This window comes from Eleutherodactylus coqui, chromosome 13 (assembly GCF_035609145.1).
Source record: "Eleutherodactylus coqui strain aEleCoq1 chromosome 13, aEleCoq1.hap1, whole genome shotgun sequence".
Lineage (NCBI taxonomy): Eukaryota > Metazoa > Chordata > Amphibia > Anura > Eleutherodactylidae > Eleutherodactylus > Eleutherodactylus coqui.
In genome coordinates, this window is record NC_089849.1 from 126,765,797 (window position 1) to 126,869,565 (window position 103,769).

Below are 103,769 nucleotides of genomic sequence, written 5' to 3' on the forward strand. Positions count from 1 at the left end.
TGTCTGCACCTTAACCCCTCAGTGACCGGGCCTGTCTGCACCTTAACCCCTCAGTGACTGGGTCTGCACCTTAACCCCCCAGTGACCGGGCCTGTCTGCACCTTAACCCCCCAGTGACCGGGCCTGTCTGCACCTTAACCCCCCAGTGACCGGGCCTGTCTGCACCTTAAACCCCCAGTGACCGGGCCTGTCTGCACCTTAACCCCCCAGTGACCGGGCCTGTCTGCACCTTAACCCCTCAGTGACTGGGTCTGCACCTTAACCCCTCAGTGACCGGGCCTGTGTGCACCTTAACCCCTCAGTGACCGGGCCTGTCTGCACCTTAACCCCTCAGTGACCGAGCCTGTTTGCACCTTAACGCCTCAGTAACCGGACCTGTGTGCACCTTAACCCCTCAGTGACCGGGCCTGTCTGCACCTTAACGCCTCAGTGACCGGGCCTGTCTGCACCTTAACCCCTCAGTGAGCGGGCCTGTCTGCACCTTAACCCCTCAGTGAGCGGACCTGTCTGCACCTTAACCCCTCAGTGACCGGGCCTGTGTGCACCTTAACCCCTCAGTGACCGGGCCTGTCTGCACCTTAACGCCTCAGTGACCGGGCCTGTCTGCACCTTAACCCCTCAGTGAGCGGGCCTGTCTGCACCTTAACCCCCCAGTGACCGGGCCTGTCTGCACCTTAACCCCCCAGTGACCGGGCCTGTCTTCACTTTAACCCCCCAGTGACCGGGCCTGTCTGCACCTTAACCCCCCAGTGACCGGGCCTGTCTGCACCTTAACCCCTCAGTGACCAGGCCTGTCTGCACATTAACCCTCCAGTGACCGGGCCTGTCTGCATCTTAACCCCTCAGTGACCGGGCCTGTCTGCACCTTAACCCCCCAGTGACCGAGCCTGTTTGCACCTTAACCCCTCAGTAACCGGGCATGTCTACACCTTAACCCCTCAGTAACCGGGCCTGTCTGCACCTTAACCACTCAGTGACTGGGTCTGCACCTTAACCCCTCAGTGACGGGGCTTGTCTACACCTTAACCCCTCAGTAACCGGGCCTGTCTGCACCTTAACCCCTCAGTGACCAGGCCTGTCTGCACATTAACCCTCCAGTGACCGGGCCTGTCTGCACTTTAACCCCCCCAGTGACCGGGCCTGTCTGCACCTTAACCCCCCCAGTGACCGAGCCTGTTTGCACCTTAACCCCTCAGTAACCGGGCCTGTCTACACCTTAACCCCTCATTGACCGGGCCTGTCTGCACCTTAACCCCTCAGTGACTGGGTCTGCACCTTAACCCCTCAGTGACCGGGCCTGTCTGCATCTTAACCCCTCAGTGACCGGGCCTGTCTGCACTTTAACCCCCCAGTGACCGAGCCTGTTTGCACCTTAACCCCTCAGTAACCGGGCCTGTCTACACCTTAACCCCTCAGTGACCGGGCCTGTCTACACCTTAACCCCTCAGTGACCGGGCCTGTCTGCACCTTAACCCCTCAGTGACTGGGTCTGCACCTTAACCCCTCAGTGACCAGGCCTGTGTGCACCTTAACCCCTCAGTGACCGGGCCTGTCTGCACCTTAACCCCTCAGTGACTGGGTCTGCACCTTAACCCCTCAGTGACCGGGCCTGTCTACACCTTAACCCCTCAGTAACCGGGCCTGTCTGCATCTTAACCCCTCAGTGACTGGGCCTGTCTGCACCTTAACCCCTCAGTGAGCGGGCCTGTCTGCACCTTAACCCCTCAGTGAGCGGGCCTGTCTGCACCTTAACCCTCCAGTGACCGGGCCTTTCTGCACCTTAACCCCTCAGTGACCGGGCCTGTCTGCACCTTAACCCCTCAGTGACCGGGCCTGTCTGCACCGTAACCCCTCAGTGACCGGGCCTTTCTGCACCTTAACCCCCCCCCAGTGACCGGGCCTGTCTGCACCTTAACCCCTCAGTGACCGGGCCGTGTGCACCTTAACCCTTCAGTGACCAGGCCTGTCTACACCTTAACCCCTCAGTAACCGGGCCTGTCTGCACCGTAACCCCTCAGTGACCGGGCCTGTCTGCACCTTAACCCCTCAGTGACCGGGCCTGTCTGCACCTTAACTACCCAGTGACCGGGCCTGTCTGCACCTTAACCCCTCAGTGACCGGGCCTGTCTGCAGCTTAACCCCTCAGTGACTGAGCCTTTCTGCAACGTGACCCCTCAGTAACAGGTCCAGTCTGCATCTAAACCCCTCAGTGACCGGGCCTGTCCGCACCTTAACCCCTCAGTGACCGGGCCTGTCTACACCTTCAAGGCTCGTTTTTCAGTTGCTTCATCTCCGCCGTCCGGGAGCCACAACTTATAATGTGTCCGTCCACGCAGTCGCATGACGGGTGATTCTTGCAGGACAAGTTGTATTTTTTAATGGCATCATTTTTGGGTCCATCTAAAGTATAACTTTTATCATTGTTTTTTTTTGGGAATCAGGGAAAAAACAAATTCTGACATTTATTTTGTAGATTTCCTGTTTATAGCATTCAGTGTGGTGAATAAATCCTGTGACACCAAGATCATACAGTGTTTTATGTTTTGCGATTTTTGTACACAAAAACCTAATTATGTAGTATGACGTGCGCATGCATTATAATAACCAGTCAGACACAAGCTGCTAGTCTCGGATCTAAACTGGGTCTGGGTGTACAATTCTTAGACCCTCAGTTTTATTAAAACACATAATACCTGCCCTTTATGGGCATATAACATATGACATCAATAACATATATATTTTCATTCATTGAGCCATATAGAATCCCCCTCCCCACACCCTCTCAGGTCCAGTGTAGAAGCCAGCCTTTGTCTCCCCAACATGTGGTCAGGCAAAAATCAACTTCTTTGTCTCAGAAGTTAAGAGGGGGAAATGGCGGGGGAAGACGCCCAAGATAGATATACCTTCAGTCTTACAGTATAGCAATGTGACTTAACCGTTAAAAGGCTGCACTAGAGCTTTACATTAGGCTTATGTTATAGAACACATCTTTCACCATGCCATTGTCCAGCAATTACCATAATGAAATTATGCGGCCATTAGCCTCTACAGAGTTCAATCACTACAGCTGCATAATATAACAGATCAATAGACATTTTATGCTAACTAATCATCATTTCTACTACAATCCCCCCTTGAAATGTCTATTCTCTAACTTTCCCTGGTAATTTTCACAGTCCTCTCCAGGTGACCCTATAACTGAAGCACGTTGAAGATTAGGATTTAGGGTCTTCAAGGGGTTGTAGGATTTGTTCACTCCTTCTGGGGATGCATCCAGCAAACTCATTGTGGGGGCGGCTTTTTCCAGCGGCAGTTTTACAGGTCTCTCTGACACAGGGGATAACACAGCAGACTAGAACAGAAAAGATAATCAGTTCACATACAACAGCGACACCCATCTGTGCCAGGATCCTTTGCCACCCGCTCATCCATGGAAAGTACTGGTCCCAAAAGTTAGCTCTTTTTAGTTTTTCTGATAGTGCGGTCAGCTTCTTAATGGCAACTGCGTCTTTACCCGCGGGTCACGTGTTGTCTGGGATGTAGGTACAAGTCTCCCCTATCATCTTACAGACACTCCCCTTTTAAACTAAAATCATATCTAAGGCCATTCTATTTTGAGAAGTCATATTCGAGGTAGGTCCTATTGGTCGACTAGTCCCTACAAGGCATCTCTGGTGTAATTTATAAACTGCTGCTGATTATATTAAATATAATTAATCCAGTCAACATTTTTATTTATCGTAATGATTGGAAAAAAAGTGGACTCGAACCGAGCTTTAACTTGGTCTCTAGCATTAAAGGGGTTGTCTCGCGGCGAAAGCGATAAAAAAATTTTTTCACTTACCCCCGCATTCTGCCCTGTTAAAAAGAAAGCATAGGTTAGTTTTTAAAAAGCACATTGCGCTTACCTGCATCAGCGTTCTGCAGCTTCTATTCTTCTTTTAAAGATGGCGCCGCTGGTCTTCTCCCACGCTGCACCGCGGGTCTTCTCCCATGGTGCACCGTGGATTTTCTTCTCCTTCCTTGCGTTCCATTGCCGATTCCAGCCTCCTGATTGGCTGGAATCGGCACACGTGACGGGGCAGAGCTACGATGACGCGGTGAGCAGCTCTCCGGCACAAGCGGCCCCATTCACCAGACAGAAGACCGTCTAAAAAAGCAAGAAGCCAGCGAAATTAGACGGAGCCATGGAGACGGGGACACCAGCAACGGAGCAGGTAAGTGAATAACTTCTGTATGGCTCATATTTAATGCACGATGTACATTACAAAATGCGTTAATATGGCCATACAGAAGTGTATAACCCCACTTGCTGCCGCGAGACAACCCCTTTAAACTCATCAGGTACCCCCCTTGGCTGTCCTATGACGTCAATTTACACGTCTAGATCAAAACTACCACCAGGAGCCTCTCTTCTCTCTCTAGGGTAATGTTACAATACTAGTAGTGTGCACAGGTATGCACGGCGTGGGACTCCCTGACCTTCACCCACACCAATGTCCCTTCCTGGAGATAGCCCCAAAGGTGGACAGGTCCAGGCTGCCAACACTGACCCTGCGCTGCCTAGTGGCAAGACAGGAAGGAACCACCGTACCTATGCAGAAGACAAGGATAGACCAACATGACAGGAAATCCACAGAACACAGGCAGAGTTGGGGGTAACATCATTATTCTCAATGCTGTCTGACAGGATGTGGAGGAGCATAAGGGCTTTACTAAGGCACACTTCCCTGTCCGATTACCTTCCAGGCGGGTCCTCCACCTCATGTTCCCACAAAGCCAGTAAACGTCTCCTAAGGACTGGACCTGGTTCTGTGTCCATTCCTCTCCTATCGTACTGTAGGAGGTGCAATACCTGTTGGTGAGTTCCCCAAAAATCTCCCTTTACCCTGCCTGTTTGCATGGCAGGTGTAGTTTCCAGGGTAGTCAGTAATACTCTCTCTGGGGCAAGACGCTTAAGTAGTTATAGAGTATTCCTTTTTCCACTTCTCACAAGTAGTGTAATTAGTGGAAGTGTTAGTGAAGAGACTAAGGAACCACTCTTCAGCATCTACAGGGAGATTTAGGGGGACCGTCCCCAAGTGTGGTCGAGCACTACCGCACTTGAAACAGACTTGTCGCTCTCATCCACTCCAACCAGAGATTCTGGTCAGAGTAGCCAATCTCTACTGTCATGGTGTCCTCAAAGGTAGGGTCGGCTATGACCATCATGTTTTGCTAGTTTTTTTTATTTTAGGACATAGGGGGTTAATTACGGGCACGGGCTAGGTGAAGGCTTCCATTCGGGAGCATCTACCATATCGCTTATAGCGGCAGTCTTCTCCCCAGACATTATCAGTGGAGCAAACATATTGTATTCCTCGGGTATAAACCATATAACCAGCTGGACTGAGCTGACTCTGGCCCGCGGTGGGATTTTGCTCCTAGACACGGGACCACAGTACAATAGTTGAAGGAATATGTAGCTATTGGACGAGTTATACCAGAAGGTAACCGTACCCTCATATTCCTCCGACCCAGGATTCCAGTTGCCACCCTCCTCTCTCACTAGTCCCAACCAGAGTAATGTCTACAGCATGACTAAGCCTGTTCTCCCGGGTCTGAGGCTTTCTTACAGTGTGAAGCGTGGATCCAAGTAGGTCTTTCAGCTAGTTTCACATCTGTGGCAATAGTCAGAAGCACCTGGTAGGGACCATCAAATCGAGGCTCAAGAGGGTGCTTCTTGAGGAACTTCTTGACATACACTCAACCCCCAGGCTGCAAGATATGTGTCTAGGTGTCTGACTCTGAGTCTGGAAGAGAACACCTATACATAGGCTTTGGTTAGTACTTTAACAAGGGAAATCACATACTTAGTCAACACATCAGATTTTAATTGTAACTACCGGGGATAGTAGCAACCTATCCTTGAGGCTAACCCAAACAGAATCTAGTAGGTAGATAATGCATGATCCCCCTGGTTGTATATTCAACACTGAATAGGGCTATTGGATGACAGTCTGTCCAGGGTAGCCCTATTTCCGGCGTCATTTTAAGCATCTTGCTTTTTAGCGTGCCATTAAGTCTCTCCACCTTTCCACTACTCTATGGTTGGTAGAGTGTGTAAGAGGCCTGGGATACACCCAGAGCAGACATGATGTGTTGCATTACTTCACCTGCGAAGTTCGTACCTCTGTCTGACTCAATCATTTCTGGTACCCCATATTTGCAGATTACCTCATTCATGAGCTTCTTTGCGGTTACCTACTCATTTGCCTTGGTAATGGTAGGCCTCCAACCCAAAAAGACATCAACAACAACAAGCACATATTCATACTTCCCAACAGGTGGGAGTTGAATGTAGTCAATTTGCAATCCCTGAAATGGGTAGAGTGGTCTAGGCAAGTGTCTTTGGGGCACCTTTTCCCTTCTGTCCTGACTTGCCTATGGCATAGATCATGCTAAACTGGACGAATGATGCGGCAGCTACAGAGAACTCAGGAGTCGCCCGTCCTCATTCAAGCCTCGACGTTATTGCTGCTTTACTAGTTGCATATTTCCGTGTGTCAGCTGGGCCATCATGGGATACAGGAACCGTGGTAGGCAAGTACTGTTGACTATTCACCATATGCTGTCCTGTTTCTGCTGCTCTCATTTTTAGTCCATTTATCCTTTCTTTCCTTGCTGGCTTGTACTCAATTGAAAAAGGAGTAGTCCGGTTCAAAGTAGTACAACGTTAAAAAAGGATACCAAGAGGCACAAAAACAAGCACTTTGTATGGAGCAGAATCTGAGCGAAAATACCCTTTTTTCTCTCACAGCATTTCAAACACAAGGGGGCGCAACACAAGCAACAGAGTGGTGAAAAAAGCCTATTAGCAGCCACCCAGTCAAAATGGCTTTTAGGGAATTACACTGTTTGACTGAATAAAATTATAGCTTCAGTGGAGACTGTCACTAGAATATACAAAGACATAAGGAAAAAACGAAAGAATGCGGATGAATTGACATCCTACTCTGAGCAATTAAGTCCCTCTTTCTCACATTAAAACTAAACTACTTTTGGCAAATTGCGCGAAAAAGTTTGCTGGGTGACTGTAGGGAAATTATTCCATCTGTAGGAGCCTTCCTTAACATAATCTGTCTGAACATCCACTGGAGAAGCAGGCAGCGGAAAACAGAGCCCCTGGGAACACACCATGAGAGGGGGTCCCCTGCTCATGGGTCCCCTGTCCTCCATGCATCAACTCCAATCTTCTATACACTATAAACCAGCTTAGTCATCTACTATGTCCTAAGCTGCATCTTTTCAAGGAACAAAGGTTGGTTTCCCTGAACTTCCAAGGTGGCCAAATTTTGGAGCGTAATAAAGTCTGGTCAAACAAGGCCCTTAGACAACGATGATGTGAGCACTGGATACAGTGGCATTGGGGAATTAGGCCTCCCGAGTGCAGCAAGATGACCGCCAGAGGCAGAAAGAGCGGGGCTACAGATCTTCCGGGTGAGGCAAGATGGCTTCTGGAGGATGAGGGGGCAGGGCTACTGATCTTCCGGGTGAGGCGAGATGGCTGCTGGAGAAGGAAGGAAGGGGCTACAGATCTTCCGGGTGAGGCAAGATGGCTGCTGGAGGTGGAAGGGGCGGGGCTTAATCCTGTCCCTGATTGAAGGGGGCGGAAGTGACGTCACACACCCTGAAAGTGAGCACATGGGAGGAAATAATTTCAGAATGAGGGCGGGGCTCCCCACACTTGCTGCAGAGTCACATTATGTGGGGTTTCAAACATTGCAAGCATGGTCGCCATCATTGGGATGGGCTCTAGTCAACAAAAAGGCATTACATTGTTTATGATACAGGCAATACACATCCCCCACTACTCTCTCACCTCCTCCCCCACCCAATTCTGCTTTCGGAATCCCTTTTGATACTCTATACCACCCTTCATCAGCCTGAAACACCCCCCTCCATCTGCCAGGGCCCACTTATCTCTGAAAACTTTTCTGCGGTCTGTCTACAACCCAACCCCCCTCCATTATTCTCATTTCCCAACATACTCTGTTCCTTTCCTTCAGCAAGTCACATGCTCTATGCCCCCTATCTTTGCTTGCTTTGTTTCCCATTCTCTGGAATTCCTGGACAACCTGGATCTATGCAGTATTCTACTCTGCCTGCTCATTTTATCCTATCTGAAATTTCTGGACACAGTAAACTCCTTTACTAGATTCCACCTTTCTCAAATCCTCCCAGTAGAATCTCTTGTTTCCTCGCAAATCACAATGCACATTAACTCTATAACACAAAACAAAAGGGACAGACGGGTTTACTGGGGAATACTCTCAGCAGCTTAAAGTATACATCTCACCTATCTGTGCAACAGCCCACTCTCTATCAGTAATCCCCATTACTAAACCCTGCACACCATTTAACCCCTTAATGACGCGGCCCTTTGTTAAATTCCATTTTCATTTTTTCCTCCCCCCTTTAAAAAAATCGTAACTCCTTTTTGTATCCATCGACGTCGCTGTATGAGGGCTTGTTTTTTGCGGGACGAGTTGTATTTTTCAATGGTGCTATTTAACCCCTTCCCGCTCCTGGACGTACCTGGTACGTCATGGTAGCGGGATACTTCCCGCAACATGACGTACCTGGTACGTCATGTCATTAAAGTGTCGCCGCGGTGACAATCGCGGCGACACAGCAGTGATGTCTGCTGACATAGTCAGCAGACAAGTGCTGCGTCCGGGCTGCGGACCAATCAGAGCGGTCCCTCCCCCACGATCGCTGTGATTGGTCAGGGAAAAACTCCCTGACCAATCACAGCGCGGCAGCAGACTTCGCGCTGTTTACAGTAGGGGCTCTGTCTGCAAGCACCGCAGTGTGTTTCTGGTGCTTGTAGAGAGAGCACGTGTGTTACATCTGTGTGATAAAAAGAGCGATTAGTGTGTAGATTAGGCAGGGAGTGAGTGTAGTGTAGTGGAGTGGAGTGTAGTGTAGTGGAGTGTAGTGTAGCAGAGTGGAGTTAGTGATCAGTGTAGTGGAGAGGAGTTAGTCATCAGTGTGGTGTAGTGGAGTGAGTGTTAGTGATCAGTGTGGTGTAGTGTAGTGAGTGATTGATCAGGCAGTGTAGTGTAGCAGAGTGGAGTGAGTGATCAGAAGTGCAGTGTAGTGTAGTGAGTGAGGGATCTGTAGTGTGTGATCAGAAGTGTAGTGAGTGAGCTGTAGCGTGCGATCAGCAGTGTAGTGTAGCGCAGCGTGTAGTCAGTGTATCCCTTGGTGTAAAAAAAAAAAAAAAAGTTCCTGTTGTTCCCATTTCGTTACCTGTCCCGTCACCCGTCATTAGTTAGTGTAGCGTGTCGTTAGTCCGTCTAGTGTGTAGTGTGTCGTTAGTCCGTGTTGTGTCAGTGTATTCGTCTGTGTAAAAAAAAAAAAAAGAAAAAAAACAAAACACACGTGAATACACCACATAAGTTTCCGCGTTCTTTCCGACCCCCGTCCCGTGGTCACCCCATCCCGCAGTGTCCCATCTAATAAAACTTTTTCCCCGTGTGCCCCATTTTATATAAATCTGGCCCGCAGGAGGTACACTTCAGAGGAACTGTATGCAATCATTGCATCAGACTCGGACTCAGGTAGTGGTGATGACGACCCCACTTTTTTGGCATTCTCCGACTCCTCATCCTCATCCTCATCCAGCGAGTCTGAGCTCCCTGCACCCCCGAGAAGGCGTCCAAGGACCGCCACTGACCCCAATGCATCAGATGCTCACTGGAGTACCCCGGAAGATTACAGACCCCAGATCCCTGATTTTATTGGGAACCCAGGGATTCAATTTGACACGGAAGGGCTCAGAGGGAAGGACTTCTTCAAGTTTTTTTTTTCTGAAGAGTTCATTGCCCATATTGTTACCCAGACGAATTTGTACGCCCAGAATTTTATAGAAGAAGATCCCACCTCCAGCTATGCCAGACCCGATAAGTGGACCCCTGTGGATGCACCAGAGATACAAAAATTTTGGGGGCTTATACTAACCATGGGGCTAATAAAGAAGCCAACAATCAGGGCGTACTGGTCTACCGATATTTTGTACCACACCCCAATGTTCCGCATGGCGATGTCGAGGACGCGCTTTGAGTGTATTTTAAAATTTCTGCACTACAATGACAACCAGCTGTGCCCCCCCAGCGATCACCCCAATTACGATCGGTTGTATAAGATCAGGCCCGTAATAGACCATTTTAACGCCAAGTTTGCCCAGGCGTATGCCCCACAGATAAACATTGCAGTAGACGAGTCCCTGGTACACTTCAAGGGGAGGCTAAAATTCCGCCAGTACCTGCCCAGTAAGCGGGCACGGTATGGTGTGAAGTTGTACAAGCTGTGCGAAAGTACATCAGGGTACACCCACAAGTTCCGTATTTACGAGGGGAAGGACACTAAAATTGAGCCCCCAGAATGCCCCCCCGTGCTGGGAGTAACAGGGAAAATAGTGTGGGAACTGGTGCACCCACTATTAGACCAGGGTTACCATCTGTACCTGGATAACTTTTATACCAGTGTCCCCCTGTTTCAGTGCCTCGCTTCCAGAGGAACAGTGGCATGTGGCACTGTTCGGAAAAATCAAAAAAGCCTCCCTAAGACGCTGCTTGGGCAACTGCTCAGAAGGGGTGAGAGCCGGGCCCAATGCAGCGACAATGTATTGTGCGTCAAATATAAGGACAAGAGGGATGTCCTTATGTTGACGACAATACACGGCCACAGCAGTACCCCCTGCCCAGTATGAGGTACCAGTGCAGAGACCTCCAAACCAGACTGCGTCCTCAATTATAATAAGTACATGGGAGGGGTAGATCTATCAGACCAGGTACTGGAGCCCTATAGAGCCATGCGGAAAACACGGGTGTGGTACAAAAAACTGGCCGTGCACCTCGTACAGATGGCACTGTATAATGCCTACGTGCTGTACCGAGGTGCAGGCCACAGGGGGACATTCCTTGAATTTCAAGAGGAAGTTATCAAGGACCTAATATTTGGGGACCAGGAGGTGGGGGAGAGGCCCAGTACTTCTGGAAGCGAGGCCACAAGAATTGTACCAGGGCAGCATTTTCTCAGTGAAATTCCCTCCACTGCGACGAAGGGAAGGCCCCAAAAGAGGTGCAGAGTCTGCTATAAACAGGGGATAAGACACCGTATACCAGTGTGAAACGTGCCCCACACAACCCGGCCTGTGTATAAATGAGTGTTTTAAGATCTACCACACGTCCCTGAAATTTTAATTTTTTTATTGCCCTGACGTTTTACCCTGATGTTTTACCCTGACGTTTTACCCCGATGTACTTCGCACAGCTTGTACATAAAGCCACATGCTAAGTCCTTCCCTTCTGAGCCCTGCGCCCTAACAACAGTTTAGATTCACATATGGGGCATTTCCCTGTTGGGTAACATCATGGGTTACGTTTTCTCCTTCTGCCCCTGGTAAAAAATAAAAATCTGGGCCTAAATCTGAACATTATTGGAAAAATGTGAATTTTTCGTTCTCAACTCAAATTGTTAAAAAAAATTCCTCAAATACCTGTGGGTTCAAACCGCTCACTACACCCCTTAAAAAATTCCCTGAGGGGTGTAGTTTCCAAAATTGGGTCAGTTGTTGGGGGTCTCAAATGCACTGGCACCTCAGGGGCTGCAAACACTACACGGTGTCTGAAAATTATTCCAGCAAAATCTGCATTCAAAAAGCCAAGAAGCGCTCCTATCCTTCTGAGTCCTGCCATGTGCCCATACAACAGGCTACGTCCACATATGGGGCATTTCCGTGTTCGAGAGCAACTGGGTAACGCATCATGGGGTACGTTTTTCCTTCTGCCACTGGTGAAAAATGAAAATCTGGGCCTAAAGCTAAACATTATGTGAAAAATTGGATTTTTTCGTATTGAACTCAAACTGTTAAAAAAAATTCCTCAAACATCTGTGGGTTCAAACCGCTCACTACACCCCTTAATAAATTCCCTGAGGGGTGTAGTTTCCAAAATGGGGTCAGTTATTGGGGGTTTCAAATGTACTGCTACCTCAGGGGCACTGCAAACACTACATGGGGTCTGAAAATTATTCCTGCCAAATCTGCATTCACAAAGCCAAGAAGCGCTCCTATCCTTCTGAGTCCTGCCATGTGCCCATACAACAGGCTACGTCCACATATGGGGCATTTCTAAAAACTGCGGAATCTGTGTAATACATTCCAAGTTTTGTTTCTTTGCTAACTCCTACTGTTTTATATAAAAAAAAAGGTTTTATATTGAAAATCAGTAGAAAAAAGGAACTGTTCTAATTTTTGATGCACTTTCCTTTAATTCCTGTAAAACATCTAAAGGGTTAATGAACTTTCTAAATGCCATTTTGAATACTTTGAAGGGTGCTGATTTTAAAATGGGGCAATTCATGGGGGATTCTGATATACAGGCTCGGCAAAACTATGTCTGAACTGCATTGGTCCTTAAAAAATTTAGATTTTGAAATTTGCTAGTAAATGTGAAAAATTACTGCTAAATTTATATACTTTGTGGAGTCTGCAAAAAGTAAAATAACACTTAAAAAATGATTGCTGTGTAAAGTAGGCCTATGGGTAATGTTAATTATTAACTATGTTGTGGTGTTTGACTTTCTATCTTACAAAGAAAACAATTCAAAGTTTGAAAATTGTGAATTTTTCCAAATTTTCAGTAAATTTGGATTTTGTTTCCTAATAAGGACAAAATTTATTGATGCAATTTTTACCCTAACATAAAGTACAATATGTCACGAAAAAACAATCTCAGAATCACATCGATACGTAAAAGGATTTAAAAGTTATTACCACATAAAGTGACAGATGTCAGATTTGAAAAATAAGGCTTGGTCCTTAAAGGGGTTGTCCCGCGGCAGCAAGTGGGTCTATACACTTCTGCATGGCCATATTAATGCACTTTGTAATGTACATTGTGCATTAATTATGAGCCATACAGAAGTTATCAAAAGTTTTATACTTACCTGCTCCGTTGCTGGCGTCCTCGTCTCCATGGTGCCGACTAATTTTCGGCCTCCGATGGCCAAATTAGCCGCGCTTGCGCAGTCCGGGTCTTCTGCTGTCTTCAATGGGGCCGCTCGTGCAGAATGCCGGCTCCGTGTAGCTCCGCCCCGTCACGTGCCGATTCCAGCCAATCAGGAGGCTGGAATCGGCAATGGACCGCACAGAAGCCCTGCGGTCCACAGAGAGACAGGATCCCGGCGGCCATCTTCAGCAGGTGAGTATGAAGACGCCGGACCGCCGGGATTCGGGTAAGTACTACCCGGTGTGTTTTTTTAACCCCTGCATCGGGGTTGTCTCGCGCCGAACGGGGGGGGGGGGGGGTTAAAAAAAAAACAAAACCCGTTTCGGCGCGGGACAACCCCTTTAAGCTCAAAATAGGCCATGTCATTAAGGGGTTAAAGTACCATATAATGTACTGAAAAACTTTAAAAAAATTCTAAGTGGAGTAAAATGAAAAAAACCCGACATTTCGCCATCTTTTAGTGCATCTTGTTTCGACGGCGCACAAACAGCAAAAAAAATGACATGATAACTTTTTTCTATGGGTCGGTACGATTACTACGATACCAAACTTGTATAGGTTTTTCTTACTACAGTTACTCCCCGACTTGCGAACAGGTTCCGTTCCGGGAGCCCGTTCGCAAGTCCGTTTTGTTCGCAAGTCGAACAAGTAGTAGTATGGAGGGGATCGCGGGTGGATCCCGCTCCATACAACGTCGGGTGTCGGCTGTTCTTACAGCGGGCACCCGGCGGCAGCAGTTCCGACGAGCCGCGCCGCTTGTCGGAACTGTTAACACTTTAAATACCGCTCTGACAGCGGTATTTAAAGTGTTAACAGTTCTGACGAGCGGCACGGCTCGTCGGAACTGCTGCCGCCGGGTGCCCGCTGTAAGAACAGCCTGCACCCGACGTTCAGGGGGCCCGTACAGCGTCCCACGATGAGATCGCGGGACGCTGTGTGGTTCCTAGGCAGCCGGGGAGCTCCTGAAAGGCCCCAGGGCTGCCTATGCAGAGTGCTCATCAAGCGCACGGCTTGCTAGGCGCTCTGCATAGACAGCCCTAGGGCCTTTCAGAAGGCCCCCGGCTGCCTAGCAACCGCGATGTGACCGGACAGGCTTCTATCAGGCTTGATAGAAGCCTCTCCGCTCCCTGCACAGCATGATGTAATGCCATAGCATTACATCATACTGTGCAGGACAGATTGTTCGCAACTAGCAAAATTCGCAAGTCGAATGTTCGCAAGTCGGGGACTATCTGTATACTCTTTTTTTTTCAAAGACATTTAATTTTTTTCAATTATTTTCTGCTGTTATTTTGTGCGCGCAATAACTTTTATTTTTCCGTCGATGTAGTTGAGCGAGGGCTCATTTTTTGCAGGATGTTCTGTAGTTTCTTATAGTACCGATTTGGAGTACATACGACTTTTTAATCGCTTTTTATTGCGTTTTTTCTGGCAGATAGGGTAACTAAAAAAGTGTATTTCTGTCGTTCTTTATTTTTTTTTTCGGACGACGTTCACCGTGTGGGAAAAATAATGCACTATTTTGATAGATCGGACTTTTACAGACGCGGCGATACCAAATACATATTTTTAATTTATTATTTAGATTTTTTAATAATAGACATGGCAAAAGGGGGGTGATTTAAACTTTTGCAACTTTTTTTTTTTTCAATTAAAAAAAACTTTATTGATTCTTTTTTTTACATTGCTTTGAAGTCCCCCTGGGGGACTTTAATGTGCGATGCTTTGATCACTCCTGCAGTATGACGTAATGCTATAGCATTACGTCATACTGCTTTTTGACAGGCAGCCTATGAAGCCACCCCACGGGGATGGCTTGATAGGCAGTCTGTTAAGGCAGCCCTGGGGCCTTTCATTGGGCCCCCAGCTGCCATGACACCTGCACGAAATTTCAAGTAGACAGAACTACATTACCTGTCTTTCCATGATTGTCTGCACTCTGGGTTAGGTACAGGCAGATGAGCAGTTAGAAGTCAGTTCACACAGGTAGATTAACCCTTTAGTGACCGGGCTTTTTTGCTCTTTTCCATTTTTGTTTTTTCCTACTCTCTTTTAAAAAATCGTAGCTCCTTTATTTATCCATCGAAGTCGCTGTATGAGGGCTTGTTTTTTGCGGGACGAGTTGTATTTTTCAATGGCACTATTTATTGTACCATATAATGTACTGAAAAACTTTAAAAAAAATTCTTAGCGGAGAGAAATGAAAAAAAACCCGACATTCCACCATCTTTCGGTGCGTCCCGTTTCTACGACGCACAAACTGCAACAAAAACGACCTGATATTTTTATTCTATGGGTCGGTACGATTACTACGATACCAAACTTATATAGTATTGTTTTTGCTGTAGTACTTGTATTTTTTTTTTTAAGATATTAATTTTTTTTCAATTATTTTCTGCCGTCATCTTCTGAGCGCGATAACTTTTTTATTTTTCCGTAGACGTAGTTGAGCAAGGGCTCATTTTTTGCAGGATGTCCTGTAGTTTCCGATAGTATCAATTTGGAATACATACAACTTTTTGATCGCTTTTTATTGCGTTTTTTCTGGGAGACAGGGTAACTAAAAAAATGCATTTCTGGCGTTCTTTATTTTTTTTTCGGACGACGTTCACCGTGCAGAAAAAATAATGCACTACTTTGATACATCGGACTTTTACGGACGCGGCGATATCAAATACATATTTTCATTTTATGATTTAGATTTTTTAATACTAGATATGGCAAAAGGGGGGTGATTTAAACTTTTATAACTTTTTTTTTTTTTTTACAATTTAAAAAACTTTATTGATCTTTTTTTACTTTACTTTGAAGTCCCCCTGGGGGATTTTAACATGCGATGCTTTGATCGCTCCTGCAGTATGACGTAATGCTATAGCATTACGTCAAACTGCTTTTTTACAGGCAGTCTTTCAAGCCACCCTGTGTGGATGGCTTGATAGGCAGTCTGCTAAGGCAGCCCTGGGGCCATTCATTAGGCCCCTGGCTGCCATGACACCTGCACGGATCCCCTGATCTCACCGCAGGGGGGGTCGTGCGGGACCCCCAAACAGCATTCGGGGGATTTAAATGCCGCTGTCAGAATTGACAGCGGCATTTAAAGGGTTAATAGCCGCGATAGGCCGAACGGCCGAGCGCGGCTATTGCCCGCGGGTGTCAGCTGTAATAAACAGCTGACGCCCGTGCTTTATGGAGGGAGGTAGCGGCGCTACCTCCCTACATACACGTCCTGCAGCTGCAGGACGTAAAAACACTATGGCCCGGTCGTTAAGGGGTTAATGTAAAGCAGTCTTACCGTGTTCTGTAGATTTTCGGGCCACTGAGTTTGGCATGTTATCTGCCGATCTCTTTATTTTCCAGACTGCGACTGATCACAGTCTACTCGCCCACCCAGGGACGCCACTGATCTGGACACCAATTTTTCCAGCAGGTTCTGGGGTATTCTGTGGCTTCCTAATTATGTAGTATGACGTGTGCACGCATTATGATAACCAGTCAGACACAAGCAGCTAGTCTCGGATCTAAACTGGGTCTGGGCGGTACAATGCTTAGAACCTCAGTTTTAATAAAACACATAATACCTGCCCTTTATGGGCATATAACATATGACAGTAATAACATATATTTTCATTTGTTAAGCCATATAGAATCCTCTCCCCTCCCCACGTCCTTCTCAGGTTCAGTGTAGAAGCCAGCCTTTGTCTCCCCAACATGTGGTCAGGCAAAAATCAGCTTCTTTGTCTCAGAAGTTGAGAGGGGGAAAGGGGGAGGCAGACGCCCAAGATAGATATACCTTCAGTCTTACAGTGTAGCAATGTGACTTAACCCTTAAGAGGCGGCACTAGAGCTTTACATTAGGCTAATGTTATAGAACACATCTTTCACCATGTCATTGTCCAGCAATTACTATAATGAAATTATGCGGTTATTAGCCTCTACAGAGTTCAATCACTACAGCTGCGTAATACATTTAGTTTATACAGATCAATAGACATTTTACGCTAATTAATCATTATGTCTACTACAGCAGGAGCTCTGTGGGGGTTGTTACTTCCCATCGCCGGGGCTCTGTGGGGGTTGTTACTTCCCATCACCGGGCTCTGTGGGGGTTGTTGCTTCCCATGGCCGGAGCTCCCTGTGGGTTGTTACTTTCCATGCCGGAGCTCTGTGGGGGTTGTTACTTCCCATGGCCGGAGCTCTGTGGGGGTTGTTACTTCCCATGGCCAGAGCTCTGTTGGGGTTGTTACTTCCCATGGCCAGAGCTCTGTGGGGGTTGTTACTTCCCATGGCCGGAGCTCTGTGGGGGCTGTTACTTCCCATGGCCGGAGCTCTGTGGGGGTTGTTACTTCCCATGGCCGGAGCTCTGTGGGGGCTGTTACTTCCCATGGCCGGAGCTCTGTGGGGGTTGTTACTTCCCATGGCTGGAGCTCTGTGGGGGTTGTTACTTCTATGGCCGGAGCTCTGTGGGGGTTGTTTCTTGCAGGATGATCTCCAGGCTTCATTTATCTTATTTTTGGGAACATGTAACATTCTGATTGCTTTTTACCCCATGGTTTTCTAGAGGTAAGATCAACAAAATCTGTAATTCTGGCCTGGTTTTTTATTTTTTACAGCGTTCACCGTACAGTATAAATAATATGTCATATTAACCCCTTAATGCTGCGGGGCATACAGTTATGTCCTGCGGCATCCGGGTATGTATGAAGGGAGATTGTGCAGTGATCCCCCTCCATACATCACTGGTGTCGGCTGTTTCTTACAGCTGACACCCTCCCACAACAGCTCTGATAAGCCACACTGCTCATTTGAGCTTTCAACTCTTTAAATGCCCCGACCAATGTTTGGGGTCCTGTACAGCCTCCTGCCATGAGATCACTGGTTGCCATGAGGGTGTCATGGCAGCTGGGGGCCTTCTGAAATGCCCCAGGGCTGTCATGACAGAATGACTACCAAGCATGCCCGTGGGGTGGCTTGATAGACTGCCTGCCCGATCACAGTATGATGTAATGCTATCATTATGCTGGGGACTAAGAAAAAAAGGAAAAATAAGTTTTACTAATTATTAAAAAAAACCTAAAAGGTCGTAATAAAAGTTAAAAAAGAAAACCTTTGCAATATTTATAATAAAAGAATATAATGATTCTTTATTTATCCATTGACATCACTGTATGAGGGCTATAAAGCTATAAAGCCCTCATACAGTGATGTCAATGGATAAATAAAAGGGTTATGATTTTTTAAAAGGGGGAGGAAAAACAGAAAATGGGGGAAAAAAGGGCCGCTTCCTCAAGGCGTTAATTCTGCAGGCCAGTACGATTAAGTCTGCACCAAATTTATATAGATTTATTTCAACTTTTTAACATTTTTTTTAAATCCCACTAGCTGGCAGACCCGGGGGCTATAGTCAAGCGGAGCAGTTTTGACTCGGCAGTGTGGTTACATCCGTGTTGTAGTAGAACTGTGGCAAGCAGCACAGTGACAGAACCCCTGAATGGAGCGGAAGGAAACGGTTCACCGTCAGGCGGCATGCTGGCGCCTGTAGGGGTTATGGCTTGTTCCCACTTTATTTGTAAAATAGCGCAGTTGGCTTGCTTGAAATATGAACGAACAGACAACAAAGTGGAGTCAGACAGTGAAAGCTCCCCTTGCTTATCATCTCGCCGTTCCGTTAGGTCACTTTCACACGGTCATGATAATTACGCGAGGTTTGTGCGCTGACACACAAATCTCGCCCAAATATGCGCCCCATTATTTTGAATGGAGTCATATACGTGAGCTATTTTTTTCCTGCATTGTTGTGCGTGAAAGAAAAAAAAAATCGCAGCATGTCCTTCCTCTGGGTGTTTCTGCAGAACGCATTGCCCATTGTTTTCAATGGGGCCAACAAAACACGGCACAGCGTGCGAGGTGCGCACAAGTGCGATGCAAGGTTTCCCACTGATTACAATGGGAGGCACTTGCTGATGTTCATAAGATCACTACTGCCTCGCATCTGCGGGGACATCGCACGTTGGCGAGCCCGATATCACGCCGAGTTTCATGGCCGTATATCGCACTCACCCGTGTGAAATTAGCCTGGCAGTCCGTGTGCTGCCCAGTTTAGACACATACAGCGCATTGACATGCATTGGTATGTCCTATTTGTTATCTGTGATTTAGGGCACCATGATGGTCCGCATGACAAAACAGCGATATGTATGTCCTCGTAGCCCTGAAATGGGTCTGTGTGCTGTCGGTGGATTAACACGCACAGCGCACGGACCCAAGTACACTATTGTGCGGAGACTATCTCACACGGTGAGGGACATGAATAAAGAATACACAATGCCGGAATTGTATTTTTTGGGGCACCATGTCTTAGTTTAGTAAAAAGTGATCAAAAAGTCATATATAACCCATAATGGCATCAAACAGATTTCTCTGCAAACTACGAGCCCTCACGGCGCCATCGAAGGAAAAAGTAAGCATGTTCTGTCTTTCGGAATAAAGTGACAGCACTTATTGCTTTGTAGGCCTAATGCCCACGGACGGTTTTACGCAGCGTTCCCAGCCGCATAAATCGGCGGCGCAATAACGCAGCTCTTAAGTTCTATTGAACCTAATAGCTCAGTCCTCACATGTGGGATTCTGCCGCGGATTTACTCCATGGGAAAAATTTTTTTTCGCAGTGTGTTTTAGTGTACCACATTTTACCACGGCAGGAGGTCTCCATTAATATAGTATTAATCCCCTTGAGTGGCGGGTTTCTTACCCCCCTGTCATGCCCACCAGGGCAGGTTTCTTAAATGGTCTAATAATTCAATTTCAAGTAATTTTCCAGTTGCGTCCCAAGAGCCATAACTTTTTCATTCTCCCATTGACACGGCCGTATGAGGGCTTGTTTTTTGCAGGACAAGTTGTACTTTTTGATGGCATCATTTTGGGGTAAATATAATGTATTGCCTAACTTTTTAAAAAAAATTTGTAGGGAGATTGGGGGAAAAAAAGAAATTCTGCCATTTGTCTTTTGGATTCCATGTTTACGGCGTTCAGCGTGCAGAATAAATAGTGTGATAACATTATTCTGAGTCACACGATTCCAGCGACACCAGGTTTATACAGTTTGTTTATGTTTTGCTATTTTTTGTACATTTAAAACATTTTTTCCTTAAAGGTTTGCTTTTGTGTCGCCGCATTCCAAGAGCCGTATTAATGTTATTTTCCCATTGCCAGCGCTCTAGCCGGCCGTGTTTCTTGCGGGATGAACTCCAGTCTTCATTTATCTCATTTTTTGTAACATGTAAAATTTTGATCGCTTTTTATTCCATTTTTTCTGTAATTCTGGCTGTTTTTTTAATCTTTCCCTGCATTCTCTGAGCAGAATAAGTAATGTATTAAAGTCATTCTACAGGCCGGTACAATTATGCCAAGACCAAATTGTAAAAGTTTTATTCTTTTTCGCAACTTTTTCATAGTTTAAAAATTTTTTAAAGTAATACAAGTTTAAATCCCCCTCCTTTTGCCATATCTATAATACAAAAATCTAAATCATAAAAGAAAAAACATATCTGGTATCGCCGCATCCATAAATGTCCGATCTATCAAAGTAGTGCATTATTTACCCCGCAGGGTGAACGTAGTCCAAAAAAAATAAAGAACGCCAGAAATGCACTTTTTCAGTCGCCCTGTCTCCCAGAAAAAATGCAATAAAAAGCGATCAAAAAGCCGTATATATTCTGGATTGCTACTAACGGACTTTACAGGACATCCCGCAAAAAATTAGCCCTTGCTCAACTATGTCGACGAAAAAATAAAAAAGTTATCGCGCGCAGAAGATGACGGCAGAAAATAATTTAAAAAAATTAAATGTCTTTGAAAAAAATACAAGTGCTACAGCAAAAAAAACCTCTACAAGTTGGGTATCGCAGTAATCGTACTGACCCATAGAATAAAGTTATTAGGTCATTATTGTTGCAATTTGTGTGCCGTAGAAGCAAATTGGACTGAACGATGGCGGAATGTCATTTTTTTCATTTTACTCCACTTAGAATTTTGTAAAAGTTTTTCAGTACATTTTATGGTACATTAAATAGCACCATTGAAAAATACAACTCGTCCCGCAAAAAACAACAAGCCCTCATACAGCGACGGCGATGGATGAATAAAGGAGTTATGTTTTTTTAAAAGGGGGGAGGAAAAAAAGAAAAGAGAAAAAAAGGGGGGGGCCGTGTCATTAAGGGGTTAAATAATGTACTAACTTCCTTCTCTGGGTCATTATGACGCAGGGATACCACATGTGTAATATTGTTTTTAATTTTTTACAAAGTAAAGGGAGACAAGTGTTTTTATTTTTTAAATTTTCTTAAAACTTTTTTTATTTTATTTTTGGCCCTTTAGGGGACTTCCACAGAGACCCATCAGGACCCCCTGATCACATTCCGGGAGTCCGATGGTGACAGCCCTTTACATGCTGTGGTTGCATAGACCGCACCATGTAAAGGCTTAACACAGCAGAGATCGAAAGTTTTCTCCATTCTCTGCTGTGTAGAGCTGGTGCCTGGCTATCCTCTGAGAGAGGGAGCCCCCATCCCTCTGTCAGCCCTTTACATGCTGCAGTGGCATAGACCGCGGCATGTAAAGGGATAACACAGCAGAGATCGAAAGTTTTCTCCATTCTCTGCTGTGTAGAGCTGGTGCCTGGCTATCCTCTGACAGCTCTCTCTGCCACAGAGACCATCGGCTGGCTTCTGACAAGCCGATGGTCTCTATGGCAACCTGTAAACAAAGCAGTGCAGGACTTTGAAAATAGAAGTGGGAGATTGCCGGGAGATCGCATGCTGCTCGGGCGAGTACACAGTTACTCGATAAGACTGCTACTCGATCGAGTAGCAGCCTTAAATGAGCGTGCTCGCTGATCTCTAATCGCTAGTTGTGGTCACCCAGGGGGGCTTAAAAAAAAGAAAAGTAAAAATAAGATCAATAAAGTTTTATTAATTCTATTAAAAAATGATGAAAGTTTAAATCACCCTCCTTTTGCCATACCTCTAATAAAAAAAATCTAAATCATAAAAGAAAAATACATATTTGGTATCGCCACGTCCGTAAAAGCCCGATCTATCAAAGTAGTGCAGTATTTGCCCCACATGGTGAACGTAGTCCAAAAAAAACCCCGCCAGAAATGCACTTTTTCAGTCGCCCTGTCTCCCAGAAAAAATGCAATAAAAAGCGATCAAAAAGCTATATGTATTCCGAATTTGTAGTAATGTAAACTACAGGACATCCTGCAAAAAAAATGAGCCCTCGCTCAAGTATGTTGACGGAAAAATAAAAAAGTTGTTGCATGCGGAAGAAAATAATTTTAAAAAATTAAATGTCTTTGAAAAAAATAGTACTACGGCAAAAAAAAACTATACAAGTTTGGTATCATAGCAAAAAGCAAGCCCTCATGCAGCAACGTCGATCAATAAATGTATATACTCGAGTAAAAGCCTAGTTTTTTAGAACAATTTTTGTGCTGAAAAGCCCCCCTCGGCTTATACTCAGGTCAGGGAAGGCTTTAAAAAAAACAAAACAAAAACCCCTCCATACTCACCTCCCAGCTGGTGTCTGTGTCTCCGGCGGCGGTGCGGCAGGCTGCTTGAATTCTCTTCGCTATCATTCCCCACCATCCTCTTTGCTCGGCTCTGTCATCCTCCGCCGTCAGCGCTTTGTAAGTAAGAGCTGTGATTGGATCAAGCGTCAGCCAATCACAACCGGTGCTTGATTATTCACAGCCAATCAAGCTGCTTTAGAATTCTCCATGCTGTCATCTCTCTGCTTGGCTTTCAAATCCCCTGCCATGATAGCTGTGTAAGTAAGCGCTGTGATTGGATCGAGCGCCAGCTGTGATTGGCTGACTCTCAATCCAATCACAACGCTTACTTACACAGCACTGACAGATCCGAGCAGAGAGGATGGCGGGGATGACAGCGGGGAGAATTCAAGTAGCTTGTCGCACAGACACAGACGCCGGCTGGGAGGGGAGTATGGAGGTTTTTTTTTTACCTAGTATATACTCAAGTATAGCTCGGCTTATACTCGAGTCAATAAGTTTTCCCAGTTTTTTGCGGTGAAACTTATTATACTCGGATTGGCTAATACTTGAGTATATACGGTATCATTTTTTAAAAGCGGGAAGGAAAAAAAAAAAGTCCACGTCATTAAGGGGTTAAATAATGTACTAACTTCCTTCTCGGGGTAATCACGAACGCAGGGATATCACATGTAATTTTGTCTTTCATTTTTAATTTTTTACAAAGTAAAGGGAGAAAGGTGGGGTTTTGGCATTTTTAGTTTTTAATAATTTCTGTTTACAATTTTTTTTTCACTTTTTAAAAATCTTTGTTCCTTTAGGGGACTTTCACATAGACCCATCAGGACCCCCTGGTCACATTGCGGGGGTCCGATGGTGACAGCCCTTTACATGCTGTGGTTGCATAGACCACGGCATGTAAAGGGTTAGCACAGCAAAGATCGGAGGTTTTCTCTGATCTCTGCTGTAAGAGCTGGTACCTGGCTATCCCCTGACAGCCAAGCACCAGCTCTCCCTGCCACAGAGACCATTGGCCGGCTTCTGACAAGCTGATAGTCTCCATGGCAACCTGTAAACAAATCAGTGCAGGAGCTTAAAAAAAGAAGCCGGAAGTTGCTGAGAGATCGGTTATATCTTCCAGCTTTTTTTTCAAGTCCTGCACTGTTCTCTGTGGATCTGTGCAGGCAGAGCACACTGCCACAGCTTATGGCATTGTGCTCTGCAGGTCCCATAGTGAGACATAGCCTGGAAATCTTCCGGGCTATATCACTATGGGCAGTGGAGCTCGTCTCGGAAAATTTCCGGGCATGCCACTCAAGGGGTTAATGGAGACCACTTGAAGTTACCCTCTGGTTCCTGTCCAGCGTCTGCATTGGGCAGCGGTATATCACCCACTATTGTTCCCTCTGCCTTCCCTCCACTCTGTTGGCTCCCAGTTCTGTTTTCAGCCCTCCAAGATGGCTGATGGAATCTTCAGACTACCTAATCCTCAGGCTGCCTTCACACTTGCGATAAAATTGTGCAATGTGAGTGTGAGTGAAAACGCAGAATGATGAATTCCAGTCAGACCTCATCTGGAATACTGGGTCCAGTTCTGGGCACCCCACTTTAAAAAAGACAGACAAACTGGAGCAAGTTCAGAGAAGAGTTACCAAGATGGTGAGCGGTCTGCAAATCATGTCCTATGAGGAACGGTCAAAGGATCTGGGAATGTTTAGCAGAAGAGAAGGCTGAGAGGAGACTTAATAGCGGTCTACAAATATCTGAAGGGCTGTCACAGTACAGAGGGATCAGCCCTATTCTCATCTGCACAAGGAAAGACTAGAAGCAATGGGATGAAACTGAAAGGGAGGAGACACAGATTAGATATTAGACAGTGAGGGGGATCAATGAGTGGAACAGGTTGCCACGGGAGGTGGGGAGTTCTCCTTCAATGGAAGCGTTCAAACAAAGGCTGCACAAATATCTGTCTGGGATGATTTAGTGATCCTGCACTGAGCAGGGGGTTGGACCCGATGACCCTGGAGGTCCCGATGACCCCGGAGGTCCTTTCCAACTCTACCATTCTATGATTCTGTGAGACCCCTGATTTTCAATGGTTTCATTCACATTTGCGATGTGGAGTGAAAATAAAATCGCAGCATGTTCTATCTTTCTGCAATTTGCAATTTCTTTTTTGCCTATGTTTCCTTTTTATCACATTGCAATGCATGAACTTGCAATTTTCGTGCAATGTGTTTTTAACATTAAAAACTCCTTTAACTTTTGCGCGAGAAAATCACAGCGGCCGCGATGCAATATTATTCCCGGAAAAGCATCAAAAATTGGGGGAACAAAGACGCAATTTTCTTGTGGCAAAATCGGGACTGCCCGTGTGAAGGTTCCCTATCAGTGCATTAGTAATGTTAGATTATCAGTGCACAGTCCCTGCTCTCTGACTGGTCATGTGATCAGCACTGGCCAATCACAGCAGTGCACACTGCATTTGGTAGTTAAAATATTGCTGCAGCCATTTGGACATCCAAAAATGGGACCCCATGATATTCGTTCACTTATGGTTCTGCTTATGCAGCTGGATGCCGACCGGCTGTGTAAACAAGTATTCATCTACGAACATCAGCCTGTTTACTGCGAACGGTGGCGGGTGGGCTGAGACAATATCCGACTCGCTCAGCCTCCATTCCCTGAGTGACGATTATCGCTGGCACAACGGTCGGACGCTTCTATGCACAGTTGTTCAATCTGGCTGTACGTGTTCAGGGTCACCAAACGATGGCCGAACCAGCTAGGCGCTAGGCTCGGCTATTTTCGTCAGCCGCATTAAAATGAATGCATTGGTTGCACACGATGCACAGCCGCGGCTCTATGCATTCCAATGGGGCAGACAGCGGCTGCCAAGTATAAAGCACTGGGATATTTCAGTCAGCTCTATTCATATCAAAAGGTTCAGGAGGGTATCGTCTTTCCTTAAGGAGAGCACCTAGATGGTCAGTGAGGAGACTTATAAGGCCATGCAGGCTCCCCTGGGAAATATATGCAAATAAAGGAGATGGAACAATACCTCTGCAGCGCCACCTATTGGATGGCAGCTTCCTGCAAGTCAATGTCAAACCCTTTAAACAAGTCTTTAAAACAATGATTGGGAATTAAAAACTATACTAGACTCGCAAGTAGCCAGCTCCATCCTTTGGTCCACAACTCTTGGAAATTCCAGGGTGTAACTAAGAGGCCATCCCACCCTTCACTTTGACCACTCCAGGAAAAGCCGGCCCGGATTATGCGGCTTAGAGCCACTTACATACTACAACGTGTCAGTAACTTAATGTTACTGACACCATACTGCCGGCTTCCTCCACCGAGCCCAGGCTGCTCAGTGGCATGTATCTGCCCAAGTGCTCCCTAAAGCCGCATAGGAGAGCATCCTAGGCGAAATGTATCGGCCCTCCAGCACTTTGCCAGTCACTGTCTCACATACCCTCCCCCTCTGTTCGAGCCTGTGGGGTTGGACACCTTTAGCCGCCATGCAATGCGTCCTTGACAAGACATCGGCATTGCCCTGTAGCTTTCCTGCCCCTGTGTTCTACAGAGAAACTAAAGTTTTGTAGTGTCAGGAACCACCTGGTGACTCTGGCGTTTCTCTCTTTTGCCTGTGACATCCAGGTTAAGGGAGAGTGGTCTGTGATCAGCCTGAAGTGCCGACCTAAAAGGTAGTATTTTAGGGATTCAAGGGCCCATTTGATGGCTAGGCACTCCCGTTCAACAATGCTGTAATTTTTCTCGGGTGGTGTGAGCTTCCTGCTTAGATAAATCATGGGATGTTCCTCTCCCTCTACTTCTTGGGACAGGACTGCTCCCAGTCCCACATCGGACGCGTCTGTTTGAACGACAAATTCTCTTTTAAAATTGGGTGTGACTAACACTGGACGTCTACAGAGGGCCCGTTTTAACTCTTGAAACGCCTTTTCTGCGTCAGGGTTCCACTTGACCATGACTGACTTACTGTTCTTGGTCAAGTCTGTTAGGGGTGCTGCTATGCTAGCAAAGTTTTGTACGAACCGCCTATAGTACCCTACAATGCCTAAAAAGGCTCTCACCTGCTTTTTAGTAGTGGGTTGTGGCCAGTCCTGAACGGCTTCAACTTTATTGATCTGGGGTTTTATAATACCCCTGCCTATTACATACCCCAGGTATCGTGCTTCTTTGAGAGCTATGGCGCACTTCTTTGGGTTTGCTGTGAGCCCTGCTTTTCTAAGGGAGTTCAGTACTGCCTGTACCTTGGGTAGTTGGCTGTCCCAGTCTTCGCTAAAGATGATGATATCATCTAAATACGCTGATGCATATTGACGATGGGGCTTGAGTATGACATCCATCAATCTTTGGAAGGTTGCTGGAGCTCCATGCAAACCGAAGGGTAGGCAGATGTACTGAAACAACCCTTCTGGTGTGGCAAATGCAGTCTTTTCTTTCGCCCTCTCTGTAAGGGGAACCTGCCAGTAGCCTTTAGTAAGGTCGAGAGTGGAAAAGTATCTGGCATGACCCAGTCTCTCAATTAACTCGTCCACTCTCGGCATTGGGTATGCGTCAAATTTTGACACGTCATTTAGCTTCCGGAAGCCGTTACAGAAGTGCAGAGAGCCATCAGGTTTTGGTATCAGCACGATAGGGCTGGACCATTCGCTTTTCGACTCCTCAATTACTCCGAGGTCTAGCATTTTCTTGACCTCCTCTGAGATGGCTCATCTGCGGGCCTCTGGAACCCTGTACGGTTTCAACTGAACCTTTACCCCTGACTCAGTTACAATGTCGTGTTTTATGACACCAGTACGCCCTGGTATATCAGAGAACGGATCTGAATTACGTTGTATAAATTCCCTAGACTCTTGCTGTTGGGATTTGGACAGGGACCCTGATACACACACCTCTGGGACCCCACCATGGGAGGAGCTCACTGCAGTCAGGGCTTCTCTGTCCTTCCATGGCTTAATTAGGTTTACATGGTACAACTGTTCTGGCTTCCGCCTACCCGGCTGGTACACCTTATAGTTTACCTCTCCGACTTTCTCGATTATTTCATAGGGCCCTTGCCATTTTGCTAGGAATTTACTTTCTAGGGTGGGCACCAACACTAGTACCCGATCCCCAGGGTTGAAGGTTCTCACCTTGGCGGACCTGTTATATACCCGGCTTTGGGCTTCTTGAGCCTGCTGTAAATGTTCTCTAACTATGGGCATAACGGCAGCAATTCGATCTTGCATGAGGGAGATGTGTTCAATAACACTCCTGTAGGGGGTGGACTCGTGCTCCCAGGTCTCCTTGGCTATATCAAGTAGCCCCCATGGATTTCTACCATAAACTAATTCAAAGGGAGAGAACCCAGTGGAGGATTGTGGGACTTCACGGATTGAGAACATTAAATATGACAGCAGACAGTCCCAGTCCTTCCCATCCTTATTGACTACCCTTTTTAGCATGCTTTTTAGGGTCTTATTAAATCTCTCAACCAGACCATCCGTCTGTGGGTGGTACACAGACGTCCGTAAGTGCTTAATATTCAGCAGCTTACACAATTCCTTCCTGACCTTTGACATAAAGGGGGTTCCTTGGTCCATCAGGATCTCTTTTGGTATGCCCGTGCGGGAGAACATGTGAAGGAGTTCCTTTGCAATACCCTTTGATGAAGTATTGCGCAAAGGAACGGCTTCGGGGTAACAAGTGGCGTAGTCTACAACCACTAATATATGTTGGTGACCCCGGGCAGACTTTACCAAGGGTCCGACTAGGTCCATAGCGATCCGCTCAAACGGCACCTCTATAATGGGCAAGGGCACTAAGGGACTCCGGTAATGGGGCATAGGAGCGGTTATTTGGCACTCCGGGCATGACTCGCAGTAACATCTTACATCACCATGTACCCGGGCCAGAAAAACCGCTGAAGGACGCGTTCCCTAGTTTTTTCGCTCCCGAGATGACCTCCTAGCACATGCTTGTGCGCCAGGTATAAGACCATTCTACAATACGACTGAGGTACCACCAGCTGTTCCACAACCTCCCCACGGACCTTGTCAACCTTATACAACAATTCTTGATTGACTGCCAGGTGTGGGAACACAATATCAGCCCCTGGGAATTGAGGCTCCCCATTTATCACTTTAACATTTTCCCTGGCTTTTACTAAGGTGGGGTCTCGGAGCTGCTCAGTTCCGAAATTGGCTTGTGAGACCTCTAAGTCAGGCATAGCAACCACTTCGTCCTGTACCTCCGTCTCACCCGCCAGTACTGTTAAGGGAAAGTTATCCCCATTCTCTTGGGTCACCCCTACTGCCGGAACCGTACCCTCAGGGTCAAACGGTTCGGGGCACACATCATACATATTGGCATCATCATGAACCTTATTGGCAGATGACCCTCGGTTTCGCCACAAGTCCCAAAATAGGGGAAAGTCTCTCCCGAGGATCACGGTGTGCATTAAGGACTTTACGACGCCCACCTCATGAGTGGCAAGTCCACACGGAGTCTCAAGTCTCACAGGGGCAATAGGATACTCCTTGGCGTCCCCATGCACACACACAACGCCCATGCGACGGCCGGTGACGGTTGTGGGGTCGACCAGGCTGGAGTGCACCAGCGTAACCAGGCTCCCCGAGTCCAGTAGAGCTGTCACCGCAAAATCGTTCACCTTTATGTGGCATAAGGGGCGATCAGTCTCTGACACCGGTTCGGCAGAGCATACTGGCCGTGCAAACATTGACCTCCGCCGGGCAGAGTCACAGTCCATTGGTTCCACAGTAAGTGGACAGTTGGCGGCAATATGCCCGGGCTCACGAAAGCGCCAACACAGTATGGGTCCCCGGTCCCCTTGGGGTTCTACCCGGGACCGGACTGTCCAGTTGGGACTCCTCTTCTGTCCAAAACGATCCCCCTCTGAGCCGCCTCCATTTGGGACACTTTTGACACCCCTTACATATGGAACAGCCTTACCAGGTGCGCCAGCTGACTTGCTGTTCCCGGGGTTGGAACGTCCAGGAGGCACGGCTTGCAATAATTCCTCCGTGGCTTTATACCTCTCGACGAGGCTCACGAGTTGGTCCACGTCCTGGGGACCCCTTGTCCCACCCAGCGTTGAATTGCGGGGGGGCAACGAGCGGATGAACTTGTACAGAACCACTTTTTGTACGATCTCTGCCGGGGACGACTCCTCCGGCTGCAGCCAGTTTCTCACCAGGTGGAACAGGTCGTACATCTGGGAGCGAGCTGGCAGGTCATCCGCGAAAGTGCAGGCGTGTACGTGTCGGGCCCGCACATTGGTGTCCACGCCCAAGCGTGCCAGGATCTCACCTTTGAGCTTATTATAGTCCTTGGCATCCTGCTCACCGAGGTCAAAATATGCCTTTTGGGGTTCTCCCGTCAGGAAAGGCGCTACTACCTCAGCCCACTGAGGCGCCGGTAATTTCTCCCTTTCTGCCACTCTTTAAAGACCGCGAGATAGGCCTCAATGTCATCGGTGGGCGTCTTCTTTTGTAAGGCCTCCTGTACCGCGGTACGGGTGGTGGGGAGTGAACCAGACGTCCTCTGCACACTTTGCGCCACCGCCAGGACTTGCTCTTGCAGCTGCTGGTTAACCCGCTGTTGCTCCTGCAAGGCTAAACGATTGGCTTCTGCCAGGAGGGCATTAGTCTCGGCCTGAGCTCTCATAGCCTCCTCATGGACCTTTTGCTGGGTCACCGTCACTTGTTGCTGCACGTTCATTTGCACCAGCTGCTTTATCAGTTCTTCCATCTTGGCCGTGTCTGATGGCTGTGCCGTTGCAGCTTTCACCCAGGACATTGGGTTACGGCGCTCTCAGACAATCTCTTGGGCGGTTGCCCTTAGCAACGGTCTTCCGGCTGCCGCAGCAGAACGTCCATTAATATGTGTTTGTCTATTTAAGACCGCTGCCCGCATCCAAACACCATATGTGAGGGATTAGCGTTTAGGATCGGTAGCAACCTGGGCATAAGCAGTTAGAGACAGTGACACATAGGATAAAGTCTTTAGTCCAGGCTTCGCCTGGGTTTATTTCAGTGCAAACAAAGCAAAATACAGGCCTTAACTTCAGGCCAACATAAAGTAAATCCTGCTCGTCTGAGCACTTACTAAACATGGAGCATCCCTGTCTACACACTGGTAACCAAATGGCTCCTGCACACAGCCAGCCAGGACTCTCAGACCTGCAAAGGTCTCAGCTCTCCCCCTCCAGGACCTGTAGGCCCAGGCCTTATAAGGCCTGGTACCAGCCTCACCTGGTACGTGGGAGTGGCCATCCCACCCTTCGCTTTGACCACTCCGTGAAAAGCCGGCCCGGATTATGTGGCTTGGAGCCACTTACATACTACAACGTGTCAGTAACTTAATGTTACCAACACCATACTGCCGGCTTCCTCCACCGAGCCCAGGCCGCTCGGTGGCACGTATCTGCCCAAGTGCTCCCTAAAGCCGCATAGGAGAGCATCCTAGGCGAAATGTAACGGCCCTCCAGCACTTTGCCGGTCACTGTCTCACAATTGGCATAAGTATTCACATCCTGCACTTACGGTAGTTGAAGCCCCTTTGGCAGTGATTCCAGCCTCCGGTCTTCTTCATATGATGCCACAAGGTTTTCACACTTGGATTTGGGGATTTTCTGCCATTGTTCCCTGTAGATCCTCTCTTGCTCTGTCAGGTTGGATGGGAGCCGTCTGTGGACGCCATTCTCAGGTCTCTCCAGAGATGTTCGATGGGGTTCAAATCAGGTTTCTGGATGGGTCACTCAAGGACATTCATGGAGTTGGCCCTAAGCCCCTCCAGTAATCAGTATTGTATTCTCAGTCTGAAGCTTGATAATACTCTGAAGACTGCCTGTGTAGGTCTGCTATCTGACCACTATATGGTGACTGTGTAGGTCTGCTATCTGACCACTATATGGTGACTGTGTAGGTCTGCTATCTGACCACTATATGGTGACTGTGTAGGTCTGCTATCTGACCACTATATGGTGACTGTGTAGGTCTGCTATCTGACCACTATATGGTGACTGTGTAGGTCTGCTATCTGACCGCTATATGGTGACTGTCTCACCATACAGCCACCGAATAGTAACACCGTAACATATATAGTGGTGAGGTACCAAGTGTAGTTACTGAGAAGGTGAGTATTTTGCCTCTGACCACGCTATTTGGTGTTTTGTGGTGCACTTTTATTTTCCTTGTTGTGTTACTGGAGTAGTTAACTTATTCAGGGAGTGTGATGGGCAGGACAAAAAAAAAGCTAAATTCTCTCCATTGAGCATATTGCACCACTATTTGACATGGAGAGGGGGTGATATATGTAGAGTTTGTGGCCAGGTCTGCTTTCTAGTCCCAGTCCGGCCCCAGCAGCATGTAATCTGATCTGTCAGTGAGCTGTTAGTTCATCTTGTCTACTAAGGCCGCCTGCAGACGAGCGGGTCGGATCCGGCAGCGAGAAATCTCGCCGCGCGATCCGACCCCAGAGCCTGCAGGGGCGAGCGCGTACTCACCCGCGCCTGGCGGCCCCGGCTCTTTGATGTGCCGGCTGCCGCGCAGCCGGCGCATGCGCAGACCGGAGCCGGCGGCCAGGTGAGTGCGTGCTCCGCACAAAATTAGAACATGCCGCGGTTTGTTTGCCGCGCGAGATTTCGCGCGGCCAAACCGCGGCCGTCTGCATAGGAGTGCGTATTGTAATGCACTCCTATGCAGACTTTCAGCGGCGGAAATCCCGCGGGAAATCCCGCGGCGGGATTTCCGCTCGTCTGCAGGCGGCCTAAGACAGATTGTAGCAGTTTTTCTAAGTGAGTCAGCAGTTATTCCTTAAAGGGGTTGTCCCGCGGCAGCAAGTGGGGTCTATACACTTCTGTATGGCCATATTAATGCACTTTGTAATGTACATTGTGCATTAATTATGAGCCATACAGAAGTTATTCACTTACCTGTTCCGTTGCTGGCGTCCTCGTCTCCATGGTGCCGTCTAATCTTCAGCGTCTAATCGCCCGATTAGACGCGCTTGCGCAGTCCGGTCTTCTCTCTTCTGAATGGGGCCACTCGTGCCAGAGAGCGGCTCCTCGTAGCTCCGCCCCGTCACGTGCCGATTCCAGCCAATCAGGAGGCTGGAATCGGCAATGGACCGCACAGAAGACCTGCGGTCCACCGAGGGTGAAGATCCCGGCGGCCATCTTCACAAGGTAAGTAAGAAGTCACCGGAGCGCGGGGATTCGGGTAAGTACTACCCGGTTTGTTTTTTTTATCCCTGCATCGGGTTTGTCTCGCGCCGAACGGGGGGGCTATTGAAAAAAAAAAAACCCCGTTTCGGCGCGGGACAACCCCTTTAATATATATCACAAAGCTGCATGAATCAAAAGTGCCGGCCAATATAAAAAACGTTTCTTGAAATCGCAGTGACCATTTAAGAATTCTCGGACACAAGGGGCTAGTTGAGCATTTATTCAACAAGCATTATGGTGTATATTACATATATTAGGATGAATTTTGTATATATGTTGATTAAATAAAAATAAAAGTCAGTATCTAAGGCCTCCCTTCCCACGGACGGATTTCCGCCACGTAATACGCGGCAAAAATCCGCTGCGTTGCCCGCAGCTATTAGGTTCTATTGAACCTAATAGCTCAATGCTCAGTGTGCGGAATTCCATCGCGGAATTCCGCACCGTGAAATCTCCCGTCCTCACCCGCGGCATGCTCTATTTGCCGCGGGTGTACGCGCGGCCGGCTTCCATTGCAGTCAATGGAAGCACAGCGGAAGCACAATGTAGCACAGCGGAAGATAGCGTGAAATCGCCTCTCCACCTACCGCCGCCGCGTCATATGACACGGCCGGCCGCGTCATTTGACGCTGTGGACGAGTCTTGTGACGCGGACGGCGTGTCACATGATGCTGCGGCGCGTCACGCCGAAGCGTCATGCGGGACCCAGAACGCCGGATCTGCTGGTAAGTATGGGGTCTCTGGGGGCGCAGCGTGACGAGCTTCGCCGCAGAATATTCCGCGGCGGAGCTCGTCACGGCCGTGTGCAGCCGGCCTAAATATCCCAGAGGAGGTCCTACTAACACGTAGCTTATATAAAAGTAATAACAACAAGGGCAGATACTAGATGGACATAAGCCCATAGATACAGAGACCAGATAGGAAGTAGGGGCCGCCCACCAAAGGGGAAAGGGTTTTTTTCTATACTGGATTTCCAGCTGTGGAATACTAAGGCCGCCTGCAGACGAGCGGAAATCCCGCCGCGGGATTTCCCGCGGGATTTCCGCCGCTGAAAGTTTGCATAGGAGTGCATTAAAATACGCACTCCTATGCAGACGGCCGCGGTTTGGCCGCGCGAAATCTCGCGCAGCAAACAAACCGCGGCATGTCCTAATTTTCTGCGGGGCACGCACTCACCCGGCCGCCGGCTCCGGTCTGCACATGCGCCGGCTGCGCGGTAGCCGGCACATGAAAGAGCCGAGGCCGCCAGGCGCGGGTGAGTACGCGCTCGTCCCTGCAGGCGCTCGGGTCGGATCGCGCGGCGAGAATTCTCGCTGCCGGATCCGACCCGCTCGTCTGCAGGCGGCCTAATGGAGAGGGACAGAATCTAGAGGGGAGTCTACTATCAGGCTTGCTGGTGCTTATTGGTTCATCTTTATTTTATGGACAGATACATCGCTCTGCTATAGGGAAGATCTTCTAGCTTGCAGTTAGTTTAGGCTCCTCCATAATGTGTCCAGCAGAGCAGTTTTCTATCTAACAGTATCTCTTCATCCTATAGATAGAGCTTTATTAGAGTTGTTATGCTACAACTAGCACAGCAAGTAGATCTGTGTCTTGCTGCATTATCAGCTAGCAGGGATAGACATCTTTTGAGCGATAACTGTTGCGTCTAAACGCACGGCCATCATGCACTTTTCGTCACTATTCATTCATTGGTGACTTATCAACGCCGCACGCTGGTTTTCTTAGCAGGCGGCACTGATAGTATTCTTTCAGCTGGTATCCCGCTGGCAGTGCTCAGCGGGACACCAGCTGAAAGCTCCAAGAACAATGTAGCTGTTTGCATACACAAAACAGCTGCATTGTTCTCAGAGCTATCACGGCGGTATACTGTCGTTTGAGCGATTATCTTTCAGTGTAAATGGGCCTTTACCTATACTCTAATTCTGTCTATTCCTCCCCATTAGTATTCCACAGCTGGAAATCCAGTACAGAAAAAAAAACTTTTTTCCTTTGGTGGGGTCACTCTACTTCCTATTTGGTATCTGGATCTATGGGTATATCTTTTGCACATATGTCCATCTAGTGTTTGTCCTTGCTTTTATTAGTTTATTTTCTTATAAGTAATGTTTTAGAAGGGCGTCCTCGGTGGTATTTACCTATTTTTGAGGTTTCTCTCTGCCTTCAGTGAGTGCCTGGTTATAATTGACTAGTGGATTTGCAGTAAAGCTATAACATATCTAGCATTATCATATTATGGTGAGATAGATTTCTCTTCGCATCACTTGCTGGGGTCGGTAACACGCCCAATAACAATAGGAATGTTGTTATCATTAACAAGAATATAAAGAAAAGGTTTGTTCACGGAGAACAATGACATAGTGCGGCCAACGGTCACAGAAGTAGCAGCTGCAGCTTTTGCTCCATCTTCACTGATTTCCAAAACAGCCCGGTGACGGACATCACTTATTGCAAGATCCGCGCTGTCTGACAGGGCACAGAAATTGGGGTGTTCAAAAAGATCATGTAGACCTATAGAGCAAAAACAGATAATTTTAAATGTGGCATAAGGGGGTGCAGCGTTAACAGACCCTGGCATAAAGTCTCATCTATCAAACAGAGGAGGAGGAGGAGTACAACAGCTAGGAGCTGCAGTATGTAAAGCCACCGTGGGAGCATGCCAGTGTGTGCTGTAATCTAAAGTGTGCTGTATCTTAAAGGGGTTGTCCCGCGGCAGCAAGTGGGGTTATACACTTCTGTATGGCCATATTAATGCACTTTGTAATGTACATTGTGCATTAATTATGAGCCATACAGAAGTTATTCACTTACCTGCTCCGTTGCTGGCGTCCTCGTCTCCATGGAGCCGTTTCATTTCAGCGTCTAATCGCCCGATTAGACGCGCTTGCGCAGTCCGGTCTTCTCCCTTCTGAATAGGGCCGCTCGTGCCGGAGAGCTGCTCCTCGTAGCTCCGCCCCGTCACGTGTGCCGATTCCAGCCAATCAGGAGGCTGGAATCGGCAATGGAACGCACAGAGGCCACGGTGCACCATGGGAGAAGACCTGCGGTCCACCGTGGGTGAAGATCCCGGCGGCCATCTTCGCAAGGTAAGTAAGAAGTCACCGGAGCGCGGGGATTCGGGTAAGTACTATCCGTTTTTTTTTTTTTTAAACCCCTGCATCGGGTTTGTCTCGCGCCGAACGGGGGGGGGGGGGGGGGGGGCTATTGAAAAAAACAAAAAAACGTTTCGGCGCGGGACAACCCCTTTAAGTATATGACTTGAGATTTAGTGACTTTAGATTCGGGGACTTTAAAAAAGGGGAGATACTTCTATTTACTGCTTATTTCTTGCCATTTTTACTTGCACATATTACATTTAACACATTTACTTGTACTAATCCCATTTAGAATATAATTCATGATTGACAATGCTTACTGATACAGGGGGGCAGATATTTGCACCACCTCAGCATGCAGGCAGACAAACTAGCAAATGAGGGAGCCGGTTACACCTGTGGGGGACACCGATGAGACAGCCACTCACACAGCCTCACACAGCCTCTTAATATAGAGTATACTCCTGCACAGAGTAAATACAAAGTGTCAGACCATCCTGATACATGTACTGCACCATGCAGATAGCGACCTATTAATGCTGCCATATCAGTTCAGTGGGCTGCCCTGCACCTCAAAAAATGAACCACATTGATACTGTCACCCCAGGCTCCCCTGGCGTTTAAAGCCGCACTGCATGTGAATAATACATAATAAATGCGAAGTATTAGTGTAGGGACTCACAAAAAGTGAGGAGGCTTGATGTGGCCTGTGAGCTCAAGTATACTGGCCAAAACCCATCTAATACCTCGCATTTACTATGTATTATTCTCAATCGGTGCGTCTTTTAAACGCCGGAGGATGTTGTCCCAATTAATGTTACCGATAGTAATTCTGGGCTGATCAAATTTTGCTTTACCAAAGTTTAGGTATTTTGTCGCTCCCTGATGAGGCTTCTTATTGAATGACAGCTGGAAATTAAATATATTGTGGTCACTATTTCCCAAGTGTCCCTCCACCTGCACCCCTGTGATTCTGTCCAGTTTGTTAGTTAATAATAAGTCCAGAGTGGCCCTCCCTCTAGTTGGCTCCCGCACAAGTTGGGTAAGGTAGTTATCTTTAATTGTTCTCAAGAACTTATCACCCCTGTGAGATTTGCAGGTTTTGTCTTCCCATATTACATCCGGATAATTAAAGTCCCCCATAATAATTACTTTGTTGCGGTTTGACACCTCTTCTATCTGCCTTAGTAGTAAGGTTTCAGTTCCTTCTGTTGCTTTTGGTGGCCCATAGAAAACCAATATCAGTATTTTGTTATTTTTCTCTCCCTTCTACCCACACAGAGTTCTCGTGTTCATCTCCTGCACCTATATCCTCCAGTAGCCTTGGCATTAAGTACGGATTTGCCGTACATACACACCCCTCCCCCTTTCTGTTCCCCACAGTCTCTTCTGAAGAGATTGTAACCCTGTAAATCCACACTTATCATCAAGCCATGTTTCTGTTAATCCCACTATATCGTAATTTTATTCAGAAATTCTCGTTTCAAACTCACCCACTTCACTAATCAGACTTCTTGCATTCGTTGCCATACAATTTATATGGTTGGTATAACCGGAAATGGGCACCACGCATGTATACATCACTCCAGACACTTGGATTTCTTTAGAACTGGTGCCTGCCAGCATTTATTTGTACAGTGCAGCAGAATATATATGCAAAGCATACAACACAAAGTCCATAATTCCAGGTTCACGAACCCACAGGATCCCCGTCACCAACCCCGCTCGGGGCATCTACAGGGCGTCCTCCTCTTTCTGACTGGTGTGATGGTCCCAGAACTGGTCCACACTGGACCTCAGTCTCCAAGTCCCTGATATGGCTCCTCTGACCGCCACTCACTCTGGCTAGCAGCCAGCTTTCTCTCCCTCTTGAGTGTGAAAAGAACCCTTTCTTTTAGTACTAGAAGTCCTGCCTGCAGCCCTCTACAGGCTCTTCTATGTACTGCACTGCCACAATATATATGTGTGTGAGTCTGCATATTATTCACATTTAAAGTCTAATATCACTCACCTATTAAACTTAATGTTTCTGTTAATCCATAGTCCGAGTCAAGCTTCAGCCTCGGCAGAGATACAGCTGTGGCCCGAGGGCTTCTATCTGCTAACTGTGTCAACAGCACTTTCACAACTTCTTCTGTAAGACAGCTTTCTACACTCTTCAGTGCATCTATTTCTTGGGATAGAGGCAAGAAGATGATGAGGCTGCAGTTATCAGTTAAAGGCAATCTGGCAACCTGTGTGAAAGGGTTAAAGACGTCTGTTAAAAGTCTATTTTTCAGCATAATAAAGAATAGATTGCAGAAATACTGAGGAGCTTGTGGATGATACAAACACAGGGGCGTCACTATAGGGGATGCAGGGGATGCGGTTGCACCCGGGCCCAGGACCCATAAGGCCTCTCTTTTCCATATAGGCAGTCCAGTACTATGAATAAAGCATTATAGTTGGGGGCCCTGTTACAGATTTTGCATTGGGGCCCGGGAGCTTCACGTTACGCCTCTGTTTAACAAACATATTATATACAGTTGTATGATATACAGTTATATGTATGCACACTGAATGGCCATTAGAGGCAGCGGCCCGGTCACATTTGGAGCTTCCAGGATTGGAAATTAGACATGTGACTCCGGCGTGCAGCACAGAATCCAGTGAGCACGTTTTCCATAGATCCATTTAAGTATGAATTCCCATTAGATGGGAAAATCAAGTAACCGGGTGACCTCAAATGAGAGGGGATCATCAGTGATAGGTTAGCTGGTGCCATTATTTTACAAACTGCCAACCTTGTGGGTGTCCTTCTGCAACGGTGTCAGGAATATACTAAGAATGGTGTGATGAAGGAAAATCATCCAGCGGAAGGGGATCCTGTGGACAGAAACAACTGGTGCCTCTGATACAGTGACTGCGCTCTGTTTGTGCGTGTGACTCTATAGGTGTGTACATAATATATACAGTAACCCTGCCGTGTTATTGGCAACAGCTGCACGCCGATCCCAAGCCCGGATAAATGGGGAGGGGTGGGGAAAGCAATGGTAAACTACTCCACTGCCAAAATACTTTATGGGTCAAAACTAGAGATGAGCGAGTATACTCGCTAAGGCACTTTACTCAAGCGAGATATGCCTTAGCTGAGTATCTCTCCACTCGCCTCTAAAGATTCGGGGGCCGGCGGGGGGCGGGGAGCGGCGGGGGAGAGTGGGGAGGAACGGAGGGGAGATCTCTCTCTCCCTCTCTTCCCCCCGCTCCCCGCCACAACTCACCTGTCACCCGCGGCGGCCCCCGAATCTTTAGAGACGAGCGGGGAGATACTCGGCTAAGGCATATCTCGCTCATCTCATCTCGCTCATCTCTAGTCAAAACCAAATGAGCCCAGTCAAAGTTAATAACCGATTTGAAGCGCTCTGCACCATCAGAAAAGACCTTGACGAATTATGGGAGGAAATCAAATGCATCACACTGAATACAGCTGAACAAATCATCCCTTCAGAAAATCAGCAAAACAACCACAAGCAGCTGAAGCAGCGGGCACCATCGCTGAATTCAGACAGCTAAATGTGGAATTTCAAAGAAAAGTCAGACAAGACAAGGAACGCTACTGGAACCACCAATGCACAAAACTGGAAGAAGCAACCAGCAAGGCCACACCTGACTCTCTTCGCTCAGGTGAAGCAGACCTGGGCGCCATTTGTACCACGCAAGGCAGCAAAGACAAGAAGAAAATCAAATCAAGCGTAGGTGGCGAGAATATACAGAAGAGCTGTATGCAGGTAATCAGGCAGACAACCCGTTGGATCACATACATCAAGTAGAACAAGAACTGGGCGTTCTGGAGGAAGAAGTCACATGGGCCCTGAAACTACACCCCAACAGGAATGCTCCGGGCATTGATGACATACCAGCCGAACTACTCAAACCAGTGTCAGCCAAGATCCTAACCGACCCATGTCAAAAGATCTGGAGCTCCAAATAGTGGTCCAAAGACTGGGCAAGATCTGTCATCGTCACACTTCCAATAGAAGGTGATGCTCAAGATTCTCCCAATTCCCGCCCCATCGACCTCCTACCTCACGCCAGCAAAACTCTTCTAAAGATCATACAAAAACACATCGTGACAATTTTTGAACGGGACTGACGGACGTTCTCGCTGGCTTCTGCAGATAACGTGGCACCAGAGACCAAATCGCAAACCTGCGCTGGATCGTGGAGACGACCCGGGAATATCATCAGGACGTGTACATGGGTTATATCGACTACAGCAAGGCATGTGACTGTCGAACGTGACAAGCTCTGGACGTGTCTGAAGCAGATGGGCGTCCCAGAACATACTGAACAGCTTATAAGGTCGCTTTACAACAACCAAGAAGCAACAGTCAGGACAGCTTATGGAAGCACGGATCGGTTCGGAATCGAGAAAGGCATACGGCGAGGCTGCCTTCCATCACCACTCCTTCTGTACTCCGGAGGAATCAGAAATCAGAGTCAAAATCAGTGGCGGAAATGTCAACAACCTCCGATATGCAGATGACACCACCGCTGGCGAAAAGTGAAAGGGACCTGGAATACAACAGGCAATCTGGAACCGAGATCAAGAGGCGGATCACACTTGGTGGGAATGCAATGCAAGGAATGGAAAAGATCTGGAAAAGCGAGGATATCAGCATTACAACAAACACCAGACTGGTCGATGCATCGTCTTTACCATAACGACGTACGGCTGCGAAAGTTGGACGCTCCGGAAAACAGACAGAAGGAGAATTGATGTGTTTGAACTCTGGTGCTGGAGGAGAATGCTGCGGGTACCACGGACCGCCATGACAGCGAACAAGGTAGTGTTAGATCGCGCCAAACCGGAAATATCACTAGAGGGCGAAATCATCAAACAGCGGCTCTCTTTATGGCCATGTGATACGTGTGAACTCACTGGAAGCAGGACTGATGCTCGGGGAGGTCAGTGGGAAGAGAAGATCAGGACGACAAAGACGGTGAGATACAACCAAGGCGACCGCCAACATGTCACCCGCGAACTGAAAGAAGCCGGGAAAGACAGGAGTGCGTGGAGAACGATGATCCATAGAGCGACCGAAGGTCGGATGCGACTGGACGGATCATCATCATCAGTATATACAGTACTCTGTAAACGTTTTAGTGCTTAGTATTACCTTTACAGGTTTTGCGCAGTAATTTGCGGTATCAAACTTTAAATTACTTCCAATTGTTTCTCTCACACACAGCGTGCGAAATGTGTGCACAAGATGAGGCACAGCATGCATGATCTTGGCATGTATCACGCACACATACACGCCAAGATAGCGTATGGCACGCATGTATGCAATGCACTGTATACTGTACGTGCCACCGCGCAGGAGATGCATGACTGGTGCAATATATGGGAGAGCCAGATGTGGAAGAAATGCTGCAAAGTAAGAATGCTTTCAAAAATAGAAGTGTTCATAGTATTTTGGTCAATTAACAAAATGCAAAGTGAATGAACAAAAGAGAAATGTTAAATCACATCAATATTGGGTTTGACCGCCATTTGTCTTCAAAACAGCATCAATTCTTCTAGGTACACTTGCACACAGTTTTTGAGTTTACAAAGGCAGTATAGGTCCAAGTATAAACTTGAGAAAGACTTAACTGTATGGACCGTAAAGCTAATAATATTAAAAAGTAACTTTTATTAGAAATAACTAAAATAAGGAAAAGAGAAAAACAAAACAAACAATTAATAAATCGTATAAGACGATAATGAGAGCATTTGCCACACATAGATGGAGACCAATCGGGTTAGAGTCGACCGGTACCGCTCAGCCCGCAAAGTCAAAGTAAAGCACTAAGACTCGACCTGTGTAGGTTATTGGTCAACAAACGTGACTAAAATAGTCAGTCCTGTTAGTTGTGTGTCATGTATAAAATAGAATTGACACGCATTTAGGCGTTAACCAGCGTTACCCTACGCGTTTCACCCACTTGGTGGGTTCCTCAGGGGTATCAATACGCTATACCAGTAGTGTACTGGGTTGTGGCTAGCACAATTGTTTTGACGAGAATTCAGGGGTGTCTGGAAGAATAGAGCCAGACAACTCAGACTCGAATATACAGCTGTCTGGAAGTGGCTCTAAGACCAGAGCCAGTTAATTGTATGATCGTCTTCACAGACAAACTGTGTCCAAGACATAAGCAAAAAGGAGTAGACTGATCGTGATAGTTATCAGATTACTCTCAGAATATGGTCTAGTCTCAAACAGATAAATTAGCCCGGGATGATAAGCCTGGGGCTAATATAGCCGTTACGGGGTAAGATAACTACCTGGGACACTATGGTGCTGTGCGGGTTATTATAGGTAGATTCTAGCTGCAGTAAACTTCTAGATAAAGCAAAACTCTGTCTGCATCTAAAGATTTAGGCACAGATATAGCCATAAAGGGTTAAATGGTTTTAAAGATACCCAGATGCTGTGCAGGTTATACTAGGTAGTTTCTATCTGCAGTAGTCTTTTGAATAAACTAAACCCTACATCTAAAGTCCCAGGAAGAATTGAAATCAAAATAAATAAATGAAAAAAACCGGCAGCATGTCAGTCCTGGTGGTGGCGGCCATGCTGCCGTTTTTTTTATTACATCCGTTAACAAATACACAGAGCTCAAAACTACAAGCAATCTGCTATTTAAAAGACAAACAAATAATAAACTTCAGGGCTACAAAAAGATGATCACCCAGATCACCCAGATCACTCTGATCACCCAGATCACCTACATCACCCAGATCACCTAGATCACCCAGATCACTCTGATCACTCTGATCACCCAGATCACCCAGATCACCCAGATCACCCAGATCACTATGATCACCCAGATCACTCTGATCACCCAGATCACTATGATCACCCAGAGACTTGCTGCAATGAGAGTGATACTCGTATCTAGAGGCCAAAAGAGGGAAAAACATCCAATTCTAGAAAAGCGTTATTTAAAATGCCCCCACAGACGTCCGTCCGTTTGAGTACCAGAAGCTATTTTTAAGAAGTCCCAATGGGGAAATCCATTTTGGGACTGATAGCATAATGGTTTTCATTCAGTAATGTGTTTTATTGGATGACTTTCGTTAGACTTTTATATTATCTGTTGTGTTAATATATTTTGAATGTGACATTGTTTTAAGTAATCTTCCAATGCCATTTCTGTAAATGTGACCTTTGACCTGATAGGGGAGGAGATTTGAATGGAGTACAATATAAATTGTGGCAGTGTATGCTTTTGTACCTGAGGAAGAGTCTAGTACAGGTTCAAACGTTGTGCGGTGTTAGTAATGATAGGGGTCAATCATTATTAATCAATAACCTAACATAAGAAAGATAAGGAAACAGTGTAATAAATGTGACATTAGTTATTTGGTTATATAATGTTATGTATTATATGTAAAACATTCCGGAAGTTGCTAGTAGAATTTGGATATAGAATCATATGTAAAAAGGTATATTCAAGCGTTTATTTGAATATTGATTTTAGAATACTAAATGTATGATTAATTAGATTTTATTCAGCTATCTTACTGAATACCAACTTACCAACTTTGTGCTGACTCCCAGTAGGTGGCTGGACCAGTTTTGTCTATGTGAAAACTAGAAACAATGTCCCCTCTTTTGATGTGCAAATTGTTGATGGACTTTGAAGATTACATTTCTAGTCAAAGGAGAAATGTAATAAACAAAAGTACTCATCCAGTAGACAGCCAGGAATCAATCTTTATTATCACACTGTAACTGTTTCTATGTCTACTTCAAACAGTTTTGTTGATACCTTTTGTTTAGAAAAGCTTGTTGATTTACAGTTGCCAAAAGTACTTTGTAACCAGGCATCAGGTAACATTTGGAAACGCCTTCTTTACAACTTGCATATAAACTAGCAATGTACAACAATAAACAGAATTCATTCTGATCACTAGACGGTCTGTGTAGTGGTTAATTATGGTTCTCAACTATGAGTACTCTATATAATATTTCCTCTTAATTTGGATACAGGCAACATTCGCATTTCGGTCTGCGTTCCAGACCCCCCACAGTTTATTTGGCGCCCAAATGTGGGGCAGAAGCTAACTCCTTACCTGCAGCCGATACCTGACTACACTACCTGCCGACCAGCCGGACCAGAGGCCACGGGACCCCAGATCTACAAAACACCGGTATACGGTAAGCTCTTGACTTGCCACTCAAGCTCTGGGCTCTCCTGACTTCAAGTCTCGTGTCGACAGGGGGTGAGTTGCTGTATGTTATATAGGACGCTTCTGCCTGTTATTTACGGTGTTCTTAGTAACCGTGCTAGACGGAAGAACCCTTGTGTGTATATTGCCATGTTGCCTGTAGTAATTGTTGAAATCTGTACGTTGATAGTCTGTGTCATGTTAGCCATAATTTGCTTTTACTGAGTCTGTTATAATATCACCAGAAATCCCCTAAACCCCCCCTTAAGGAGTCCGTAAAACTATTCCAGGACCAGGGACCAGGGGTCCTTAATTTACTAGGTGATATCAGGTCCTGTTTACTTAGTGATGAATAGTGGGAAATAAAAATAAATAGTTATCCTGCCAGTTTCGGACTTGGCAGAAGGGACCGCCAGATTTATCTGAGGAAAGCCGTATGCATCCTCAATGCTGTGTAACAGTGGTAAATCAAGAGGTAAGTCCATAAGAGAAAGGGAAGGGGGAGACGTACGCAGACAAACGTATAAAATATAGAAAGATAGGACTTAGAAAAGCGGGAACCTTTTAACTATGAGTTCTGGCAATAGTACGGGATAAAGCATATGAAAGATATCAGAGACGCCGGTTTAGATAAAGGAACAGACAATATGGGAAACGTACAGGGCAAGTAGTATGCCTATATGGAAATCAGCCAGAGAAATAGTAAAAGACTGCACAGAAAATAATGAAACACAATTGTTTTATGTGTGTGAAAGAATACAAAACAATAAGCCTCTTGGTGTACATAAGCCGCCAGCCCTTGTCCATACTGCTGGTAAAGAGGAGAAGGTGTGAAAGATAGCTAAAGAAATTGGCAAATGAATATTGGTCCCCATCCCACTTATTAGGGTCCCAATCAACTACAGTATGAACCTTTTATAGTGTCTAACTCTCTTTAAAAGCGTAATTTGAACTAAGTCTTGCTCCTTGCAGCAATACATTAATAGCGCTATGAACAGGATTACGCAGAGAGTAATACACTAGTTTGTTTTAAAGGAAAATTTTGATAAACTGATAGTTGAAGAATTTCTTGTGATAATCTGGCATAGTGTGAAAATGTCGCCTTTTAAGAAAATCCGCAATAGTACGAAAATGTCGGTAGCTAAGAACAAAGACGTGTCCGATGAATTGTTAATTATGCCAGGGTGGAATAAAGCCCCCTATAATATATTGGCCGCTGAGTGGTCGCAGTGTGGTGAATATCAGTATGTGGGTAGAAATGGGCATAAGTTGTATTGTGTTTGTCATTGGGTAGCCTATTCTGAGCGAATTGTGTAAAAACCGCGGTACTAAGAGTTTTTCTCATCTATACATAATTCGCTCATTATTGGAAGTCTGGTGTACAGTAAATACAATCCCAATTTCTACTTCACATATTATCAGTCCGTATAGGAATGAAAAAAAAAAAACAAAAAAAACCAAAAACCCCTTAGTGAGTGTGAATTTGCAGTTTTGTAAGGTGGGGGCAAGTGTATTACATTCTGGGTTAATCTTAAATAGTCAGCCCAGGTTATTTACACACAATAGAAGATGGTCACAGGCAGTGGAACCTGTTATACAGCTTTGCTATCTGTCTGGAGAAGTTTCTCTGTAGACTAGAGGGCCTACTTGTCTTTGCAAAGAAATGTGAATTGAGAATTGGTTATATTTGGCTGCACAGGAAATAGCCCCTATGTTGTATTATATTAAATATATATATACTTTGTTCAATATGGGAAGTTCTATGTACAGTAAATACAATCCCAGTTTCTACTTCACATGAGATACTTATCAGTCTGTGTATGAGTGAATTAAAAACCCCAGTGAGTGTGAATTCGTGTATTAATGAAGGGCCCGTATGAGAGTTAGATTGTGTTATATGGTGTGTATACTGTCCGGTGGCTAGAAATGAAATGAGGCAAGAAAGACCAAACGCTGAGCCAGACCACAGGGGGTGGAGCTAGGTGATGTAAGGAGATGGAAGGGAAGAACAATAGGAAGAGGTCTTCCACCCTCAACACAGACCAGCCTAGGAGAGAAGTATACATCTTGTAATTACTAATAATTAATGCTGTTTAAAGTCTGAATGTTTTAGTTGCTTAGCTATTGTTTCATAGAGATAAAATTCAGTGTCATAGAAAGGAAGAAAGACGCTGATGAAATAAGAAACTTGTAATGAATTATGTGAATTATACGGTCTTAAAAATAGAGAACATAGGGATTTTAAGATATATATATATATATTTTTGCTTTTTGTGTAAATGTCAGTTCTGTGATTGGTTGGACGTCTATATCACTGCTAAATGCTGTTAGTACTGCACTGTCTCTGAAAGAATGTTCTGTAGGAGAGACATGCAAACGACCAGCATCGAAGGAGTGGAGCTAGATAATGTAAAAGTAGGTAATGTTTCATCCTTCTTTTGTCTACAAAGGAGGGGGTGAGGAGCTTGGGCAGTTAGGAAATTTTTTCTTCTTCTTAAATTTGATGAGACATTGCAGGCAGGATCAGATTAATAATGAATTTGCTTAAAGAATATCATATTTTAATGTGGATAGATGTTTGTGGATTATTCTGCCTTGTTGTAATTCATGTCTGTTATTTGTATTGATATCTTACAAGCCTTATCTGCATCCATCAAATTTTCACCGGATGGATCGGTACGGGTTGAGACCTCAAGTGACAGTTCAGAGGAGGTTTGTAAACTAACTGCTCTCTTGGTAGATCCGGCTCATGTATTTGTCTTGATAGCTACTGCAGAAACTCAGCTTTCCGCAGGTCCTGACAAATAGTAAGCCACCTCCAAGACAAACTCCAATTCCTGAGTCATTGCTTAGCCCAAGGAACTGGACATCTGACATAGGTGATCCAGGTATTGCAGGTCAGCAATTTCTAAATTTTTAATTTTTAATTTTTTTTTTGCTACAAGGTTCTGATCTATTTTAAATAGAATACCAGCCTGATTGTCTAGCAGTAATTGGTGCAAGGGGTTTCAGGAATGCCAATTCAGCTGGCAGAAACTGAACCGCTAGAGGTAATGTTTAAAGGGTCACGATGCCTCATGCGCTTCCTTGTGCTGGAAAGTCCTGAAAGCATATTGGGAACCGAAATGATGGGATCCTTGGGATCTTGTATCGAATTTCACCCGTCCGGTGAGACTCGTATACACCCCAGGTCTGAAAGTCACCCGACCTTCTGTCGGATGGCAGCAGACCTAGCGACACCTCTACCTGTCTTCACTTTTACGCACGCAGAGAAACAAGTTCTTAGTGTCGTTCCTTTGAGCCTTTGGGCTACCAGTCAGACGGACCTCGACAGACTGTCTGTATTTGTTTGTATTTAATTTCAGAGGAAAGCAGTACTGTTGGACAGTGCTGCCACAAAGGGGCTCAGAATAGCCCAATACCAGTTCACCAGATGCATGAAGCTGGTATTAGACGCCTGGCCAATTCCCGAGGGCACCGCCCTCTTGTAATATGTTGATGATTTGTTTTTATTTTCTTTTATGTACTGCTGACACAAATAGTTACCTCAATGCATCACTAAGCCTTTTGTGTTTCCTCCATCAGAGTAGAATGGCTGCAAAGCCAGCAAAGAGAAACTTCTTAGATCACACCATGGTGATCTACACCCCACATGACATACATGGTATCCTGACACAGGTAAGCCGTAGACATCTGTCTCTTGCTAGACAGATCAAAATGGAACTTGCAGTACACTCTTCATCCAATGTCTCATTTCAACGTTGCACCACTTTGAATCCGGCCACCTTATTACCATTAGGTGACACTGATTCAAATGGGGGAGTAAGTACAGAGGACCAGCTCTTTGCAAATTCTCTGACTGATGATGAAGAGGAGGCCTTTGACGCAGAACACCAGCATGATTGTGACAGCTGGGTTCGCACATGTCACTGACAAACCCCTCCTAAACCCCCACCTTGAAATGTTTGTGGATGGATCTAGATACCTGAATGACGAAGGAAGGTTTGTAACAGGTTTTGAAGTAGTCACACTGAATGAGATACTTGTACAAAAACCACTGCCGCCACACATGTCAGCGCAGGAAATGAGGCCTGTACGATTGAAAAATATACCACTACTAATATCTACACTGATTCCAGGTACGTCTTTGGTACTGCACACGATTATGGACCCATCTGGCGGTCCAGGAGCTTTCTCACGGCACAAGGCAAGCCCATTAAGCTATCATGTTGCCAGGACAGGTGGCCATAATAAAGGTTAAAGCACACACGCAGGGGCAGTCACCAGAGAACAAGGGGATAGGGCAGCCAAGGCTGCAGCTCTCCTAGGACAGGACGCAAGACCCCTTGTGCTGTAAGTTGGATCTTGGTCCCACCACTCTTGTTGATTTGGGATTTGGCGTCCTACGGGACGTAGATGATGTACCAGCGGCTGCCTACACCCACCTCGCCGTCCTAGCTCACGGGAAAGTGCATGCCTCTCGGAATGCCATGGTTTCTGTTGTGGACAAGGTATAGTATGCTCCAGGGTTGGACAGGTTGGCGAAGGCATATGTGAAGGCATGTGAAGTGACCACTGTATCCTATTCAGAGATTACAAATCGATTACATCCAGCTTCCCAAATCAGGCAGGTATGAGTACGTCCTTGTGTGCGTGGACCTGTTCAAAGCCACCGCACAATGTACAGTGGCTAAACTTGTGTCAGAACTTGTATGTAGATTTGGGGTACTAGAGACAATTGAGAGTGACAGAGGTACACAATTTACAGGTTAAGTGATGTGAAAGGTGATGTCAGCCTTGGAGTGGAACAAGCGTTTTACACTCCATACCACCCGCAGAGTTTAGACAAAGTTGAAAGAACTGAAATGAGATGCTTAAGTTAAAAGAAGTGTTGTTTGGCTCTATGCCAAGATTAGGCCTGTACCATCCACAGGCCCTACAGCAGGGGTGTGATAAGGTTATTGAATATGTACAAGAACTATGTCGTAAACTGAAAATAACACCCGATCTAGTGTTTTCCCCAATTCCAGACCCTGACAACCTAGAGGGGACTCATTTCTTGCCACCTGGAGATTGGGTGGTCGCAAAAAGACACGTAATAAAGGCCTTGGACCCAAGGTTTGACGGACCATACCAAGTTCTGTTGTCAACGCCTACTTCTGTAAAAGTGGATACATGCCTCCCACTGCAAGAAAGTTCCCGAGCCAGAGGAAAAGTGATGGGTGGGATCCCGGCGTTGTTTGGGTGGGGGAGGTAATGGACATTTTGATTTTGACTTCTGCATTTGTCTTATTGGACTGTCTTCTTATTGGGAAACACCACTACGAACGATCCACATGGAGAAGCGATGGACTGGATGGGCAAATATTTCCCACACGTGTATGCCCAACCTCAGGAGTGGAGAGGACATTTTGCGGACTTTTCTATTATCTGTCCCCACTCCTGTAGAGACTCTTCGAGACATACGCTCAATAGTTCACAATGATAGTGATGAAGTAGATGACAATGTTGTTCAGGAAAACACCTTCCTTAATTTATTTGAATATTGTCCCCATTGCGATACCATTGAATATATACATTGGACGAATATAACTCGGTTTTAGGTGAGAAATGTTGCTTGGCTGAAGAATGTTGTAATTTTACTTGTGACTCTAATGAAATCGGGAAATGCCAACGAATTAAGGCAACAGAAGTAACAACTACTCTGCAATCGTCCGACTAGTATAATCTTATGTGTATATATATATATATATATATATATTGCAATTAAGGTAATAATTTTATGAATAGCTAAATGTACTGAATGCCGATTTTCTACACCCCTTTAAGTGTCTAATATGACGATGACGATATTGATGTTGATAAATCTAAGATTACTGTATTGTAAACTTGATTGACTTGCAATATTTGATATTATGTCTTCATATCTTGATGGACATAGAGTGCACCATTCCTACCTGGGAACCCGGCACCTATGGGTGACAGAACCAGGAGATAATGGTGGCTCTGATGTCCAAATGGGGGAATGATAGGGGTCAATCATTATTAATCAATAACCTAACATAAGAAAGATAAGGAAACAGTGTAATAAATGTGACATTAGTTATTTGGTTATATAATGTTATGTATTATATGTAAAACATTCCGGAAGTTGCTAGTAGAATTTGGATATAGAATCATATGTAAAAAGGTATATTCAAGCGTTTATTTGAATATTGATTTTAGAATACTAAATGTATGATTAATTAGATTTTATTCAGCTATCTTACTGAATACCAACTTACCAACTTTGTGCTGACTCCCAGTAGGTGGCTGGACCAGTTTTGTCTATGTGAAAACTAGAAACAATGTCCCCTCTTTTGATGTGCAAATTGTTGATGGACTTTGAAGATTACATTTCTAGTCAAAGGAGAAATGTAATAAACAAAAGTACTCATCCAGTAGACAGCCAGGAATCAATCTTTATTATCACACTGTAACTGTTTCTATGTCTACTTCAAACAGTTTTGTTGATACCTTTTGTTTAGAAAAGCTTGTTGATTTACAGTTGCCAAAAGTACTTTGTAACCAGGCATCAGGTAACATTTGGAAACGCCTTCTTTACAACTTGCATATAAACTAGCAATGTACAACAATAAACAGAATTCATTCTGATCACTAGACGGTCTGTGTAGTGGTTAATTATGGTTCTCAACTATGAGTACTCTATATAATATTTCCTCTTAATTTGGATACAGGCAACATTCGCATTTCGGTCTGCGTTCCAGACCCCCCACAGTTTTATTAAAGCATAGTAATAATAAGGTATTGCTGGCTGATTCCATTGGGGCCGGCACTCGGGGGAGCGCTGTTCTAACTCGTTTACTCAGACTCCTTCACCCGCACAACATGTGTCCAGCCTCTGCAGCGCTCCAAAGATTATTCTTTATGAGCCAATCGTGTTGTGGACTGTGAATAATCAATTTAAACGCACATCATTCCTTCCGCCATTTTGCCTCTTTTTACAGAGCAGCGGGTCAGCAGGAGTTAAATAGAAAGTCTCGCAGCATTCCCTGTGATCGGCGTCCTTGCATCGGGTCTTATCTTTTAGGAAGGCACAAGGTGTAGAGGGTTGTTTTAAAACAAGGGACAACAAAGAGCAATCGTATATCCCAGAGGTCCTGGCATTATTCCAAGACAGCGCTCCCTAAAATGTGCATTAAGGGGATACGTGGGGATACAAAGGGCTCCAAACTATGATTGTTTATGTTACAAAATGCTTTATGAAATGCTTCACCCGATAACCTCATTAGACGTTGGGGGGGGGGGGGGGGCGGGCACGTGATCAGCCTACGTCATGTTTACTATATAAGATGTATCCCATAATCCTGTTCAGAGGAGAGGCCGGACACACCATACGGTTTCCTTCTCTGATGCATCATAATAATAAGAGTTGGGCATACCTAACTGATAACTCTGTGATACCCATTGAGTTTAACCTAAATTAAGTGATTACTTTATATGTCTACCACTTTCTAAATGTTTTGAATCTTCAGGAATGTAGAGTACCCTACCAATATCAGCCTGACAATGATGTCATTAATGAATGGCTGTGATTGGTTCATCGAGCGTTGGCTCTGATTGGCTGAGGCAGTGCTCCTGAACCAATCGGAGCAATCGGTTGCTGGAGGCAGGGTATTCAAGCCCCATCACCACTAAGAGATGCTCCATCGGCATTGAGGACTGCACAGAAGCCTGCCGGAACACCAACGCTCAGCACGAGGGACCCAGATGGTGACTTCTAGGTGAGTATTGCTTATTTTTGCCACATAGTGTTACTAGGGCTTATTTTGGGGGTAGGGCTTATATTTCAAGCCCTACCAAAATCAGGATAGGGCTTATTATTAAGGCGGGTCTTATTTTCAGGAAAATACAGTAGTCAAAAGACGATGTTACTGTTGCGAGGTGGTCCTGAAACATGGTGACGTCAGGTGGCGTGACGTTGTGTGTCACGTTGCATTCCAAATGATTAGGATGATATTATCCAAGGGAGAAAACTCCCAGTCAGCATGCTGACGTTCAAGGGAACGCGACGTGGCGTGTCAGGATGTGTTCCAAACACCAGGAACTATCAGATAAAACGGAGGATCCTCTTATATGCACTTGGGGGGAGGTGGGGGGGGGGGGGTCACAAATCTTCTGAGTGCCTTGTTAATTTGTGACTGAACAGTAACCAGATGATGATGGAATCAATTTGAAAAGTACTATTAAAACTTGTAATTAAAATAAAATAAAAATAGGTGTGTCTTATTTATCGTATGTGTACGGCGGTATACGCTATAGGGGTTTGGATGTAAATTAAATACAGAATAATAGTGTTGAACAGTGTATATATATATATATATAAAAGGAGGTAATAAAAGCCATGAAGGAATGGAGAGCCTTCCTATGAAAGAGACCGGGCCGAGGGAAACATACTAAAAGTCAATGCAAAGTAATTAAAAGATACAAAAAGGAGTAAAACCAACAGCATCAATATAAAAACCCACCAAGGGTTGGATCTCTTCTAGCACTTCAGTCAGCCATGGGGTAGCAGACAACTTAATGAGAAGATCCCAAACATTTCCTTCCTTTTAGTCTACAGAATTTGCCTTGTTCGATTTTTTTCCACTGGTTTAAAAAAAGGGTCATTCAAAAGTATTCTGAGAAAACATTGGGGGGAATGAAAAGGGAGGCTCTTCTGGTTCATCACGGACGCCGACACGCCCCACTTACCAATGAGCAGCTTGTCTTACTATACAAGCACATCTCTTCCATACGTTTACATGCTTGACAAGGGGCCCAGAGTGGCCCGAAGCGCGCTGCCACCTGAAGTCTACGTGTTATGTTCCTGTCTTGCGCGTCAGATTCGGAGTAGTGACTGAACTAACCGAACTCTCTGGACAGGACTTTCTCTTTTTGCCTGAAGCCGTTCCTGGGGGGTCTCCTGGACAGAGACCTCCTGCAATAGTAAGTGCCTCCCTTATGCCCTTTGCATTTCGCCCTGTGATCACCTTTTTTATTGCATGTTTGTTCCTGGCTTGCTATGTATTTTGCTGTCTGGTGGTTCATCTGCTTTACTCTCCGTTCTGCTATCTGAAACTAACTTTATGCAGCTTGGGACGCCATCTTGGTTTGCGTTTGATCCTTTTTAGGGTTTTGACCGCAGATGCTAGGTGAGCCCTAGTCCCTAAGGCCTCCCTCACACAGGCGTTTTGTACAGCGTTTAGCACAGCATTTTCAGCGCTGCCCTAAACGTTGTACAACACTCCCATTCATTTCAATGGGGCTGCTCACACAGGGCTGAAAACGCAGTGTCTTCAATGCAGCGCTTTGGCAGTGTTGTAGGTTCTATTTTTGGGCGTTTTCAGCCCTGCGTCACTCATTGAAATGAATGGACAGCGGTTTTAGCACTGCTGAAAACGCGGCAACACTTGGTGGTTCGTTTTTGGCAGCGTTAACTGCACACCGATTTTCAGGGGGGAGGGCTTGCAATATAAGCCCTACCCCGAAAATCAGTCCTAGCTACACTAGATAGAAAAAAAAAGCAATACTCACCTAGCTGCTGCGGTCCGGGTCGCGGCTGCTGGTCTCTGCCGCTGATCCTGGCTTCCCCTGCACCAACAAATCTATTGCCATAGGCCAAGTTGGAGAACCCCGCCTCCAGCAATCTACCCGGACGGCAGCAGCTAGGTGAGTATTGATTTTATGCTTTCTTTCAGCATCCTTGGCTGCCATAACTCACGCCAGCGCTGCTGTAACCGGGCGGAATTTGCAGTAAATGCAGAGTTTAAAAAAAACGCTGCATTTCTGCAAACGCCTGTGTGAGGGAGGCCCAAGGGATTTCCATTTTTCATGGCCACATTCACAGCGCTGTCCTTTTAACCTTTTTTCCTTAGATATTCTATTGTTATTTCTATGGATAGTCTAAAAGGTTCCCCCCAACGTGAGCATTAAGGCTGTCATAAATGCCTAATAAATGAGGGCTCAATATGTGGACCCTCAACTATCGACAGAAGGAGGGTCTCATGAACCCCATTTGCCATTTCCCAATTCAGAGTAAGCAGTGATGGCTGTCTTGAATTGGGGAACAAGTGTGATAGGCCCCTGTTATTCCATCTTCAGAGCTGGCATTATCCTTTTACGTCGTTGCATTGACCATTTGTGAATGGCTTGTATATATATATATATATATATATATATATATATGTATGTATATATAGTACTAGGCTATTCCATTTATCTTCAGTTCACAGATTGTAATGAAGATACAAATGTATCCAAGTCAGCATTTTATACTATTTTAGTTCTGAACTGAATTCATCCTGAATAACAGGATATTTACATATAGAAAGGCGTAAAGTATATAGAACCTTATCTGAAGGGTCAAACTTAGGGAAGGGATCACACTTTTGTAGTGGCCCGAAACACCTATGTCTGCCCCCTCCATGATTGTCATACATGTCATGTCTTCAGTGTGGATGCGCTGTGCAAAGTGTCATCTTCAGTTATGTGTATTGCACAGCTGCAGCATGTAAGAGGTTAATGTCTGGAAAATGTAACAAGTCTGTCTAGTAGCGTGGTATTGAATGATATACATATGAGTGATTGAGAGCTAGGTGGGGTCTTCTATCTGCTTCAACGGCTGTTTAGAGGAGTGAGAGTGCCGGCCGCATGGGGTGAAGAATGGAGGCTGAGGCGAGGTATCCTGACGTTCCAAATTCCAGGAACTATCCTTGAGTGAGTGGAAGAGCGGAGTCTGCTGTTCAGTGTTCAAGCCACTGAGTCAAGAGAGTATCAGTGAAGTGTTCCCTACCCCCGTCCTCCTCTGGAGTGTTGCCACCCCAGGAGCAGTACCTTATAGATAACTTGACCTGGGATCGGTGTCATCCGGTATTCCCCTCCCTGACCTTACGTATCTGTCATTCCTGCACTGGCGTGTGAAGTTGTCTATTTTCCTGAAGTAAAGTTCCAGTCTCTTCCCATTCCCAGAGACTAAGGTATTTAAGTTGGACTGTGTGTGTGAAGATAGGGTGGCATCATGTGTGATAGCTTCTTCAGTCTACTACGCACCCACAGGTAATTGCTGTCCCAGCGTTGCCTGGAAGAGACCTAGCGGTGCCTTGGCCGAGGTTGTGTGCGTCCCTCTGGGGAGGAATCTGGTAGAGCCACCGTGACCAGTGCCATCTCTACCCTCCCAGCTCCTCAGCACAAGCCTTGTGTCTTGGTCTCTGAGGGACACTACACTTTGACCACAAAGTATTAAATGGAACATGTCACGTCCCCACAGGACGGCACACGAGAATCTGACTCTTTTCAGAGTCCCGTGCCCTCTATGTCCTTCAGACTTGTATAGGAGAGCGCATGCAAGGGACTGTGAAAAGAGTCCAAATTTTTATACCACGAGGGGGACACCACTGGATCATGGAAGCGGGTGAGTACAAAAATACATCACCTGGCTCCCTGTCATATCCCCTAGTACCATAACTTGGTGCTGTGGGGATGTGACAGGTTTCCTTTAATAATCAGAAGCCGTTTATAGCAAGAAGGACGTTACCATGCTGGCAGTCACCTTAAGGATCAGGGTCATCAATACACAGAGCGGAGGCGACGTACCTGAGCCTGCAGATGGGCGTCGTGAATACTTTGTAGTGGATATTTGGGATTATTCATCATGGGTACCTTGGCTATACTTGAGGATGCCGTTTGGAAGGCCTCTTTCTTTGTTAGCTTTGAGTCAAAACGATTCATCCATTTCCCTGTGGAAAACAAAATGGTAAGCCAAAGTATAATGGCCTCAGAAAGGCTATCAGCTTCTTTAGCAACCGTGGAGGCCCTTAAAAGAAGCTCCATTGTGAAGGGGATTGTGCCGTGTTCTAAGTTTTCACCTATTCACAGGATGGGAGATAACGTTATGCTCATGGGGGTCCGACCACTGAGTGTTCCACCGATCCCTAGAATGGGGGTCTGGTTGGTCCCTGATTGAATGGAGCAACTTTTCACAGGTGGATCGCTGCTCCATTCATTTGGGAACCAATTGAACCCATGTTTTTAAGATCAGTGGGGGTCCCAGCGGTTGGACCCCAACCAATCAGAAAGTTATTCCCTTTCCTGCAGATGGGGATAACTTTATCACTTGGCACAACTCCTTTAAATGTAACTTTAGGAAAAACAGGAACTAGAAGATTAAACCAAGCCTAACACTAGCTACCTTTTCAGAGTACATAAAAGTTCACGCATTAGGAAAGCGGTTTTAGAGGAGGCAAGTCTAAAGAGTTTACCAAGTACTAGCAGGGACCAGAACATGACGGATGGTGGTACCATATTTGCTAGTTTTAATTGAGACAACATCTACTAAGACTTCGATAATTCTAATACAATTCAGCTATAACAAACTAATGGATAATGCAGCTTTTTAAAAATTCTGTTCCACAAACTTTGAGAACTGATCCCAAAAGTTCTGAAAATCCCTGTCCCTATTACACACCAAATGGGAAACCACTTGGGAACACCGACATGGAGAAGGACTAGTTACCTGAAAACTTAACTGGAGCAACCAGTATCAGGCAGCTGCTGCCAAGGCAAATAGGATCATGGGGGGAGGTGTAGGGGTGCATGGTAGTTGGGAATGCTGTCCTGGGTGTAGCATGGTGCTAAGGGGAGGGGTCTGACCTATCTAGCCCTCAGTTCAGTGATATAGAGGCGCTTGTCTGCGACATTGTAACACAGGCTGTATAAACTTTGTTACAATGTTGTTGATGCTACGGTTTACTTTAAGCCCTACCTTCTGGTGAAACAGGTCAGGGAGGCTTTTTAATTGCAGACTTTTTTGCATCTCTTGGAATGCATAGCTTATTGTTTTCAATGCGACAGTCAAACACGTTGCATGCCGTGCGATGCCATGTTTGTAATTGAAAACAATGGAAACACTTGCCAATCCTCCAACGTCCGTGAAACAAGCACCAGAGGATCACAATTTCACAGGAGCCCAATATTGTGCTCACCTGTGTGATGGTAGCCCTAAGGTGGCTTTACACGAGCGTGTTTTTGTGCGTGCATACGCGCGCACAAAAACACGCTACTATTAGAACCAATGCATTCCCTATGGTGTGTTCACATGTCCGAGTTTTACAGGTGTGTGCCTGTAAGGATAGGACATGCGGGCACCATAGGGAATGCACGCATTGTCCTCAATGGAGCCACGGCTGCTGCCGGAGGCTCCATTAAAGACAATGGTCTGCCGACACCTCTGAATTGTTTTTTCAGGAAAGAGCTTTACATATAAGCTCTTCCCTGAAAAACAAGAATTTTAGTGTAAAAAAAAAAAACTTACCTGTCCGCTGCTGCTGTGTCCCTGCGGGGATGAAGAACTCATCTGCTGCATGCGGCAGATGTTTCCTTCATCCCTGCGAGGAAAAATAATTTCCTGCTTCACCTGCCACATCTGTGACAGATGCAGCAAAGGAATTCTTCATCCCTGCGGGGAATAAAGAATCCCCTACCACAGCTGTCACAGATGACAGCTGCGGTAGGGCATACAGCTGCTGGCATCCTGTAATCGTTTTTTAGGGAAGGGCTTTAAATATAATTTTCCCTCCATCTCTGAGGATCCCCTTCATCTCTCTGGGGCTTCCCTTCATCTCCCCTGGGGTTCCCTTCATCTCTCCCGGGGTTCCCTTCATCTCTCCCGCATCTTTTCGGTAGCTTCCGGACGTGTGAATGGGTGATAATATGCGTCTGGGTCCAGAACTTTATCACACAAATTGCCCGTTCATACGATTTTATGCAGCGCTAGCTGTGATTTCTTTTTTTGCGCAGCTAGCTTCTGCGTGCTTTTGACGCCCATGCGAACGAGCCCTTACGTACATCTACATAGTAGGCGCTTCGATCTGTCTGAATACAATAAGCACTTTTTCTTCCGGTATTTTGAGCTGGATTTGGGGGGAAACTTCAGCCGGAGGGCCCAGCGCAGACGTGAGAGCGGCCTAATGCAAGTCAGTCTCCATATATCTGATGGACAGAGCCCACCACTCCAGCTCTGCTTCCAATCATACCCTGCGCCCGGCTCTCTCGTCCTTACCTTGGTAGTGGATCACATTGATCAGCATCAGTTGGAGGTCGGGAAGCTCCTTGAGGACGCTCAGGATAAGCCTATTGGTTTTTTTCGACACCCACTGGTTAATCTGGTTCAAGCTTTTCTTCTTATCCTTTTGCAGTTGTATTCCTTCAGCTCCATAGAATCTGGCTGATTGATTGGTAAATTCTTCCTTTAAAGAGAAGTCTGTGGAGAGGCGTTACCATGTAAAGTGTGTCCTGATATACGGAGCATGGGAGGACACCACCCAATTAGGACATGGAAGGACACCACCCAATTAGGACATGGAAGGACACCACCCAATTAGGACATGGAAGGACACCACACAATTAGAACATGGAAGGACACCACACAATTAGGACATGGAAGGACACCACACAATTAGGACATGGAAGGACACCACCCAATTAGGACATGGAAGGACACCACCCAATTAGGACATGGAAGGACACCACACAATTAGGACATGGAAGGACACCACACAATTAGGACATGGGAGGACACCACCCAATTAGGACATGGAAGGACACCACCCAATTAGGACATGGAAGGACACCACACAATTAGGACATGGAAGGACACCACACAATTAGGACATGGAAGGACACCACCCAATTAGGACATGGAAGGACACCACCCAATTAGGATATGGAAGGACACCACCCAATTAGGACACGGAAGGACACCACCCAATTAGGACACGGAAGGACACCACCCAATTAGGACATGGAAGGACACCACCCAATTAGGACATGGAAGGACACCACACAATTAGGACATGGAAGGACACCACCCAATTAGGACATGGAAGGACACCACACAATTAGGACATGGAAGGACACCACCCAATTAGGACATGGAAGGACACCACACAATTAGGACATGGAAGGACACCACACAATTAGGACATGGAAGGACACCACACAATTAGGACATGGAAGGACACCACACAATTAGGACATTGAAGGACACATAATATTCTGTTCCTAGAGCACCACTGTTAGATTGTACTACCCCACGCATACGAATAAGCCTTAAAGGGATAATCCCATCTGAAACATTTATTGCATACCCCAAATATATTAAAGGGGTTTTCCGGGCAATTTTTATTGATAAACCATCCCCAGGAGGTCATCAGTAGTTGATCGGCTGGGGTCCACTACTCTCATGGATTGTACTGAGAGCTGCGCCTGCAATTACCAGCGCTGGCCTCTGCAGTGGAGTCAGAGCTATCCGTTTCTGCTCTGTGATAGTGGCGCCCGAACAGCTGATTAGTCAGGGTCCTGAGCGGTGGACCCCAGAAATCAATGGACCGGCTTCTCTCACCCTTATTTAAGGGAAATTTGAAGGGCTTGCTTCATCAGGATTCCCCTGTCCTTCTGTAATAAGCGATGGTGAAGAAACGAGAAAAAAGTGCTTGGCCCATTTAAAAGATATGAAACATTCGCTCCGTGTTTTGTTTTAAAGCAATGTATTTTTAATAGGGATGAGCGAGTATACTCGCTAAAGCACTACTCGCTCGAGTAATGTGCCTTAGCTGAGTATCTCCCCGCTCGTCCCGGAAGATTCGGGGGCCGCCGCGGGGCGGGGAACTGCGGGGGAGAGCGGGGAGGAACTGAGGGGAGATCTCTCTCTCTCTCTCCCGCCCGCTCTCCCCTGCTCCCCGCCGCAACTCACCTGTCAGCTGCGGCGGCCCCCGAATCTTTATGGACGAGCAGGGAGATACTCGGCTAAGGCACATTACTCGAGCGAGCAGTGCCTTAACGAGTATACTCGCTCATCCCTAATTTTTAAAAATAATTTTTGTAATTGACAGAGGTTGACAATTTTTACCACTTTTCTACTGCAGTTGTTCCTAGTCAGCTGGAGTATTCATGTTCTTGCATAATCTGCCAGACAAGAATGACCGACGGCTCCTGTGGTCGGGCGGGGGGGGGGGGGGGGATTAATTTCCAGTTTACAGCAAAGAATGCTGCGTTATCTAAAGGAGGAGGAATAGAGAGGAGCGGCCTGCATGTAATTTGTGCGACCATTGACCACAGCCAGTGTACAAGGCTTCTGTGCGTTTACACCTCAGGGCTCGCTCAGGCGAACGTAGTCTTCGCTCTGCTAGCAGCACCGTAAAGATCGCGTGAACGGGCTGCTTCCAGCTACTTGAATTAGTCCGTTCACATGATCGCAGGTGCGTGCTGCGCACTATCCAGATCCCAATAGGAGCCAATGGAAAGGTCCTATGTTTTATGCGCCCCACGGAGCTACATGCGGCCTGCACTCGCATGACCTGTCTTTGTGCGCGCCGTTTCAGCCGCCTATTGGTTCCTAGTAGAAGCGCATTCTGTACGCTGCTAGAGCGCGAAAATTATGTTCGTCTGAACAAGCCCTTAGTGTGGGCCTCTACTCAAGGCCCAGTTGTGTGTACTTACCCCCCAGGCCAAAACTTACCAACCAGCCCCTGATATTTGTCACCCATTGATATGATGTGGATTTCCTATTGTTATGCAGCGATTCTGACTTGGATTTTAACAGGTCTGAGAGATGGAACTAATAATGCGTGAAATCTGGGGACCAGACCCTCCCTCTTTAAGACCACTAGAATACATTACAGAACTCTCTTTGTTAACCCCTTCCCTCCTGTTCATTCCTCACCTTTACTGAAGAAGATTTCATTTGCGCTAACAAAGGCTTTCGATTCGGTCAGGTTCTGGATGGCATGATGGACGCACTGCTGGTTGTTGGGGTCACCGAATATTACTTTTAGCAGATCTTCTCTTGTTTTCCCGTTAGAGCCTGGATGCGAAAATTCAATAAAGATATACTGATAATTATCGAGATATTGGCTCACAATAGTGATTTACCTTATTTTTCTACTTTTGAGCAAGAATAATTTAGAAACATTCTGACAAAGATGCAGAAATGCGCGGCGCCGTGATCACATGTTGTGCCCAGTAAGTAGCACATTGATATCAACGCAAAATCACAGTAAAAAAGCCACAAACGTTCCTGCTGCTTCCTTTATTTATCCACAGGGAAGGTGCTGAAGGTAGGATCACACATCCCGAGCCCCCCTTAGTGAATGGAGTTGTGGTCATGTATGTGGGCCAACACTCCATACACTAAGGACACGCGGGGTGCGCCGCTCTCGCTGCCATCGGACCCCCAGTGATCATATATTTGTAGATTAGATTGGTGGGATAATCCCTTTAACGAAGTGCTGATTGGCCTGAAAATCCTGTTTCTTTCAGCCTGTCAGTACAATATAACATTTAGAAGCCACGGAGGCAACAACACTGCATCCTTAAAGGGGTTCTGTTAGAAACGAAAACAAAAACCCCACGATGGAGACCAGCGACAGCCAGCGGAAATCCACTCAACTACCTGTAGTTTTGCCATGCGGACTGCACAAATGCATATACCGCCTGCACTGGGTGAAAACTACAAGTCCCAGAACAGTTTCTGCTCCCTCCTACTTCCTGTAAGAGGAGTTAGAAAGTCCCTCCCCCTCTGCGTCACAGTAAAGTCTGGCAAGGAAGGGGTTACATCAAAAATATTTGGCCAAAAAATCCCCAAAAAGGCCACCATTACTTGGGAAGGGGGTCTGGCCGTGGGGCACAGAGTACGTTCACACAAAGCATATTTTGGTGCAGGTTTTCATGCAGATTTACCCATTTCACCCTTTAAACAACCCGCGTAATATGTAACACACAGCACATACACATGTAAAGTGCATATTCATTGCATATTTAGGGCACCCATAGAATATAAAAGCGGGTCCGAATGCCTCAATGTAAGTCTATGGGTTTTAGTACTGTGTAATACGCAGCCAACATACGCTCAGGTGAGTGTGCTCATTCTGGGGTTAGGAGTCCAGTGGGAGGGGCTTTATTTATTTGACAGTATATCTCTGTATATCCCTTAGGTTTCATTCACACGGGCATGCCGATTTTTGGCTGGCTATGTCACAGCCACAGCACGGCCATAAATCATGGGAACAAGAGGCAGCCATGAACAAGTCACGGCTCCAACTCCCATTTTAATGCCGCAGCCCCGGGATACCGTTGCTCTGCTAAACTCCCACCCCCTCTTCGCCTCTTGCCAGCTTATGGCGAGGGGAGGGAGCGGGAGCTTAGCAGAACTAATCCCTCCCCCTTTCCGCTCCAGCCTATGGGAGCTGCCAGCAAGGGGGAGGGGGTGAGACTTTGGCACACTAGCTGCCACCCCGGCCCCTTCCATTGCAAACAGCCAGCAAGGGGCGGAGAGAGAGAGAGAAGGAGGAGGGTGTTTAGCGATCCCACTGCTTAACTCCCTCCCACCTCCCTTCTCCGGACGCTGTCATAGGAGTCTGTGGCGGTGGCCGCTGTATTCCAGCCAAAGATAGTTCCAGAACTAACTTTTCTAGCCAGTGTAAAAACATCCATCCGGAATGCGCTCTCTTTGCCAGACGGATGTTTTTATGCATCGTGAATACACCCATCTGAACGGATGCATCGCAAACCAACGCATGAGATGGCTAGCATATATCAGCCGTCCGTGAAAACGCGGCCAATATACGCTTGTTGGAAAGAGCCCTTACAAATGCAAGGTTGTCAGTCACTAATAAGACTGACCATTGCACTTCTAAGTGTAGAACAAGCAAGAAGTGGAAAAATTACAAGTTAACCCCTTAACGATCGCCAATATGTCTTTTGACAGCAGCTGTTAAGGGGCTTTATTCTGCAGTGTCGTCTTTTGATGGCAGCCGTATTGGAAGCCTGTCATGGGTCTCCCGCACCAGGAAAAGTGGGTGCTCGGCTGTTGGATGATAGCTTGGAATCTGCTCTAACATCGGGGACTGATGAAACCTTTGATCCCGGCTGGTTAACCCTTTACATGCTGACGGAGGGGGCTCCCTCTCTCATCCATTGAACTCTTGCGATGTGATCACGGGGTCCTGATGAGTTGTTATGGTATGTAGAGGCTTGAATATAGCCTTTGTCTCTGCCAGCTGCGGTGGCCTATGAGGCTCAGCTTCTGGCTGTGCTTCAAAGGCTTTCTAATGCACTGCTATACTGAAGTATTGTAGTGTATTAGAAGAATGATAAAATATTGTGATATTGAAGTCCCCCAGTGGGACAAAAATAAAAACTTTAAAAAAGTATTTAAAAAACGTAAAAGGTCTTGCCCTCAGATTGACCTCTCTACAGTGTGATGCAAAGACCTGTACAACGCTCTGAACGGGGCTCCCTGGTGCTCACTCCGGAAACTGCTCTACTATCAATCTTGCTGGGGCCCATTGGAGCTAATAAGAGGAGCATTCTTAGATTTTTCCATCTAAGGCCGCCTGCAGACAAGCGGGTCGGATCCGGCGGCGAGAATTCTCGCCACGGGACCCGACCCGAGCGCCTGCAGAGAGCAGCGCGTACTCACCCGCGCCCGGCGGCCCCGGCTCTTTCATGTGCCGGCTGCCGAGCAGCTGGCGCATGCGCAGACCGGAGCCGGCGGCCGGGTGAGTGACGTATCTGTGCGAGGCTCTGCGAGCCCCGAACAAAAATAGGACATGCCGGGGTTTGTTTGCCGCGCGACATTTCGCATGGCCAAACCGCGGCCGTCTGCATAGGAGTGCGTATTGTAATGCACTCCTATGCAGGCTTTGAGCGGCGGAAATCCTGCGGGAAATCCTGCCACGGGATTTCCGCCCGTGTGCAGGCGGCCTAACTATGAGAGCGGTAATCACTTGACTTTGGAGGTCTCGAATTCTCCCGACAAGATTCAATTGGGTAACAGCCGTAGACGAAATAGGCCACATGGAAGAGATGAGGGCTAGAGATGACGCTAAATACCCGGCATATCATACCGTATGGGAGACTTGGCTGATGCTCGGCAGATCCGCCAGTTTTGACCAGTGGCTGGTGAATGGGGTTATGCCTAACTAAAAATGATTCTGGGGTTAAGAGTCTAACATGGGACTGAGGCACGTTTTCTTCTCTTCTCCATTATTCTTTAATTCCTTCTTTCCTTTTTTCTTCTTCTCTGTGTCTTTTGCCTTTTTTCTGCCCCCCCCCCCACCTTCTTTCTCCTTTACCCTCTCTTCCCTCCCTTTTATGAGCCCTTCGTGGGGCCTTTCTTGGTGCTCCCTTTTGGGTTTTCATTGAGGAAGTTGTTTGGTTTACAGTTACTGATTCTCCCTAGTGCTTAACGCACAACTAGTCAATGTCTTGTCTGAAGAGGGCGCCCTCTTCGCATCAAAAACACAATAAAGTGAGAGACCCCTCGACGCGACCGATGTTTTAGTGATCGGTTGTTAGTCGTGCGATTCTTTATACTGATTGCCGTAGTGTAAACAATGTTTACACGTGGAATCGAGGTTTTATATATTGTATGTGATTTGCAAAGTCTCTAATAAAAATACATTTTGAACTAAAAAAATGTAAAACAAATAAAAATAAAAAACATGCTGGAGTGGCCGGCTTTATTAATCGTGCCTCCAGAAAAAATGGAATAAAAAAACAATCAAAATGTTGTAGTTTCCCAAAAATGGGATAAAGTAAGAGTAGAGTCCATTGTCTCGTCGATAGAAAAAGTAATGTGTTCTAGCTCTTGGAATGCGCCGACACAAAAGCAAAGCTTTTTATTTTTTTAAGTGTTTTTGTGTACAAAAATAGCAAAACATCAAAAACTGTATAAACTTTGTGTTGCTGGAATCATGCCGACCCAGAAAATATTATTATCGCATTGGTTTGTACACTGAATGCCGCAGAAATGAAACCCAAAGAACAAAATAAATTCCTAAAAAAAATGTAAGAAAAATTATACAATATATTATATGGACCCAAAAAGGAGGTCATTAAACCGTAATCCGTCCTGCATAAAACAAGCCCTCATAGGGAGAAAACGTTATGACTCTTGGAGTGCGACAAGGAAAACTGAAAAATTAATTGGTCATTAAAGGGGTTGTCCCGCGGCAGCAAGTGGGGTTCAGCACTTCTGTATGGCCATATTAATGCACTTTGTAATGTACATTGTGCATTAATTATGAGCCATACAGAAGTTATTCACTTACCTGCTCCGTTGCTGGCGTCCACGTCTCCATGGTGCCATCTAATCTTCAGCGTCTAATCGCCCGATTAGACGCGCTTGCGCAGTCCGGTCTTCTCCCTTCTGAATGGGGCCGCTCGTGCCGGAGAGCGGCTCCTCGTAGCTCCGCCCCGTCACGTGTGCCGATTCCAGCCAATCAGGAGGCTGGAATCGGCAATGGACCGCACAGAAGACCTGCGGTCCACCGAGGGTGAAGATCCCGGCGGCCATCTTCACAAGGTAAGTAAGAAGTCACCGGAGCGCGGGGATTCGGGTAAGTACTATCCGTTTTTTTTTTTTAACGTCTGCATCGGGTTTGTCTCGCGCCGAACGGGGGGGCTATTGAAAAAAAAAAAAAACCCGTTTCGGCGCGGGACAACCCCTTTAAGGTCCAAACAGGCCCCGTCACTAAAGGGTTAATCTTTAAAAAAAACTATATATCCAACAGCAGCGCTCCTGCTGCTCACAGTTGGGACGGCGTGTTCAGTATGACAGACAAATCAGCAAGGGGCACTACATGTAAAAGTAAAGTAAGGCCTCCTGTCTACGGGTTACCAGCGGTGATAATCAGCACACGGGTAACGCATGAAGCGCTTTACATAGGATAACTAAGGAAAGCGCAGCCCGATGTACATGAGTGGCAATCCATTGTGATTTTCCACTCGCGTACTAAAAATGGTGGCATGCTGCGATTTTCCACGATGAACCTATTATAATGATGGGTTCATCGCGGAAAATCGCGGCAGAAAATTGCAGTGATTTTAGTGTTCTCCCGCAGGAATAACCCGCTGCGTTAAAACGCAACGCCCGTGCGCAGGCGGCCTAAAGGCCCTCCTCGCCTGACCTCTCTCATGCATTCAATTCTAATATTGGCCTTAGAAAGGCCTGCACCAAAGCCATCAGGTCTGCATGGCGTCACCGAGGTATGATGTGATACTAAGCGGCCCGCCGTTGGTCTCACCTAGCATTAGCTGCGACAGGCCAAACGCAATGCTAATTGGAGCAATCACAATATTTGATTTTTCATCACGTGACGAGATGGTTTTGTATAGATTCAGCGTGAATCTACTTAGTTGTTCTGAGACGTCTTCAATGGCATCTTGAGGGTTTCTGCACTCCGGCCAGATCATGGAACAGTTAGACCCCGGAGCAGCTGATGCCACAACCGATGGGAGATCCTTCTCCAGCAGTCCCCGGTCACTTTTAGTGTCAGATTGAAGTCCATTGTGGCTTCTCGTTGAGGCTTCATTCCGCTCTTCACTATCCGCTGTTAGAGGATCTCCCCGTTTGATGTCGCTCTCGTTAGCGGGAGGCCGTGTCGGCCATCTTTCTTCTACATTTAGTGTTTCTGTTGGTATTTCTTTTCCATTCACATTCACGTTCGCCTCTGCTGGTGGACGTGGACCCGTGTCACTTGTTACCGCGGGTGTCTCTGCATTAAGGGCCGCTTCTGTTGGATGTTCTTTTGGGTCAGCAGGAAATTCCTAAATGATAAACAAGCAGAAGATTTCACTGACTGGGATAATGTCCTCAAAATAAGCATGCAGACAATAGGACCCCCTGTCCACGGCCGAGGCGGAATATCGCTAGCGGGGGAGGAGTGCTAACAGGTCTCTGAGAGAAGCCTATCTGATAGGCTTACAGCGGAGAATCACGGCAATCGCAGCATGCTGTGATTTAAATCCCGCGAGCGGAGGATCGCCATGATTCACCGCTCGTGCGTACTGCGCTTTCCACAGAAAGCTTCAGAGAGCGTGATCTGTGGGCAAGTTATCGCCCGTGGACAGGCAGCCGAAATGGGTAATGTTTAAAAACATTTTAATTACTTACTGTGAGCGGTTCATACCTTACAGGAATAAAGGGGTTAAGAATAGGAGGAACCCAATGTGGCTCAATAAAGATGTAAAGGGGGCAATAAACAATAAAAAGAAAGCGTTTAAACGACTAAAACAAGAAGGCAGCGAAGACACACTAAAGAAAAACATACATTACGTAAAAATCAAAAGCAGCAAAGTAGGAGACGAAAAGAGTAACACTAACCCTAAACTGGTCTGTAAGTATATAAATAGTAAAAAGATTAATACTGAAAGGGCCTTTACACGCAATGATTATCACTCAAAATGCGATCAAACAATGGCTTTTGATTGATAATCATTGCGTGTAAACGCTTCCATCTTTTACTCTTCAGTTGAATGATGATTTGTAGGTGAGCTTATAAAATCTGTTGCTCAGACAGAGAAAAGATAACACAGACCGCATGCTGTGTTCTGCATGGGGGCAGCTGATTACATTGCAATCAGCTGACAGCCCCTGTAAAGACAATGCAGCTGAGTACAAAGTCCAGACTGGGATTTGCAAACAGCTGTTGGAGGCTCATTTACATGCAAATGAAGGTAATAAACATTAGTGCCTATTACGAGTTTATGCAAATTGATTGCTAAAACTGTCAATCTTTCAGTCCTTTGAAAGATTGTCTTTGCATGTAAATCAGCCTTTAGCCCTTTAATAAATAATGTAGGAAAATCACAACTGTGATTAATGTATTATCACATAGCAGTTCACTTGAAGCTTATAACTTGGCTGCTTGTATAGCACCTCTATTAACTGACATCCCATTATTGGCTGCAAACAGTTACGTCATTTCCTAAAATACTGCATGCTGTGTGAATATACTAGTAGCTAAAGACTAATGCCCTCACAGCCCGCCTAGCAATATATGTTTAGTTCTTTTATGGACTCGGTAAGGACTTAGTTCAGCCCCCTATTCCTAAATTTTAAAGTGTTTTTGTCTGTTTTGAATCCATATATCAATAAAGTATATCCTTTGCTTTGTGGCAGTCCAGGTGTGATGCGGCAGTCCGGGTGTGATGCGGCAGTCCGGGTGTGATGCGGCAGTCCGGGTGTGATGCGTTCTATCTCCTTTGCAGGCAATGATTTTATCACTGTTAACCTCTCAAGTGCCGCAGCTGTGCAACACACACACACTGGATATGACATGACAGCTTTGCATCATACATCTACATAAGACAAGACATGTATGACATTTATGGAGGGGACCAGGATGGTGTTCTGGGCCACTACAATAGGACAAGCAATAAGTGTTGTCACATGGACCATCGATCCATGTGAAAAATCGTCAATGTGCGTCTCCTCATAGGCTATCATGTGGGCATGTGCTGTCCATGAATTAATAAGGACAGCACACGGCCCCTAATATACTATAGTACTCTGGAGAACCTGTGTAGACCCAGTGCAGCGTCCAATAGGGGAACTCCGGACACATGACATACGTTGAGGAGCTGGGAGGATAAAGTGTTGGCTTGTCACGGCGGCACTTACCAGGCTCCTTCCCGGAGAGACACGTAGCGCTGGGCCTCTTCCGGACACCCCCAGCATGGGGATGTCCAATAAACAGGGTATCAGGTGCACAGGAATGTGTCACGTGTGACGCCACCGTTCCAATACCTCCTGGCATGACCATTGGCGGGGTGAATAAATGAGCCACAGACAGTTTAAGTACCTCAGGTCCCTGAGAACGGTCAGAGCCTGGAATTAACTTTACTGTAAACTTCACTTTGGTAATACAAGCCATAAGATCAAATCATACACTAGTGCAGGTGTAAGCTGTGTACCGCGGTGGGCTCCCCAGGATACGGCGAAGTTTTGAACAAAAGAGGCGACTCCAACTCCCTTGTAAAAAAATGAAATTTTACTTAGTTTAGTAAAACCCTTTACCAAAAAGAACTTCCCCAGATATTCACATACAGTCAGCTGGGCAGCCGAGACCCTTATGCCATGCAGCGCGGTGCTTTATAATGTGTGCTTCCAATATACTCCAAGCTTTTGCCTATCTGCGGACGGTCTCTAACCAGCCGCTATTACCTTCTATCACCCTAGAAACAGGAAGAATTAGTGAGGGTGCTAGGGACGCACCGGTGGCACAACACAAGAGCTTACATTCTTACCAACATACCCCTGTCCTCCCCAACCACAGGACCACCAAACAGATATAGCAGTATATAGATCACAAGCCAAGGAATTGTAAAGATACATAACATGGGACTTTTAGACCTTTAGAAAGTTCTCTGTCTCTCTGAGAATTCCAGCTCCATAGAGTTCTCTGTGTTTGAGGGTTATTAGACAGACAGGTCAGTCCCCAGTAGTGCGGCCGGTGACAGACAGTATGTCTAACTAAACTAACTCCAGGCCTTGTTATTAGCCTCCAACAGTTTGGCGCCAAACATACAATTCGGTGCGGCACGGTTACCCCAGAGGCCGTAGTTCTCTGGCTGACCCGGGTCTGTTGGGTACCTCTATCCTTTGTCTGGAATGGCAGGGATAGGGGTTCATCCAAGATCCATGTGAACTCACTGACGCTGCTACTTCTGAGCCCGGCCCTTAATGGCAATCTTCTCCGTTAGGATGGGGGTCTGACAAACTCTGGAACAGTTTCTAGTTCAGCTCCCCTTCACTGTAACTCCGGTCCTTTAGGGGTCCTTCTCCATGTGGATCACGTTGGCTCACTCTCTCCAGCCCTCCAAAGCACACTTCCCAAGATGGCCGACACACACACCTCTCTCTTTTCTTTTTTAGCTCTATCCTGTCTGGGCAGTGATGATGCACTTCCTCTCCCCTGTTGCATTCCAGGCCACAGTGACCTCTTGTGGTCAAACAACTAAATGTCAGTTATAACCACATAAACTTACAGAAACAGGTACATTCACAACAGGAGGGCTGTTTCACCATCTTACAGAGGCAAGACAGAGGATTTGAGGTCAAGGAGGAAATTCAGGAGGACACCAGTCCTGCAGTCCACGCTATCTGTCAGGCACCGCTCCTGGAAGGGGAACACTCCAGAGGAGGAAAGTGGGAAGGGTCATTCCACAGACACTCTGACAGAACAATACCTGCACCGGCAGTCCCAGACTTCAGAACACGCAGGTGTGTACGGCAAACGAGTGCGTACCTCTGCACTGGGTCTTGACAGACAGGACTTGCTCTCTGCTCACTCTCTCTCTTCAGGGCTCATTTACAGTTTCTACTGAAGACACGCATTCCAGGAAAACCTCTCCTCTTCTTCCATCTTCAACCCATGAGGGCTGAAGGTGCCCCCATGTGCCTCTGTATTAGTTGGACTCAGATGGGAGCTAAAATGAAAGACCAGATTGAAGACCTTTTCCCGCTCTCAATAACTCACATTTATACCTTCTCTCACACCATGTGACAGGATACAATTGATACATTCACAGGCAGACGCTCATCTTTTGTAGACATTAACCCATCACTTACTGCATCTGTGCAATACCCACAACAGAATGACAAGACATTTTGCACAAAGCATTACATGTATGACATTATGGAGGGGGCCAGAAAAGCATGTACTGGGCCACTACACTAGTATCTACCCATTACATAGTTTCTGAATGGCAGTATAATTGGTTATATTGGTGCTTGTATAGTAGTACTACATACTTGTTCCTGACTGATTGATATATAGTTTGGTGGAAAAAGATTCAGTATAACTTGTAGTTAAATTGTACATCAGTCTATTCAGCTCCTCTTGCTCTACAATATCATGCCTCCCCTTTATCTCCAAATTACTGGAACGCCTGGTCTACTCCCGGCTTACTTGCTTTCTCTCTGACAACTCGCTCCTCGACCCCCTCCAGTCTGGTTTCCGCTCTCTACACTCGACCGAAACTGCCCTTACAAAAGTAACAAATGACCTGATGACTGCAAAGTCGAGAGGTGATTACTCCCTACTAATCCTCCTTGACCTCTCTGCTGCATTTGACACTGTTGACCATAATCTCCTTCTCACTATGCTCCACTCTATTGGTCTAAAGGATGCTGCTCTCTCCTGGTTCTCCTCCTACCTCTCTGACCGCTCTTTCAGTGTTTCCTTTGCTGGTTCTATCTCTGCTCCACTTCCTCTCGCTGTTGGGGTACCCCAGGGCTCGGTCCTTGGTCCCCTTCTTTTCTCTATCTATACTGCCCCAATTGGACAAACAATCCACAGATTTGGCCTCCAATACCATCTCTATGCTGACGACACCCAACTATACACCTCCTCTCGTGACATCTCTGGACCATTCCTCCAAAATATCACCGACTGTCTGCCCGCTGTCTCTAACACTATGTCCTCCCTTTTTCTCAAACTAAACCTCTCTAAAACTGACCTCCTTGTCTTTCCACCTTCTAACCGACCTCCCCTCAACATCTCCATTCCAGTGTCTGGCACCATCATAACCCCCCGACGGCATGCCCGATGCCATGGGGTCACACTGGACTCTGACCTCTCCTTTGCCCCCCATATCCAATCTCTGGCCCAAACATGCCACATGCACCTCAGAAATATTGCTAAAATACGTCCGTTCCTAACCACGGACACGCTAAAGACGCTTGTGGTTGCGCTCATCCACTCCCGGCTCGACTACTGCAACTCGCTACTCATTGGCCTCCCCCGCACTAGACTCGCTCCGCTCCAATCCATACTAAATGCAGCAGCTAGACTCATTTTTCTATCCAGTCGTTATTCAGACGCCTCTGCATTATGCCAGTCGCTGCATTGGCTGCCCATCCACTACAGAACTAAATTTAAACTCCTCTACCTCACTCACAAAGCTCTGCATGGCGCTACGCCACCATACATCGCCTCCCTCCTGTCAGTACACCACCCAGCGCGCTCACTCCGATCAGCTAAAACACACTCAGACTAAACACCCCTGTAATACGAACCTCTCATGCTCGCCTACAGGACTTCACCAGAGCAGCACCCATCCTCTGGAATGCTCTACCCCAAGGTATCTGGACAATTCCCGATGCACGAAATTTCAGACGTGCCTTAAAAACGCACCTCTTCAGGGAAGCATACCAAATCTCCTGACCTAGTCCCTCGCCCCTCCCTATGGTGCTCCACCCTGTTTGCCTTCTGATAAATGATCTGTACATAAAATCCCCTATTGCCTGTGTTCCCCGCCCCCTGCACCTCCTGTACCCCCCCCAACCCATTTGTGTCTAACCCAATGTACCTTATATTGTAATTGTTGTATTGTTTTGCATTTATCCATGCCTGAGAGCGCTGCGGAATAAGTTGGCGCCATACAAATAAAGATTATTATTATTATTATTATCATGCCGGTAGTTTAGACAGCATGTTCAAGCTGACAGACTCCCTTTAACACCGAGTCAATACATAACAACCCACCCAACGGCTGCTGAGCTCAAAAACCTGAAAAGCCCCCCCAAAATGCCCACAAAAAGGCTGAAATAACAAACCGTGACAAACTGAAGAGCAGACTTGTGGTAAAACACTCTGACAATGTCCCCAAATTTCCAAGGTTACCAGGCATTGTTGGTCAACTGTCCTGGCCCCTCTGCGTAAGCCTTTCATTTATGGATGAACATGGAAGCCGTCCCATCAGGCAGCCCTGTCCATTTTATATAAATGGAAACTGCTTTATGTTGCTAGCCACACTAAAGGCCGATAAACCCTTGTCAATCAATCACACTATGTATAACTCCACCTACTGGTCAACATCTTCCATCTTCACAACCTTCACTCAATGTTCAGGGAATAGTTCCAACTCTTCCCACACATTAGCATACAATTGTCAGGTCCACTCTGCCAAGGATGACCTCATCAAGCTGTCAATGACTGATTGACTATACTCCCCAGTTCTTCAGGACAAATGGTGCCAAACTTATTTTAACCTGATGCTGCCACCCACACTCTGGACCACTGTTAATGGGACAACACATTAGCCTGTATTCAGTTTGTCAGGCACATGCTAAGCTCTAAATTTACAGTTCAACTGTAAAAAAGGCAGCACCAAGTCCCGTAGCAGAGCCAACACACCCATGTTATGCGTCTGAAATACCATCCAGCAATTCCAGAAGTTCTCCACCCAAACATGCAAGGCCACCACGAATGGAAATAACTTCAGACAAGTCAAATTGCATAATACAGGAGTCCCCAGCCACCAGTCAGGCCAACCTGACACACCACTGGTCACCCAAAAACCCTTGAATTCAATTGAGGTCGCAGCATCCATTTGCAACAACAGCTGTAAAGCCTCTAAAATGTACCTTCTTCACGCGTGGCACTGCCTACACCAGCCCCAGTAAATCATCCAATTTTTCAACTGGCAATTGGATAACCACGGCCCCTGTATCCAACTTGAAACCAAAAAACAAAGACAGGTGGCGGGCCCTACCATTTTCTCTGTCGCCATAGGGATCCCAAAAGAATCTGACACCTACATGAGCATGTCCAAGATCCTCTGGCATATGTCTTTTTCCCCAGGACCAACACACAAAAAATCATCCAGGTAATGGATTAGGCCCTCCAACCACAAAATCCGTTTAACCACCCATTCAATGAATGTACTAAACGCTTCAAAAAATGAACATGAGAACAAACAACCCATGGGAAGACACAAATCCGAGTCATCCACTTTCACTAAAGCGCCCCCCAATTCATCCCCAGATCCCCCCCTTTTTGCAAACCTGTGACCAAACCTACCAACACCACAAGAGGAGCTCCCGATGACAATGATCACATGCCTGGACTATTCTAACCTTGTCACCCTCTTCCGTGTTTGTCATCCCCTTGACACCTGAAAATGGCCGTAACAACCAGTCCTGCAAGTCACCCAATACCCTGGCCATGTCACTCTACCCCACCACCTGCACAATCCCAGCACCCATACATGAAAAATTCCCCAAAGTCTGACTTCCAGCCCTGGAACCTGACTTGTTTTGAGGGCCACATTGATGTAGAAGGCATACACCATGGGCCTGCCAACATTCTTGCCACTGGTGACAATAAAGCGAACAGCTCTCTCTGAGAAGTCATCTCCTGACCACGTTGCACATTCACCTGAATGATTCCCAGGCCATTCACTTCTCGTGACCAATTGACCCAATCCGGACATTTTAGGCAGAGGCCCTCTTTCTCCCTTCTCACCTCTCGATGTTCTAGTTCGTGATCTCCACAAGCTCTCTTCCCGTTCTGGATAAAAGCTAAAGGGGAATGATGCTTTATCTCTCTCATCTGAACTTTCTCTGAAGAAATGAAATAAAGTCAGAGACCACACCAGACTGGCGCTCCAACCCCACCCTGGACTACCTACAAGGGCTCCGTCTGTAGCTTCTGCAGCCCAGTCTGCCTCCTCATCCTCCATGGCCTCTACGCTATTATCCAGCAAAGCCGTTATGCTGGTGCGGGTGCCAACCCACCTTCCACACTCTGCACTCCCGGTCTTGCTGCCACATCCAGTCTAGCCTCACCACAGCCTGCTGAGAATCCATACTAGAAATCACTGACTCGCCTTCTCACAGTGAGAACTGGAAATGTTTTAACCACCTGTTGCCTGTTCTTTCTTGCGGGGTTATTATATTAGGCAGCCTGTATCCTGGTTATTGCATTAGCTCTTAAACACTTATTACGAATCAATTATAGAGTAAGTGGACAGAGTGCCGATGAGCTAAGGGAAGGGTCAGGTTAGATGAGCCGACTCTCATGAGCGAGTGACGTCAGCATGTTTAGACCGGCAGACACCTCTTTGGCTCGTTCACAAGAGCTTTGTTCCCTCTTTCACGTTCACTATATAAATCAATGTAAAAGAATGAATGAGCGGTTTATACCGAACGACACGTGAACAAGTCAACGATGGTCTTTATACCTGTATAACTATAACGACAAACTGAAAGTGAACAGTTCTCATTCGTCATTGGCTGGTGCTCAGATTGAACGATATCACCGACTTCTGTTCATTTGAATGATAATTAATAATTATATCATCGTTCTGTCTAGAAGCATCTTTAGCTAGCAGTGAACAGGATCAATAGTTGGAGTTTGGCTTTCTAACAGGTGTAGTCGCCCTGAGATCCAATAGAGCAAGTTTGAACTGCTGCCTCCACCATGAACCTGTTTTGGACCGCTGTCGCTGAAAGGCCTTGACGGGGTGAGCGTTCACTGCATGAGTTGGAAATGCCCAGGATATCACAAGTAATTCCAATTTAGGGACTGTAATGTGGGTAGGGCCAAGCCAGATTCCCTGGATTAATTAGGTGTCTGGAGACCATGGCCAAGCTGGCCTGCTAAGCCCTCCAACATCCCTGTTATGAGTGGCAACCACCTGCAATGCTATAGAGCAGTGGTGGCGAACCTATGGCACGCGTGCCAGAGGCGGCACTCAGAGCCTTCCCAGCTGGCACTCGCCGCCATCGGCCGCTCACCACATTAGTAAATACTGGCAGGGGTGCCGCAGCTCCCCTGTTGGTATTCACTCAGCAGCGCTGCTAGAAGCGCTCATCCCGGTGCACACTGTGATGTCACAGTGCAGCTGGGATCCTCCTCCACCCTCCTCTGATGTCTCCTACTTGGTTCCGCAAGAGCAGGGAAGGGGAGGAGGTGTCCGGCAGCACGTCACAATGTGCTCCTGGGATCAGTGGCAGAAACAGCGCCAAGCAGAGGAGCTGGGTGGGGGTGGGGGTTGGGGATTTGGGTCTCAGGGGGGGTGCGCTATTGCTACAGGGGCCACTTTGGGATGTCGCTATTACTACTGGGGGCCTCTGTGGGATGTCACTATTACTACAGGCTACTGTGGGATGTCACTATTACTACTGGGGACGCTGTGAAGTGTCACTATTACTACTGGGGACCACTGTGGGCTGTCACTATTACCACTGGGGCCGCTGTGGGATGTCACTATTACTACTGGGCTGATGTGGGATGTCACTATTACTACTGTGGCCACTGTGGGATGTCACTATTACCACTGAGACCACTGTGAGATGTCACTATTACGACTGGGGCCACGGTGCGGTGTCACTATTACCGCTGGGGCCGCTGTGCGGGGTCACTATAACCACCAAAGCCGCTCTGGGGGGGGTCACTATTAGCGCTGGGGCTGCTCTCGGGGGGTCACCCTTACTGCTGGGGCCACTCTGGGGGGGGGGTAAATATCACTGCTGGGATATGTTTACGCGAAGTGGAAATGCTGTAGAATGTCCTCAGCGGAAATTTCCGTGGCAAATTCCACAGCAATTCGGCATCCAAAAGAAGTCAGAATCTGCACCCTGCCTATTTTGAAACAGCCTTGTCCTTTTAAGAACGACGGGGGTAAAAATCATACGTCGTGATAAGCCCCGCCCCCTGGCATGTTGGCACTTTACAATAAATAAGTGGGTTTTGAGTTGCAGTTTGGGCACTCTGTCTCTAAAAGGTTCGCCATCACTGCTATAGAGACTGTCCTGTATTAGTGGAAACTGCCTGCTAGAGCTTCTGTGCAAACTCTCTAAAGAGACTGCTCCTTAGTGTTTGCTTATTGCCAAGTTTGGGTCAAAACCCTGTGTGCAACCACCAAGCTCATGCCCTCAAACTTGGTTAACAAGTGTCTCCTAATGCACAGTCCCATAGATGCTGCTGGCTAGGGCAACATGAAGCTGCTGACAGGTTCCCTTTAAATTGGATATCCCAAATTGGATAGTTAAATCCAGCCCAGAATTATGAACATTTTTTGCACTTATAAGAAAAAGTTTTTTATCCCCAGATACTCCAGAGCCAATCAGAGAACCGCTGCCTGTTTCAGTTGAGGCTTTCTGTCTCCTGTACAAATGTTCCAAGGAGATCACACCTTCTCAGTTTCGCCTTCTCACTCTCTTATCACTCTTCTGACACCAGAGAAGACGCAGCAACTTCAGAAGCGGCCGCTCCCCCACCAGGGAGCCCTCCGTGTACCCAGAGGGCAGAGAGCAGGTGGAACAGACACTGAGATGGACACAGCGGGGAGCAGGATTCTAACATCAGTCCTGGAACATCCGGGAATAGAAGCATTAACTCCGATACAGTAACGGCTCTAATTCTGGGTGAACCATAAACACTGTTCTGTATGTGACACCCCCCTCTAAAGCTATTGTAATGCCAGCAGACTGAGTTTAATGAACTTTCTTCTCCTTTTACAGTCAATATTCATTTTCTTTGTCACGCGGGAAGTCGGACGTCCGCTTCTATTAGTTTTTCCCTCACATAACACAAGCGTCTCCCCCCGGACTGCTGCTTGGCATGGACAATCTGTCCACACATACTGGAACTAGATACAATCTTTAGTATCCAGTTATAGCCTTTTACCTGCCAACATATAGAAGCTGCGCCATTTCAGCATCGCCGCCTGCAAATAAGCGTACAAGCCGCACGGTAAAGTCATTGGACATGGCAACATTGGGTTAAATTGTTCTGACCTCTTTTGCTTGCTCTGTGCCGACCTCCGGCCCCAAGCCAGATATCTTCTTCATGCACATTGCGGTTAAAACAATGACAAGGACGCTGATGAAAAGCTTCATTGTAGCTGGAAATATAACAGAGGGGATTGGAGTGTCAGACAATCTTCATTAGAGGCCGTGGCTGTTATGTCAGCTTACCTCCGAGCCTTGTGATGGCGCCGTCCTCGTGCAGTCTGTGCCTCTTCTCCAGCTGTTGTCCCAGAAAGCACAGAGTGGATCAACCTGCAGATTTACAGGATTTCATTGGCTGGGCTGAGAGATTAATAGTTAAACATTTTCTCAAATTCCTGTAAATGCACCGATTCCTGAAAAGCCCCTCCCCCAGAGTATTACACAACTAAAAACATCTGATTCTACCCCAATTCTTTCAGTTTCATCTTGTGGATTGAGGATAGTGAACGCACACTCCAAACTCTTATCCCGTTCATTGTTTCTTCGGCGAAGTAATCCAATAACTAGTAATTTAACGAGATTCATTAGAACATAGACCTTCTAGGAGCTGAACTCTATATAACTGCATACAGTGCCGGCCGCAGGCTACATGGCGCTCCGTGCAGAAGGTTTAGGATATTGATAGGCAGTCTGCCTGTATTCTGGTTGTGCAGAACGCTCCAGTGTACCAGCACCAGAAAGTTCAGTGATAAATACAGTACCAGAACCAAGCTCCTAACAATTACAACATGAACCAACCTCCATACATACAGACAATACAAGAAAGGGTTAAAGACTAAGGATGAGCGAGTATACTCACTAAGGCACTATTCGCTCGAGTAATGGGCCTTAGCCGAGTATCTCCCTGCTCGTCCTTAAAGATTCGGGGACCGCCGCTGCTGACAGGTGAGTCGCAGCGGGGAGCAGGGGAGAGCGGGCGGGAGAGAGGGAGAGAGAGATCTCCCCCGCAGCTCCCCGCCCCGCGGCTGCCCCCAAATCTTCCGGGACGAGCAGGGAGATACTCGGCTAAGGCACACTACTCGAACGAGTAGTGCTTTTCCGAGTACGCTCGCTCATCCTTATTAAAGACACAACCTAGATATATACTGTTTTCCTCAAAATAAGACAGGCACATAAATTCATTTTTTCTCCTAAAGATTTTACTTTTTTACATGTATCGCTGCCTGGACACCATTTAAAGTGGCTTTTTTTTATTGATTGCAACCAGGGCTTAAATTTCGAGTAGGGCTTATAGTTCAAGCACCCTTAAAAATCTTTAAAAATCATTCTGCATCCTCAAAAATCCTGAAAAAGCATGGTAGAGCTTATTCCCAGGGTAGGTCTTACAGGGAAACAGGGTATACATATATTATACACACACACATATATTATATATATATATAATAAAGCCACGGGGTCGGAGGGGGGGGGGTGTCACAGCTCCAGGCCCTCATTTACCGGAGGTAGGTGGGAGTCCCCATCATCCGGTCGCTGATATCTAACAGAAAGTACATGGCGGAGCACGAAGGGTGAGCGATTGGATCACTTTTGGGAGCTGAAACGGCTGACCTGAAGCCTGCTGCCGTCCCCTACTGCCATCTTTGTTCCCAGCCTCCTGTCTGCATGCACTGCATCTGTGCCCACCGGCAAAATGGCGGGCGCATATGCAATAGCAGGGAGGGACCTGGAAAATTTGAAATTTCTCTGCTCTCCACTACCAAAGCCCGCGGAGAGCAGGGGGATGTCTCCGGGGGCCGTGGTATGTGATCCCCGGTCATGTGATTGCCATTATCCAATGGATAAAAAAAAGTGTAAAAAAAAGTTTAAGCTTCATCTCCCCTTATGGATCATACCCATGAACAGAGATGAAATGACCTACCTAAGGCCCTCGGATTTATCTGCTAACCTTACCCCAGCTTCTGTGCATGCGCCCATCAGCAAAGTAGCGAACACATGCGCACCAAAGCCAAGGATTGCCAGGGTAATTTGAAATCTCCCTGCTCCTGGCTACCAAAGAGCCTGAAGAGTGAGCGGCGGCCTCAGTGAGCGGTCCCCGGTCACGTGATAAATAAGTAGCGATCTACCTTAGCGGTCTCACAGGAGCGGATAGGAATTGCGGATTCTGCATGCGTTTGATCCGCGGTAATACGGGGATCAATTAAATGCACGGATTACACAATTCCGCTCACATTAGTGGGCAGGTTTTATTTTACCGTGGATATCCGCAGCATAGAGCCTATTGTGCTCCGTGGTCGTGGATATACCGGCAGCCCATACGCAACTACGTTGTATACGGGCTGCGGGTACCAGCAACGGCGTGGGAAATACAAACAAAAAGTTGTACTGCGCATGACCGCCCGTGTGAGTAGGCAGTTATGCGCAGTACATTACGCTGCCGTACGCAGGGTCACAGCCGGGCTCACAGCTGGGATCCACGGGCCTCCACAAGCAGATCCCACATCCGGCCGTGTGAGCCCGGCGTTATTCAGACCGCTACCTGTAATACGTAATTTACAAGAAGCCCCGGGAACGTTCGCCTTCATGCAGTTCCAGGAGCAGCTTGTTGAGCGTCTTCTGTGTGAGACCGCCGCACCTCAGCGAGACTACGAAGCCTCACAGAGCGCCACTTTAAACCTCACCTCTGCTGCTGAGGGCAAGAAATACCCCCCAGAAAGCATTAGCGGAGGGGGATACCCGATTTTATTGCCCCATGTGCCCATCCTAACCAACCTCCGTAATTACCCCTGTCTTCGGACATAACACAAAGTTTACATTTTGTCTGAGATTTGGCGAACGCCGAAAAGGACGTAAAGGGGGGGGGGGGGGGGGGGATTTTTATGGAGTCAATTTTTTTCTGCACAAGCGAACAATGGGGCCTGGAATTTATTCTGTTATACCCTGAAATCCAACGGGTGTTCCCTCCATTATAGGCCTAGCCATGTGTCCTGTAAGTAGATTAGGACCACAACGGGAATGTTTCTGAACACAGGATGAACAGGGGGATCCATTTTTGGGTGAAAGTCTTCATTCCTATGTACACTGTACAAAAAAACCTGTTTTTAAATTGACACAATTGCCAAAAAAATGAAAATGAAAATTTTCCTTTTGCTTTGCTTCGATTCATTCAAAAACGGTGGGGTCAAAATACACAGTACACCCCTAGATGAAGTCATCAAGCAATCTAGTTTTTAAAATGGGGTCATTTGTGGGGGTTCTCTATCATTTTGGCCGCTCAACGGCTCTACAAGTGGCCAATGGGGCATAAATCACCTTCAAGCAAAATGTCTGTTCTGAAAGCCACTGGCTGCTCCTTTCGGTTTGGGCCCCGTTGTGCATCCAGACATAAGATTACAGCCACAATGGGTATGTTTCTGACTACGGGACAAACAGGGGATCCATTTTTGGGTGCAAATCCTCATTTTCATGTGCACTGTAGAAAAAATATGTCTTTAAAATGACGTATTTGCAAAAATATGAAATTTTATTTTTTCTCCTCTAAATTGCATTAACTCCTGAAAAGAAACCGTGGGGTCAAAATCCTCCTGACCCCTCAGTGAATACATTAAGGGGTGTAGTATTTAAAATGGGGTCACTTGTGGGGGTATCTATCATTCTGACACCGATGAGCCTTTATAATCTTGGCTCGGTGCAGGAAAACAAAGTGTTAATAATTTATATTAAACTTGTACGTCTCCTAAATGGTTAAAAAAAACAAAAAGTTTTTCCAATGTGCTTCCAGAATAAAGTAAACGGATATAAATATATATCTGAGCAAACATGTATACAGTGTGTTTGCACATATTGAGATATTGCAGTTGAAAATGTGAAAAAAATTTAATTTTTTTTCTAAATTTTCCCAATTTTGGTGCTTTTAGTAAATATACACAAATTCTATCGGTCTATTTTTACCACCAAAATGAAGTACAACATGTGGCGAAGAAACAATGTCAGAATCACTTGGATATACAAAACCTTTACGGAGTGACACACGTCAGATTTCCAAAGTTTGGCTCCCTCACTGAGGCGCAAACAGGCTTGGTCACTAAGGGGTTAACAAGTAAAAATAATGCTAATAATAATATATGGGCGACAAATTAATTGTGCATTAGAATAGTTAATTAATCTGACCATTTGCCATAAAATTGCAGTCCGTGTGTAATGTCATTCTGGGACACAAACGCTCTGCAGAGTCTTACCGGCATGTGAACTGCAGAACTGCGAACTAGACACGAAACCTGCGGACATGATTGAGAAACAGACATAAATGTTACGCCATTCACACTCAGGAAGCCAGACCAAAAAGCAGAACTGTGAAACAGACTTCATACTCGCGGACAGACAAACTAACGGCTGATAACGCTCAAAATACGCACCAAGCATACTCACATGTATAAACAGACGGAATAGATACAAAGTTTGTATTTTGGCCAAGATACTAAAGCCTGCAAGCCCACATCACGGGTCCTCGTTGTCTTGCCTGTCCCTACACTAACGAAACAACTTTCACATGAAACATGCCTACAATGCAGGGCAGTCGTCCCAATAGGGATGACCCCGTGCTGGAACCTAGGGACTTACCTCATTCTTGATTATAAAGGACCCACAGCAACACACAGTTCCCACTACACATACTGAGAGCCGCAGACACGCAGGAACACGACACTGCTCACATTGAACAAATGGAGAAAAGCCCAGCAGCTTCTAGCAGAGGAGCTGGAATACATGAGCAGCAGACCTAGGGGATTGGCTGGCTGGAGCAATCCACACCCAGTTAGCCCACTCAACCACCACCTGTGGAGCCGTGCTGCTGGAAACCATGTAGTACAACAGATCCCAGCAACGAACCCTTACACCGTGATATCAATAAAGTGTACCCGATATGAATGTAAAACGCACCTTAATTCACCGCACTTTTTGTATAGAGTAACATAAAACATGATCGTCAGAAGATGTATAATAAACTAGCTGATATACCCGGCTTCGCCCGAGTTAATTTGGTACTGGTGTTTATCTGGTGTTCACATGGAAAATCTTATGAAGTCGTGGTTACTTTAGAGATACCGGAAAAACATATGTTCACCATTTTGCACGGTTCTTTGCGTTACCCAGCAAAAACACCATGGGAGGTAACCATGCGACGTTTCCTTTATATAAAACAACATCAGGAAGTGAGAGAATTAAATTCCATATGTAAAATTTGGACGCTAATTCTTTTGCGCATAGAATTGAACAATCGAGTTGGACCCATTAACTTTTCCTATTTATGACATAATCAATGCCCGTTCCAAATTTCATGTTTCTATGACACCAAGAATTGAGAGAATTAGATTCCGTACGTAAAATTTGGACGCTAGTTCTTTTGCGCATAGAATTGAATAATCGAGTTGGGATCCATTAGCTTTTCCTATTTTTGACATAATCAATGCTCGTGCCAAATTTCACGTTTCTATGACACCGGAAAGTGAGAAAATTAGATTCCGTACGTAAAATTTAGACGCTAATTCTTTTGCACTTAGAATTGAATAATGGAGTTGGGACCCATTAGCTTTTCCTATTTATGACATAATCAATGCTCGTGCCAAATTTCAAGTTTTTATGACATCGGGAAGTGAGAATTAGATTACGTATGTAAAATTTGGACGCTAATTCTTTTGCGCATAGAATTGAATAATCAAGTTGGGACCCATTAACTTTTCCTATTTATGACATAATCAATGCCCGTTTCAAATTTCACGTTTCTATGACACCGGAAAGTGAGAGAATTACATTCCGTACGTAAACTTTGGACGCTAATTCTTTTGCGCTAGAATTGAATAATGGAGTTGGGACCCCTTAGCTTTTCCTATTTATGACATAATCAATGCTCGTGCCAAATTTCAAGTTTTTATGACATCGGGAAGTGAGAGAACTAGATTCCGTATGTAAAATTTAGACGCTAATTCTTTTGCGCTTAGAATTGAATAATCGAGTTGGGATCCATTAGCTTTTCCTATTTTTGACATAATCAATGCTCGTGCCAAATTTCACGTTTCTATGACACCGGAAAGTGAGAAAATTAGATTCCGTACGTAAAATTTAGACGCTAATTCTTTTGCACTTAGAATTGAATAATGGAGTTGGGACCCATTAGCTTTTCCTATTTATGACATAATCAATGCTCGTGCCAAATTTCAAGTTTTTATGACATCGGGAAGTGAGAATTAGATTACGTATGTAAAATTTGGACGCTAATTCTTTTGCGCATAGAATTGAATAATCAAGTTGGGACCCATTAACTTTTCCTATTTATGACATAATCAATGCCCGTTTCAAATTTCACGTTTCTATGACACCGGAAAGTGAGAGAATTACATTCCGTACGTAAACTTTGGACGCTAATTCTTTTGCGCTAGAATTGAATAATGGAGTTGGGACCCCTTAGCTTTTCCTATTTATGACATAATCAATGCTCGTGCCAAATTTCAAGTTTTTATGACATCGGGAAGTGAGAGAACTAGATTCCGTATGTAAAATTTAGACGCTAATTCTTTTGCGCTTAGAATTGAATAATCGAGTTGGGACCCATTAACTTTTCCTATTTAAGACATAATCAATGCTCGTGCTAAATTTTACGTTTCTATGACATCGGGAAGTGAGAGATTTAGATTCCGTACATAAAATTTCGATGCCAATTCTTTTGCGCTAGAATTAAATAATCGGGTTGGGACAAAATTACATTTCCTATTTTGGACATAATCTATGCTCGTGCCAAATTTCATGTTTCTACGACATCAGGAAGTTGGAGAATGAGTGGCGAGTCAGTCAGTGAATGAGTGAGTCAGTGAGTCAGTGAGGGCTTTCGTCTTTATATATATATAGATAACAAACAATCACAGCGCAGCTTTCATGTTACCTCAGAGGTATAATATATAACAACCAATCACAGTGCAGCTTTCATGTTACCTTAGCAGTATAATATATAACAACCAATCACAGCACAGCTTTCATGTTACCTCAGTATAATATATAACAACTAGGGATGAGCGAACGTGTCCGTTACGGACACATCCGCACCCGGACACCGGCTTTGCCGAACACTGCAGTGTTCGCGCGTAAGTGTCCGGGTGCCGCCGGGGGGCGGGGAGATGCGCGGCGGCGCGGGCGGCAGTAGCGGGGAACAGGGGGGAGCCCTCTCTCTCTCCCTCTCCCCCCCACTCCCCGCCGCACCCCCCCCGCGCTGCCACGGCGGCCCCCGAACTTTTTCGCCCGAACACTGAAGTGTTCGCAAAGTTCGGTGTTCGGGCGAAAAAGGGGCGGAGCCGAACGTGTTCGCTCATCTCTAATAACAACCAATCACAGCGCAGCTTTCATGTTACCTCAGCAGTATAATATATAACAACCAATCACAGCGCAGATTTCATGTTACCTCAGTATAATATATAACAACCAATCACAGCACAGCTTTCATGTTACCTCAGCAGTATAATATATAACAACCAATCACAGTGCAGCTTTCATGTTACCTCAGCGGTATAATATATAACAACCAATCACAGGGTAGCTTTCATGTTACCTCAGCAGTATAATATATAACAACCAATCACAGCACAGCTTTCATGTTACCTCAGTATAATATATAACAACCAATCACAGCGCAGCTTTCATGTTACCTCAGTATAATATATAACAACCAATCACAGCGCAGCTTTCATGTTACCTCAGTATAATATATAACAACCAATCACAGTGCAGCTTTCATGTTACCTCAGTATAATATATAACAACCAATCACAGCGCAGCTTTCATGTTACCTCAGCAGTATAATATATAACAACCAATCACAGCACAGCTTTCATGTTACCTCAGTATAATATATAACAACCAATCACAGTGCAGCTTTCATGTTACCTCAGTATAATATATAACAACCAATCACAGCACAGCTTTCATGTTACCTTAGTATAATATATAACAACCAATCACAGCGCAGCTTTCATGTTACCTCAGTATAATATATAACAACCAATCACAGCGCAGCTTTCATGTTACCTCAGTATAATATATAACAACCAATCACAGCACAGCTTTCATGTTACCTCAGTAGTATATTATATAACAACCAATCACAGCGCAGCTTTCATGTTACCTCAGTATAATATATAACAACCAATCACAGTGCAGCTTTCATGTTATTCAGTATAATATATAACAACCAATCACAGCACAGCTTTCATGTTACCTCAGTATAATATATAACAACCAATCACAGCACAGCTTTCATGTTACCTCAGCAGTATAATATATAACAACCAATCACAGCGCAGCTTTCATGTTACCTCAGTATAATATATAATAACTAGAGATGAGCGAACGTGTTCGGCTCCGCCCCTTTTCACCCGAGCACCGAACTTTGCGAGCAATTCCGTGCTCGGGCGAAAAAAGTTCGGGGGTCGCCGTGGCAGCGCGGGGGGGTGCGGCGGGGAGTGGGGGGGAGAGGGAGAGAGAGAGGGCTCCCCCCTGTTCCCCGCTGCTGCCGCCCGCGCCGCCGCACCTCCCCCCGCCGCCCGGCGCCGGCCGAATACTTACGCGCGGACACTGAAGTCCTCGGATAAGCCGGTGTCTGGGTGCGTAAGTGTTCGTTAAGAACACGTTCGCTCATCTCTAATAATAACCAATCATAGCGCAGCTTTCATGTTACCTCAGCGGTATAATATATAACAACCAATCACAGCACAGCTTTCATGTTACCTCAGCAGTATAATATATAACAACCAATCACAGCGCAGCTTTCATGTTACCTCAACAGTATAATATATAACAACCAATCACAGCGCAGCTTTCATGTTACCTCAGTATAATATATAACAACCAATCACAGTGCAGCTTTCATGTTACCTCAACAGTATAATATATAACAACCAATCACAGCGCAGCTTTCATGTTACCTCAACAGTATAATATATAACAACCAATCACAGCGCAGCTTTCATGTTTCTACGACATCGGGAAGTTGGAGAACTTTTGGCGAGTCAGTCAGTCAGTCAGTGAGGGCTTTCGTCTTTATAGATATAGATAGTGGGAAATAGATGAGTATATAATAAGTAATGAGCAGTTAAATCATTGGATGATAAATGATCATGTGACGTGCGGGTGATAAAGTCATTGTATATGAAAACAAATCGTTCATTTACCAAATCCACTCACCAGTTTATACGGGTAGTTTTACATCTGCATCCGGGCTTCTGCTTTCCTGCTTCAGGAAAGGGGAGCCCCGCCTCCTAACGGCGCCGTCTCAGGGTGGAATCCCATTGACTATAATGGGGTCCATTCGCGTTCTGCTCAGCTACCCGGCTTTCCGAGCTTCTTCAGACGACCATATTTGCGCAGAGAGTAGAACTTGCTGATGTCAGTTGGTTCGTTCTCACGAATGTATTATGGCGTGCAAAAAAAACGGACCTGCCTTACTTTTCTGCGCTTTGCGCAACAAAAGCCCCATTGAAGTCTATGGGAGGTGCACAAAAATAGAGCCCGCTGGATTTTTTTCCACATGGAGTGCGCTCAAAAATGAGTTAAGAGTATGAACCCATTGAAATCAGCGGGTTTTATTCTCTGCGTATTGCGTTCGCACATACATGTGCAAACACGCCCGTGTGAGGCCGCACGTAGGGCTTCTTTACATAGTTGTATGCGCAAAATCGCTTCCTGCAGCCTGACGTATTTGCTCATGAACAAGGCTGGATTAGATAGATTTGCGCGCGTCTGTGTATATAGTACTGTACGTTTTGCGCACGCAGGGCCAGTTCACTCAACACACCCTTTCCGTGGATTACAAGAAAAAAAGGCTATTTTTTTTAGGTCCAGATGTGATCTTTTCCCCACATTTTGCGAGGCGTTTCACGCTTCCTGCTGCATATTTGCGCACCTTTCCATAGACTTCTATAGGGGCCTCTACTGCGCAAAACACAGAAAAACAGAGTAGATAGATTCTGCACTCGGAAAACCCGCTCCTGAGAACAAACCCATTGAAAGCGGTGGGCTCTATTCTCTGTGTTGTTCGTGCAAATATGGCGCAAACACAGTCCTCTAAATAAGCTGTTAGGGCGCTCCTGCTGTTTGAGCGGTCCTGCTGCTGTGTCCCAATTGCATTTGGCGGATTGTACAGGGCAACGCTGTAAGGCTCCCGCTCTGCTCCGGCGCCTGCTCTGCGCTTAAACACAGAGGGGGGAGCAGTCTTCTAGGGCGCGGACGGGGAAGCCCCTTCCACCTGCGGCTGCAGCAGGGCCGCTGTCTGCGATTAAAATCCACTGAGTGGGCTGCCAGGACCTGCAGCCAATCAGCTACAGGGGGCGTCACCTCCCTGTCACTCTTGACTCCACCAGTACTTCCTGCTGGCATCAAGATACAATAATACCCATCTGGACCTCATTAGGTGAAATGGCCCTTTAAATCAGGGTGGGCGGAGGTCGCGCATATGAACAGGCCCTGCGTGCGCAAAAACGTACAGTACTATGCGCTGACATGCACGCAAATCAGCCTTCCAGTGAGCTTCAGTACAACGCATTTTTGCCATGACCATTTGTGCATCCGCTCATCTGAAGACCCCCTAAGCCGCCATCTGTGTACATGAGGTCGGCGCTACTTCTGGTCTTTTTGTCACCAGTTCCCCGCTGCAGAGTCGGCTGTTATGTAGTCTTCTACACGCTGCATATGAAGATACAGATCATCATCACGGAGGACGGTAGAGAAGTCCTGAGCAGTGGAGATGTGAATAAATCTGGTATCGTGGTAATCATACTGACCCTCAGAATAAAGTCATTTACCTGCAGCAGTGTGCATGTCTGAAAAACAAGACGGAGGATTTGCTATTTTTTTCCCATTTCACTCAACTTAGAAACTTTTTCAAAGGTTTTCACTACATTAAAAAATACCAAGTCGTCCCGCAAACAACAGCAAGATTTGTCTTTTAGTCAATGGGGGGAGGGGGAGGAGGGGGGAGTTGCATGCGCGTGAACCGGCCCTGCGTGCGCAAAAAGAACAGAACTATGCACAGAAAAGTGTGCAAATACTCCTGAAGCACCTTGTTCTCACACTGCGGCACGTGTTTTTGCGCCTACGCTGGTATGGAGAAGCCGGAGGGTTTCCTCAGACGGACATATTTACACCGCACAATGAACGCGTGGAATTAGATCGTGCAATACGCAGGGAATAGGGCCCACTGATGTCAATGGATTCATTTTTCATGAACTTTTTTTCTTGCGCTCACTTTATGCACTTTCTGCCTATTTGTGCAGCGGGGTCCCCATAGAAGTGTGTGGGAGGTGCGCAAAACTCAAGGACAAAAACACTTGGAAAGAACACATCTAGACCTCATTAGGCTGAATAACTTTTTAAATCAGGGCGGGGGTCACATCCGTATGTACAGGCCCTGTGTACACAAAAACGTACAGCCCTATGCGTAGACAAGCACGTAAACCAACCTCATTCACTGTGCAAATACATCGCGCTGATGAAGCCCTGTTAGCTCAGCGCAAGGACCGGGCGCCGCATTGTACATAGTGCTGTGTGGGAACATACCGTATAGATATATATGTGCTTTCATGGCCCATCGCCAAGTCCTCGCCATATAGAGCACGCTGCAATTTTTTTCTGGCAAGATAGTATCAGAGAAAACACGACTAATGTGAAGGAAACCAATGGAAAGCACGGGCTTCACATACCTGCGTTTTTCTGCGCTGTCACATTGTGGCAAAATCGTGCGGTTTTATTGCCCGCATGAAAGCAGCCTTATTGGCCAACCAGATGATGATATCTACAAGCTTTCGAGACGATTTAAGGTGTCACCTCTAGAATACGTTTGTCCCTTCTGCCCAAGAGTATCTGACATTACTAAGATGTTACCATATCGTTACTATTGCTCTACAGCATTGTGTAATTGTGGAGGTGTAGTGGCCCAGAGCTAACGGGGCCCCTCCATAATGTTATATGTCTCCTGCCATTGTCTTGTATGTAGTGTGCGTTTGGATTATGTGTATTGCATCTCTGCAGCACTGAATGGGTTAATGTCTGGGTTATGTCTGGAAAATGTATCATGTTGTGTGTCATGTGACTAAGTGATATATATGTGTTTGCAAGAGAGTCAGGAGTGAGAGAGCAAGGCATTCCATGCTAGGCAGTCTATTCTAGAGAGTCTTGCAAGAGTCTCGTCTGTGCTAATCTAAGTCTGCAAGAATTGAGTGAACTCCACAGACACTGATCGGTCTGTGTGTGGAGAAAATGGAGGAAGCTGAGCTATTCCCTTCTGCTTGGCCTGGGACCCGTCTAACGAGGGTGTGCCAGTGCTACCACTAAGCACTGAGTGAGAGAGAAAAAAGACCTGGGGGTACTAGTGCAGTGTAGACTTAATTGGAGCAATCAATGCCAGTCAGCTGCTGCAAAAGCTAATAGAGTCTTGGGGTGCATTAAAAGAGGTATAGGGGCGAGGGACGAGAACATTATCCTCCCACTATATAAGGCACTTGTCAGGCCTCACATGGAATACTGCATACAGTTCTGGTCACCGGGGCTCAGGAAAGATGTTACACTGCTGGAGGGGGTTCAAAGAAGGGCAACTAAACTAATACATGGAATGACGGGACTGGAATACCCAGAGAGGCACCAAAACTGGGATTATTCACCCTGGAAAAAAGACGGCTAAGGGGCTACCAAATAACTGTGTATAAGTACATGAGGGGACAATACAAGGATCTCTCCATGATCTGTTTATACCCAGGACTGCGACGGTAACAAGAGGGCATCTGCTACGTCTAGAAGAAAGCAGGTTTCATCACCAACACAGAAAAGGGTTCTTTACTGTAAGAGCAGTTAGACTGTGGAACTCTCTGCCTGAGGATGTGGTGATGGCAGGATCCATAGAGGAGTTTAAGAGGGACTGGCTGTCTTTATAGAGCGCTATGATATTACAAGATATAGGTGACCAGTGGGTTTGTAGTTCCGGGTCTTACAGTCAGGTGGGAACTATCAAATGTTGGTCCAGGGATTAGTCTGACTACCATTAGGAAGTCGGGAAGGAATTTTTTCCCCAAAAGGGCTAATTGGCTTCTGCCTCTTGGGGTTTTTTGCCTTCCTCTGGATCAACAAGGAGGTTGAAACAGGCTGAACTAGATGGACATTGTCTTCATTCAGCCTAACTTACTATGTTACTATGTAGAAGGACCACCATGTTACGTTCGTGTGGGTAATAAGCACAGGGCCACAGGAACGTGCCCAAAAACAGGCTGGGTCATCACAATTACAGGCAACCTAAAACAGAATTCAGACTAGACGTGCTAATGGAAAAACCAACAGGACAGAGCACTGCATACTGCATACTGGACTGACGGACAGACAGAACTTAGGGCCTGACAAATGACCACAACTCTTGCCCATGCATACCTGTACACATAAGCTGATGATATAGCTATAAAGTACGAGGTATTGGTTCGTACATTGGCTAATGAACTTGAACCACAAGGCCACGACAAGACTCCCTGTGTCTTGTGGTCCCTACACTAGCAAGACACATCTACTAGAGGACCCGAAGGGCCACCCTAGTGCAGAAATAGCAAACAAAGTCAGCAGAACAAACTGACACAAAACTGACAGAAAATAAACGGACAAACGGACACGAACCAACAAACTCACAGCAAGCAGGCTACATGACTGCTCACTTTGGACACCAAACAGACACTGACGGGAACTGGGTTTATGCCACAGCTGTGGGCTTGTGCTGATACAAACCCTAGTACTACAGGTCCCAGCAGCACAACCTAACAAGCTGCTTGGAGGGAGAAAGGCACCAGAAGCGTGAGTGTTGACCGGTAGAGAGTTGGAGAGAGAGAGTTGCCGGGAGCGGGATCACACAGATAAGTAGGTCTGTGGATTGTCCGGAATGTCCCAAGAATCCTCCCTGTCACACCACCTCCACTGGTTGTATCTGTACCAAACTGCTGTTGTAAAGTGGACTTTGCTAAAGTTATAGTAAACGGACATTACCGACTGTTCCCGGTTTGTCCAGAATGTTTCCCTGTGTGTGAACTACTTTATTCTACCGTCAAGGTTGACCACAGAGGATGGAATGGTGGCGTCACGAGTGACAAATGGACTACAGGGAGCCCTAGGATACTTCCCCTGTGACCTCCCCAGAAGTAACTTGGTCGAGTCCCGAGCTACCCCCAGGGGAGGAGACCCCCGTGAGAAGGCCTTTATCTACCCTGCCATCTCCTGCGGTTGTCGGACGCTGCAGAGGTCGGAGATCAGATGATGGCTGACAAATTATAGATACAAATCGGGTATACACCTACAGATGGGACAAGTGCTAACACGCTTGGCTTAAGGCCTTGCTCACATGAGCGTAGCTCAGCACTCTAATAGCATCACAGAAAAAAATTGCATAACAGTCTGGAGAAAATCCAGCTATTAGCAGTGCTGAATTAGCACTTGGAGGTGCGAGGTGCGTGCTTTCCAGCTCCCATAGGAGTCTATGGAAGGCACGCACCAAGGATAGGTCAGGTCTGATCTTTTCTTGCGCCGCAGACCTTAGATGCAGCATTGGAGTCTGATGTCCTATCGCTGTTAGATGCGAGTATTTTGCCACTTCCACTACTGATCTCAGACTCCCCTGTGTAATTTGGGGAAGGATCTTGCTTGCATGCAGAATGAGGGCTGTTGTTGGGTAGTTGGAGATATCCTGGGAGTCGCCTTTCTTTGGTAGAGGAATGAAGACAGATCTTTTCCAGTGCTGTGGCCATTGTGTGGATGCCCATTCTGCCTGGCACAGCGCTGTGATGGTTTTCACTGGTACTGGCAGCACTAGCTCTGCCAGTATGTTATCTATGCCCGGCGCTTTATTGTTGGCTAGTTGTTTCATTGCCAGAACCACTTCTGACTCCATAATGGAGCTCCGAGTCCACCGGCTCCACCTCATGCAATGGTCCAGGTATGTCGCTGCAGGCATGTAGTTCATCGGAGTATTCCCTCCAAGCCCAATATGGATGGAGCCCTCAACACCTAGCAGTGAGTGCGGGACAGAGATCAGGTGAATCCATAACTGCCAATTAACTATTGATCCTGTCCTGATAGGTCATCAATACTAAGAGGGATTGAATGTCCCGGATACCCCTTTAGCACATTAATCGGACACTCCGGCTCAGTAAGGAAAGATACCGCAATACATTATGGGCTTTATCATTTATAAGGTGTAATACCCCACTTTCACCACCAGATGGCAGATGAAGCTGATTTACTAGATTACAGTCAATCAAAGAAAAGAAGGCATTGAGGTTCATTGGTACCTAATATACCTAATATTCTCTGTTTCTTAACCCCTTAAGGACGCGGCCCTTTTTCCCCATTTTTCATTTCTCCTTCCCAGTTTCAAAAAATCATAAATCTTATTTTTCTCAGATAGGAAGGGAATGAGGATGACAGGCGCTAAAGAGGAGGGTGCAGCATCATCCGGAAGGAATACTCTTTATTGACAAGGCAAAGCAGTTGTGTGCCGGATCGGCATCCTCATCTGGCCATTCGCATGATGAGAAAGTACTGCACAGCATCCAGAGTCCGCGGGAGGCGCAGCGGGTGGCGTCATCAGGGAGGGGCAGCTCTCCCAGGTCACCCAAAGGATCATTATATACAAAACACATTTGGATAAAATAATATCAAGTCTCCAAGTGTTATAGAAAAGTAATAACCGGGCGGCTCATCCGGCCGCTCCGCGTAGAAGAGCAGCGCAGGACGATATCACCGAGCGCGAGAAAAAACGTATAGTCTGCCGTATAATGAAACAAAACAGCCCAGCCATGAATGGAAGTAATGAATCAGTGAATGAATTAATAAATATTAACATATTAATGCATTCACAAATTATAGCAACATATTAACCTCTTAATGACTGCCCATACGTCTTTTGACGGCAGCCTGTAAGGGGCTTTAATCTGCAGTGCTGTCAAAATAACGGCACTGCATTAGAAGCCTGGCATGGGTCTCCTCTGCCTGGCACTTGCTCTAATAACGGGAACGGAAGAGGCCTCCGGTTTCCGCTATTTAACCCTTTACACATCTTGGTCAGGCGATCGGAGCATGAAGAAGGCAGACAGAGGGATTAGTGTACCTTGACGCCACCGGAAGATAGGTGTTTGACAGGAGGAACGCCCCTCTCACACCGCCAGCTCCTGATAGGGTCAAGTGTAGAAGGTTCTAACCTTGAAGGCTGCGCTCCGGCATTACAGTGAGGGGGTGTTCTGCCTTCTGCCTCCGTAACTTCCTTGCAGCAGGGGATGCAGCGGGGACCGCTGTCTGCCTTATAACCACCTGTCTAGTGCCCTTCCAGGACCTACAAGCTATAGAGCTGGCCAGCCAAGCAGGTACAGGGGGCGTCACCCCCTGTCAATCTTGACTCCACCAACACTTGCTGGTGGCGTCAAGATACACTAATATCGGGGGCCCCCTCTGCCACCCATTGGACCTCTGCGATGTGATCGCAGGGTCCTGATGGGCTGCATTAACACCCGGAGCCTTGACTATAGCTTACAGGTCTGCCAGATACAGTGGCCCATAAGGCTCAGTCTCTGGCTGATTTCATAGGCTTTCTATTACACAGCTATACTGAAGTATTGTAGCGTATTAGCAGAATGATAAAAGATGCTGATAATTAAGTTCCCTAGTGGGGCAAAAATAAAACATTAAAAAAGGATTTAAAAAATAATAAAAATGACAAAGACACAACTTTCCCCCTTTACTATATAAAAAAGCAAAAACAACAAAACAAATCACACACGTGGTATCCTTATGAAAAAAAAAATACAAAAAACATGGCAAAAAATAGCTAATTTTTCACATCACACACACATTGGATGTGATTGTGAAGTGGCCTGAAACCCCTATTTATGGCCCCTCCATAGCTGTCATACATGTCATGTCTTTTATGTGGATGCACTCTGCAAAGTGTCTTGTCTGCTGTTATGTGCATTGCACCGCTGCAGCATGTAAGAGGTTAATGTCTGAAAGTGGCTGGGATATGTTTGGAAAATGTAACAAGTTTGTCTAGTCACATGGTGTGGTAGGACTATAAATATCAGTGATTTAAGAGTTAGGTGCGGTCTTTCATCATCTTCAATGGTTGAGAGTGGAGTGCCGGGCACATGGGGGTACCTTCAACCCTCTTGTGGTGAAGTGATGGAAGAAGAGAGGTATCCTGACATTCCAAATCCCAGGAACCGCCTGTGAGGAGAGTGAGAGAGAGGAGCAAGAGTCCGCCGGGCAGCACTTTACCTGCTAAGTTTCAAGTGAGGGTCTGCGGAGTGTTGCGTCCCCCTCCGGTGTTAATCTGCATCCCGAGTGTGTGTGTCCAGGAGCGGAGCCATACAAAAAGCAGTTGTAGGCCCAATTTCATCCTGTGACCTCCTCCCTGACCGTCGGCTACAACTGTCTTTACCTGCACAAGCAATTAAGCTGTATTCTGCAAAGCCTGGCCCGTTCCCAGTGATTGTGTTTCTCAAGTTTAACCATGTGTGGACTCTCTTTTTATTTCTACCACCGAAGAGATCATTGGTGATAAGGAACACTGGCGTCACGAGTGACAACAACTACAGTCCGCTACACACCTATACAGGTAACTGCTAACCTAGCGTTGCCTGGAAGAGGCCTAGCGGTGCCTTGGCCAAGGTTCTGTGCGTCCCTCTGGCAAGGAGTCAGGTAGAGCCACCGTGACAAGTGCCATCTCTACCCCTGCCAGTTCCATGCGGGCATGTGCAGTACACACCACCATAGAGCTTTACCGATACGTTGGTGGGCATGAGGCTTAAGGGGTAATGAACTTTTCAGGCTTTCGATGTGTTTTGCATCAGGTGGTAATTTCCCCTCCAGGATAATTGTCCCTTCTGACTTGCTGCACTATGTGGCGCTCCGTTTCCATGTAATTTAGTTTTTTATTTTTCCGCTACTTAGCCGTCTGAGGGCTCACACACACTTGTGTTTTTTTAAAAACACATCGCCAGTTGGTGCTTTCCGATTTTTGAGCGATGCGTTTTTAACATTAGAAAGTCCCATTGACAATTGTGTGAAAAAAACGCAGCGATATCACAGCGTTAAAAAAACACAAGTGGGTGGGAGCCCTGAGGGTGGTTGTTTGCGGACGAGTTGTATTTCTCAGGGGCACTGCTCAATGTACCATGAAATGTCCTGAAAACCTTCTAAAAGAGTCTAAGTGGAGTGAAATTGGGAAAAATGCAGTTCTGTCGGCTTTGGGAGGCTCTTCTTTATACAACGTACAAACTACAGCAGGTGCCATCATCCCTTTATTCAGTGCGTAGCGCCATCACCAGGATAGGACGTCTTTATAGCTTTTTTCTGCAGTAGTTTTAAAGAAATATCTGTAACAATGATTTTCTGCTGCAGTAGCTTCTCATAGTTTCCATCGAGAGGGTTGTGTGGGATGAATAATGCACTAGTTTGATGGATCGCACTTTTATCAATGTGGTTATAAACATTAACAAAGGTGGCTTAAACTTCTATTACCCTTTAGGGCTTATTCAGACAGGCGTATATCGGTTGGGTTTTCATGCCCGGTCGATATATGCTGTCCCTCTCTGCAAGAGGAGGAGGCGGGACGGGACGGGAGCAGTGCACTGAGCTCCTGCCCCCTCTCTGCCCTCTCCCCACCCCTTGCCACTGCTTGCAATGGGAGGGGCTGGATGGGGCGGAACCTAGCTCCACCCCTACCCCTCCAATTGCAAGCAGTGATGAGGGGCGGAGAGGGGGCATGAGCTCAGTTCACTAGCCCCCCCCGTCCCGCCTCCTCCTGCCCTTGCAGAAAGTGACAGCGTATATCGGCGGGGCGTGAAAACCCAACCGATATACGCCTGTCTGAATAAGCTCTTATTTATTACATCAATGAAAAGAACATTTCTTTTCCCTTTTTTGTATAGTCCCCATAAGACACTAGAATTCATGACCTTTTTTATCACTTATATAATATGCTGCAATATTTCAGTATTGCAGTATATGGCATTTCTGCCAGCATTCAGGCCTGTCTTAATAGACAGAAATATACGGCAGCCCTGCCATGACAACTGAACAACAGCTCACAAACTCTTTGCGAGGGAGTGTTCAGGGCGCCTGACCACCAGTTGAGGAATTTAAATGCTACTGTCAGAACTGACAGCGGCATTCAAAGAGTTAAATCGGTGTTCACGTCAATCGCGAGGGTTGTGGGCAGGTGTAAGCTGTGTATGGAGTGGGCTCGGCTCTGCATCCCACTCTATACAAACCCCGCACACCTTGGATGTGAATGTAGTGGCTCAGCACATCATCCTGGTGCCCTCCATAAATGTCATACATGTATGTCTTATGTTGATGCACTGTGCAAAGCTGTCTTGTTATTTCCAGTATGTGTTGCACAGCTGCAGCGTTTGAGAGGTTAATGTTTACTAAAATCCAAAGACTGCATGTAAATGTATTAGTTATGTCATGTCATGTGGTATGTGAGAGGTTATAAAAGTTTGGCCCTTGTGTGCTGAAGTATGGAAGAGAAGGAGAGATTCCGGTTCTGTATGGGATCGGATGCTAATAGAGTGAGCCCCAAGGTGAAAGAGAGAGAGAGCACCAGTAAGTTTGACTTTGCTTCTATAAGGCCCAGTGCAGAGGTACTATCTGAGTTAGTCTTCTTCCTATGCAGCCATCTGAAGTCAGGATCACCGCGTAGAGGTACACCCTTAGTCTGTCACACCCATACGCCTCCAAGGCTGGGTGGAGGTACTACGAGTCAATAATCTCTGTTCGCACACTTGTGTCTTTAAGTCAGGAAGAGCCGTGTGGAGGTACTGAACTTTGAAGTCTGTTTATTTACCTGCACTGTGACGTCTACAATTTACTTGCCTTGTATTGTTTACTATTCATTTCAAGTAAAGTTTATGCCGGGCTCTAACCCTTCCTAGAGACCCGTGGTACTAAAGAACTGTCTGTGGCTGAAGTTATTATCCGCCGAGGGTTCATACCAGTGTGTATAGGAACGGTGGCGTCACCCGTGACAATTAACCCCCTGTTATCCTGTTCAGCGGGCATTCCCTATCCTAGGGGTGTCACTGGTGGCAAGCAGTGCTACTCTGGCCGAGGCTGCGTGTGTCCCTCTGTAAAGGAGCCTGGTAAGTGACACAGTGGCAAGTTAACACTTTACTCTCCCAGCTCCCCACGTATGTCAGGTGTCCGGGGTCTCCCTATGGGACGCTGCAGCCACGGAAATTGTGGCATCACTAAGAACAGGATGAATACTTCTGTGCCACATAATGATGGACTGTAGGTGTTTGTGTTATACATTTCTTATAGGGCTATGCAACATGGCCCCCAATCCTCCTCTCTGGCTCACTGCCACCAAAATCTTGGTGCCAAAGTGGACTATGCCCTGGCCAGGCACAAAGTAGAGGGAAGGACCACCCCTACTAAATGAACTTGCAGGAGCCCCAAGGGGGAGGAGTTACCTGCCGGCGCAGACCCCTGGGCTCAGAACACTATTTGTTGGGTTGGAGTTAAGATGGATTCCACCCTTTGTAAACAAAGTTATTACGAGGAAGGAGAACGCGCGGGGCACATGTTAGCCGTTATACCTTGTGCGCAGAGCAACCCCGCATATATTATAGAACTAAGAGATACGCAGGGTAACAGTGTTAGAGATACGACCTCCATTAGAAAAACTGCCCAAGCGTTCTACGCTTCCCTGTATTCCTCCACGCTGAATAAATCAGCTGAACTAATCGAACTATATCTGGCAAGAACGGAGACGCCTACGATGTGGGAGGAGCAGCGGGAATTTCTGGATGCACCAATAGAATTGGAGGAATTACAGGAATCGGTGAGTGATATGCAGAACAATAAAGCCCCTGAGAGGATGGGCTCCCTATGGAGTAGTATAAACAATTTGCCGATGTCCTTTTGCCACACCTCCTTGACTCTATTATCAAAGCGGAAAGTCGGGGAGAATTACCGCACGCAATGAAAAAAGCCAAAATAACAATACTATTAAAACCAGAAAAAGCCCCCTGGTGATGGATTCATAGAGGTGATGGACTCATAGAGGTGATGGATTCATAGAGGTGATGGACTCATAGAGGTGATGGACTCATAGAGGTGATGGATTCATAGAGGTGATGGACTCATAGAGGTGATGGACTCATAGAGGTGATGGACTCATAGAGGCCGACATCGTTATTAAATGCAGATGTTAAAATAATGCAAAGGTCCTGGCAGACCAATTATCCAGAGTGGTGTCTACGCTGTACATCCAGATCAGAGCAGATTTATACCAGCCAGGTCCACAGGAACAAATATCTGCAGACTATTCTTAATTTTACAAACACCAGTAGACGACCCGGGCAACAGAATAATCTGCTCATTAGACGCCGCAAAGCCATTTGGTCGAGTGGCTATACCTTGGGAAAGTACTACAGAAATGGGCTGTGGACCCACTTTCATTCGTCTGGTCAGACTTCTATATACGGATGTGCAGACCGATGTGCTTGTCAATGGGGAATCTTCGGATACGTTCCCACTATATATAGGGACACGGCAGGGGTGCCCATTGTCACCGCTTCTATTCCCGCTGGCGGTGGAGCCCCGAGCATGTAAAATACGATCACACCCTGGAATAGTGGGCTTTAAGCGTGATAACATGGAAGATCGCCCTAAATGCAGATGATATTCTGCTACTTTTAGGGGATGCAGAAACATCTCTAGAGAAAACCATGCAAGTAATTAGGGAATTCGGATCCATCTCAGGGCTGGTAATAAACTGGTCCAAGTCGGTGGGGATGCCGGTGGATATCCCGGAGCTGTATATAACCAATGAGGAGATACCCATGCAATGTACCGCAACAGTTAAATATCTGGGGGTCAATATTACTAGAAATGTTGCTGATTATGGGAAAATAAATCTGGAAGCGCTCCTTACTAAATGGAGGCAGAAGCTCCAAGTGTGGCGTAAGCTCCCCTTGTCAGTTATAGGGCGGGTGAATTTAACCAAAATGGTGCTGATGCCGCGGCTCCTGTACCTGATGCACAGCTCCCCCCACTGGATCATGCAGCGGGTTTTCTATAACTTTAATAGTATGTTTGGGTGGAAAGAGCGCCCGTAGTAAATTGGAGATGCTGTGTAATCCCAAGGACAAGGGCGGGTGGCACTGCCTAATCCGACCTCATACTTTGTTGCCTCACAGCTACAACATTTTATGGGTTAGGGGACAGAAGAGACACGGGACACAAGCTTCTGGATGCTGAAGGGGTGCTTCGCTGGGTCACATTTATTTGAGGCTCTGGAGAAACATGTCTGTAAGAGAAATGGTCACAGTTATCCCCACTGTTACTCAGGCACAAAATATGGTGGAAAGCCAGAAGTATGATGGGAATAGAAGGTTGTACGCAATATACCCCAATATGGTACAACCCGTGTCTAACAGGAATGTACAAGTTACAGGGCTTTCAGGGATGGAGAGACAAAGGCATGAAGAGAACATCACACATATTAGAAGGGGGGAGAAGAGAAACCTTTCAACAACTGAGACAAGAACATTCCAAATAGTGACTTCTATCGGTATCTGCAGCTCAGGCCCGCTGTCCAAGCAGAAATGAACATCGCGGAATACGATATCCGTAAATATAGTGACAGCAACTACCACGGCGGGGTAGTAGTATATACTCATATATCCAAGATATACCGAATGCACGCAATCCAATCCTCACCAAAAAATGGGAGGCAGATATTGGTCCGATCGAGGAGTCGCACTGGGAGGAATTCCTGCAAATGACACCCAGACTATCTCTAAGCGAGTCACATAGACTATCGCAGCTATACTTGGTGCACAGGGCTTTTCTGTATAACATCGGAGTTAGGAGTTCAACCCTGACCGCACTGCAAGACCCACGCGGCGGACTTGATGCACACGATGTGGCGTTGCATGAAGTTACACCGATACTGGACAGAGGTGTGCGAATTGATTAACACCGTGTTTGGAATAGTTGTAGACTTTACACCATTTGTGTGTATCCTGGGCTATGGACAAGACTTGGCACTGGATGAGCAGGAAAAATTGGCAGTAGCCAGATTATTGTACCAGGCTAGGAAAACGATAACTCAACACTGGTTGGACGAGGCTCCTACATTAGGGGAATTTAAGAACAAAGTAATATATATGCTAAACGTATGACCAGTCAGAAATATGATGTGTGGCTCAGATGGATACAGGCTCACGGTCTGGTGGGCCCAGGTCCATCAATAGGATAAAGGATGATGGGCCCAGGTCCATCAATAGGATAAAGGATGATGGGCCCAGGTCCATCAATAGGATAAAGGATGATGGGCCCAGGTCCATCAATAGGATAAAGGATGATGGGCCCAGGTCCATCAATAGGATAAAGGATGATGGGCCCAGGTCCATCAATAGGATAAAGGATGATGGGCCCAGGTCCATCAATAGGATAAAGGATGATGGGCCCAGGTCCATCAATAGGATAAAGGATGATGGGCCCAGGTCCATCAATAGGATAAAGGATGTGTGTGCAGAGTGCGGTGTGGAGCGTCGTGTGGGTCAGCGGCTGCATGCAGGGGACTCGATCCCAGAGATGGAGGGGGAAGGAAAAGAGGAGGCTGCTGAATTAGTTGGAATATATATTGTTTATTAAAGAAAAAATAATAATAGAGACAAAGGGGTGGGGGGGGGGGGGGGGGGAATACGACAGGTATACACTTATTGGGGTTACAGCAAATGAGGTGGGGAGACAGACCAAATAAATGAACAACATCTGCTTGCCCCCTTTCCTATATTCCTTGCTCGACAATCTGTACCTGATGAGCTGCCGCGGAGAAAAGAGAGACAAGGAGGAAAAACCCACCGGACTCATGAATAAGGCTGATTATTGATACTCCCATTGATAACTTTAATTACGATTGCAATACGAGAGAAGGACCCACTGTTTACACTATCCCTCACAGAGGTTGGAACAGTTATTGTGGGAGACCTTGGGGGGGGGGGGGGGGTAGATCTGTTTTACGTGTGATTTATAGTGTAAAATGTTCAATAAAAACATTTAGTTAAAAAAAAAAGACTGATTCTACCCATAGGTGGCTGAGACTGCGCCCTGTCCTGGTGGCTGCGCTGGAACCAACCCCGAGGAGGCAGCCCCTGTACTGGGAGGAGGATCCGCGGTTAATTTGGTTGCCTACCAATTCAACGCCTATGGAGTTGCAATCAGAGACGGATGTCCGGGGGGCAGCGGGACCCTTTACAGCCTCTTTGTTTTTTACGGAGAGATGGTGTGACTGCACAGGCTGTGGATATTAATCCACCAACACAACGGGATTGTTAGAGATGTTATTCTGGAGTTACTCTGACCCTTTGGCATGGGATATGCAGATTCCAATTTCTCTTTCCATTTCATGGGAGAGCAGCAGGCTACACCTGGACTACCCCTGTGGACACCGCTGAGGAGACCTACTGCGTCCCCTTCAACTGTCATGGACACTGCATCAACTTCTCCTTCCACCGGCTCCATGAGACTGGAAGATGATGAGGAGCTGTTGGTGAGTGACGGCACTTCAGCAGCTACTGACAGTGGGAAAAGTCAATGGTTGGAAAATGAAGATGTGGTTGCCACACAACAATTTCCTTTAATGGCCGTTAATTACAGAACGACTATCCTAGGGGTGTCCCTGGTGGCCTGCAGTGCTACTCTGGCCTTGGCTGCGTGTGTCCCTGGTAAGTGCCACAGTGGCAAGTCAGCACTCTACCCTCCCAGCTCCTCACGTATGTCAGGTGATGGGGTCTCCCTATGGGACGCTGCATGTATGTATGTCCTGGGGCAGTAAGCACCCAACTACACCTCGTTTAGGGCTGTCAGTTATAATTCTGTTGCTCTTTTGTGCTTTTAGAGCAGAAAAACTGAATAAGAATGGAAATAAACGCTTCCGTTTTTCCCCATTGATTCGGGTTTTCAAATAAAAGGAAAGCAAATAAATAGTTTCCAGTTTCCCTCCGTTGGGTTTCCATTGTTTTACAGAAACAAATAGCGCAGTCTGCAAAACCGGAGCAGAGAAATGCAATTGTGACAGAAGTCCTAAATGCGGGTGTGAATGAGCCCCCAGCTCGGCCATCATAACTCAGCTAATGCCCGAGAGGCCGGACACGTAGTGCGACTATCCGCCGGGTCGTGGGCAGTGGACATCCTGTAGGTGATCATCAAAACGCCGCTTCGTGTAATCGGAAGTAGTGAGAGCCGGCCGGCCGGACACAAGACTGACATCACGGAAGCATCCTGCAGTCATACCAGGAACCCGCATATCCCTGCATTATAAATCAGTGCGAGCTGGCGCGAGAACCTCAGGTGTACGTCCGCGCACCGTCTGAGCCGCGAGCGCAGTGGACATTATATGTCCCATTCTTGTCCACGATACGGATCGGAATAGAACATAGTTTGCTATTTATCACAAGGACCATTGGTCCACGTCAGAAAGCATTTATGTATATGGCCTAATTGTCTATAATGGGCTTGTGTTCTCCATATGCGGATGGGATATACGGCCATCTGAAGGGGCTCTCAGTTTGCATCCACCCATGGGGGACTTTTCTCCACAGCAGAAAATCTGCATCTAAATCTGTGCTAATTGGGGTGGATTTGGGCATAGATCCGCAGCAGATTTCAGTCCCTTTAGGCTTCTTCACACGAGCCTATATGTGCAAATATACGCGCCGCAACGCAACATATTTGTGCAAGAACGAGGTTGATGAGGTTGATTTGCAGGGCCAGTTCACACCAGTGTGCGATACACCTCTAACATGGATTAAAAGGCTATTTAGCCTGATGAGGTCCAGATGCGTTCTTCTTTTCGTGTTTTTTTGCGCAGGATTTTACGCATCCCCTTGCATATTTGCACACTTCCCATTGACTTCTATGGGGGGGCCTTTGCTGTGCGAAACACAGAGAGATAGCGCAGGTCCTATTTTTTTCTGCGCATGTGAAATGCACACACAAAACACGCTCAGGAGAACGATCCCATCGAAATCACGGGCTCTGTTGTCTGTGTCAGTTGTGTGAAGAAGCCCTAGTTCCATTAGATTGAAGGGTGAGATCGGCTGTAGATCCACGGTGAATTCTGCACCAAATTGTCCAGATGTTGATGTGAATTTTTATGTGGCTTTACCACTGTGACAAATGCGCCCCAAACCCTCCATGTGT

At 46.4% G+C, this 103,769-nt stretch overlaps 1 protein-coding gene across 1 annotated transcript; it reads right to left on the reverse strand.

Moving 5' to 3' along the window:
- Nucleotides 1-34,858: 34,858 nt before the first annotated feature.
- On the reverse strand, nucleotides 34,859-77,910 carry SERPING1 (serpin family G member 1). The gene is made up of 8 exons (XM_066586656.1): nucleotides 77,745-77,910; nucleotides 77,565-77,671; nucleotides 66,280-66,802; nucleotides 60,915-61,055; nucleotides 58,254-58,454; nucleotides 55,790-55,932; nucleotides 37,967-38,189; nucleotides 34,859-35,371 (listed from the first exon to the last, which is right to left on the reverse strand). Exons 2-8 carry the CDS (start codon nucleotides 77,664-77,666, stop codon nucleotides 35,121-35,123), a joined length of 1,584 nt encoding a protein of 527 aa, XP_066442753.1. The 5' UTR covers nucleotides 77,667-77,671; nucleotides 77,745-77,910; the 3' UTR covers nucleotides 34,859-35,120.
- Between the last annotated feature and the right edge of the window lie 25,859 nt (nucleotides 77,911-103,769).

Excerpts from the sequence above, each read along its gene's own strand:
- SERPING1 (XM_066586656.1), bottom strand. The coding sequence starts at position 77,666 with ATGAAGCTTTTCATCAGCGTCCTTGTCATTGTTTTAACCGCAATGTGC. Across the intron at positions 61,056-66,279 it reads CCTGTCGCAGCTAATGCTAG|GCTCTAACGGGAAAACAAGA; the intron begins GTGAGACCAACG and ends TTTCGCATCCAG. Across the intron at positions 38,190-55,789 it reads ACGCCCATCTGCAGGCTCAG|GTTGCCAGATTGCCTTTAAC; the intron begins GTACGTCGCCTC and ends CCTTTCACACAG.